Below are 144,179 nucleotides of genomic sequence, written 5' to 3' on the forward strand. Positions count from 1 at the left end.
CCCGAGTTGTGAGTTCTAAGCCAGCCTGAAACAAAAACACCGAGACCCCCACCTCAAATCAAAGGAGGGAGGGAAGGAAAGAGGGCACGGGGAGGGGGGGGTATTTAATATTTAAATGTAAATTTCCCCTTGTAAATTGTGCTTTCTGTGTCTTGCTTACAACAGTCTCTCTAACAGATTACAGAAATACAAAACCACTTTCCTAGTGTTTTCTTTAAAAACCACATTTTTACGTTTATGGATGTTTTGCCTGCAAGTATATCTGTTTACATGCCTTGTGGCCTTGGAGGTCAGAGGAGGGCCGCACGTCCTCTGGAACTGGTGCTGTGAGCTGCTGTATTGATGTTGGGAAACAAACCTGGGTCCTTTGGAAGAGCAGTTAGTGTTCTTGATTACTGAGCCATGTCTCTAACTCCCTATTGTCTCAATACTTTTCCTATTTTATTTTTTACGTCTAAGGTTTTTATCCATCTGAATTTTTTTTTGTGTGAAGGTTTGTTTTAAGTTCAACTTTTTTTTTTTTTTTTTTGGTTTTTTGAGACAGGGTTTCTCTGTAGCTTTGGAGCCTGTCCTGGAACTAGCTCTTGTAGACCAGGCTGGCCTCGAACTCACAGAGATCTGCCTGCCTCTGCCTCCCAAGTGCTGGGATTAAAGGCATGCGCCACCACCGCCCGGCCCTTAAGTTCAACTTTTATTTGTTCATTCAAGTATATCAACTTCCCCAATATTAACTCATCTCGCATAGGAACTCTGACACTAATTTCGCCGTGTATTGAGTGTTAGAGCCTAGTGTACATACTTCCGTAAGGGCTGTGAATTTTAGTTCCTGCTCTTTCTGAGAGCTGTCTTAGTGACTATCTTAATTTTCCTTCTTTTATGTAAATTTCGAAATTCACCCCAATTCCATTCAACAGCTTATAAGCATTTCAGTAGAAATTGCATTAAAGGGTTAGCAAAATGACTCAGTGGCCTCTGACCTCCATGTGGGCTTGACTGGCCAGTCAGTAGAAGGCCTTAAGAGAAGAATGCAAGAAGAAATTACCTGCAGAACTCATTGTTCACTTCTGCTCCCTTTTCTGGTAGTTAGCCAGTGTAGATGCTGTTACTTGCCCATAAGGCATTCCTGAAAATAAAGATCTCAGCTTCTGTACCACAACTGAAACACATAGCAATACTCCCACGGCAAAGCATGAGATTGCTCGGGATCACTTACATGTAAAATGAAGTTTTAGACTTTTGTTGGAAATAAATATTGCCTTTAGTTTTTGAGACAGGTCTCTATTCCAGTCTGGCCTCCACCTTGCGGCAATCTTCCTGTCTTCCTTTCCCAGATGCTGGGGTCAGTGAGTTACCATGCCCGGCTTTGCTCCCTCTCGCTCCAGATGATGGCCTCACGATATTGCCCATATAACGTTAGAACTTCTGGACTTTTGAGCAATCTTTCTGTTTCAGACTCCTAATAGCTGCTGCTACAAGCATGTGCCTCTGTTCCCTATTATGGAAAAGACTTTTGATACAGGACTAGACATAGCTCAGAGATAGAGTGCTTGATGCATGAGACTTTGGGTTCAATCTTTAGCACTGTTTAAAAATAAAAAAGCATGGTGGCACACGCCTTAAATCCCAGCACTAAGGAGGCAGAAGATTGCGGATCTCAGTGAGTTCAAGGTCAGCTTGGTCTACAAGAGCTAATTCCAGGACTCGCTCCAAAGCTACAGAGAAACCCTGGTCTCAAAAAAACCTAACTAAACAAACAAACAAACAAACAAATAAAAGTGGTCTCAGGGCAGACAAACAAAAAATGTCAACTTTTATTATTCTCCAGGCTGAAAGTTTCCCAGCACACTTAAAGCCAAATTTCTGCAGGATGTGGTGGTGCACACACATTTATAAAACCAACACTTGGCAGATTTCAGAAGAATTTCAAGTTTAAGGCCCATCTGGGCTGTTGTGCTTTCCTGTCGCTTTAAGGGACAAGCCACGCCCACTCCCATTACCTCTGACCTGCCTGCCGCCATCTTGGGCCCTTTTTTTCTGCTTCCTTGATGTGCGTGCTTTTTATTATAAGGAAGACCTGGGAATGTTATTGAGACAATGGTGCCGTGACTCGGATCAATCCCTTGGGTTAAAAGAGATGGTTAAGCTGGCCGAGATAAGGACACTCACGATTAGTTGATTTGTTGTTTGGAGGAGCTGCATCCAGGCAGATGGAACAGTGGGTTGTTGTAGAGAAGGTCCTCGAGTCCTGATTCTGCCCCAGGAGGGAGCTCAGAGTCCCGGATGGTGCCTAAAGCTGGAACTCCAGCCCCAGGTGGAAGTCTAGGGCGGGCGAATCATCTGAGTCACAGCACCAAAATGTTGTTCTTTTTTAAAAATGCTCCAAGATCCCCGTGGCAGTAGGCAGCAGAAATGCTGTAGGTCCCAAATGGTGGTGGCAGGCCATGTGGCGGCAGACAGCGGGCCCTGGGAGCAGCCAGTCCCAGGCAGAGGCGGCTGCTGGTCTCAGAGCAGTAGGCAGAAATGGCTGCCAGTCTCAGAGCAGCGGCCCAAGTGGTGGTGGTGGCGGGCCATGTAGCAGCAGACAGTGGGCCCCAGGCAGAGGCAGCTGCTGGTCTCAGAGCAGTGGTGGTGGGCCATGTGACAGCAGGCAGTGGGCCCCAGGCAGAGATGGCTGCTGATCCCTGAGCAACGGCTGGTCCCAGACAGGGAGACAAATGGCGGGTGGGCAGAAGACAGAAACATGGATAGACACAACATGCAGGGTGAGGTTGAATGTTTATTCAGGGGGTTATGGAGGAGGAAGGGTGAAGGGGGGGACAGAGAGAGAGGGAGAGAGAGAGAGAGAGAGAGAGAGAGAAAGGGAGAGAGAGGAGGAGAAAGAGACAGAGAAGGGGGGAAGCAGAGAAGTGGGGAGAGAGGCAGAAGCAAAGCTGCCTCTCTGAGAGGAAGATGGAAAAGAGAGCAAGCTCAGGCCAGAAGCTGAAAATCAGCCTGCCTCAGCGGATGGGGAGGGGAATGGGTGTGGCTTGTCTCTTAAAGGGACCAAAACCATAACATGGGCTGTCTCAAAGAAATTTATACTTCTGATCTTAGTTTTTATGTTTTTTTTTTTTTTGGTTTTTCAAGACAGGGTTTCTCTGTGGCTTTGGAGCCTGTCCTGGAACTAGCTCTGTAGACCAGGCTGGTCTCGAACTCACAGAGATCCACCTGCCTCTGCCTCCCGAGTGCTTAAAGGCGTGCGCCACCATCGCCCGGCAGTTTTTTATGTTTTTTTTATTTTATTTTTAGTTTTTATGATTCTACACCTGCCTTCCTTCTAACAGTTATTTCTCTTTCCCTTTCCCCCTACACTCCACCACGCTGGTCTTTTATTCCATCCATCTTTCCACTATTCTTTCAACTAGTCTTTGAACAGTTTTCCTCCAGAGATTCCCAGTAAGGGTCTGGAAAAAACCTGAGAAATGACATCCTCTCAAGAAACACCTACTTAGCGCCACCTTCCTCCTTTTCCTTCAGATACTCTATTCCATCGCCCTGATTTCCCCCACCCCATAATAGTAAGCACAGGTTGAAATGGTCTCACCCATTGTATTTGATTGACAGTCGCCTATTCAATAGAACCACAGTATTCACTTATGCACCTCTTCCAAGTGTCCATCAGTGTTCTAACCCCCTCACTTTCCCGTTACCCATAAAGTAGGCATTTTTTAGTATTTTACATTTTACAGATGAGATACCGGCCATTCACAGAGATGAAGTGGCTTCCCTGGCAAAAGCATCTCACTTGCTAATTCTTGAAAGGACATATGCTGTGGAGGCTCTCCCGGGATGTGAACCACGTAGAACCACGTAGGCGCTTCGGCTTCACCTGATCAATGAATCAAAATCAATAGTTTACCAAGATTTCCAGGTGATGCCTATCAAAGTTTAAGTCAAAGACAAGCTAACTAACTCCTAAGTAACACGCCTTTCACACGCATCCCAACTTCGCATCCCACACTCTAAGACAACCATAGGCATCTTTTCACGCCAAGGTTCCCCTCCCCTGAGCTTTGAAAACTTTGAAGGGAAAAACGAACTGGAGAAGTTGCAAGGCCGGATGGAAAAGCGGTCAAAGCTTCTGTTATGAGTCCCTGCCCACAACAAACCTCGCCTTCTGCCCTGAAGGAGAATGGTTCCCGGAATATACGCAGTTCCGGTCTCGGAGTAACAGCCAATAGGAGAGGCGAGAGACCGGAAGTAGCCGCCACGCCGTCACGCCTCTGGGCGCCTCCCCTCTCTCGGGAGGGTGAGACGTTCCAGGGGCTTGTGCGGAGCTTCAGTTGCTGGGTGACCGTTGGGGCCGGGACGGAGTGAATGTCCGTTGGCGGGCGGGGATGCCCGGGGTGACCTTCGAGCTCCGGACAGGGAGGACGAGGGCGTCCTGACCGGCTGCGGCGACGGGCCGGGCGGGAGCGACAGGCGGCCGGCTTGCGGAAAGGCCTGTCCAGGTAGGAGTCCACCCGGCTGGGCCAGCTCACGGCCCACGCGGCTTCCTGTCCCCACGCACCTCCTCCGCGACGTCAGTTCAGGATTCCGGAGGGACCCACTCTCCGGGTGACCACGGTTCTTCATTTCACGCAACACCGGGGTTAGTGGGTAATTGTCTTTGGTGTCTTTCATAAGAAGCTTCCAGGCACAACGTCTTTTATTTTAAATTTAACATTCCTTGAAGTTTGGGGACTTTGGCTTGGAGCCTTCATGCCTTCTTTTTTTAGATTCCTTTTTTTTTTCTCTCGTACAGATACTGGAGCCTCCTTTTTTAAAAGAAATCTCCAGTCCTTAATTGTGATGAAACCTGCTGCTTTCCCAGTGTCTTGACTGCAATTGTGGCCTGGGAATTTTCTTCTCTATACGTGAATTAGGAAAGTTAATTACTTAGTTATGGTTTGAGATCCTGGCTTCCTCTCCCTAACCCAGTTCCTTGGTGGGCTTAAAAGTCGCTCGCAGCCACGGCTTAGCTACAATAGTTTCATCTTCACTCGAGGGAAATAAAGGAGGAAATGTACCCAAGACTTTTGTCCTTAGCCTTTACCGATTTTACATTATTTACTTTTCCGGAGCCGAGGACTGAACCCGCTCAGGTGTCACATGCTTGACAAGTGCCTCACCACTGAGCCACCGTGCCTTCCCTTGCTGCAACCCATTTCTAAACTGCTCGTGTTGAGACAGGGTCTTACTAAGACACTCAAGCAAGCCTCGAACTCAGTGTTGCCTTTGTAGGCCTTGAATTTGCAGGTTTTCATTCCTTAGCCTCCTGAGTGACTGGATTACAGGCAGATTTGACCAGTTTTGCTAAGAGTGCATTCAAGACTAGTCTTCTGTTCCTGATTAAAATGGTTTCTTAAAAAATTATCTAAAAAATTACCTTAAATCTATTTGGTCTATTTGGTTAGGTTAATTTTTGCCGTTAGGGACTTGAGACACACACAAACTGGAAGATATTAGCATATGTTTGATTTTAAAACATTTTTTGTTTGTTTTTAGTTTTTTTTATTTTTTATGTATGTCTTTCCTAGTATGCTTCGAGGACAGAAGAGGGTGTCAGGTCCCCTGGAACTGGAGTTAGATGGTTGTGAGCTGCCGTGTGGGTTCTGGGAACCCGATTTGAGTTCTCCTGAAGATCAACAAGTGATCTTAACCACTGAGATATCTGCCCAGTCCCAGAAACATACACATTTTTATCATATAGTTTTTAAAGTTACATTTGATTTATGTACGGGCTTGTTGAAGTTTCACAACTTGTGTTGGAGGCAGGGAACACCTTATTGGGATTGGTTGTCTCCTTCCTTCAGTTGGTTTCTGGGCATTGAGCTTAGGTCCTTAGGCTTAGCAGTAAGTGCCTTTACCCATTGGGCCATTTTTAGGGTCCCAAAATGCTTTGCCTGATTGGTTGTTTTTTTTTTTTGTTTTTTTGTTTTTTTTTTTTTTTTAAGCAAGGTCTTATCAAAGCTGGTCTGCTTCAGCCTGCTCTCTGTTGGAATTATAGAATGTGACATCACAACTTCCTTATTATTCAGTTTAGTTTTTATTATTTGTTAAAAATAGCTTTTCTCTTTTTAATGTTTTAATAATTTTTTTTTATGTGTGTGGGTATTGTGGCTGCGTGTAAGAATGTGCACCATGTGTGTGCCTGGTCCCTGTGGGTGCCAGAGGAGGGTATCAGACCCCCTAGAACTGGAGTCATAGTTAGGAGCCACCATGTGCCACCATGTGGGCGCCGGGAACCAGGGTCCTCTGGAAGAACTGCTGGACCACCTCTTCAGACCCCTTGTTATTCAGTTAATTAGTGCTCCGGAGATGAGGAAAGCCCTGCTATGTTGTGTTATCCAAACAGAATTGGATTTCTTTGGTTCGGTGTACCTCCTCCTCAACCTGCCCCATAGCTGAGACTCCAGGCGTGTATCACCCAAAGGCTCACTATTGCTTTTTAACTTTTTTCACCCTAGGTGCATAATGGCAGAAAGTGTGTCTCCACTGAAGCACTTTGTGCTGGCAAAGAAGGCCATCACTGCGATCTTCGGCCAGTTGCTGGAGTTTGTTACTGAAGGGTCACAGTTTATTGAAGGTTGGTAACCTCTTAAAATTTTTTTTTTTTTTTTTTTGGTTTTTCGAGACAGGGTTTCTCTGTGGCTTTGGAGCCTGTCCTGGAACTAGCTCTGTAGACCAGGCTGGTCTCGAACTCACAGAGATCCGCCTACCTCTGCCTCCCGAGTGCTGGGATTAAAGGCGTGCGCCACCATCGCCCGGCTTTAAAATTTTTTTTATGATTACTGTTGAAAATATATACAAGTGTTTTATTATTTCAACTTTAGTTCTTTATTTTGTTTTGAGATCAGGCCGGCTGTGTGGCCAGAATGAATTTAAACTCCTTATCCACCTGCCTCTGCCTCCCGACTGCTGGGTTTACAGGTGTGTTTATTGGTTTATTGTTGAAGTCACATTGTTTTGTATTCTGGGGACAATACCATAGTGAGTTAAAGCGATTTCATAGTTATTAAGAAATGAGTAAGATACTAGTCAGAGTTTTTTTTTTTATTTTTTTATTTTTTATTTATTTATTTATTTATTTATTTATTTTAAATATTTATTTATTTTGTATGCAATATTCTGTCTGTGTGTATGCCTGAAGGCCAGAAGAGGGCACCAGACCCCATTACAGATGGTTGTGAGCCACCATGTGGTTGCTGGGAATTGAACTCAGGACCTTTGGAAGAGCAGGCAATGCTCTTAACCTCTGAGCCATCTCTCCAGCCCCATAGTCAGAGTTTTATGAAATTAAAAATTCCTCCTCCTAAGACCAGTAGGTAAGAGCAGACTCATTTTTTTAAAATATTTATTTATTTATTTATTATGTATACAATATTCTGTCTGTATGCCTGAAGGCCAGAAGAGGGCACCAGACCTCTTTTACAGATGGTTGTGAGCCACCATGTGGTTGCTGGGAATTGAACTCAGGACCTTTGGAAGAGCAGGCAATGCTCTTAACCACTGAGCCATCTCTCCAGCCCAAGCAGACTCATTTTAAGGCCCTGTGAAGATAAGAGCCTTGCCCCAGGCCCACAGAGCTAGGATATGCCCAGCCACCAGGCATCTCTATGCAGCCATTACATAGGCCTTTTCCCCAGTTTGTTTGTGAGCAATTTTAGAATCTCAGTCTTTTATCTCTTCTGTCACCTGAGATGTAATTGTTTTGGGAGAGGATAAATGTTTTCCTTTTGTGCTTGTAAACTGCTCAAAAGTAGGTAGCCTCAACTGTCTTATCAAGATATACTAATTTAGAGAGAACTAATTTGGAATTTCTTCAGGTTCTTAACATATCTCTATTAAGTTAACAATGAAAAAGTGAGGAATTCCTAGAATATTTGTAGATAGCCGGTGGCGGCAGCAGTGGGCGTGGTCTTTAATCCCAGCACTCAGGAGGTGGATCTCCCTAAGTTTAAGGCCAGTCTGGTCTCTACAGAGTGAGTTCCAGGCCAGGCTCCAAAACTACAGAGAAACCCTATCTCAGAAAAAATCAGAATATCTATTTCCAGTGACAACGGAAAGGCATTTAATCTCTTGGTCGAATCAAACTTTTTCCCACTTTAAATTTCCCTCACCACATTATGAGCTCCTTAGGTCTGGAACTTTTGTTATCTCCAATTCCAAATGTCACATAACTCAAGTTTCATTGAGTGAAAAAGTTTGTTTTCAATTTGGGAAGAATTTGAGCCAGCACAGCGACTTGTGAAAAAGTCTATTTCTTACACTTGATAGTGAGTAAAACTGAAGTTAAATGTAGTAAAATTTCTTTTGGTCTCCTGTCAATTATAGATTGAACACTGCTGGGAACTAGTGAAAGGGCAGCATTAGAATCCGAATTCTTTTGACTTGTTCTAAAACCTCGGAAAAAAATATTGCAAGAAAGTGTGTGTGGGGAGGGGTGGGAAGTGTAAAATGAGAAATAGCAAGGAGTATGATATGTAAGGTAAGGCTTTAAGCATTACAATCTTGGCTTGGTGGTGCAAGTCTGTAGGATCTGGAGTTCAAGGTCCTCAGCTCTGTGGTAGCAATTCAGTGCAGTCTTTCTACTACTCCCCAGTTGCACATGCTTTATTAATGGACTTGAAATGTAAAATAGGTGGGAAAAGCTTGAGTCTCCTTGTCTTATCTTCAAAAAGAGACAGTTCTAGCTCTTTCTTCTATTACCAGGATGAGGAAAAAGTGAATGTTTTACTCTTTTTCTTGATGTGGGAGTGATTTCTTTCTAATCTTTTGCTTTCATTGGTTAATTAATAAAGAAACTGCCTAGGCCCATTTGATAGGCCAACCCTTAGGTGGGTGGAGTAAACAGAACAGAATGCTGGGAGAAAGAAGCGGAGTCAGGAGTTGCCATGATTCTCCCACCCTACACAGACACAGGTTAAGATCTTCCCTGGTAAGCCACCTCGTGGACTACACAGATTATTAGAAATGGGTTAGATCAATATGTAAGAGCTAGCCAATAAGAGGCTGGAACTAATGGGCCAGGCAGTGTTTAAAAGAATACAGTTTCCGTGTAATTATTTCTGGTAAAGCTAGCCAGGTGGCGGGGACACAGCCCCGCCGCTCCTATTACAACATTTTCTTTTCTTTTTTTCTTCTGTGTAACAATCCTTACTGTTGTAGAACTAGTTCTGTAGACCAGGCTGGTCTCAAACTCACAGAGATCAACTTGCCTCTGCCATCTGAGTGTTGGGATTAAAAGTGTGCACTACCACCCCTGGCCCATTTCACTCCTTTTCAAACCCGTGATCTTGGAACTTCCTCCATCCTTGGTTAGGGCTGTGTGTACAGTTTGCCTGCTCTGATCAGCCCAGCTTCTGCTGCAGTCAGTATGTCTTTCTCTCTGCCTTTTCGTACAACTTGGACTATTGTATTCCTTCCCAGGGAGTCAAGATGTGGAGTGGTGGGGAAAAGGGGCTTTCCTAGCTCACAGACTGAATCCCACCTTCCTGTTAGAGGGGTAGGAAACTTCACGGCTTATTATGTGAACTTCTTTCCAGCTCAAGATTGGCTTGAACAAAAATAGATGGCTGTTAGGTTCTTGTTTCTTTCTTTAAAACTGAATTTTTGTGTCATATATGGTTTGAATTTTTGACTGCTAGATAAATATTAAGTAATTCCTTTTACCAAGTTCTTTTTTTTTTTAAATTTATTATGTATACAATATTCTGTCTTCATGTAGGCCTGCAGGTCAGAAGAGGGCACCAGATCTCAGTACAGATGGTTGTGAGCCACCATGTGGTTACTGGGAATTGAACTCAGGACCTTTGGAAGAGCAGGCAATGCTCTTAACCGCTGAGCCATCTCTCCAGCCCACCAAGTTCTTGAAATCTTTAATATTTTTGAAATTAATGCAGGGAAGTCATCACTGTGGACATTCACTTTTTATTAGATATTCAAGGTTATGGCTTAGTGGTAGAGTGCCTGCCTAGAATGTATGAGGTCCTAAATTAAATACCTGACACACACATCTTAAAAATAATAAAGAATATGCCAAATACTCAGATACTATGAAGATTTTTATTTTTCAAGTGATATGCTAATGTATCCAGTTGTATGCTTAGCAGAATTCATTCATATCGCTTTTTCTAATACTATTCCAACTTTGCAGCAACTTACAGGAATCCGGAACTTGATAGAATAGCAACTGAGGATGATCTAGTGGAAATACAAGGCTACAGAAACAAGCTTGCCGTCATTGGGGAGGTGCTGTCGCGGAGACATATGAAAGTGGCATTTTTTGGCAGGTAAAGCTTCATGATTTCATCTAGGGTTAGCTGCACAGGTCAGCTTTTCATTCTCATATCTCCTGGTGTTTCAGTGGGTTGTTTTCCTCTTGCTTCCCCCACTTAGGTTAAGTATTCTTAGGTTAAGTGTTGCAGCTGTTACCTTGTCCATCTCCTGACTGAACGTGAAGCTTCATGAGAGCTGGTATACGTTCGCTTTTAAGGACTCTCTTCTCATAAGGATTGCCTAAGAAAGATGGAGAGATAGGTAATGAAGAACATGTTGTTTAATTTTTTTTCTCCTTTTCTTCTTGAGACAGGGTTTCATGTAGCCTAGGCTAGGGTTGGCTCCAATTTGCTATTTAGCCGAGGCTGACCTTGAATCCTACCATCATACCTAGGTTGTGAATTATTTTTCTAGGTTTATATTGATTATTTTAATTTACTTGAGAATGGGGGTCTCACTATGTATCTTTGGCCATCCTGGAACTTGCCATGTAAACCAGGCTGGCCTTGAGCTCACAGAGATCTGTCTGCCTCTGCCTCCTGATTGGAGTTCTGGGATTAAAGACGTATGCTGGCCGCGCGGTGGTGGCTCACGCCTTTAATGCCAGCACTCGGGAGGCAGAGGCAGGCCGATCTTTGTGAGTTCGAGGCCAGCCTGGTCTACAAAGGAAGTTCCAGGACAGGCTCCAAAGCTACAGAGAAACCCTGTCTCGAAAAACCAAAAAAAAAAAAAAAAAAAGACATACACCTCCGCTCATTGATTACTAAGTATGTCTTCCAGAAGACTCAACTCATGATTCCCAGAGGAAGATCAGGGAACACTATATGTCATTATGTCTAGGTGATAGGGTGCTCTTTGTCACACCTGATATACTCATCTGGCCATCAGGTGTTGAGCTGCAGATGTGGCCTGTGATCAAAAGCCTGCCTTGTATACACAACAAGGCCCTAGGTTGATGACCGTCACTGCAAAGGAAAAGGACTGTTAACTACTACCTGCTCACTTGTGTGCTCTGCTCTGCCGAGGGACACAAAGACAAATGACTAGCCTTATATTTCTTGTCTCAATTATGTTTTTTATTTTTTTAACCAATAATGACATTTATTTACTAAACTCATGTCAAGCTGTTTCTCATCTTTTGCAGTTGTAATTGTTGGTGCGTAGATCATTTTTCCTATTTAACCTCAAAAGGCTTTCCTGGCTACTACATCTGAAGGATTCCCCCTCAGATTCTATTTGTTGATTTTGCTTTTTTGAGACAGGGTAGCCAAGGGTAGCCTTGAACTTATTCTCCCATGTTAGCTCCTTAAGTCAATTCTCTTGTTTAATTTCTGTTTCTAGTAGTGTTGAGGTGAGGCTAGCAGTTGATCCAGTCTGTGTCACATGCTAGGCAGACATTCAGTCACATGGCTCCATCCCCAGCCAGTTCTATTCTTAAAGTAGCCTGTTGAAGTTCCTCTAAGCCTTTCACAATGCTCTATTATTTTGTTTTACTATCTGCTACTTCTACTTGGCACAGTATTCTCAGGCCTTAGACAAGTTTAGAGAGAGGCAACTCCATGAATAGGCTTTACCTAAGACTATGGTGAAGTAGTTGGAAGACACCTCTAGATAGATGGTGGGGACTGATGTCTTCCTTGAGGCTAAGAGATAGAAGATAGCCCTTGACTTACAGTGACTGACTTCAATCCCTGCCCATACATGATGTTGTGGAAGTGTTGCATACTCCTGTGCAGTAGAAGACTCGCTTAGAGTATGGCTAGGAGCAACAGTTCCTAGTAACCACATGATCACTCAGCTGTAATTGTGGAGAGCCAGGAGCATCTGTATTTTTGCAGCATATTACGGACTTGCTGTGGGTTTATTGGCCTTTAAATCTGCTGTTAGGTAAGGAATAAGCCTTGGATATGAGCTGGCCCTAACGCCCATTTCTTGCAGAGAGTAGCAAGTGGAAAGGGAGAAGGAGCCCTTAATGTTCTTGGTTAGGTTTGAGATACTCAGGAGCATTAGCGCAGCGAGCAGAAAGAAATTTGCTGAAGACTTCCTAGGGCACAAATAAGTTCTGTATACTTTATGCTTTGAAAGGTAAAATGAGAGGATTTAGTTAACAGTTATGATGTTGGATATGGAGCACAGAGGATAGGTTGAATGGGAATAGGAGGTAGGAGGTGAGGCATTCGAGGGTCTTAGTCTGTGTGGTTAGACAGGAAGGTTGATAGGAGATATCAGAGAATAAGTAGGGGGCAGGAGATGTACAATGCTTAAGAGTACTTACTGTTCTTGAAGAGGTCCTGGGTTCACTTCCTAGCACCCACCCCGTGGCTCACAGTTACAGGGACTCCATTGTCCTGCTCCAGCTTCCATAGCACTATATGCACACGGTACACATACAGATAAGTATGTGTATCCTACAGATTAATTAGAAAGGTGACAGTCACAAATTACTTGGTTGGTTGAGTGTCATTTATTGTGGTAGGAAGAGTAATAACAAGAGAGGGGAGAAGAGGAACCATCCATGAATTAGAGATGCTACACAGCTCGGGAAAACTAGGAGTAATTAGGATGCTAGAAGAAAAGATGTCTATTTGGCATTCATGTCTCTTCCTATAACAGACTTGCTAAAACCTTTAGAGTTTCCTAAGTGGTAGGAATAGCTTTTATTATTTATAATGAGCTCCTTTGATCGGCCTGGATTTATGCTAATGAGCCTGGGTGAGATAGGGTAGCCCTTAGATAATTTTAGGTTAGGGCTGGTCACTAAATGATTTGAGAGTTGGAAATAAAGCTTCATGAAAACAGTTGAAGAGATTCATACATGGTGGTACATAGCTATGATCCTAGTATTGTTAGGCACAGGAGGAAGATTACCTGTGCTTGGGTGTAACTTTATAGTCTGATTCTATGGTTCATAATGTACCTGAGGACTTCATATCATTTGTATTCTCCCAGATTCTGATAGAGTTAGGGGTCTCAAACTAGTTTTGAGAGTCACTGCTGGACAGTGGTGGCATATACTTTTAGTCCCAGCACAGGAGGCAGAGGCAGGTGGATCTTGAGTTTGAGGCCAACCTGGTCTACAGAGTGAATTCCAGGACAGCCATGGCTACACAGAGAAACCCTGTCTCAAAAAACCGAAACAAGCATCCATTTCGCTGTACACACTGATTCCTAGTTCAGACACGACACAGTGGAGACAGCTTATCTTTGTTCTGAAGATTGGGGCTGCTCAACACTGGAGGGGTAGAATTATCTGGTACTGGGCTGGAGTGACGTGGAGACTCAGCTAGCACCCCTTGCCAGACCTCCCTCAGCCTGCCTTAACACTGGCAAAGCAGTCAGTGCAGTTGACCTCTTCTGTGGCAGGATTCCCAGTAAACAGGAAGGAGCTGCAGTGCCTTTTATGTTCATCCTTGGAAACTACCGCTGTCACACAGTCCAGCCTGAGAAGATGGGACATTAGACCTCATCTTGAAATAGGAAATGCACCACAGAATTTCTATGTTTGTTTTCAAATTGGCACAATTTTATAGACTTTATCTTCTCCAAATACACTGCTGATATTTAACAGCACTTGTCTGGCTTTCTTATTTGCCTACTTGTTTTTTTTTTTTAAACTTTGTTTTACTTTGTCTTGTGTAGTTGAACTGGTCCTCCTGTCTCTATCTCCCAAGTTCTAGATTACAGGTGTGCTCTGTGGTTTTTTTATAAAAGGCACTGTCTGTGAAATTGAACTGTGAAATGTTGGTTTGAGCACAGTGAAGCTTGTTTTTACTCCTTGTTTTGCATGTTTCTCAGGACGAGCAGTGGCAAGAGCTCTGTCATCAATGCGATGCTGTGGGATAAAGTTCTCCCTAGCGGAATTGGCCACACAACCAACTGCTTCCTGAGTGTTGAGGGAACCGACGGAGATAAAGCCTACCTTATGACCGAAGGGTCCGATGAAAAGAAAAGTGTGAAGGTATACTACCCAACCCATAATGCACCTGGAAATTGTAAGATGTCCATGTGGCTAGGCTAGGTTACTAGTGATACTCACTTTGACAGTTTGCAAAGCCAGTGCTTATATTTTGACTTCTGAGAGCTAAATTATTGGAAGTATAAAATTGTTAACATTTTTATTGGGGGGATGGGGTGATAGAACCCAAGGCTTCATACATGTTAGGTAAACTCTGCCGCTAGCCCTGTCCCTAACTTTAAATAAAAATAGAATTAAGGTCTTATTTTTATTTTATGTGTATGTGCCTGCATTTGTGTCCACCAGGTGCGTTGGATCCCCCAGAACAGGAGTAGAGACAGTTGTGAGCTGCCGTCTGGTGCTGAGAACTAAACATCAGAACAGTTTAGAAGAGCAGCCAGTGCGCTTAGTCCCCAAGCCATCTCTAGCACCCAAATTAAGAATTTTTTTAAAAACTGATTTAGTAACAATAGGGTATTGTTGAAAACTGCTGTTTAATCTTATTTTTTGAGATAGATTTTCACTATGTTGATATTTCTGGCTCAGAACTCTACATGTAGACCACACTGGCCTTGAACTCAAAGAAATTTGCCTGCCTCTGCCTCCTGAGTGCTGAGATGTGAAGGACATGCACTTTTTCTTTTTTAAAAGTTTTACTGACATTCTTTTACCTTAGGAAAAGTTACTAAGCATATTCATGAGTAAATGCAGATTTGCGAAACAAAGGCCAGAGGCATTTTAGGTTCTTGAAAATGGTAGCTGAGCTATTTAATACCTGATCTATGTTCCTAGGTATTTCATAAATTTCTTTTTTAAAAATTATGGGTTTTTATTACATTTGTTTGTTTTGTGCATATGTGCATGCATGTGTGTGTTTGTGTATTCAGACGTCTTGATGTGCACATGGAGCTCAGAGAAGAACTTGTGGGAGGCAGCTCACACTTTCCACAATGAGATCCTGCAAGTGACTTTTACCCACTGAGCCAGGCCACTGGCCTTATTTTATAAACTTTTTAATTCAGTGTTGCTATACTGCTTCAGTCAACAAAAGAATAAAGTACTAAGAAATTAGAATGTTTGATGCTAACTTTGGCCTAATAGGATTTGGAAAGACATTGTCTTTAGTACCTTTTGGACCCGGGTTAAGCAAGTGCTTGAATGCTGAGCCATACCTTACCCAAGTATTTATGTGTATGTCCCCATGTGCATGCATGTGAGTGTATGCGTGCGCATAATACTATGCACATGCCTGTGGAACTCAGGAGTTGATGTCAGATGTCATCAGTTACTCTCCACTTTCTTTTTTGTGATATAGTCTCTCATTGAGCGGGAACTCACTGATTGACTGGTAGGCTGGCTGGCCAGCAGTGCCAGAGATCTGCCTGCTTCCATTTACCCCACACTGGAATTGGCAACATACAGTGGCACACCCATCTTTAAGTCAGGTGTTGGGGACCAGAGCTCAGGTCTTCATACTTGTATAGAAAGCATTTTACAGGGCCATCACCCTATCTTCTCAACCTCTTTTTGTAATAGGACTTTATTTTGTAGTCTGTACTAGCCTTGCATTTTAGAACTTCCTGGTTAGTCTCCTTAGTGCTGGGATTTGAAGAGTGCTACCAAGTCATAGCCACCTTAAATAGAAAGATCTCACAAACACAAAAGTTCAGTATTGAAGATCCATACCTCTGTATGTGCAAATGTGTGCATGGATGCTGGGAATTGAACTTAAGACCCTGTACATTCTAGTCAAATGCTCTGCCATGGAACTGCATCCCCAGCTCCTTGCTATTTCTGGTTTTGGTAAACTGTAGGTGAGTTTAGGTCATTAGTTTAGTTTTGTGAGCTAAGGCTATGACCTGGATTAAGTAGTCAGTCTGTTTGTTATTTACCTTTGTTGATGGTGCACATCCTTCAAATTAATTTTGAGAGAAGAAAAATGAGATGGTTATGAAAAGTATTCCTCAATCTTAAAATTTATTATTTTTTGAGACATTATGTATCCTTGACTGAGCTGAAATTTTTTGTATAGACCAAACTTCTGACTCACAGAGGTGCTCTGCCTCTGCCTCCTGAATGCTGGGATTAGGCCACACCCTTCAAACTTCTGACATACAATTTAGGGCATTTCTTAGTTAGTTTTCTATTGCCATGCAAAACACTGTGATCAAGACAATTTTAGAAGAGTTACTGTAAGTTTCAGAGGGACTCCATGACCATCATGGCAGGAAGCATGGCAGTGGGCAGACAGGTGTAGTGCTAAAGCAGTAGCTGAGAGTTCACATCTTTCTGCACATGTGAGGCAGAGAGCTAACTGGAAACCTGCCTCTGGTGACATTCCTCCTCCAACAAGTCCATGCCTTCTAATCCTTCCCAAATAGTTCACCAGCTGCAGAGCAAGCACTCAAATATGAATGTGGGGCCATTCTCGTTCAGACCACCCCAGGCACCACTGTTACTTTGTAATTAAGACTTTTTGCCAAATTGGAATTTGAATTGTGTTGAATCATTTAAGTCTTGGAACACTTTGCTGTGATATTTTATTTTCTACAGTTTAAAATTTTTTTTAGAAAGTTTTATATGTAAGAGTGTTTTGCCTGCATGCATGTCTGTGTACAGTTTATGTGCCTGGTACCTGTGGAGGTCAGAAGAGGGTGTCAGATGCCCTGAAACTGGAGTTGCAGATGGTTGTTAGCCACCATGTGGGTGCTGGGAACCAAACGCAGAAACAAGTGCTCTAAACTGCTGTGCCATCAATTTTGTTTTAGTGTGTGTGTGTGTGTGTGTGTGCGCACGTGTGCGTGTGTGAGCCTGCCCAACCGTCTACATACATACTCAGAAATGTTAGTGATGGTAGTAATGGGGGGAGGTGTGCACATGAGTTAGTGTTGGAGGAGGCCAGAGGACAGCTAGAGTTAAAAGCAGTCGTGAGACACACTAGTGTGGGTGCTGCCAACCAAACTCAGGTCTTCTGCCGGAGCAATACCCACTCTTAGCTGCTGAGCCATCCCTCTAGCCCTGCATTTCATTTCCCTCATCTTTTGTTTGTTTGTAGTGGTAGGGCCCTACCCCAGCGGACTTACGTTTGGAAGTGCTCACTGAGCCATTGCCCAGCCTTTAGGATTTTAATTTTATAAATCCTGTACTAAGATTGCTATATAGGCTTATCCATCTATCAAAGCATTTATTAAAGCAAGCCATATTAAAAACAAGTAAGCTGAGCAGTGGCAGTGCACACCTTAATCCCAACACTTGGGCGGTAGAGGCAGGTGGATCTCTGTGAGTTTGAGGCCAGCCTGGTCTACAAGAGTTAGTTCCAGGACAGGCCCCAAAGATACAGAGAAACCCTGTCTCGAAAAACAACAAACAACAACAACAACAAAACCAAAGAAATAGGAGCTTGAAGAGATGGTTCCGTGGTTAATATCACTGGCTGTCCTTCCAAGGGACCCATGGTCCATTCTTAGCACATACATGGTGAATCAGAACACCTGTAACTCCATTTTCTGGGGACCTGGCACCCTCTCCTGACCTTGGTGAGCGCTAAACATGCAAGTGGTACATAGATAAACATGTTTACTAAACACCCATGCACATAAAAAATAAACTAAAAAAACCCAAATTAACAAAAGTATCTAACATTGTCTCTGTAGAATATTACTTCAGCTTCATTTCAGACTTTGAGTACATTTGAAAAGTAGATATTTCTCTATTTCCTTACTTTTTGTGGGGGTGTATGGGTGTTTTTGTCTGTGTGTATATCTGTGTATCACATGGATACATTGCCTGTTGAAGTCAGAAGAGGACGTCAGATATCCTGGGATTGGAGTGGATGTGTGTGTGCTAGGAACCAAACCCAAGTCCTCTGGAGGAGCAACTAATGTTCTTTTTTTTTTTTTTTTTTGCAACTAATGTTCTTAACCTCGGAGCCATCTTCCCAACCTCTGCCTTTTTATTTTAGTTTAAGGAAGGATCACGTGTAGTCTAAGCTGGCCTTAACTGGGTATGCAAGTATGGCCTTGCTACATCCCCAGTGCCACAGTTACAGAGCATGTGCCACCATGTTCTGTTGATGCAGTGCTGACAGAGCATGGGCTTGGCAGGCACTGTACAGTGGAGCCATATTCCCAGCCACAGCTATGGTGGTGTGTGTGCTGTGTCCTTCCCTTAATTGTTCTAATTTTGCTTTAAGTTCCTTGTGTTGCTTATTTTACATATATATGAGCTAATGTTAAATATGTACATTGGTTTCATAAGTTAATATACCTGAGAAGTTATCTTGAGAAATAGAAATGGTTTGGGATTTAAATGACAAGGATTTCAAGGTTTTTGTGAATTACTGCCTGATAAGGAAAAAACATCTTGAAAGACAGGCTTTGCCTCACAAATTTGAGTGTGGTGCTTCACATCTGTGAGGCCTGAGGGTAGCCATGAGTTTGGGGCCAGTCTGGGCCAGACATATTTAAAGATTTATTTATTATGTATACAGTATTCTCAGCGCTCTGCCTGCAGGCCAGAAGAGGGCAACAGATCTCGTTACAGATGGTTATGAGCCACCATGTGGTTGCTGGGAATTGAACTCAGAACCTTTGGAAGAGCAGGCGGTGCTCTTAACCCCTGGGCCATCTCTCCAGCCCATGGGCTAGACATATTTGAATTGACCTCCCTTACTTCAGTGGGGCATTTAAATTGATTTTAGTATCACTTCTTCTAAATGATTTTCCCCTTTACAACTAAGCAGTCACCTTCATTTTAGAAAAACCAGAAAGTACAAATTTGCAGAAACACCAGATCCATAACTCATCCTTTACAATAAACAGCATTACTTAGGAGTCCCATTGGGCTTTGTCGCTAGTGTCCTCTTTGTTAAGTGTTTATCTTTCCAAACCCTGATTGCTTTCTAGGTGGTATGAGTGAACTTTCAAAGGGGAAATTTTTTTCCCCGAATTTGGTTATTTTAAAACCCTGGTTTCTCAGGCTGGAGAGATGGATGACTCAGTGGTTAAGAGCACTGCCTGCTCTTGCAGAGGACCAGTGTTTCATTCCCAGTACATATATATATATATATATATATATATATATATATATATATATAACAGTTCACTACCACCTGTAATTCTGGTTCCAGGGGATCTGATGCCCCATTCTGACCTCTGAAGGCAGCGGACATGCACACAATACACAGATCCACATGCAAGCAGAATACCCATATACATTTAAATATATGTGTTTTAAAAGAACAACCCTCATTTCTCAATTGGTCAGGTGGTTTTATTTCAAACCATTTGAAGTTCAACTTTGCAAAAATGGGTGCTATTCAGCTGGACTTAGTGGTCACACCTGTAAGTCCCAGCACTGATGAGGCAGAGAGAGGGTAATGAGATCAAGGCCAACCTGGGCTGCGTTTAGCACTAGCTTGGGTTAAAATGGATGTGCCAAACCATAGTATCTTTAATTTTTATTGAACCTCTTTTTCCTTCTCACTTTAGACAGTTAATCAGCTTGCACATGCTCTCCATATGGACAAAGACTTGAAAGCTGGCTGCCTTGTGCATGTATTTTGGCCCAAAGCAAAATGTGCCCTTCTGAGAGATGACCTGGTTTTAGTAGACAGGTAAATTTACATACAAATTGTGTTTTCTCTTGGTTTACTTGGTAAAATAATGCTACTTATCACACTGCTGTGATCTGATTCCTGACAAGAAGCAGTGTGAGGGAGTAGTGGTTTGTTCTCGGTTGGAGGCTGGAGTTCATCATGGTAGGGAAGGTATGGCAAGAGCAGCAGCCCCCAGGAGCATGAACTGCTGGCCACAGTGTGTCTGCAGTTAGGAAGTGCAGAGGTGAGCCCTGGTGGTTTACTCCTACCCCCCCCCCCCTTTTTTTAACTTGGAAAGTCTAGGAGGTTTGTATGCTCTGAAGGTAACTGAATGATTTTAGAATTTCCCATTGCTTTTACTAATATGCATTTTTATGTGTTTTAAATTTTACTTTAGTTTGTGGCATTGGGGCTTGAACCAAGGACCTTGTGCTTACCATGCAGGTATTCTGCCCTGAGCTATAGCAGCAGGTCCCATGATGTATTTTAAGATCATCTTACTAGTGCTTGATGAAGTAGTGCACATTGGTTGATTATTTTTCTTAACTATAATATTCAAAGGATTTAAACATTTTTGTTATGTTTTTGTTTCTTCAATGAACAATTTGAAGATTCCCCCCGCCCTTTTTTGAGACACAGGGTCTCTTATATAGACCAGGCTAGCCTTGAACTCACAGAGATCCACCTGCTTTTCTTTCGGAGTGCTGGGGTTAAAGGTGTGCGCCACCATGCCTGATCCCAGAGGGTTTTTGTTTGGGTGAACTTCTAAGCATTTTCATCTCTAAGCTATACTGGATATAGCTGATTGGAACAATTTATTGATATTAACCTAGACTATTATTGGTATTTTCCCCCCAGATTTTCCAGCATAAAACTTTAAAAATTTAAAATGTAAAAGATTGCTTGTTTTGTCAAAAACATTGAATTAAAATTTTCTAAACAACCGCTTGATGGCTGAGAGAATGTCTCCCCTTTGGACTTGAAATGATAGAAAATGTTTTTTGCTTGTTTGTTTTAATCTGTAACCCAAGTTTTGCTTTTTAACAAACATCATATGACACAGTGTTTGCTTCCTTCTCATTAGCCCAGGAACGGATGTTACCACAGAGCTGGATAGCTGGATTGATAAGTTCTGCCTCGATGCTGATGTCTTTGTTTTGGTTGCAAACTCAGAATCCACACTGATGAACACGGTAGGATTTATTCTTACTGCTGTGCTTGGGTGGCGTTCACTTTAATTCTGTTAAGAGAGGGCAGTCCTGGTGATGAGCTAGAAAGTTCACTGAGGAGCTGGTGGTGGTTGCACACGCCTTTAATCCCAGCACTTGGGAGGCAGAGGCAGGCGGATCTCTGTGAGTTCGAGACCAGCCTGGTCTACAAGAGCTAGTTCCAGGACAGGCTCCAAAACCATAGAGAAACCCTGTCTCGAAAAACAAAACAAAAAACAAAACAAAACAAAAAGTTCACTGAGGGCCTGCTTTCCCTAGGACTAGAGGGCTGTTCCTGGTCTCCTGTAGTGTTGCCTGGTTTCAGGAACAATCTAGGACTCAGTGACTTTAGCTTCTAGTGTTTGTGGGTTTAGGGTGATTCAAGCATGAGACTGACAATCACCCTATGTGTGTGTTAGCCTGGAAGAACATGGTGCCAAGGTTGTTGAGATGTTTACTTAGGAGTCTTTTTTAAAAAAAATTAAGCCATCCCTCCTGCTTCCCTGTCAGGCATCCGGCAAAACTTTTCTCTTCAAGTTCTCCTCCTTTCCCAACTTGATGTAGGTTCACGTTCATCCAACCTGGCTTGGAAAGTTCTTTATCCTTATTGACCAGATTCAGTCCAGACAAGCTTTCAGAGTTTAGATATCTAGTATGCAAACAGTAGCATGCTATTGAAAAGGTTATTCACCGGAAGTGTAGGAATGACTGAGTACCATTGTAGCCAAGGTGTCACCAGTAAGGTCTTCCTATCACAAATACCAGGCTTCTGTTGTCATACTGGACAGCTTGTATCCTCTTTCTGTGAGAAGCTCCACAAGTGTTTGAGATGTTGTACAGGACCATCATGGTTTGGTGATGGCTAAGTGCCAAGTCCTTTTACAGCTTCTAGGGACAGACCTGACAAGAAGTGACAGAGTAGTGAAGTAAAGGCAAACAGATGGAAACACACAAAAAGAGTGGGATTGGGAGGACCGGATTATCTGATGGAGAAACCACAGCCCCTAGGTGCTCAGTGTGTCTGTTATATGTGTGCAACAGAGAGGCAGGGTTGTTGCCTACAGCTGAGCCAGGATATGGGGCTATTACAGATGGATAAGGGGGCAGGGGTATCATAAACAGCTGAACAAGAGGCAGATTTAGTGGGAGCGGTCTTTGTGGGGGAGCAGTCTTTAGGCTGTAAATATCTGCAGGGAGAAAGCTACTGTGGTCATTTCTGCACACACTGTCAGCATCCCTGTGTGAACCATTTTCCTGTGTGTCAGAGGCCCATGTCAAACAGCATACATTAACTGAGGGCTTTACTCCCACAGATGAGCAGATGGTCAGCCTCAGTCTGACTTTGGTGCTTCTGATTATGCTAGTCTCATTTGTTCTCTCTTTTGTGCTAGCAATCAAACTCAGGGTTGTGCATGTGTTAGGCAAACATTGTCTCTGAGCAAAATCCCCAGTCCTATTGATGCTATTTTTTTCTTGCAGTTTGTCCACTTCTGAGCTTTTCCTCTTTCAGAAATACCTGTTAAGCTGGCTGTAGTCACATGTCTGTAATCTTGTATATAGAAGCAGGAGAATGAGATATTTAATGTCATCTTTGATATATAATGAGTTCAGGGCCAGCCTGGATTATGAAAGACCCTGTTAGCAGCATGTCTAAACCCATCATTAGTACCTATTATTTTCTTTGTGGAGCCGTTCCTATTTTCAACTAGCTATGGCATCTTGCTGTGAACAGACACAACACTTACTTTACAGTATTTATTTAATGATCTTCACTTGAACTTATCCAAAAGACCAAGAAGCAGTTTATATGATATTTGCTTTGTTATTTGAGTTTCTACAAGTATGCCAGTGAACTCAGCCAAATTTATTTGTTGGTTTGTTTTCGAGGCAGGGTCTCACTATGTATCTCTGGCTTGTCTGGAGCTAACAGTGTAAAGCAGGCTGGCCTCAAACTCTCAGAGATCTGCTTGTCTCTACCTTGGATTGAAGGTGTGCCCCTACCACAACCATCAGCTTAGCTAACTCTGAAAAATGATTTGAAGTGACTTTTAACTTCTGGGGCTATTGTCAGTCAGTCACTTTCTGTCCTATACATACAGACTGGTGAGTGTTGGTTGAATCTCAAGAGAGACCTGGCAAGAGCAGGAACCCTTGCCATTGGGTTTGTGTTTTGATTTCCAAGGGCAAGATGAGTGTTCACAAGGGTCTTAGTGGATGCTAATCACTGTGCTTTAAATGATTCAGACTTTATGTCTGAGGGTTTTCATTATAAGTGTAAATAGAAAGTGCTTGTTAAAATGTTGTTCTTGATATTTTTCAGGAGAAACATTTTTTCCATAAGGTGAATGAGCGGCTCTCTAAACCAAACATTTTCATTCTGAACAATCGTTGGGATGCTTCTGCCTCAGAGCCGGAATATATGGAGGATGTAAGTTTCACCCCTACTTTGAACTATAGTTGTGTACATTGTTATCTGAGAAAACATTCGACCTCAGAGGACATCACGAGAAGTTATTCTGTGATTGTTGAAATAATATGATTATATAGCTGGGCGTCATGATACACACTCTTATCTAATGCCTGACTTGGGAGGTAGGGGCAAAAGGATCAGGAAGTCAAAATCAATATGAGCTGTAAGTTTGAGGCTAGCCTGAGCCATACTAGACTCTGTCTGAAAAATTAAAAGAAAAAAAAAATAAGAGTATGATTTTAGAAAACCCATAGGGGTTTGTGACAGGTATCTGGTACACTAAGCCATAGTTTTTCTCAGAACTAGAGACTTCTTTTCGTGTCTCACTTTTTTTCACATGGGTATCTTGCCTGCCTTCCATGTTTATGCACCCCTTCCATGCCAGAGGAGACTAGAACTGGAGCTACAGCGGGTTGTGAGCTGCCATGTGGAAGAGCAGTTATATTCTCAGTCATTTAGTCATCTCTCTAGCCCCATGTTTAACTTTTATTGAAGTATAGAATGTGTAACAGAAAATGCCTACCCTAATCATTGAGTGCTTGACTCGGTGGATTTTCACAATACCTGCATCAGAATGCAGATGAAGTAACTGAGCCTGCCTGACTCCCAGAGCTTCTCGTGACTCTGGCTTTTTTCTGTTTTGGTTTCTTGCTTTGCTTTTTGAGATGGTTGTTGGGACTGGAACAATGACCTTTTGAAAGAGCAACAGGGGTTCTTAAATGTTGAGCCATTTCTCTACTCCCAGTTTCCATGTTCTTAAGAAAAATAGGCGGTTATGTTTTTATTTAAAATGAAGACGATAGCTTTATTTCCTATTCGTTATTGTAGTACTCCTTTTCTGATTTCAAAGGTATTAACAGCCCCACGGATGACAGTGTAGAAAATAAGCAGAGTAAAACTAAAAATGTTACCCACTTCTGCCCACTACTGTTAATGTACATATTATTTTTATTATGCCCTGAATATAAAATTAATTACATTGTCCCATACAATTAGGTAGGTATTTAAACTCGTTTGTGATGTTTTATAATATTTGAGTAATATTTGATGTTCAGAAGGAAGATTATTAAGTAGAGATTTCCTGCTATCAAAATCAGACTTCATATGTATCACTATGAGAGTATGACCATGACAGCTTATAGAAGAAAGTTTATAAAAGTCTGTTATGGTGGGGAGGCAAGCTATAGTCATGGCAACTAGAGCAGAAGCTAAGGGTTCAGATCTTGAACTGCAGGCATTAAGTAGAGAGAACAAACTGGAAGTGGGGAGAGGCCTTAAGTTTTCAAAGCCCTATGACACTTTGTCTGTCAAACAAGGCCACCGCCAGGCGATGGTGACGCACGCCTTTAATCCCAGCACTTGGGAGGCAGAGGCAGGCGGATCTCTGTGAGTTCGAGACCAGCCTGGTCTACAAGAGCTAGTTCCAGGACAGGCTCCAAAACCACAGAGAAACCCTGTCTCGAAAAACAAAATAAAACAAAAACAAAAACAAACAAGGCCACCAACTGAGTACAGTTATTTAAATTCCCAAGCCTATGTCGGATATTTCTCATTCAAAGCATGACAGTTACTATACCTGAAATTTAATACAGGCCTGTGGTTGAAGGTTATTATTTCTGTTTTGTTAAAATTCCTGTGCTACTTGCAGGTGCGCAGACAGCACATGGATAGATGCCTTCACTTCTTGGTAGAAGAGCTCAAAGTTGTGAGTCCTTTGGAAGCTCGGAATCGGATCTTTTTTGTTTCAGCCAAGGAAGTTCTCAACTCCCGAAAACATAAAGCCCAGGGGATGCCAGAAGGCGGTATGTAGTAATTACGTTTTCCTTCTTAAATATAAATGTAGGTCATAACTAAACAGTAGCATACTGGAAATCTTGTCTCCTGCTACCTGTGACTGTGCTCAGCTGTGGTGCAGTAATAGTATATGGCAAGTGTTAAATCACACTGTCAAGGGTTGTGTGGTAGCCAGGCGGTGGTGGCGTGTGCCTTTAATCCCAGCACTCGAGAGGCACAGGCAGGCCGATCTCTGAGTTCGAGGCCAGCCTGGTCCACAGGTGCTAGTTCCAGGACAGCTAGGACTGTAACACAGAGAAAACCTGTCTTGAAACAAACAAACAAACAAAAACGACAAAATAAAAAGAGTAGTGTGGTGAGCTCTCTCATCATCCCATGCAGCAGGAGGCTTCCTTTTGTTCAGTACCCATCTGTCTTAATGAGCCAGCATGTTACTGCATGGTTGTGCTGGAGAACCTTTATTGTGCTGAAGATAGCCCAAATGGAGCATGCCCACTGATGCAGGCAGTTTAGTCAAACCCAGTGATGATCACAAAGTGCTTCCTTTAGGTGAAAAGGTGAAATGCTTTACTTAATAAAGTTTGTTATGATTCTACAGTAAGAACAAATCTGTGAAACTGTGAAGATGCAAAAAGAAATTTGTGTTAATACGCTATTGTACCTCTAACTTCAAAAGATATGACCTCAGTGCATACTAAATGCTTTCTTTCTTTCTTTCTTTTTTTTTTTTTTTTTTTTTTTTTTGGTTTTTCGAGACAGGGTTTCTCTGTGTTTTTTTTTGGAGCCTGTCCTGGAACTAGCTCTTATAGACCAGGCTGGTCTCGAACTCACAGAGATCCGCCTGCCTCTGCCTCCCAAGTGCTGGGATTAAAGGTGTGCGCCACCACCACCTGGCTTACTAAATGCTTTCTTAAGATAAAAAGGGCATTAACTGTGTATGTGTGTAGATGATAGAACATAGTGTCCCGGTTAGATTTCTGTCAATTTGACACAAGCTAAGATCATTTGGGAAAAGGAAAAGTTTAATGAAACAATGCCTCTATCAGATTGACCATTGGGCATGTCTGTGGTGCATTTTCTTGATTAGTGACTGAGAGAGGGCCAGCCCACTGTGAGCAGTGCCACCCCAGGCAGATTGTCCTGGGTAATATAAGAAAGACAGCTGAGCAAGCCTTGGAGAGCAAACCAGTCAGCGGCATTATTCTTTAGCATCTGCTTTGGTTCCTGCCCTGGTTTAACCTCACGAGGAACTGTGATGGGAAAAAGTAAGCCATGTTTACTTCCCAAATTATTTTAGATTATGGTGTTTTAGCACAACAATAGGAGGAAAGCAAATTAACTCACGTAGTATAATAGAGGGTTTCATATTTTATAGTTTACAGCAGCTATGATGTTTTGGAACATTTGTGTCATAAGTAAAGGAAGGTTATTATACTAGATTTAAAAATCTTTGCCTAAGTCAGACATGATGGCTCACGCCTGTAACGTACATTCTTTGGAAGCCGAAAAAGGAGGATTGCCACAAGTTCAAGGTAGTAGTACATCTGTGTAGTAAGACCTTGTCTCAAAAAACAAAAATCAAACTCTTTGCCTGTGTTACAGGTGGGGCACTGGCCGAAGGATTTCAGGCAAGATTACAAGAGTTTCAGAATTTTGAACAAACTTTTGAGGTAGGAATTTCATTACTACTGGCTTGTACACGGCACTGGTTGGAGAGGGACTATAATCTTAATTGTCTACCTTTGTCAGTAACCTCTACTGTTATTAAGCGTAGTCCTGACAGCAGCAAGTGAAACAAGAAAGGTTTGAAGAAATGAAGGCCCTGCAGGACGGATGACCTGTAAGAATTGAGAAAGGTGTATTCTATTTGTGTTTATAAATGAAAAGTGGTGTAGTATTGCTTATGTTGTGCAGTGAATGGTTATTTCTGTGTCCATGCCCGTGGAGCAAGAGCAGACTAATTTCTGCTGGGACAGATGATGGTTGCGGGGTACTAGTTGACAAAAAACCCTAGTCAGCACACAGGGAAATTGATCTTGGGTTGTAGGCATTTGTTGTTTTTTTTTTCCCCAAAAACTTAAAACTTATTCTGTCTCTGAATGAAACATTGTTTGGATGTTGACATTCTAAGTCCTTACACAGCCTGCTTAGTATAGTTCTGCTTGATTTCCGATCACCTTCTCAATTGCAGGTGAACAAAGACTGTAGAATTAGAAAACTACTGTCCATAATTGTTCCCTATAAGGACTGATTGCCTTAATAGAGCACATAAATGATGAGTGTACCAAGCCAAACTTTTTAAATGAAAAGTTTATTACTCCCTAATCTTTTATTTGGTGAGAGAAAGGCAGGTGAAGACATGTATTTAAAAAAGGAATTAATATCAACTGCTTTTCTTTCTAGGCAGGGTTTCCCATGCAGCTCTGGCTGGCCTGGAACTTGTTATGTAGACCTTGCTGGCTTTTTTTAAAAGACAAGTGTTGATGTGTTTTTTTTATTTTGAGTCAAAGTCTCTATGTTAAGTTGGTCTTGAATGCTTGGGTCTTACTGGTCCTCCCACTATAGCCTTCCAAGTCCTGGAGACCACAGGTGTGACTCCAAGCCTGCTTTTGGTAGTGACATGATGGATGTTTGGCCATTAAGGTACAAGAAGAAAGCTGGGTACATGGCTATTGTCTAAGCTACTTGGGAGACTGAGTCAGGATGATTTCAGGGCTATCCTGGACAGTTTAGTGAGACTGCTTTTTTAAACGTGTGTGTGTGTGTGTGTGTGTGTGTGTGTGTGTGTGTGCGCGCGCGCACGCATGTGCATGTATTAAAAAAATGTGCATATTTCCATGAATGTTACATCCAGGGAAGAGGTAAGTTCATCCTGTCTTTTTAACTCTGAGTTTAAAACATACTGAAATAGCATTCTTGGGTGTTTGTGACTGTGCATTATTAATAAATTGACTTCTTTAGATGTTAACAAGAAATCAGAAAACAGATTGATCTGTGCTTTTCATTTTGGTTCTCAGTTTTTAAATTTGAAAGTCTATATAACATGTTCTGACAAGATGGAAGTGAGAGTAGTTTGATCAGTATTTTTTAACCTGGTACAAAGGTACAATAGTTTCTGATAATGTAACTCTGCAAATTGCACTTTCATGCTCCCAGCAAAAATTCGTTAGTTCAGAGTGTGTAAGGACTTTCTCACGGTGCTCCTTCAGACCCTGTAGATGACTAGAACCCCCCCCCCCATTGTGGATACCCTCGGTGGAAAGGCTTCTTTTCTTCCTTGTGCTTGCTCATAACTGAATCTGTACCTCCCACGCTGATGACGTTGAGTCCCTTCACTCTGTCTAGTCCAGCTCTCGCACTGTGCTGTCTTCTCTGCGCTGGATCTTCATTACTGACATCTAGATCGACTTCATCGAGGAACATTGCTTTTAACTTTTTTCTCTTAAAATTGTTTTTATGCTTTTGTTATAATTTTATAGATATTTATTTGGCACATTTACAAGGTAGTTATGTAAAATAAAATCAAAGCTTAGTTGGATCATTTAAAAATTCTCAGAGGTGGGTAATGATCACAGGTTCTAGTGAAGGGTGTGTCTCAGAGCCTCTGCTTCAAACTCATAGAACAGGAGTAGGCAACTTGCTGTCAGTAGGTTAGTAAGAATGAGTGATGCTTCAGGGAGCTTCATGAGAAAGGTACGGAGGAAGAAAGAAGAAAGGTAACTGGGGAGCCTAAAAGAAGAATTGTTCTGCTTTCCATACCTCAAAGAAAACATTGAAGAAATAGCTACACAGCAAAAAGTTAGGTTTTTCCTGAGTGAGACAGCCTTACGAGGTTGTGAATAGCACATTCAGTAAGCGTGGGCCATACAGATGACTCTGGTGTAACTCACACAGCTGGAGGATTGAAGCTTGAAAGCTTCTGTCAGTATTGACAGAAGAACAATAGTCAGTTTCAGAAAGTCATGACCACAATTAGTATCATATGCACACATGCATGCACACACACATGTGCTTGCATACATATCTGTCTGTCTGTCTGTCTATCTGTCTATCTATCTATCTATCTATCTACCTATCTACCTATCTACCTATCTATCTGACATTCCCAGTGATGGACTCTTAGTAGTGCAGGAGTATTGTATGGCCCAAATAGAAATAGAAAGTCAGAACATTTCCTATAAGCAAGTTTTACTTGCATCATTGTAGAATTTTACTTTCTTGGAAGTAAAAATTAAATGAGGTTAGTTGTAACAGTTTTGTTAACTTTTTTTAATATTTATTTATTATTTATACAATATTCTGTCTGCTTGTATGCCTGCAGGCCAGAAGAGGGCACCAGACCTCATTACGGGTGGTTGTGAGCCACCATGTGGTTGCTGGGAATTGAACTCAGGACCTTTGGAAGAGCAGGCAGTGCTCTTAATCGCTGAGCCATCTCTCCAACCCCTTTGTTAACTTTTGATGATGAATCATTAAAAAAAAGTATGACATATATTATACATGTTAAAAGTTGAAACAAAATTTTACAAATCAAATGTGTCCATTGCTATATGTGATACATTCTGACATATGCGAGTTACAAGAAACAAAACACACTATTGACACAGTGTAGTGGCATGTGCTTTCCATTTCATTTTAAGGCCAGCCTGAGTTATATAGAGTCTAGGTTATGTATAAAACTGTATCTAGGGCTGGAGAGATGGCTCAGAGGTTAAGAGCACTGGCTGCTCTTCTAGAGGTCCTGAGTTCAATTCCCAGCAACCACATGGTGGCTCACAACCATCTGTATTGAGATCTTGTGCCCTCCTCTGGCAAGTGGGCATACATCGAGGCAGAATGTTATATACATAATAAATAAATAAATAAATCTTAAAAAAAAACTCTGTATCTAAAAACAAACTCAAAGAACCAGAAATAGTCATGCATACCTATAACCACAGCACTTGGGTAGCAGGGGGTTGCTGTGAGTTGGACGCTAGAGAGCGAAACCTACTTCAAAACTTCAAAACACACACATGCTCGCTCTCTCTCTCACACACTCACTCACTCCAACAAAAAAAGAGGAAGAAAGGAAAGGAAGGGGAGTGGTCTATTTGTTGGGAGACACTGGCTGATTCTAGCTATGTTTGCTGTCAAGCTCAGTGTCCTTCAGGCCTGGTGCTGTCTGTGCTGTACTCTCATGGTCTTTGAGATAGCTGCAAGTGGCTTTCTATGTGTATTTTAAAATGTTAATGATAATTTTAACTGTTCATGTATTACTCCTTAGATATTCTTTTCAGTAACCTTAGGTATATTATCACGTTATATAAGTCATTTTAAAATAAGAACTCTAAAACAACACCACAAAGAATTCTAACAACTCAGACTTTATTTGGTTATATATTACAAACATGATTAAAACAAGGTAAATGGAAAAAGTCAAATAGGTGTTTCTTGTGGGACATCTGTGACCCTGAGAATAGTGCCATTTGTTAGTTTCCTTTTTTGTTGTAATTGTTTTGTAGTCAGCCCCCTGCACATTACTGTGTGAAGATGCACAAAAATACAAACTTGCTGTTACAGCTCTTCTTACTTTTAAGTTCTTCAGTTTGCTTAATCTTTGTAATTTTAAGTTGTGTTTCATCATGCATTTTTTTTTCCATCTTTCCTTTTGGTTTTGGTTTACATTACAACCAGCAAGTTTTTGTGTTTGAATTCCTGAAAGTGTTTGGATGGAATTGCAGTAATGTGTTATGGCTTGGGCCCCTCGCAGGAGTGTATCTCGCAGTCAGCAGTGAAAACAAAGTTTGAACAGCACACTGTCAGAGCTAAACAGATACTAGACACTGTGAAAAACATATTGGACTCAGTAAACGTGGCAGCAGCAGAGAAGAGGTAGGCATCCCCATTATTATGGTCCATATGTTACTTTCATTGTGTCAGATCTTTAGGGCTGAGGTTTGAAATTGTACGAAAAATACTTTGGCACTAAGCCCAGTTTTGTGACTTTACTGGTGCCTGCTTGTGTATTTTTAAATGAATATTTGAAGATGATTTATTAATTTTGTGACCTTCCCCGGGTGACTGTGTATGAATTGTGGCTTTAAAATGTTGAGTAGCGTCATGGGAGAGGAGGACCGATCTTCAAGCAGAATCGTAAGAAGATTTCCAAACCAGGTGATGCTGTTTGCAGTCAATTCACAGCCCTTCTCCTGTAACCTTGACTAGTATGCGAAGGTACTGAAGCAGACAGCTTTCCCAGATGTGGCACACACCACACACCAGACCACACACCAGCTCTGGTGAGGCTGAGGTGGGAAGAGCTTGGGTTAAGGCTATCTTAAAATATGAAACTTGACGCATTTGGGAACAAATTGCAAAATGTTGTTAGGTGTGACAAATACGTTATCAGGCCTCATGCCTTAGCAAGCTTAACCCAGTTCAGGGAAGCATAGAAAGATCAAAGATTAAGTCAAGATGGGGTGAAACTGAAGAATGTTTTTGAGATAGTCTAGTCTAAAACCCATGGCACTCCACATGCCTCAGCCTCCCAAACACAGGGATTAGAAGCTTCACCTGTTAAACCTTGATAAAACTGAGGGTTGCTTGGTTGTTTATAAGTCCTCTGTCACTGGCACTTAAAATTGAAGTTTTGAAATTACATATTTTCACTAAGAACACCTCTCTGCCTGTCCTTGACTGTGCATCTTATTCAGCAACATGTGTAAATGATGGCAGCTGAGGCTGTGCCCTGCGTCTCTCTCAGCCCCGGCAGCGACTCTCTGCACAGCTTGCATGCTGAGCGTGTTGCTGCTGAAGCCCATTCCAGCTTGACTCCTCCCTGATGCACGTCAGATAACAAATATAGTCTAATTGGCTGACTTCCATCTTTTTAAAACATAGGACGTTGAACTAAACGTGGCAAAAGATGTGATTTGAGAACAATGTCCTGGAAACTAATGCTGCTGGTTTTCTTAAACAGCTCCCAGGTCCTACTTTTCCTGTCACCCGAGGTCCACAGACCTTCACAGGGAGTCCGATAGTGGATATTTGGAGTTTTGTGGGCCGTGCCATCTCTTGTGTGCCTGCTTAGTCATAGACAACAGGAGGAGCTTGTGGCTTCCCACTGTACTGTCTGCTTCACTTGTTTATTAACTGAATCGCTGTCGTGGAGACTTAGAATCCTTACTGTTTTTGTGGGATGCAGGTAACTCGAGAGAGTCAAGGTCATTTATATTAAGCCATTGACATTGAAGGACTTGCCAGGTGAAATGGAATTGTAGTCCTTTGAGACTTTGAACACAAGATTTCCTTTTTCTTGTGTCATGTTAAAGAATGGTTCCAGATATAAATGAATGACCTTGCTTAATTAATTGCTTTAGACTTTAACATGGCCCACATATTGATCACTTTTCCTAATAAAATAGGGTTTATTCAATGGAAGAGAGGGAAGACCAAATTGATAGACTGGACTTCATCCGAAACCAGATGAACCTCCTAACACTAGAGGTTAAGAAGAAAATCAAGGAGGTCACGGAGGAGGTGGCCAACAAGGTAACAGCGTCTCTGGTCATGGTGTCTGGAAGCAGCAGTATGTGTTAGCACTAAATGCGTCTGTCTCTTACCTTAAAGGAGTATGTCTCTTGATTTGTAGTTGCTAATCTTTTTTTATTTTATCTTGTTTGTTTATTTGAGGGGATGTTATGCAGCCCTAGCTGGCTGTGGATGACTTTAATTTTTAACACCGAGTTTTTTTTAATGTTTTCAGGTTTCTTGTGCAATGACAGATGAAATTTGTCGACTGTCTGTTTTGGTTGATGAGTTTTGTTCTGACTTTCATCCTACCCCCAGTGTACTGAAAGTGTATAAGAGTGTAAGTTCAAGTTGTTGGCCATTCGTTCTGAGGCTGCTCTATGCTCTTTGCTTTATTGGTGTGTTTAGTGGCTCTTTCACTGCATTCTTGGCAGTTCCTGTACAGAGGACGACAGCTTCCATGCTCTGGTAGTAAATACAAACTGTCTCCCATGTAAAATTTCAGAGGGCCTGGGGATGGAGCTCGGTGGTCAAGCATGTGTTTAGCAACTGTCAAATTCTAGGTTCGATTGCCAGCATCCACCCAAAAGAAGATCATTTCAACAGTCTTTATAAAATCTACCTACTTTATATGGAAAAAATAATGTGGACATTTACAATTATTATTGATAGGAATTAAATAAGCACATAGAAGATGGTATGGGAAGAAATTTGGCTGATCGGTGCACCAATGAAGTCAATGCCTCCATGCTTCAGTCACAACAAGAAATTATTGGTAATGTTCATGTCTCCAGAGTCGTGTATAACCTCCCTCCTCCATCCCTCCTTCTCTCCCTCTCTCCTTCCCCTTTCTCTCCCCACTTCTTTCATAAAGGGCTGTTTGCATTTGGGTACATTGCCTGGAAGGTAAAACACATACTCCTGTTTGTTAAAATAAATGTAATCTTTTTTCCAGAAAACTTGAAGCCATTACTTCCAGCTGGTATACAGAGTCAGCTTCATACACTAATACCTTGCAAAAAATTTGATCTCAGCTATGATCTCAATTGCCACAAGTTGTGTTCAGATTTTCAAGAGGACATTGTGTTTCGATTTTCCCTGGGCTGGTCTTCCCTTGTGCATCGATTCCTGGGCTCCACAAATGCACAGAGGGTGCTGCTTGGGCTCTCCGAGCCTGTATTTCAGGTATGTGTCTTGATTGCCCCAGTTGGCACTCTTAACGCTGCTCATGCAGGTTCGCTTATAAGCTGGCTTACTCGAATCTGCCTACTTAGGAGCTCATGTCTGTCTCATCCAGCCTCGTCTGAGTTTGAGTTTGTTTGCCCATTAATACTATGAATGCCATGTTTGCAGCTTCTCCATTCACTTTTTGTATCTGTACATGTTTGCCTGTGTGTACAATGCATGTTCATGTGCATGTGTGTGCCACATGTGAAGGTCAGAGGACAATATGTAGGAGTCGGTTCTGTGCTTCTACCATTTGGCTTCTGGGATTGAACTCAGATCCTCAGACTTTACAGGAAGTATTTTTAAAATTTGGTTCTAGACTTTAAATAAATTAGAATAAGCTTTAATTTTTGTTAATTTTAGAATTTCGAGGAAGTTTATGGAGTAAAAACCATCCCAGAGGCTAGAGAAATAGCTCAAGAGTTAAAAGCACTCTTGCTCTTGCGGAAGACCTGAGTATCTTCTCGGCACCCACCTGTAACTCCAGCCCCAGGGGATTTGATAGCCTCTTCTGGCCTCTGCACACTGTCATGCCTTCACACAAACACATACCTGTGCATATAAATAGTAAACATAAAAATAAATTAAAAACATTACTGCAGTCTACTTTTAAAGCATTTCTGTTGGGGCTGGAGAAGTGGCTCAGTGACTAAGAATGCACGCTGTTCTTGCAGGACCTGAGTTTGGTTGCCAGCACCCACCCTGGGTAGTTCAGAACTGCTGTAACTCCATCTCCAGGGATCTGACACCCTCTGGCCATTGTAGGCTTGTGTACACATAGCCCCCTCCATAAACACATAATTAAAATTAAAGAAGAACACTTTTGTTCTTCTCCAGAGATTCCGTCCTGCCCATTTATGGCAGGTCATCATTCATGTCTCTGGGGTTAGCAGTAGTCAGGTTTTTCAGTTTGGATTTGCCATCTACACATTCCCTGGTGTCTCAGGTGCCTAGGCAGAGCTCAGGTAGGATGTTTTCAAGGTACATCCTCAATGTGTCAGTGTTGTAGCACTCCAGGCGGCAGAGTAATAGGTGGAACACATTTTATTTCTCCACCGTCCATTGGCCCATAGTGTGCTGGCTGGCTTTGCAAGAAAGTCATTGCCAACGAAGCCTGCAGAAGTGTTTATGTAGCATGTCGGGGGAGTCTTTTCATTAGTGTCAGCAGAGGACAGCGAGAGACTGCTATTTTAGACTTAAGTGGGCTCTACTAAGCAAATTTTAAGATAATGTTTATCTATTCATTTAAAGGTGCTTGGGCCTCTTCCTTGACTCTCCTAATACTCCACTATTCACTCTGTTCTCATTTTCTACCTCTCCCATGAGTCGCCTTTGTTCCTAAACAATTCTGCTTCTGCTTGCATATCCCCAGTATATATGTGATACATGTACCTGTCATGTCCAGGACCCGCTAGTGAGAAAAGTCATCCAGTACTTGTCTTTCTCATATGATTTATTCATGTAATATGGTTCTCTTTAGTTTTATCGTTTTCCTGAAAATGACATAACTTAGAATTCTATTGCATATATAAACTATCTTTTCTCTTTATGTTTGTGGGGTATATGCTTTTTTGAAAACTCTAAATATTCTTCAGACAAAACATCTCATCTTCAATAAAGGCTTTCATGTAACCCACACATAAAACTACATTTTTCTTAATACATTCATTTGCTGTTGTACAACTGCCTTGGTTCTTATAGCAGCCATTGTGAATAGCACTGCATTGCTTTTGAAAATGCTGTGGATGTACATGCATGCTGTCATGTGGATGTGTGCTTCGCTTCTGGGGGTACTCCAGGAGTAAATGCTACGCCATGTAGTAATTTGAGGTGAACTTCCTTTTATTAGCATTCTCTTCCCTACCTGCCTCCCATCCTTCTTTTTGTTCTTTTATAAAGATTTTATTTATTTATTACGTATACAACATTCTGTCTTCATGTATACCTGCAGGCCAGAAGAGGGCGTCAGATCTCATTACAGATGGTTGTGAGCCACCATGTGGTTGCTGGGAATTGAACTCAGGACCTCTGGAAGAACAGTCAATGCTCTTAACCACTGAGCCATCTCTCCAGCCCCTATCCTTCTTTCCTTTCTGCCTGGTGTGTGTGTGTGTGTGTGTGTGTGTGTGTGTGTGTGTGTGTTGGGGTGACCTTGAATGTGATCCTTTATAGATGTGTGCCACCATGCCCTGCTAATTTAGGTATTTAGACAAGGTCTTACTTTGTAGCCCAGACTGGCCTCAGATGTAATGATTTTCCTGTCTCAGCCTCCTGAGCATTGGGATCACAGGTGAGCACCACTCCTGGCACTTACGTTTATGTTTCTTAGGATTTTCCAAATTTTTTTCCAAGCTGGTCACATTTTACCCTGCCCGCAAGTACAGTGAAGGCTTAATTTTCTAGGTGTACTTTGTACGCTTGTTTTATTGTCTATCTTATCCTGATGAGTGTGAACTGATATCTCATCATGGGTTTGATTTATATACCTTAATGACTGATTTGAACACCTTTTCATGTACTTATTAAATAAACCCTTTGCCCTTGTGTTCTTCTTGGGGGATGGGGCTCTTGTAGTCCTGGCTGTCCTGTAACTCGGCAAGCAGGCCGGCCTCGAACCCAGAGGCCTCTGCCTCCTAGGTGCTAGGATTAAAGATGTGTACCACCAGTGCCCAGGTATGTTCCTCTTGAGCAATATTTTTATTCACGTTCTAATTGTAATTGTTGGCCACTACTAAGTTTAGGGATTCTATCATCTGCATGTAAATTTACAATTTACTTTACAGATAGGTGATGTCCAAATATATTTTTCAGTGTGTGGCTTATTTTTTAATCTTCTTTGATGTGTTTTGCCTCCCAAGTGCTGGGATGAAAGGTGTGTATTACCATTGCCCAGCTGTTTGTTCTAATTAATGCTAGAAATGAGCTAAGCACACAAGCCTTAGTACTATGCTACATCTTCAACTCTTAAAAAAAAAGTAGTCTTAGCCGGGTTGTTGGTGATCCATGTCTTTAATCCCAGCACTTGGGAGGCAGAGGCAGGTGGATTTCTGTGAGTTCAAGGCCAGCCTGGTCTACAAGAGCTAGTTCCAGGACAGGCTCCAAAGCTACAAAGAAACCCTGTCTTGGAAAACAAAAAACAAACAAACAAAAAAATTTAATTCTTGGGAGATAGAAGTAGCTGTAGAGGTGGCCCAATGGTTAAGAGTGCTTACTGCTTTTTCAGAGTTCTCAGTACCCACATTTAGGCAGCTCACAATTGCCTGTAACATCCAGGGGATCCAACACCTCTATTCTTGGGGTACACTGCATACACACACATAATGAAAAATAAGAAAAGTTACTCTTAGAAAACCAGTTTTAATTCTTATTGATTTACTATTCAATTTATTGTTCGTTATATCATTAGTTCACATGTGAAGGTACATGTTTGTCATTTCAGCAGTCTGGTAGCTGAGGCTGGAAGATTCTGAGTTTGAGTTTCAGGCTAGCCTTGGCAACTGTGTCAGACACTGTCACAACCCTCCCCACAGCCAACAAGAAAAAGAACTTTTAGTGTATTTTTATTTTCTTTGTGTAGTTGCGTTCTACTCATTATTTGGAACCTTCCCCTCCCCCCATAAATTGCTTTACCTTTTTTTTTTTTTTTACACAAACAGCTTTTGTTTTTGTAACTCTTTTTTTGTTGTTGTTGTTTTCTTCTCCTAAATTCTCCAGCTCCCTAGATCTTTGGCTTCAACTCCCACTGCTTCTCCTAATCCAGCAACCCCAGACGGTGCAGCTCAGGAAGAGCTCATGATCACCTTGATCACAGGATTGGCATCTCTCACATCTAGAACCTCCATGGGCATCTTAGTTGTTGGGGGAGTGGTAAGAAACAGTTCTTTAATAAAGTTATGATCATATTCTCAGGAACTTTCAAGCATCTGAAAATTTGTAATTGTAAATGTGACTAAGGAGGTGGGTAGTGGTGGTGCACACCTTGAATCCCGGCACTTCGGTGGCAGAGGCGGGTGAATCTCTGTGAACTCATGGCCAGCCTGGTCTACAGAGCTAGTTCCAGGACAGTCACAGCTACACAGAGAAACTCTGTCTCAAAAACAACAACAAAAAGTAGTGACTAAGATTTTACAGATGTAACTTATCATAAAAACACATGCACACCTGCACCCTACCTGCAAGTTTAGGGTGGAAGCTGTTGAGTTGGTTTCTGTTTGCTGTTTGTTTGTTTTCCTTTGGGCAGTGCCCCCAGAGCCTTGCACATGCCAAATAGGCATTATACCACTGAATTACCTTCCTAACCGTATCTGACTTTTAATAAAATGACCTATTTTCTCACTATAGCACACAAATAAGTGATTTATTTATATATTGACATAACAAGAAAGAGCCAAGTTGGTAGAAAACTTGCCTTTCTTTTGTGAGGGCTGGTTTAATCTTTGACAACAAACATGATGTCCTGCAGGACTGTCTCTGAATACCAGTGGGAGCTGTCTTAAGTATTAAATATTATTAGTAAGTTATGTTCAGTTTTTTTATTCATTAACAGCATGTATGTGCTGTTACAATGTTTGAAACATTCAACCTAAAATATAATTTTCTTTCTCCCTTTTTTTGGGGGGATAATATCAAGTTGGTGCTGAAGAGATGGTTAAGATGTGGTGCTCTTCAGAGGACCCCTGCTTGGTTCTCCGCACCCACATGGCAGCTCAGCCATTTGTAATTCTAGTCCTGGGGGTTCTGATGCCATCTACTGGCCTCCATAGGCACTACACACACATCTGGCATACATTCATGTAGGCAGACAGAACACTTATACATAAAAAAAATTAAAGAAAACTTTACAAGGGAGGGAGCTTAATTCAGCCCATCAATTGTGGCAGGCTGTGAAACTCCATCTTAGTGTTTATATTTTTTCTATCAGATTTCTTTATGAGGAAGGTATATACATTTTTAGAAGATGATTACTCTCTCCTTCTAATGTGTTTATTTCTCACAGTGAGCTGTGACTTTGTCTTGCAGATTTGGAAAACAGTGGGCTGGAAACTCATCTCTGTTTCCTTAAGTATGTATGGAGCTTTGTACCTTTATGAAAGGTTGACTTGGACCACCCGCGCTAAAGAGCGAGCATTTAAGCAGCAATTTGTGAACTATGCAACCGAAAAGCTGCAGATGATTGTGAGCTTCACAAGTGCAAACTGCAGCCACCAAGTCCAGCAGTAAGTAGGGAGGTGCAGCCTGCAGAGGATCTCTGCAGTTGGTGAGCACATGTGTAGTCACATCCAATACAGCAAGAGCTCGCCCCTGCTTCCCCTCTCAGCACTCCACTCCTCATTCCCTGGTAGATTAGGGTTGAACATTTGGAAGTTGGTTGAAGGCGTAAGTCACAAACAATGCCACACCAATTCGGGGTTATGATTATTAGGGTGGTATTTATTTAAAGGGGAAAAAACTTACAGATCACTGTCCCAGGCAACAGCCCTCTACGCAACCAGGAAAGGAGTCTAGTCGCAGGCGGAGCAGGAAGTGAAGAGAGAGCGGAGAGGGAAGTGGCCGCTTTTTTAAAGGGAGAGAAACCACGCCCCAGTGGGCTGGTACCTCAGCGGTGATAGGCTGGAGGAGTGGGAGGACCTCCCGCAACAGTTGGTGTATAGGAACGCTTTAGAAGGAAGGAGAGCTGTCTTTAACAAATAGTTATTTAGCAAACCTATTCTAAGTTATGATCCTATTCAAATGCTTGTGGTTCCTTCATTATGAAGATTGAATTTTTAGCATTCATTAACTGGGCTCAATTAAGTGGACAGACTTCTCGTTTTTGCTTGTTTGTTTTGTTTTGTTAAGACAGGGTCTCATTGTAGCCCAGGCTGGCCTCTAACTCATGGCCATCCTCCTGCCTCAATCTCCTGAGTCCTCTTTGCCCTGGTGATTTTGTGATGAATAGAATGTGCTTTTTACTATCATAGTTCAAACTTCAAGTCTGTAACAGCATTGGTTTTTAGATCTCAAAAAGATTTTCTTATAGTTCTAGGTCTACCCACTTTCTCTTTTTTTTCTTTCTTTTTTTTTTTTTTTTTTTAAAGTTGTTACTGAGTAAAATCACACTCATAGTAAAGCTCTGACTGATCTTGGACTCACTCTGTAGACCAGGCTGGCTTTGAACTCACAGAGATCTTCCTGCCTCTGCTTCCTGAGTGCTGGGATTAAAGGAAGAGGCTACCATACTTGCCATTGTTTTTTAGATTTAGTTTATGGGTTTAAATGTTACACCTGCATATATATCTATTTACTGCTCTGGAGGCAGTGGGACCTGGGAGGATGGAGGCAATAAAGGAAGCAAGCTGAAGTCTCATCCAGTAGCCGCGTTTATCCAGGGCATCAGACAGTTTATACTCTGAAGGTTAAGAAGAGTCACATAGGTAAAGCATACAATCACAAGGATATGCTCATACAGCAGAAATATGTCTTTGCATAGGGGCATAAAAGCAAATAACAATAGCCAGTTGTAATGAATAGTCTGAAAGAAACTCTCTCCTCTGTCTGCTATACCAGGGAGAGGCACAAAACACATTCTAAGAACCATGTTCTTGAAGAAACTGTGGTCACAAGACTCTTGTCCTGTTTTCTGAGTTTTCTCACAAGCACTCAATTCTCACACAATTTTATTCTTGGGCTGTGGTCTACCATATGTCTCTGCACCACATGTGTGCCTAGTGTTCTTGGAGATGAGAAGAGAGCACCAGATCCTCGGGAACTGGAGTTACAGTTGGTATGAACCATCATGTGAGTGCCAGGAACCAAGCCCAGGTCCTCTTCAGGAGCACCAACTATTCTTAACCACAAACCCCCAGTTTCTGCTTTTATAACAGTTAAATATTAGAAGAAGTGTATTGAATCCCTTTAAACCAGGGGCAGTGTTGTATATTTAAATATTAGAAGAAGTGTATTGAATTCCTTTAAACCAGGGGCAGTGTTGTATATTTAAATGAATTTGAGACAGTTTACTCCCAGAGGAGCTCAACCTAAAGAGGTCACGTGCAGGAAAGAACAAAGCAAAGTGACGTCGTCCTTCCTGGAAGGGAAGAGCCTTTAATAAGGGTTCCTGGAAGCAAGCAGACGTGAGGTTTACACATGCAGAATAGGTAGACTGGGTGAAAGGTAATGTGTTCGAGAACATGCAGCGGGCTGGAGAGATGGCTCAGAGGTTAAGAGCACTGGCTGCTCTTCTAGAGGTCCTGAGTTCAATTCCCAGTAAACATATGGTGACTCTCAACCATCTATAGTGGGATCCGAGCCCTCTTCTGGCATGTTGGTGTACATGCAGCCGGAACACCATATACATAATAAATATATAAATCTTTAAGAAAAAAAAAACCTTGAAGAAAGAAATTCCTGTGTGGGCAGTGTGTTTTAGAAGGGCATGTGATTTCTAGGACAGGACTGTAGCATGTGGAGATTAGGTCTGGGTAATTGGGAGCTCTGGGAGGGCTGTCACCAGCCATTGAGCTCCGAAACCAGTTACTTTGCATAGTGTTTGGGATGATTTAGACAAGAGGCAGGGTTTACAGAAATTAACAGGTAATTAACTGTTTTAAGACACAGGTCAAAACAAGTAGAGTTGTGGTTCAGAGACTTGTTCATGCAGTGTGCAGTAAGTACTTTTCGAGTTCTTGTTTTGTAATTTCATTTGTGTAATGGGAACTGTTTCCTCTGATGAAGACACTTGGACCTGAGTGAAGGTCTTACAAATAAATTGTATAACTCCACACCTCCCTTTCTTATAAAAAAAATCACCCAACATAATTGTAGGAAGTATGGGAAATGAAAAGTTGAAAATTAATTTGGCCCTCCCTTTACGTTATAATGGAGGCAACCACAAATTAGTTATGACATACTAGACAAATGTCAGTATTTAATAAAACAATGAAAAATGCTTCATATGTCATAGTGGGTATCTGTAGAATGAAGAAAATGGCTATTTAAATAGACCAGAAGATAGGTGATAGTATATAAGATAGTTGTGAGAGAAATGCGTTAGATAATTATGTCTGAGGTGCACACTGAGGAGACGTATTCCTGGGTAAAATGCATATACTGTTCTCAGAGCACTGGATATGACCTTGGCTTCTGGTAACACCACCTATCTCAGTGGTTTATCTCACAAAAGAATGTCATCCCCCACCCTTAACAATTTTTGTTTTTATTGAGCAGGTGGGAAGAGTTAAGTCTATTAGGCTTCTGAGGAAATCCCCATCTCCTATGTCGGTGTTTCCTGGGGGTGTGTATTCTGTTGTTTTCATAAGAATTTCCTATGTGCATACTGTATTCAAATCATTTTCACCCTCCTTCACCTTCTCCAACTCCTCCCATGTCCCCCAAGTTCATGAAATCTTTCTTTAACTGTTTGTGCACACACCCTCCTGAATCCTTTCAGTATTGTTCACGGGCCAGGCAGTGGTGGCGCACGCCTTTAATCCCAGCACTCGGATTAAGAGGCAGGCGGATCTCTGTGAGTTTGAGACCAGCCTGGTCTACAAGAGCTAGTTCCAGGACAGGCTCCAAAACCACAGAGAAACCCTGTCTCGAAAAACCAGTATTGTTCATGCGTATGATTCTCCCTCTCCCGGCAGCCATTAGTTGCCTGTAGCTCTTCATTTAGGGGTGAGACCCTCTTTTTCCCCCATCTACATTGGCGTGCCATCTAGTTACTGTCACTAAGCATGTCTTGTTTGGGTGACCCAGTTGTTGAAATTTCATGGGTGTAGTTTCATGTCATATCTTGTACCAGATTTCCTGGTTCTCTGGCTCTTACAGCCCTTCTGCCTCATTTTCAGCAGTGCTCCCTGGGCCTTAGGTTTGGAGGTTGCATTCTAGATGTGTCATTCAGGGCGGGCACTATTGTTATCTGAAATAGTAATTATGATAGTAGCCATCTCCATCTGCTACAGAAAGACGCTCCCTGCTCCCTTGAGAGTCTGAGAGCAACAGTTACTTGCCTGTGGATGCAAGGATAAGTTTTAAGAATGGAATTAGAAATTACACTGATGTAGGGAAGTGGTGTCTCTAGTCTTCTAAGGTCCTTGACCTCACTAGCCATCAGTAGTTAGCTAGGTTTACAGTAGACATGAATTTCCTTCCACTGAGCAGGACTTCAATCCAATTAATTAGACAGCCATTGATCACCCCCAACTTATAACCGCATTGGAGATATCTTGGTTAGTGGGTCATTGTTGTGGCCCTTAGGCTCTATGGCTTGGCAGGACTATTGATTGTTTTTCTTCCTAGGCAGTGTGCATGCATAGCTCCTTTGGATGGCATTAGAGCTTGTGCTCCTTGCATGCCAATTCTAATCAGTTCAGCCCAGTCTGTGTCCAGCGTGTGGTGTCTTCAGCATTAGGGTCTTCCCTTCAAGTTCTGGGGTGAAACCAAGGCCAACGGCAGTAGCCTATGTTTGGGAAATCTTTTGGATTTTCCCTACCTAGCAACGCAAGGGGAGGTTTTTTGAGTTGCACTGGGGTTTTTGTTAGATATTCTGTGACTCTTATGAGAGAACCACCATCCCAAGTAGTGAAACTTCATTTAAACTGCGTGTGTGTGTGTGTGTGTGTGTGTGTGTGTGTGTGTGTAAGTAAGTGTAATAAGGATTCAGAACTAGGATCCATAAATAAGAGTGCATGTATTTGTCTTTCTAAGTCTGGGTTACCTCACTCAGTGTGATCTTTTTTAGTTCTGTCCATTTACCTGGAAAGTTCATGATTTCATTTTTCTTTGCTGCTGAGCAGTTTTCCATAGTGTTTCTGTACCACATTTCCATCAGCTGAAGGACATGTATGTGTCCATTTCTCACAGTTTTCCATAGAGCACCAATGAGCTGAGCAAGTATGTCTGAAAGAGGAGATTGAATCCAGCAGCTGGGTCATATGGTAGAATAATTTTTGAGATATTTCTTAAGCCATTTTTCTTCTTTTGAGGACTATGTTCAGATCTAAAGCCCCCCCCCCCTTTTTTTTTACTTGGGTGGTTTGTTTTCTTGACTTTTGTTTTTTTGAGTTCTTTCTACATTCTGGATACTAATCTCTCAGATTTACAACTGACAAGCTCTGTCCCACACTGTGGGTTTCTTCCTCCAGTTGATTGTGTCCTTTGCTGTAAAGAGGCTTGTCAGTTTATGAGTTTCCTCTTGTCAGTTGTTGGCCTAAACTCCTGAACTGATGGGTCCTCTTCAGAAAGTCCTCTTCTGCTCCTCTGTCTTCTAGGGTGCTGCCTTTGTTTTCTTCTAGCAGTCCTAGCATTTGTCTGGTTTGTATTCATGGCCCTGTGGCAGCTGAAGCCAAGTCTTGTGAGTATGTTGTCTTCAGGTAAAATAAAAGGAGCCTGCAGTTGTCCTAAGCTTCCAAGTGTCGTGCTGGCCTTCTGGCTTAGCTAGTATTGAAGTTTTCCTCTTTAACTGAGCATAGTGGTGCATACCTTTAGTCCCCGCACTCCAGAGGCAGAGAGAGGCAGGTGGATTTGAGTTCCAGGACAGCCAGGACTATATTCAAAACAAAACAAAACCCTGTCTCAAAAACAAAACTAAGGTTTTCTTATTAATATATATTTGTTTCAGAAAACATCTCTCTCTCTCTCTCTCTCTCTCTCTCTCTCTCTCTCTTTTTAGAGAAATGGCTACCACTTTTGCTAGACTGTGCCAACAAGTTGATGTTACTCAAAAACATCTGGAAGAAGAAATTGCTAAATTATCCAAAGAAATAGATCAGCTGGAGAAAATACAAAACAACTCAAAGCTCTTAAGGTAAACTTTTTCCCTCTCAATAACATGAACGTCACTAATGACTTTGTATTAGAACTTTTAAATTAACTTTTCTTGTTGGTTTAAATTAAGAGTTCATGTTTGAGGCTGGAGAGATGGCTCGCAAGAATACTTGATACTTTTCCGGGGAAACCTACTTGGTTCCCAGCACCCACATGGACTTCATAAAACTAAAGACTGTATACAGACAGGAAAGGGCACCCAGCAGCCACTTATAACTCTAGTTCTAAGAGATTCTGTGCCTTCTGACATTTTTCATCACCAGTCAAGCAAGTGCAAGTACATACATGTAGGCCAACACACATAAAATAAATCTTTTTAAAAAGACAGTAACTGTCCATGTTTATATTCCCTCGTGCTCTGAAATTTCAGTGAAAGCCAGTTGCAGCAGGAATCCATCTGAGCCAAAGGAAATTTCCAGGACTTCTACTGTCTGTTAGGCTAGGATAATTCTCTTTCAGAACAGAAGTTCAGTAATTTAAAATGACAGTTGGGCATTGTGTCAGCACGGTCAAGGTCAGCCTGGACCACTGGAGACTTTACTCAAAAAAACCCAAACAAACAAATAAAACCAAAAACATAGCTTCTGTTCTTTCTGAGGACTGAGGACACTTGCTTTGAAGCAGTGAATATACAAGTGTCCTGATAAATTGGACTTCTGCTTTGTTATGACTTATTATGGATCCTTTGGGAGACAGTAGTGCAAGTGTCACCATCAGGTCTAACTTGGCAGTTATTTTTACTCCCTTACCAGCATGTCTGGGCGTATTGTTGTGTACCACCTGAGCAACACTGCTGACTCAGGGATCATACAGCTTATAGCTCTGCATCAAAGAACAGCTTTATGGCTAGTGTTTACAGATTGGAGGATGGTCCTCATGGCCTGAGTTTGGGGTGCATATGTAATTAGTCAAATGAAAATGTGTCAACACAGCGCTCACATTCGTCATCACCTTTGCAAGGGTACAGTGCAGCACAGTGCTTAACTTCTGTTTTCATGAATTGTAGCGTTCTCACCACAAGCCAGTTTCCAGCCTAGACAGTAGGTTGCAGCACAGCCCAGGTGTGTAGTGTCTGTGAGCCCCGAGTGTGTCCAAGTGCACTCTGATGTTCACAGTGCAGTCCTCTTAGAGGTCAGTCTAGCCTAGCAGCGCATGGTGGGTTGGGATTACAGCTGTACCAACTTAGGCTCAGCCATCCTGTCTAGTGTCTCAAGAGTGTCACCTGAAGAAATATATTCACCAGCATACGTACATTTCACTTCTGTGACCTCAGCCACACGTGCAGAGAGGGCAAAACAACTCCTCTCCAAATAGAGTCCCTTCTTTGTGAGTATATGCCCTGGCATGGTATGCGAATATGCTGTGTAGATCTGCATCTGGCAGTTCAGTCAAAGCTTCCTCTCAGACAGTTTATTACATCAAATATAGTCCTAATGTGTTCCTTGCCAGCTTCTTTGCATGTAGTGTGTGAGTCATTCAGTACTTTACACTGTATAGTTATGACCGTGATGTAAGTAAGATGTGACTCCTGTTTAAGCTATCTGTTAGACTGTTTTAATACTGAAGTCCACACCTTATTACCGCTCCAGACTCTGAGGTGTTCACTGTGAGCATGGCAGGAGCCACGTGGTAACAGTCATATATGAGTTTCAATAAGGATGGCCACAGCTGCTTAGAGGACTGTTTCTCAGTTTGGATAAAACATATTTTTCTCACTGACTGTTCGGATAATTAGGTGTATTCATTGTCTTAACTAGAAATAAAGCCGTTCAACTTGAAAGTGAGCTGGAGAATTTTTCGAAGCAATTTCTGCACTCAAGCAATGAAGAATCTTAACAAAGGTTGCTGTGCTGATTGCATTGGAGGAAGTGGACTTGGAAGAAGGGGAGAACTATTTTTATGAAATGACCTCAGTATGAATTACTACTCTGAGTACTGATGCCTTACAGAGACTGTGGTAATGACCTGTCTTGGGGGGGTCACACTTTTTGAAGTGTCGCAATAACATCATTAGCAGTAGTTTAAAGACTGAACTATCAGGTTAAATGATGGGTCCTTTAGAATCAGTGGAACCAGCTGTGCAGCCTCTGAGGCGTCCTGCAACTCTTAACCAGGGCTTTCTGTCTTTGATTCTGAGTAACTGCTTCCTGGCATCCAGGAGTTAGAGATCTTTTCATCTTCCTTCACTAGTTCTTGATGCCTTCTTTAATGGGAATACGGAATTTCTTTATCAGATGATTTGTTCACACCAGGGAGTGTGGGCTGCTCCTGGGTTTCGCCCTCACAGCAAGGATGTAACCATTACTACACAGTTTTATCCTCATTAAAACTCATGTGAAATCGTAGGAGGGCCTGTCATTATAGTCACATATGAAGTATCTGGCTCTGGTCTTCTGCTCTGTCTCTAACATTTCCAGCCTTGAGTCCAACAAGGAGAGGTCTTCTGCCTAAACGTGAGGTGGACAGTCAGAAGGGATGGCTAGCATGGGGCACAGGAGGTGTACGTGGTGTATGGTGACATGACTGTGACAAATGGATCCTTGGGAGGAATCTCACTGACACACTGGGCTTGTCCCCACTAGAAGCTTTGACTTTAATTACATGAATTTCCTTGGACCCCATTAAAAATTATCACTCTTGCCAGGCAATGGTGGCATCCCAGCACTCAGGAGGTAGAAACAAGTGGATCTCAGTGAGTTCGAGGCCAGCCTGGTCTACAAAGTGAGTTCCAGGACAACCAGGACTACTATACAAAGAAACCATCTTGAAAAAAACAAAACAAAAACAACCACAAAAATCACTGTGTTAGTGAAATGTTTATGGTTCGGGTATTATGTTTTCCTCTGTGTTAGAGGCCGGTTGACAGTGTCTATGGAAGTACTTTTAAATGGCAAGGAAGGTTGCTTCTCTGACCTGACCATGAAAATAAAGTGCTAACCTGTGGGTATTTTGTAGATGCCAGCTGTGCCATCCAGGGGACAGTGCACTCCATTTGGTTGTCCTTGAATTTACAGAGATCCACCTCCTAAGTGATGGGATTAAAGGTGTGCGCCTACCATAGGTACATCTTTTATTTTTAAAATTTTAAAGAATGTTACAATATTTTTTTTTGATTTTTTTTGAGACAGGGTTTCTCTGTAGCTTTGGTTTCTGTCCCGGAACTAGCTCTTGTAGACCAGGCTGGCCTCGAACTCCCAGAGATCCGCCTGCCTCGGCCTCCCAAGTGCTGGGATTAAAGGCGTGCGCCACCATCGCCTGGCTAATATTTTATACCATTATTTAGACCATCAAAAAGTTTCAAACTTACTTACGCTTTAGGAAAATTGGGTTTAGGGCTGCAGTATTCAAATTTAAACACACGTGACTACATTTTGCTTTTATTGCTGCTATTTCACCCCCCCAAATGGTAACCAAGTGTGATTAGGTGAAAATTACATGAAAAACTTATCTGAAATCAAGGTCTGCTAACCTAAGTTACAAAGTTACACCGAGCACTTTAACTTCTGGCCACATAATTAGCATGCTTCAGTGTAGTTCTCTGGGTCTGATCACTGGGTTATCAACATTACTTTGAAACTTGTAAGTGCAGGTTCTCAAGCTCAACACAGAGTTGTAGAATCATATCAAGTTTGGAGTCTGCAGCAAGCTTCAAGAAGCCCTCCAGGTGATCTCAGTGTACTCTCAGTCTGGGAATGAGTGTTCATAGTTCAGAATGCTTTCCGTCACTGGATAGGAGTGCAGTTCCCAGCTGATGAAGTCGTGGCTGTTGAGAAAAGATTGTTTTACTGCTGGAAGCCAGCTTTTCTACCAGACTAGAGTGCACCTGTGGCTGGGCTCATGCATTACACAGAATATAATCATGACTGTTTCTGCTCAGTTACTACACACATACTTGATGATTTACTGTGTATGTTTACAGTTTTATAAACTTTATATGATCTTTAACTTTTTACAAAACATTTTTATAAGTATGCAAGCTTGAAAGGTGACAATAAACCTATTTGCCGTTAGTTGATAAATGCAGCATCTATCTGTTAGTGACTTTTCATTTCTATCCCAGTCATTCTCATGATAGTCATGGAAGTCTTTCTCACACCCGAGGCCCCCATGACAGCACCACTGTCATTTAGTTCCTTTGGCCAGTCACAGGGAGAGATCCCCGGTTTGCCACTGTCAGTGGCAGTTTGAGAGGTTTTCCGTGGTAGGCATGCAACTTGTAAGTACTGAGCCAGCAGGACTCCCTAAACAGGTAGAATACAAACCTTTTCTGTAGGTGGTGTTTTCGACACAGGGTTTCTCTGTGTAGCCCTGGCCATCCTGGAACTTGATCTGTAGATCAGACTGGTCTCAAAACTCAGAAATCTACCTGCCTCTGCCTCCCAAATGTTGGAATTAAAGGCGTGTATCATGCCTGACTCTAATGTTTTATGTTTGTCTTGGTAACTATTTCAAACTCTTTCATTAATCTTAAAATTGAGATATAAACATTGAATAGATTTTTTTTTTCAATTTAAAAAATGGAACTAAATTACCCCAAGAGAGCTACAGGGGAAGCATGTTGTTTCTTTTGAGACAGGGTCTTACATGTAGTCCAAGCTGGCCTCAAACTTGGGATCTTCCTGTGTGTGTCTCCCAACTACTAGAACTACAGACCTGCTCTTGTGCTCCACACGGGAAGGAATGACCTATCTGTGAATGAGAAATTGGTGGCTTTAATAATAAACTAAAAGCTAGCTTTGGGTCAGTGACACGCCAGTCTCTCCCTTACTTCCTTTCTTTTTAAACAACAACAACAAAAACAGCATTTAAACAAAGGAAGTATAGTTAACTATGGAAATACTAAATTTGAATTAGTTCTGGGACTTAATTTTAAAAATCTCACTAAAATTTGACTTAAAACATGGTACAATGAAGACAGTGAAAAGCACTTTATTGATTACAGAGTATAGTACAGCTCACTACAACAGCATTGCATAAGCTACTGTACAAATAAGGGATCACTGTTCTAGCTCAGCACTGTTGGATCCTGGCACAGGTCCTCTGCTTGTATGGGAAAGCTTTAGACATATGGCTGACATTCATATTCAGCTGGCTGTGTTGAAAATACTTGAGGACATTTCCAAGGTGCCTTATAGAAAAAATTCTCAAATCTGCTTCAAGACACATTTATGCTATCTGATGGCTTCGGTGAGACAATGCAGATGTTCAAAGAGAAGCCTCTTCGAGGAGAAAATGATAGGTTAGAGCACCATTGTATAAAGACAGAAGGGGTTGGACAGCCTACAGCTGTATCACAGAAGTCCGAGTTAACAGAGTATGCTATGGAAGATTTTGTTGGATACAGTTCTTATAATTGAAAAGTTTTTTTTCCTCATAATGCTACATTATTACACCTGTTTTACAAAATCAGCCATTGGGTTTAAGAAAAAAAAAACTCTTAGAAAACTATAAACATGGAAAATATTTCCTAAATACAAGATGTTCCATCTGCCTGTGGCTAACAGTGCTGACTCAGACATCCCATGAGCACCTGTTGTAAGCAGTGACCAGCAGAAGTGAGCCTGCTGTGCGCCTCACGTCCCACAGGATCAGTTTAAGATTATCTTGGTAAAACCAGTGCTTTCCACAGTGGCCAGAAAACAAATACAGTACAAGCCAGGTCTGATCTGCAGAGTCTAAAGGGATGTTCCGTATTTAAATGATGGCAGGGTCCATCTGGGGTCTGCTTATTCAGTTTTTCTAGGCTAGTTAATACAAGAATGTGCATTATGATTCAAAATCCAAGATGTTCGTACCCACTTAATTTCCCTGGATACTTTCACTTCTAAAACAAAGGCTTAGTTTTACTCCTAACCCTAAGTCTTGAATGGAATTGGAGAGTACTTTCAACAATAGAATGGTCATTTTTATGGTCTTTTTTTTTTTTTTTTTAAGATAGGGTTTCTTTTTCTTCAAAGGGGGATTTGTTTAAATTAGGTTTGTGTGTGCGGGGCCTGAGAAAGCCAGAAGAGGGCTTTGGGCCCCTTGAAGTTACAGGCAGTTGAACTGGGAACTGTACTCATGCTCTGTGACAAGAGCCATCTCTCCAGTCCCTGGGATAAATAAGGTTTCCACCTCATAGCCCTGCTGACTGGCCTCAACTCTCAGTGGTCCCTCTGTGGTCCTTCACATGCAACCCCCCAGGCGAAGGGTTACGGGACTGCACTAGGTCATGTTCAGATTCAAGTTCCTTACATCTCAGAAACACATCATCAATCAGCTGGCCAAGTCTAAATTAAAATGACAGCCACTGACTAGACTTGAACTTGAGGGACCAGAGCCCAACACTCACTGCTTTTATGAATTTGGAATTCAATACAGTATATGTGTATCACAACTGAGTCCAAGCTCATAAGGGACCTGGAATATTACATGGAGCATAGCTGCCAAAAATGAACTTGCTCATCTCAGGGTAGAGCTGTCCTTGTTGAACAGCACGTTGAGGAATGTCTTAGAAAAGATTGTGTGCCTTTGCAATACTCTCGGGGAAAATGCTGTGGACTCAGCTAGAGGCCAAGGCAGAAGCCATAGCAAAATGTTAAAAATCTTGCCGGTCTCAAACTTTGTTTGATGTTTTGCATGCTAAGCATCAACCTGCTAAGGCACATTATATAGGCTAATTTTGGGATGTCTCAGGCAAGCCAGTGTATTTAGCCACAACAAACTGCAGAGAAACCCTAAAGGTACCCACCAGTAGAAAGCAGCTTGACTTACGGTCACTACTGTGCCAAACATTGGCACTGTGTGCAGTGGGCCATATGTTCGTTCGCATGGTTACTCTCCAGCTGCATTGTAAGGGACAAGCTTTGAATAACATGAAAGCACACCCCCTTTTTAAATATAGATCTATGTGTACAAATGTTTGCCTTGTGTCCAAGGGAGTCATATTCCCTGAGACTGGAGTTACAGGTGGTTGTGAGCTGCCACATGGTTGCTGGGAATTGAACCCAGGTTCTCTGCAAGAGTAACAAGTGCTCTTATCTGCTTAGCCAACTCTCATGCCCTGAATTCCATTTTAAAATATTTAGGGCCATAGAATTCTTCAGTATGACTTTTGACCGACAAAACTGAGGACTGAACCGAGGGCCCTGCGCTTGAAGCACTTTACCACAGATTAAATCCTTTAGCCCCGTTTTAAAATACATATTAGAAGTGCTGTTTTGCACAGAGTTTTGGATGAGTTCTGAGTTACACAGCAGTCTTGGAAACACACCCTTTTGGGGAAATGATTGTGATCCTCTAGTGTGCCTCAACTCTGGCTTGGGTGGGGCAGGCTGCAGGTGCAGCCCAGAGGTACAGCGCAGCACATACAAGGAGGGCCAGATTCCAGCCCAGCACTGTCTTTTTTATTCTTCCCTTTTAAGTAAATTGTGCCCTATTTCAGAGAGCTATGCTTCATAAAGTAACCTCCCTATTTCACAAATAGGCAAGAGCAAAGGGGTCCCAGAATGAGGACTGAGGTACAGTCACACCTGTCATTGATAGTCTGTTTCTCTTCAATACTCTATCTCGGTTCACCTCTCTGCTGTTGGGAGCGAATGTGTGCTGTGACACGGGCGCTGCTGTGACAAGGACGTGCGGGAGAATGGCTTGAGTATGAGTGTTGGTGGGCCGTGTCCACCATGGCGCCCTCACCCAGACTAGCTAACCCTGTCTCCGTGGTCCAGCTGCGTACCGTAAAGGCTGCCTCCTTGTTCACCTGTATGCAGCAGCACCACCTCTGGGCCATTCCATGTAACAAACTCACTTCCTGGGGGCTGCAGTTTCTTCCATGGCCCCAGCTCTCCTGTGTCTGTCAGCTTTTCATTCCCGTTCTGCCCCACTCAGGTCCAGTCGGGGAGGAGGCTCTGTTCATTGTAGTACGTGAAGCGCAACTGACCTTAATAAAGCTGCTGCTGATTTCATCCCAGCAGACACATACACGGGCACAGTCACAGTATAAGGATGAAAATGCCAGAGTTTGGAAGTGTTAAAGTTACAGTTACAGGTGATCAACTTTAACAAACTATTAAACAGCAACATATGTGTTACTGAGTTTCAAACAATGTTTTGTATACATCCGGGTAACCCATGAAGGCAGCACCCCGCAAGAGGTAACAGTCTGCTATTGTCAGTCATTTAAATTTTAGGAGAAAACTAGAGGAGAGGCTGGACAGAGCAATTGGACAGCCTGCTGTGAGCGGACCCTCTGAAACGATGCTGTAGGCTCCAGGGGCCAGCTCTGCACACTCAGCTGCAAGCTGCGTAGGAACAGGTATGTCGTGCTCTGGAGGAATTACTGCACGGCAGCAGAACGCTTGCTTGCATCTGAGGAGCCGGGGTGCAGAGCAAGCCTGGTGGGCACAAGGCCCTAGGTTCCTTCTGCAGCACCACCAAAATAGAAGAGCAAAGGTTTAAGGGTGCAGATAATTTATACCAATTCAGATCTCACATTACACAGAATTCATAAAGCCATCTTATATATGTTAGTGCCAGCTGAGTGGATGAGTTTACATTTCTCAAAAATGTTAAAGGTGAGCCACTGTTTCCTACCCATTACAGAGAATACTGGACAGGAGTCTTCAGAAACGGGCAAGTCAGGTTTTGTCAAACTTTTGAAATACTAGTACATTCTACAAAACTTGGTTTCAGAATGTGAAATTAACAGCAAGATCTAAAGGTTCAAAGGGCTCAACCTTTTAGAATACCAAAAATTAACATACATGCCAATGTCTACTGGTTATAATAAATTGTAATGACATTTCAGTGTGCCCCCCTATGTCGGTGAAATTTTTACCCCCTGGCCTTCACATCACCTGTCCCCTCAAATGACTCAAAAGGAGCACTTACTTAGATCCCCAGCATGGCAAAGAATGCATGAACAGCCACTGGCTTCTGCAGAGCCACCTCACCTATCAGCCCTCCTAATCATGAGGCCATCCTGACTCAAATGCAATGTCAGAGCCCAAGGGGACACCTTCAGACAGCACATATATCTACAATATCACTTCTGCCTATTACGGGTCCTGGCTCTACCATGACAATACTTTAAAAATGTGATGTTTCTCATATATACAGAGTTCAAGGGGAGTCCCTAACAAAATGCAAACACACAGTCACCCGCTACAGAATGTGCATTCTAATCTACAGAGAAAGGACCAGCATAAGCAGGAATCTGTCGGGCTCAATGTCAGCACAACTGCTCAATACCCAGGCCCTTCGCCCTCAGCAAGGGACCTTAGTCTTGATTGTCTCTGACCACCATTTGGCTGTACTTTATTCAAAGACGCTTTCTTTCGTATGTAGTCATCTCAATAGAAAAATCCTCATCCGCAAACAGAAGGTAGAGTTTCTTCTCACAGCTGTAGGCTGTAGCATGGATCTCCAGATAGCCATTGGAGAACAGAACACAGGACACTGTTAATTCCAGATTCTAAGAAAACTGTCCCAGGAGCCGGTGGCCACAGCCATGCCGTCATCAGTCACGCCTAAGCAGCTAACACGGTTGTCATGACCAGCAAGGACACCTACAAAGAAAGGTCAATACAGAGTTAAAACTGGAGTTTCAGAACTGCAAAAGTGCATTAAAATGCAGATGGTGATTAGAAAACGAACAGGCAGCCTGGGGACACAGCCGGCAGGGTAAGTCAAGTACGACACACCGTGGGTTACGTGAATGTTTTTTTAAAAAACGAAAACATCAATTTGTGCTTTCAATTTCTGAAAAGTCATTATCTTAAAAAAAAGGGAAGAAAAATTGAGAAGAGTCTCTTGTTTTTACAGTTCAAAAGGTGACTCACCTCCTACTTTTTAAAATGAACCCTGTTATCTACAACACTTAGGAGCCTTAAACCATAGTTAGGAGCAACAACAGGCTGAATAGTTTTCCAGGGCAATAAACTGTCCACCATTTCAGAAAAATTGAGACTGATCCTGAATTTGTGACCCAGCCAAAGATAATCTTAAGATCCCAATCCTCCTCCTCTACCCCCCAGGTGCTGGGATAGCAAGTGTGTGCCACTATACCTGGGAGTTTTGTAATTTTTCTGCCTAGGAAAACATGTAAAAGCAAATTCCACATCTTAGTAAGTTCATGATATTCCTATTCTGCTCCTGAACTGTGCTACTTTCAATAAAAACACATTTTTTAAATGGAAGTTCTATACAGTGTACTTTTCCAACAAGAACAAGACAGTTGCCTTCCATCCTATCTCCAAAATAGACCCAGACCACTCATTTTGTTCTTTCTGTTCATCACCAAACACAAACTGGTTTTAACTTGATGAAGACATCGAGCTCATCCCCTTTTTTACTGCACAGGACAAAATAAACAGTTCTCAAGATTTGAGTGAAAATGCAAATATTCAAATGAAGATGAGAATATCCTTTCATTTTCTCGTGTCAAGGAATGCGTGAACAGTCGCTGGCTCCCTCAGAGCCGCCTCACCTGTCAGCCCTAATCACGAAGGTCAGGGTCTCTGAGGTTCAAGTGCAATGGCAGAGCCACTCTCTCTCTTTAAGCATATTTTCATTCTCAGAAGTGTATCCTGTTTGAGTATTCCCTGCAGTGTTTCCAGTCTGGCGGTGTATGGATGGCAACTTTACTTGGAATACCAAGTAAGAAGAAAGCACACAGGTGGCCTCTCCAGTCACCCGGAAAGGACAGGAAAGAGAAGGGCTCCCAAGTCTGGTTTTGGCTTTAAAGTGAGACACTGTACTAAGCCCGCCAATGAAGACAGCTATCAGCAAAGCAAACCGGGAACTCAAACATGTTAGAAATGAGTTGATGGATGCTAGCAGATTGAGGTAACAGCCACATACAGAATTCCTCATTTCTGGAGTCGCTGGCATTGGGCAACATGTTATTTACAAAAATCCACTTGCAAGGTACAAACTCTGAACTCTGATTTGTTAACCGACTTGAGAAGATAATTCCTGTGAGAGCTGAGAGCCTGTATGTCCAACAGCTCTGGGAGGGCTTCTAAAGGTGGGGACTGAGCAAAAGAGGCACAAGACAGCAACAGAGCTGGAAGCCACAAGGTCTACAGTAGTGGAGATGGGGATCCCTGGGACTAAGTGGGGGCAGGTGTGTCAAAAGAGAACTGCATTAACAATTGGACAATAAGCGGTGACACCCTCCCATTTGCCCTTCTGTGACGCCAGTCACACGACCAATGCCCGCTTAAGACTAGGGAATCAGCCACTAACCTGTCTCCTGACTGGGAGAGAGAAACGGTTGATTGGTGAGAATGGAGATTAGAACTGACTTGTTAAACTGTGATCCCAGCTTTCCTCTTGAGTCAGTCAGACAGTGGTGAGGAGCACAGGGAGGAGTTTCAGGGGACAGGGATGTGTGGAAAAGGAGAAAACTGGCAGTAACACAGGCGTGCTATTTCAAGCTTTTTTCTGAGATGAGGGTCTTGATGTGTAGCCCAGGCTGACCTCAAAGTTGTGATCCTCCTGTGTGTCTCCTGAGTGTTAGGATTACAGGTATACACCACTGCACCCTACCAGTTTATCTTGGGGTGCAGAAAATATGTTTGCTGTATTATAGTAATGAAGTACACACAGCCATATGTGTATACGGAGTATACATACATACATACATACACACACACACACACACACACACACACCCCATATGTTTGGTTGGTTGGTTGGTTTTCCGAGACAGGGTTTCTCTGTGTAACAGTCCTAGCTGTCCTGGAACTTGCTTTCGTAGACCAGACCAACCTTGAACTCACAGAGATCCACCTGCATCTGCCTCCCGAGTGCTGGGATTAAAGGCATGCACCACCACTGCCCAGCTTTAAAATAATAATTTTAAATTATTTCAGTTAACATTACAAATTACTCCATTTAATCCCATTTCCAGTATGGTTGCTATGTTGGCTTTTAATGGCAGGGCTCCTGTTGAGGCAGGAAGACAGTTTGCCTATATCCTCAGGGTCAGCCTCAAGAGCATGAGCCACTGCAGAACCCATGCTTCCTGTTAGGTTAGAGAGCAATGGTATAGCCCCAAGTGACAGCTTAGCAGGGTATGATGGCGGCATTCACCAGCAATCCCAGCATTTGGAAGGCTGAGGCAGGGTAACACTGAGCTCAAGGCCAGTCTGGCCTTTATAGTGACTTCCAAGCATAAGGATTTGTCTCAGAATAATAAATAAACAAACCAACCAGGATGTAAGAAAAAGAAAACTGATTTGTACAAGAAGGCACCAATTTATATTTACTGCTCCTGACCCCTAATTTCCCATTCTAGGACCTAATGTCATTCTTCAGTAGGGTAAGTGTTCCTCCAGCTACCATCAAAGGTAATAAAGATACAAAGGAGAGCCGCCCAGCTGCTGCTCTGACAGCTCCCGGATGCCCAGCCGGCCTCAGTGTCTGTGGGAGCCTCTTCAGGCTTCCTGAAACAGAACCTGCCTTGGCCACATCACTGACCTGCCCGGCTTCCTTTCAGCGCATCCCACACGCTGCAGTTGAAGTCGTCATAGCCGGCTAGCAGAAGGCGGCCGCTCTTGGAGAAAGCCACGGACGTGATCCCGCAGATGATGTTGTCATGAGAATACAGCAGTAGCTCTTGGTCTGCACGGAGGTCAAAGAGCCGGCAGGTGGCATCATCGGAGCCCGTGGCAAAGGCATAGCCACTTGGGAAGAACTAAAAAGAAAAAAACCAACAAGGTAAAAACAATGGAGGCAGAGAGGCTGGCGTTGGAGGTGAGGTTGGTCTACACCATAATAGATGCCTGCGGAGACCTGGAGACAGAGAACCAGGGACGGGAGGTGGGGCAGGCTCTGAGGCTAATTTTGCTTCTTTCCATTTCAGTGACTGCTGAGAAGTTTGTTTCTTTTTATGTGAGCCAGTGTCTTGCCATGTAGCCCAGGCTGGCCCAGAACGCACAACACTTCTGCTCCAGCCTCCTAAGTGCTAGGGTTACAAAGGTGTGAGCCACCACACCTGGCCTAATACATATATATTTTTAATATTCTGGGCTTTCGTTTTAGTTGAAGATTTAGGCTGAATAGCACATGCAAAGTGTTAGTAACACACAGTGTTAGCAGCACACAGTGTTAGTAACGCCGCCTGTGGCCCTTCGCCTGTCTGATCCATACATTTCAGCGCAGATGTACTGGGTGCCTGTCATTTAGGAGTCAGGAACAGTGTGCTGCACTAGGACAGCGGACACAGATTGCATGTTCACACTAAGTCAGCATCAGCGCAGTGTCCTCCCAGGACCAGGGGCCACCAGGATGCCTAAGAGGAGGTTCCTATACGTGACTCAGAATCAGAGCAAACCAAAACTCCCCATGCTGATCGTAAGTCAAGTATTACTATTTACAGGATGTCTGTTTAAATAGTCCAGAATTCTATTATGAAAAATAAATTGGAAAGATTTTAGAACATACAGAACACTGCGGCTGGGAGATGGCTCGGGAGGTAAAGCACTCGTGTGCCTGTGAAGACTACACTGGGGTTGCTACTGAATGCCACCCTCGTGCCATGCTGTGGAGCCCAGGAACCCTCAGTAAATGCTGGCCGAGTGTGGAGGCCTGCCTGTACCTCAGCATTTGGGTGGCGGAGAGGGGATCCCCTAAGCAAGCTAACTAGCTGGACTAGTATAGGTCAACTGGTTCAACTGAGATACCCTGCCTCTGAACAAGGTGAAGAGGGCACCCAACGTCAGCCTCTGGCCTACACAACACCTGCACACACATCACAGACATTACACATGCAGAAAGACAGAAAACAGACAACTTCCCCCTCCACTGGCGATGGAGGGGTACAGACCCAGGCACGCCTGGCACCTGAGTAGCGTTTCCTGCTGCAGCCCTGGTCAGAGCGCCTTTCCACGGGTGCCTAGTCAAAGCACTTCCAGCTCCCAGGAACCATTTTCTCAGGACGGTTTTGTTTTCTGCAGTTGAGCTACCGACACCGATTTCTTACTGTTTAGAAACAATGTCTGTACGTTGGTTTTATGTGCTCAAATGTGACTCCCAGCGTGTTAAGGCTTCACAGAGTCGGGTTGTTTAGGCTTCACTTACTTCTTTGATTGTGTTTTTGAGACAGGATTTCCTTTATCCCGTGCTGACCTTGTCACTGAGTAGCTGAGGATGACCTTGAACTTCTGATCCCCCCCCCCCCCCACGCTTCTGCCTCCTGAGATTCCAGGCATGTGCCACCACACCCCGCTTTCATTCCTTACACACGTTTGTACGGGAGCGCACAGGGTGATGCCAGAAGTCATCAGGTGTTTTCCTGGGTCATTCTCTAGTTCCTCTTTTGGTCGCTGTTTAGATGGGTTCTCTCCCATCTCTGCTCCCCAGTGCTGGGACTGACAACAGGCAGTCCTCCCAGGCCAGCCTTTTCACCTGAGTCCTCATGTGCGCACAGTGAGTACCAGCTGAACATCTCCCCAGCTTCCTTCATTGCTCCTAATGAACAGTGCATACTTGGTTTAGTTCTTTTAATTTCACATATTAATCTTATCAATCTGGAGTCTATTTAATAACGAGCCTTTAATAAAGTAGTGCTCTAACTTAATTTTCTTCATTCTTAAGCAGTTGTCCAGCTGTTAATTAGTTTTTCTATTGAACCTCTGCTATATCATCCACTAAATTCCCGGCAACAACCTGTGTTCTTTTCCTGTGTAGGGATCAGCCCTGGACCTCATATATGCTGATCAAGTGCTCAACTCTGAACTACACTACTAGGTTTTAAAATAATATTAACATTTAATAACTAATAACTTAGTATTAATATAACCTACCCTTAGGTTTTAAAATAAATAAGTTGTTTGAGGGATACAGTTGCTTCAATTGAATGTATTTCTGATTATACAAATATGTTGTAATTATATCCTCTCAGCTTCTTGGCGTATCTTTCTTCGTTCTCAGATCTGACTATAGAGTTGGAAGTTTGAGAAGGATTTATATAATGGGGCAGTGTTATTTCCAGCTGTTATTAAGCACAGGGAGACAGTCCCGGACTGTTTCACTAAGAGTCCCACAGTCACAGTTCTGCTGGGTAGCAGCTTGACGAGGCTCACAGGTTCCTGGAAATGGCGGAGGCTGCTCTCAGTGAACACGGCTTCTCCATTCCAAACAGGAAATGCTTTCCTCATAGATTCCTGGAGGACTGCAGGACCCGAGACCATAAAGTCTTCCTTCCTCCCACCATGAGCCTCGTGGTTTGGTTCCTTGAAGTTCAAAGCCTTCCCTAACCTCCTCCCTCTGCTGGTGTTCCTGGCCGCTTCCTTCTGTATCCTCACCTCTCCAGGCCACTCTTGGCTTTTGTTTTGTTTTCCTTGCTGCTGCTGCTTGTTTGGCTTTTGGTTTCTGAGACAGGGTTTCTCTGTGTAGCACTGGCTGTCCCAGACCTCACTCTGTAGCCCAGGCTGGCCTCAAATCAGTGGCAATTCTCCTGTGCTGGGACCATGGCATGGTCTTTGTCCTAAGGCCTAGCCTATTTATACAATATTTTTCTCCCAACTATTTCATTTCAAAAGGGGCCTCAGTGTTTACTAACAACTCAACAAAGATGGCACTTAGTGCCTCATCCCACAAACAAGGAAAACAGCATCAGTCTCTGTAAACTCACTGTTGTAGGGCTGGAGAGAGCACTTGCTCAGCATGCCTGAGCACATGAGGACATGGAGCTTGAATCCCCAGCTCCTGGGTGACAAGTTGGGCTTGGCTGAGTGTGTCCTTAACCCCAGCATTGTGGGTGTGGCTGAGTGTAACCCCAGCACTGTGGACGGGCAGATGATTCTGAGACTTTGCTGATGAGGCAGCTCAGCCAGGAAGGCAAGCTTCCAGTTGAGTGAGACCTGTTTTAAGTAGTAAGGTAGCCGGTTACAGAAGAGGACAGCTGATTTTGTTTGGGCCTCTGATTGTGTACACACAGGTCTCTACACCCATACTCATGCACACGTACTACACATCACTCGCACACAAAATTTAAAATAATAAACGCCTGGTGGTGGTGGCGCACGCCTTTAATCCCAGCACTTGGGAGGCAGAGGCAGGCGGATCTCTGTGAGTTTGAGACCAGCCTGGTCTACAAGAGCTAGTTCCAGGACAGGCTCCAAAACCACAGAGAAACCCTGTCTCGAAAAAGCAAAAAAATAAAAAAATAAAATAATAATAAACAAATTAACTTTTACCAAGCCCTAAAGAAGAAACAAACAACAAAAATGAGCACCTGCCTAGCATTCCTGTTGGCCTGCATTCAACACTCAGTAGCCAGGGTGGGGGCTGGGACAGAGAAGGGGGGAACCCACACATTTCAACAGATAAAGTGTTGGATAAAATTCAACATTTGTTCCTGATTTTTCAAACTGACAGCACTTGCTGCTCTTACAGGTGAGCAGGGGTTAGTGCCCAGCGCCCACATCAAGCAGTTTACAGTCCACTCTAACCCCACCTATGGGGGCTCCATATTTGATGCCTTCTTCTGGCCTTCAAAGCACCTGCTCACACAGGTGCACACAAACGTGCGCGCGCGCACACACACACACACTGTACGTATTTTTAAAAAACCCTTGGTAATTTTGACTATAAGAGGACACACTCAGCCTTGTAAAAGTGACTCATAACCGGGCGGTGGTGGCACAGGCCTTTAATCCCAGCACTCGGGAAGCAGAGGCAGGCCTGGTCTAGAAGAGCTAGTTCCAGGACAGGAACCAAAAAGCTACAGAGAAACCCCTGTCTCAAAAAAAAAAAAAAGTGACCCATGATGGCTGGGGCAGGTGTGCCTTCCCTGGGATGCTATAGTATAAGCAGGCTGACCTGAGAGAGGGGAACCAAGCACTTGCTCTCTTTGATTCTGTATTGCTCAGGTTCTGTCCACTCAACACACACCATAGTCATTTGGGAAGAGGGAGCCTTAGCTAAGATGCCTCCATCTCCATCAGACGGGCCTGTAGGCAAGCCTATGGGGCATTTTTGATGAACGATTGATGTGGGAGAGCCCAGTCCACAGTGCTGTGTACCGTCCCTAGACAGGTAATCCTGGGCTATAAAAACCAAGCTGAGCAATCCATAGGGAGCAAGTGGAACCGGCATTTCTCAGTCTGTGCCTCAGCTCCTGCCTCTGGTTCCTATCTAGAGTTCCTGTCCTGTCTGCCCTCAGTGATGGACTGTCACCTAACATGTAAGCCGGAATAAACTCCTCTCAAGTTTCTGTTAGCTAGGGATGGACAGAGTGGATGCCATAACAGGTGCTCACGCTTCTCTCAGAGACCAGGCCTCATTTCCAGTTTCCTGAGATTGAACAAGCGGTTTCTTAGGAAAAGCCAAGAACAAAGGACAATCAATATTCAACACCCGCAACAGCCAGGAGGAGGCCGGGCCAGGCCTGTGCCAGCCCCCATAGCAGTTCAAGGACAGGGCCTGCCCCCAATGGAAAACTGTAGTCCTGACTAACCCCTGGCTAGCCCTGGCCAATGAAGACATACTAATATGATTTCCACTTGCCTAAGTTAATCATATCTAAAATGACCTAACTTCCGTAGACACTCCTCAGTACGGCTTAAAAGACGCTCCCGCCTCCTTCTCGGGTGGTTGCCATCTAGCCCTTGTATAGGATGGTCAGACCCAGCAGGCTGGAATAATAATAAAAGCTCTTGGTGATCTTTGGGGGTCCTGACTCTGGGTACAGTGGTTAGTTTTATCATAGCAATAGAAAGCGAACTAGACAGTCGTAATCTGCAGAACCCCATGAATATGACTTTTAGAGTGGGAATAATAAACACAAACCCTGAAAAGCCATTCGGTGTCGAGGAGAGCTATACAGGGTGCAGTGTTCAGGAAGGGGGTGCTGCTCTCTGCAGAGATAGCCAAATCAGGGAGGTACCAGTTCTGCCATGTGCCAGCTTTGAAACCGGGCAAGCTGCGGTGTCGGCGAGCCTCACACCCCAGCCTTCCTACCAGGTTCTATCAGAAAACAGTGTGGAGACTAAGTGGATCCCAGAAATGTGTGTGTGTGTGTGTGTGTGTGTGTGTGTGTTTGTGTTTGTGTGTGTGTGTGTGTTTGTGTGTGCATCTTGTATCTTGTCTAAAAATAATAAAAATTAAAAATAATAAGCACTCAGATTTGTGGATTAAAATGTTACAAATCAAGACCTGCTGAGGATCTGGTGTTGTAAGAGCACACTGGTCGTAAGAATCACAAAAGCACTCTGTTTGTTATCATGGTGTCATGTTCAGCACTTAGACAGTGCAGTTTTGAGAGGTGGAGACAGCAGGGTCAGGGGGATCGGAAGTAGGGGGTTTCATCAGCCTCATAGTCTGGGCTACACGACTCTGTCCCCAAAACAAACCAACAGAACAAAAAGCCAAGCGTGCCCCACTTACGCTGACAGCATTGATGTCCGAGATGTGTCCTGTGAAAGACTGTCTACACATGCCGTCTCGGACATCCCACAGCTTTGAAGACGCGTCACAAGCACCAGAAACAAAGGTCTTCAGGTCAGGACTCAGTGAGAGACTCATCACGTCACCCGAGTGTCCTGCGAAGGTCGTAGTCTGCTGCCCCGTCTCGATGTCCCACAGAGCACTGTGAGGAAATGCAAGGGCAGACACAAAATGACCGCATCCCGCCCCAGGGTCTGTGCCCACGAAGACAGGCTTCTTTGGGAAGGAACTCACCAAGTTGTGTCTCCCGAGCTGGTGATGATCTGTCCGTCATCTAGGAATCGACAGCAGGACAAGTAGCCTGCAGCGGAGAGCAGAAATGTCAGGCCACCGATCCGGTGACACAGGATTGGGATAAAAACTCGGGCAACAGGGCCTTGTCAGTGGGCCATGTGGCTCTGCTTTAATGGTTCCAGTTCCTTGCTGTCTTCTGAGGCTCTCATGTATCACACGGGAGCACTCAAAGTGACTGCATCAAGCACGGTAGCCTGTTAGCAGCAGCAGCACAGTGTTTAACCTTGACCCTGTGACCACAACACTGTCATCTACAAAATTCATGCTTAAGAACCAATCAGTTGGATTTTTAAAAATTGTGAGGAGTGTTTTTATTTTCAGTATATCTGTGACAGTGTATTGGGCTGCATTCATAGCTTCCCTGGGCTCCTTGTAGTCTGTAGGCTGCAGGCTGGACACACCCAAGAGAGTGTGCTCCTATAGCCTAGAACCTATGGCAGAATGGGCCCAGCACTGGGGAAGACCCTAAAAATACTGTGAAAGTGTTATGGGAAATGCAACATTTGCATGATTCCTGTCCATCAGCATTCCAGAGTCCCCAGACGGCAGGGAAACACTATTGTGAGACCCTGTAGAAAAGTGGTCAGCCGGCAGCACCCAAACCACAGACGGGAAGGATAGGAGTGGCAGGGGCCTCCTGAATAACAGGGCCTGGGGACTAAGCACCGCTGCCCGCCCGGTGACAGTGCTGCTGGAGACATAATGATCCCAGCGGCCAGACAATACAGTCCCGAACCTTGTTCCAGGGCAGCAGAAAGTGCAGAAGGCTGGATTTTGTATTTTTTAGGATTGTCTGGATATTTTGGGGGGTAGCAAAATTTCATGCTTACAAAGTAATACAGTTATATTTGAAAGAAGAAAACAGAAGGGTAAGAGTCCACCTCCATGCAGGGTGCATGCTCAGTGAGCTCAAGGCCCCAGAGGCAGCCCCCGCAACAAAATGAAGTAACAATGACTGGGAGCTAGTACTTTCCAAACCACAGTAATTGCTGCTTCCCTCTGGTCACAGTCCGCCAAGAATCCTTGCTCAGCTGTCAGGAAGGGGGAGACGGGGGACCGAGTGGGGGTAAATGGCTCACCTGTGTGCCCGCTGTCAGGAAGGGGGAGACGGGGACCTAGCGGCGGGTAAATGGCTCACCTGTGTGCCCTGGCAGTTCTCTGCTCACCCGCACGTTCCCCTCACGCGTCTTCAGGTTGTATATGGAGCAGATGTTGTCCAAACCTCCACAGGCAACATAGTTCCCAGATGGGGCATAGGCGCAGGTCATCACCCAGGAAGACCTCAGCGGAATGGCATGCATCTACCACACAAACAACGCACAGAGGCATGGGGTTCGTTATGGGGAAAGACTACAAGGGTGTTCAGTGCACTCCTAAACCTGCTTAGGATGAGGCAAGCTTTGCTGGAAATCAGGCATAGCGAAGAACAACAGGCAGGAGCTCGGGAAAGGAGGCCACGTGACCTGGAAACACCGCAGGCACGTCGGATGGATGCCCCTTTCTGTGTTAGCAGGCCACCTGCACTTGAAGTGTTCGTTTTAGGGATGGTTTTATTTTTAACTGTGTGCCTGTGTGATCATGGGCAGTGCCCTCAGAACCACAGGCACTGAATGCCCTGGAGCCAGCACTACAGGGAGTTGTAAGCCCCGGATGCAAGTTCTAGGAACCAAGCTTGGGGCCTCTGGAAGAGAGCAGCAAGAGCCAAGTGAGCCAATCTCTAGCCCCAGAACCCTCCAATGTTTTAAATAAAAGCAACGATATATGTATGTATGTATGTATGTATGTATGTATGTATTTTGTTCTTACTTTTTGAGAAACTTTCTTAATAGACAGCCCGGTTGGCCTGGAGTTACTTATGTAGACCAGACTGGACTCCAAGAGATCTGCTTGCCCCTGCCTATTGAATAAGATCTAAAATATGAGTAAAGATTTTAGCAAAATCATTGGCACACTAATGCTCAAAAGAGGAATCTCCTGTGCTGACCACTGAACCATAAAAGGGAGGGAACCGAAAAGTGACAGAGCCAGTTCGAATGGCTTTGCCAAGGGGCCTGCATGAATGCCCTTGTCATAACAGCATCCATTCCAGGATCTCAAGGAGACTTAGAAGCAGGTCAGGTGGAACAGCTGAAGGTGTCTGATCTACCAAGACTAACCCCACACAGGGTGTCCACACATCCTCGTACAGATACTACCACGCTTCCTCTTGACCTAAAATAATATCATAAAAGTGTATCTGGTTTTCTGGTTTAGGAAAATAGGTTTGAACGAGACTAGCTTAATACCAATTAGGATACAAAAGCTGTTAGCTTACAAATTAGTCACCTTTGAAGTCTCAGTCAGGCTGAGTGTGCAGCTCATGGACACAGCACCTGCTGTGTACGGGCAAGGACCTGAGTCCGGCCTCAGCACTCCAGGGGGAGAGGCTTAAGGACTGCTCATCTCACCAAATACTGCTTCTGACTGCACAGTCAGTTACTGCTAATGCATACAATGTACAAAAGTACCTGACTTAGAAAATATGCTCCCTCCATGTTTTCACTGCTACTCAGCAACCTGGAATCAAGGATTCCTTATGCTGGGTACAGTAAGAAAATCCAGATTTTCACTATTAGATTTCAACCAATTCAATGTGTCTATCTTCTAAGTCACCCAGAAAAGCCAAGTGGTCTCTGGAGGAAGCCAGGGAAAAGCTGTCCTGGAACCATCACCCATAATCTACCCCAAACAAAAAGGTCAGTGTTATTTCATCCTAGGAACTGGAAATTGTAAAAGTTCGTGTCTATATAACAATGACGGTCTTCACAGGCAGGTGTGGTGCCGCATGGCCGTAAACTCAGCACTGAGGAGGCAGAGGCAAGACAACTAAGAGCTGAAGGCCAGCCTCAGCTACATAGATTTCAAGACTAGCCTGGGCTAAACAGGAGCCTGTCAAAGAGAGAAAGAGGGGTGGGGGGAACAGACAGGGAGGGAGGGAGGAAGAGGGAGGGAGGAAAACTCAAATTGACACAGACATTATTCTTACAGTGTGTTCCTAGAAATAAAAAGAGCTCAGCACTAAAAGCAAGTGTGTCTGTCCTAATAGCGGGTCTGGATCTAGAATAAATTCATCTTAGAAGGAGGGGCTATGAATAAGAAGAAACTGGCAGGCGGTAAACAAATACAAGATCATTTAAGAGAAAGATGAAGAAATTCTACCTTATTTGTGGTATAGCTATCCCAAATAATTAATTTTCCATCTTGGGATGCACTGACTAGTAGCCTAGAGGAGAAACACAAGAACAATTGGACACTGAGAGGAAAAATGGTTAATTAGTTATGCATTTCATCTTTGAAGGACACTTCAGAAGAGAACACAGTTTTTCCAATAAAACCTGTATACCGAAATAACTTTTCTGCCATCCTTTAAAAATGTTATATTCCATGCCAAACACTTAGAACAGAAAGCAGAATATTTAGCCACTGACTAAAAGAGTCTCTGTCTAGGATTCAGGTTTCCCCCTGTGACGTCTTAGTTACCCATAGAGGTTTCCGTGGATACTAGTGGAGTGGCTTAGTCCTGACTGACAGGTTTAGTGACTTAACAGGAGACCCAGGCCCAAATCCACATCCCATCCAGCCTAGGCTGTCACCCAAGAGCCTGCGAGTGAAGGGCCGTGCTGTGGGTACCGTGGAGACCAAAGAACCAAAGGCATAAAATGACTACATTAAGGGTTGTTGCTGGGCGTTGATAACACGTGTCTTTAATCCCAGACAGAGGCACATGCAGGCAGGTACAGGAGGATCTCTGTGAGCTGGAGGCCACCCTGGTCTACAGAGCTAGTTCTGAGACAGTGAGGGCTACACAAAGAAACCCTGTCTCAAAAAAAAAAAAAAAAAACAGAAACAAACAACAAAAAAGGGCAATGTGTAGGAAATGGAGTTTTAAGTTTTTTGTACTTTTAACTATGCATACGTGTGCTTGTATACACATTGGAGTGCAAGTGCCATTGGAGGTCGGGGTGTCAGATCCCCTGGAGCTGGAGTCATAGGTGGTTGATGTGGGTGCTGGGACTCGAACTTGGGTCCTCTGGAAGAGCAGAACCACTAAACTGTCTCTCCAGCCTCAGAAACTGGGATTTCCGAGAACAAAAGGATAAACTGTATCCTAGGAGGGGTAATGATGAGTGAACAGAGACAGGAAAATTCTGGGGAGTCCCAGGACCCGGGGCCTTCCCGTCATGCAGCTGGAAACACAGATGGGGCTTATGCTGCAGAGAGCTCATGAGAAAGCTCCACCAATTTATGAATTCTGGACTATGTGGTCACTGGGTTTTTTGTTGTTGTTGTTCTGTTCTGGAATTTTGCTTTATGAAGAGAGGGACAATTACAAAAATCACTCAGTTTTCCTCTTTGCAGGCAAAGGTTTCCAATCTAACTATGTTATAGAAGGAGAGGTCCAAAGGTGGGCTGAGCGGGACCAAGGAAAACCTGACAATCAACCCATCCATTGTGCAGACAGGAGTAGTAACCCAGGAATTAATTAGCAGAGAACCTGGAAGGGGGAGGCAGCTTCCTGGGTGATATTTGATTTTTGAAGAAAAAAAAATTTAAAAAAAATCACTAACATTGGTTCAGTAATTAGACTTTGGGTTAAAAGTCTAGATTATCAAGGCAAATTCATGTTAGATTGTTAAATCATATTTATTGATTTTTATGAGTGTGGGGAGCAGAGGCCAACTTGCAGAAGCCACTCTCCTTCCACTATGGAGGTTCTGGGGAGCAAATTCAGATCATCAGGTGGTAAGAGCTTTTTACCCACTGGCCCAGGGCAAAATTTTTATCTTAAATTACAGAAAAAAAATCTGCCTTAGCTTTATGTAAATTGTCAATAATATAATTTTATTTCTTCCCTTCAAAGAGGCACATACACTATGTTAGTGTGTTCAATACCCTCCCCACTTATAGATCAAGATTATATTAAACTCAAAAACAGCAACAAAATGATTTAATAGAACTCAAATGATCATAGACTAACAATAGCATATGTGTGTTACGCCCAGGGAGTAAAAGATTATTCCATTGCTGGACCTGGTGGTGCTAATCTTTAATTCCAGCATTCGGGAGCAGAACTCTGTGAGTTCAAGGCCAGCCTGGTCTATAAAGAGAGTTCCAGGACAGCCAGGGCTACACAGAGAAACCCAGTATGTGTGTAGAGTGGTATTCAATCAAAAGACTCATTTTGTATAATTCAATCTTTGGTGAGTTAGTTAAGTATAGTAACACCCATAATTTAGACATTAATTTACCCAAGCATTTGCTTATTAACTGCTATTTTAATATAAGTCTTGGCTAGGAATGATGCCCAAATTTTGTCAGGTATAAAGGAAATTCCATAGCCCCAAATTCCAAAAGGCTCTCTCTGTGGTCCAAAGTACACACTGGCCTCCAAGTTCCCTCTTTCACAAGTCCCTGTTAGCTCTTCTCATCTCCTGCCCTCCCCTAACCTCCCTCCACCTCACAGGCTTCCCTCCCCCAGTTACCCCTTCTCTGTCTCCCTTCCCCATCTCTCTGCTCAGTTCCTCCTCTCATAGCCCGGCCCAGTCTCTGCTCTGGACTTTTCTGGATGTCTCTGGATGTTCCCCCTAACCATACTATGGAGCAATCCTGTGGTTGGTTTATACATACTTGTGATTCTAGCTCTCAGGGGCCTGAGTCACCAGAATAATGGCTTTAAGGCTAGCTGGAGCTACTTAGCAATAACCTGTCTTAAAAGGAACAACCCCTCCCAAAACAAATAGTTTTGACATATTAAAAAAAAAACACGTATAACACTCCTCTGTAAAGATAATGTCGTTATAAAAGTTTTACTAATCTGCTTGGAAGACAATAAATCACAGAAAGTAGACTTTTGTCATAGACTGCTCCTCCAAAAACACCCTAGAGGTGTTTGCTGACCAGGCCTGTTAGAGATGAGTAAAATTTAAGATGCCAGGAAAGCAGTGTTCTCCAGGATTGAGCAGGCTTTAGGCTCCGTTCCAATAACAAAGGGGACAACTCTGATTTACAAGCAGTCATTAGACCATCCCCATATCAAAGAACAGACCTCTAATAGGCTGCCAGGAGCAGCCCAGGGTCACAACCAAAGTCCAGGCCTGCCGTCAAGCCCCAAGTGCTGAGAACAGCAGAAGAGTATCATTCTGCCCTGGGCAAAAGGACCCCGGATAACAATGGAAAAGTATACTCTGGTATACTTAAAATAGTCTGGCAATAGGTAGTGTCTTCTGTGCAAATCTCTCATCTGCCTAAAGGGCCAGACTTGCGGTCTCCTGTCTGTTTAAACTCTTCAAGGTCTAACCTGGGCCAGGACGTGAAGGAGATTTAAGGATGACAGTGCCTGTGGAATGCAGAAGCCTCAAGTGTCCCTAAGCTAGGTCCCTAGCTCACTAGGCCAGCTCCACTTGGAGCATTCACCAGAGCTGGACGGGCGCTATCTTAGAGAGCTTTTTCCTCTACTAACCTCTAAGGGTGCAGGGTGATTTCTCACTGGGAAGGCTTATTAATTCTAGAACACAGCGAGAAATCCTCCGCTAAGTGGTTTCCACAGTGGGCTGGGGCGGAGGCAAGGGGAGGTGGAGGGAGGGGGAGGGAGAACTGTGGTTGGAACCTAAAATGAAATTTTTTAAAAAACGCAGTTGTGCCCAAAAATAAATAAATAAAGTTTCCATAGGTCACTAGATAAAGATCTTTTTGAGAAGCATTTTCTCACATTAGAAACTTTAAAAACTATGTATTAACACTGTTATTACTCTGTATGTTTATGTCTACTTGTGGGCGCACATGTGCAGATTACGGGACCACTAGTCAAACACTTTTACCCAAGAAGCCGTCTTGCATGCCCTAAAAACTCTGTAAGCTTTAACAAATCAGAGCTTCTGGGTTTGAGCCCCGCGCTGGAACAAACAAACGGTTCTAAACCTGGCAATGAATATTCATTCCTAGTACAAGGAGCATGTTCGTAATTTACACCTTTTCTACAACACTGCACAAATGAGGCTTGCTTTGAAGAGAGAAAACACAAACAATGATTCCTGATGAAACAACTTCAGAAGCGACAGCCACTGACCTGGAATCATATCCCCAGTGCATGGCGTAGATCTTAGCGAGGTGGCCCCGCAGCGTGCGCCTTGTTCGCATTTGTATCCGGCCCACAGAGTCCATATTAGACGTGATCTTTAGAAAGTGATAATAACATTACTCTTTACCTTAGACATGGCGTAGATAAAAAGCAGAAACAAATTCGCAGCAGCTGAAGGTGATTTGGTACAAAGAGAACAAGAGCATCGCTGTGAGTTCAGTTCAAGGAAACCATGATTAACAGGGGTCATCCTGTGTGCTGCTGGGGCTGAGGAGGCTTTTTCAGCCGAGGAAACAGACATCCAAACTTTAAAAAAAACTCCAACCACAGTGAGAAGGAAGAGGGGTGACTGGGCAAACTGCCCTCTGCAGGACTGTTTGAGCTGCTCATCAAGAAAGCTGTCTGCAAAACATGCCAGCCTACAAATACTTTAAAGGTTTTATGTATTATTGTATGGGTGCAGTATGTGTGTGTGTGGCGGGGGGGGGGGGGGGGGGGGTGGAGGAGAGAGAGAACAGGAGGTACAAGCTGAGGTCATAGGGCAACTTCTTTGTGGCCGGTGCCTTTCCCTCCTTCCACTGTGCTCCAATTCTGGGGATCACACTGAGGTCTTCAAGCTTGCATGGCAATTGCCTGGCCTCAAGCCCTCTACCAAACATCTATCGGCTAGCCCCTATCAGTTTATAAAGAACTAGGGAGAGGTAGCCTGGGTCTCTCAACACAAAGCAATGACAAACACTGGAAACTCTTACCACCCTGATTTGATACACTGCATAAGTACCCAGTTGTCACAGTGTGCCCACAAATATGGACACACCATGTTTCGATAGGAAAAAAATGCAGTCACAAAGGGAAACTAGAAATAAATGATTAAGAAAACATCTCTAACTGTCTGTAAGAAAGCCATGGAGCCGGAAAGATGGCTCAGCAGTATTGGCCGCTCTCCCAGAGGACCCAGGTTCAATTCCCTGCACCCACATGGCAGGCAGCTCACAGGCATCTGTAATTCAGTTCCAGGGGATCTGACTCTTCCCTCTGGCCTCTGAGGGCAACGCACACGAGTGCACAAGAAAACAGCGTAGCCAGCATATACAAAAAAACTCAGGAAGTGCTGAAGAACAAGCACGAACTAGATGCCCCTGCGTGTCACGGCGCCTACTGTCCCGCAGACTCCTATTTCAGCAGTGACACCCGGAGTAACAACATCTGGATGTCACCCTACTGTGATACTTCACGTGAACCGCTGACATGAACTGGGGACACTTTACCTGAACCAGTGTGGCATCGTTGCAGGCCTTCCTAGCATCCTAGAGCAAAGAAAAATGATGACATGTTAAGATGGGGGAACCGCTAGAGTAACAGGCTGTGTTTACTGAAAATAAACCTTTACTGTATCATGTCACCTAATTTTTAAATTTTTCTGAAATACACTTTACCTAACATAAAAGGGGCCATTTAAGGTACACAATTTAGCAGTTTTCCAGTAATTCAGAATTGAACCACGTCATAATCCAATCTAGGATGTGTTTACCATGTCTATCTGTCTGTCCCCAATCTACCCAATCCCCTTCTCTGTATGCCTCGACTTCTCCTCCCTCCACTCTGTCCTTTCCGTGTGGACCTGCCAATCAGACCTCTCTTGTAAATCAAGTCACACAGTACACGGCTTCTTCCGCTTTGCATGTTTCCAGGGTTCAGCCATGTTACTGTATGTTACAGCCTCAAGCAGTGTACCTCCACTTTAAGGCAGACAGTTCTAATGGATGATTTTTCAGCATTCTATCTGGTAGTTGAGAATTTTGGGGCATAGATGGTTTCCACCTTCCAGTAATTTCAAAGCATGATGCTGTGTTCCCACGGTTTCCATCTCTTTGGGACGTCTACCTGCTAGCGCCCAGAGCGGCTGCAGCAGCCATGTCCAGGGTTCCACCTCCTTAGCATCTTCATGTCGCCGCCAACTCTTATGATTAGTCTGTGCTTTTAGTCACGGCCATCTTAGTTGTGAAGTAGCTCACTGTGGTTTGGATTTTATCGTGAATCTTCCCATGCACTTCCTGTGTGTGTGAGTGTGTGTGTGTGTGTGTGTCTGTCTGTGAGTATAAATCTGTACATGTGCCAGGCGGTGGTGGCGCACGCCTTTAGTCTCAGCACTCGAGAAAGAGGCAGAAAAAAAAAATCTGTGTATGTATATTGTTGGTGTACATCTGTGTTTGGGCCCGAGTGTGATGTGTGTATGCTTGTGTATCTGTGTTTCCATGTCTTTCAGGGGACCTCTTTTAAAGCTTTTGCCAATTTTTAGATCGTTGTCTTTTTATTATCCAAATAGTAGTTCTTTATTTTTTTATTTATTTGTTTTGTTTTTTTTGAGACAGGATTTCTCTGTAGCTTTGGAGCGTGTCCTGGAACTAGCTCTTGTAGCCCAGGCTGGTCTCGAACTCACAGAGATCCGCCTGCCTCTGCCTCCCGAGTGCTGGGATTAAAGGCGTGCGCCACCACCGCCCAGCTCAAACAGTAGTTTGTTACTTATTCTAGATACTTGACCCTTACAAGAAGTACAATTTTCAAACTTGATAGTTTTAAAATATATATTTTTTTAATTTATGCATATGTGTATGTGTGTGAATTGCCTGCAGAGGCCAGGAAGTGTTAAATTCTTGGAACTGGATATAGGTAAGTTGAGTCTGCTGGTGTGAGCTTTGAGAACAGAACTTGGGTCCTCTGCAAGAGCAGTAAGTGCTCTTAACCACTAAGCCCCTTGATAGTTTTTTGATATATAAATGTTTATATAATGAGATATAATTTTCTGAGTTTTTTCCTTTTTTTTTGAATTTTTGACATCATATTTAATTGGAGCACACAGAGAGAGTGTGTATTATTGACATGACTATGACCATGTCAAGGACCCCAACTGTCAGACCCATGGGAATGGCAAAGTCTTCCCTAGGTCAGGTTCACAGGACTGGTACAGTCTTTCTCTTGGCCTGGGTGTGGCTGTTGACAAATGACTGACCTTTATCTAAAACCAGTGTGTGCAAACACTACCAACCCCAGTTTCCCCCTCCTGGATGACTGTAGCCCGAGAGGGCTCCCTGAAGGAGCTTTCTTAACTACCCACCGTTTGCTGGCTGAGTCACTGACTGAACGAACAGGCCGCTGTGCTGTGCCTCCAGAAGAGCGCGTGGCCCACCCGATCCAGGGTTTCTGTGAGTATTCCTGTCATGTTTTTCATTTCTGTCACCCAGTTAGGGCAATCCCCAGGCCGTGTGGGTCATGACAGCTATTTCCTAATCAAAGGGTATGAGAAGATCTACCAGGTTTACTTCCAAGAATTTTACATCATAAATTTGTATAAAATTTTTTTGTGTGTGTATTTTGTTTTCTTTTGTGTTTTTCTAAACAAAGTTCCTCTGGTAGCCCTGGCTGTCCTGTAACTCACTCTATAGACCAGCCTGGCCTCGAACTCACAGAGATCTGCCTGCCTCTGCCTCCCAAGCACTGGCATTATAGACGTGCGCCACCACACCCAGCTTAAATTTCAAACACTGTCACGGTCACCATTAGTAAGCACTTTCGGCGTATGAGTCCAGTGTGCAGGGATGCAGCTTGGGATTTTTCTACCTTTATTTTTTATATTTGGTGCTGGGATGAAACTCAGAGCTTTCCACGTCCTAAATACCGGCTCCACTGCTGAACTACACCCCAGGTGCAGGAAAACCACCTTTTCTGTTAAAGGCAGAGAGTCTCTCCCTGGATAGCACTTTCTGTTGGCTGTTCTTCATCCTTTTGTCTTCTCGCCCCCTTCTTCCTCACAACATCTCTGCAGACTTTTACACTGTCCTGAGCAGTGTATAATGCTAAACCTTCCTAATGCTGTGACCCTTTAACCTAGTTCCTCATGTTGCGCTGACCCCAAACATAAAATTATTTTCATTGCTATTTCATTGCTGTAATTTTTCTACAGTTATGAATCATAATGTAATATCTGTGTTTTCTGATGGTCTTAGGAGACCCCTGTGAAAGAGTTGTTTGACTCCCCAGGGGGTCGCGACCACAGGTTGAGAACCACTGGTCTTGAACTAGCCAATCATCCATGCTGGCCAGGCCCCCACTACATCCCAGGTCAGCATGGTTTCTCCTGCTTTGCCCTTCTTCCCAAAAGTTAAGTGTCTGTTTCACTGATGCCCCTTGGGGCACTTACTTCCTGAGACTCACTTACAGACTCCACCCCTGGTGCTTGCCCACCCACAGCCCGTGGCAGCTCTTCCTCACAGAAGGCTCTAAACATCTCAGTATCTTTTGTTTGTTTTTAAGGTGGGTGGACCTGGCTAGCCTTGAACTCAAGTCTCCTGCCCTAGCCTAAGTAGCGCGGTGACCAGTGTTCTAGGTGTCCTTCAGTTTATCATCTGTTCCTTCTTTGCTGTGCTTTGCAGTTGCTTTCTAAGACAGAGAGGTGTCACATCTGTCCTTTAGGCTTGTTTTGTAACAGAATACTGTCGAGATAAAATCGCTTCAAGTTATATGGTAAGATCTGTCCCACATATCCCACTCAAAATCTCCGTGTGTGAAGAAGAGGCTTGTTAAGTGCTTCCCATTGGCATATAATAACTATGGGTTTCACTATATTTTCATCTGTGTGGAGACTGGTTTCGGTCACACTGTTCCCCGTAAGCCTTCTTCTCTCACACAGATGCCTTCCTGGATGAGAACTCATCATTACACTTGTCTCTCAGCTAGATTCGACAGTCTACTTTTCATTAATTTTAAAATTTTACTTTGTGTGTGGGCCATGTTCGCCACAGCATTTATGTGCAGGTCAGAGGACAGATGTCAGGAGCCTGTTCTTTCCTTCCATTGTGTGGGTCCCAGTGACAGAATTCAGGTCACCAGGCTTGGCACCGAGCACCTTTACCCACTGAGCCATCTTACCTGCCAGAGGTCTGTTTCCCATTTTTCTATTCATTTTTCAGTGGCAGGTGTCATTTGCTAGCATGGGTAGTTGCTTGGGATGATTTGGGGAAGAATTCTCTAGAAACAGGATGAAAACACCTTAACCATTTCCATAATGTTTCCACAAGACAGGGTCGCCAAGTAACAAAGGCTGACCTTGAACTCCAGACCCCCCCACCTCTACCTCCTGAGTGCTGAGGTTGGAGGTGTAGGATATCACAGCTAGCTCAGGCCAGCCACTTCTAGCCTTGGGAATGATTTAGTATGTGCTGATGGTAAACTAAACAGCAGAAACGAAGCTAAGCGGTGAGGCTTCAATGTGGGGCACTTCCTACCTGGATCTGATTCCGCAGCTGCTCAGCTTCCTGCCTCAACTGTTCCAGTTCGCTCATCCTTCCTGACCGTTTTCCTCAGGCGTCCTACGTGAAGAGCTAAGGAGGGGGTGTCAATTAATGTCTATTTTAATCTACATGGAAAGCACGAAAACACAACTTTTTATTCCTTCCAAAAGTAAACGAGACAAGCACTATTACTGGAACTTAAAACTGCTTAATAAATAAGCAACCAGATCATTTACAAAGCGATTTTATGCAGGAGTACGACATGAAAGATGTCACAACCAACATGGAGTCCTTTCTGCCAAACCTTCCCTGAAGGAGGCGCTTGTCCACACACATGCATACCGATAAAGGAATGTTCAGAAATAAACTCTTTATGAAGGGGAACCTGCATACATATGTGCCCACAACAGAATAGTCAGGAATTCCTGCAAAGGAATATCCCACATAAGCGATTCTAACGTAGCCAGCTCCCCCAAGAGCCCACACCAGCTCCAGACACAGCAGAGTGAGCAATGCTCTGTTTCCAGCTTGGATAGACATTCCTCTTTCCTGTCTCCTCTTTTCTTTTCCCCTTTCCCTTTTCGTTCCCAGCATGCTCAGATGCAGACATGCTGGCCTCGGGCCTTTTTCAGTATCACAACTATCCATGGCTCCTCTCAGCTCCTCACTCTGCCCCTACCCTAAACTTCACCAGTGCACCGGCTTCCCTTCCCCCAGCTCCTCCATCCTATATAACTTTGGTCCTTCGGCCCTTCTCTCTTGGCCTTCTCCTCTTCCTTTCTCTTTTCTTCCTCTCTCGCTCCCTCCACACCTCTCTCCTCTCTCAGTTCAGTCTACTGGTCACGTTCAGTGCTCTACTTTCTCTCCCTGCTCTGGACTCTTTCGGGCGCCTCTGGCTGTGCTCTTCTTCATGTCTACAATAGAAACCTTCTCCTCGACCACACCTCAGAGCAGCCAGTCCCCATCTTATACACCCGGTGCCCCCAAACCCCACCATATACAGAGAGTTGGTCTTTATATCAGTTATTTTAGGTCAATGATGATCAGAAGATGAGGAAGAGATCTTAAGATAGTGTACTTAAGACCAAACCACAGGAACTGATAACAGACAGGTCCATGGAGAGGCTGCCTTGTGATGTTGTCCTGTCCTTGTTTGTTTTTGAGACAGGGTCTCACTATGTTGATCAGGTTGGCCTCCAGCTCAGAGAATCACCTGACTCTGCCACCCCCTAAGATAAAGGCATACACCAGGGCCAGCCTGAAGCTGGTTTGAATGGATCCTTCTGCTTCCACCTCCCAAGAGCTAGAATAACAGACGTGGTGGCTGGGATGAGAATGGCCCCATGGCTCATATATCTGAATGCTTGGTCCTCAGTTGGTGGAACCCTTAGGAAGGACTAGGAGGTGTGGCCTTATTGGAGTAGGTGTGGCTTTGTTGGAGGAGCTGTGTCACTGGTGGTGGACTTTGAGGTTTCAAAAAGCCCACGTCTCTGTTCTCTACCTCCAGTTAATGGGTCAGGATCTGAGCTCCCAGCTACCACTCCAGCTCCAGGCCAGCCTGCCTGCTGCCACAGTTCCCACCATGATGGTCATGGGTTCACCCTCTCAAACAGTAAGCAAGCCCCCAATTAAATGCTTTCTTTTATAAGTTGCCTTGGTCATGGTGTCTCTTCACAGCAATAGAAAAGGTGTGGGCCACCATAGCCAACTTGGATGGCTTTACATGCAACTCAAACTTAATATTTCAAAGCTGATCTCCAACATACCCTGATTCCCCTGTATTTCAGTCAATGGTATTCTATTGCTATAATTATTTGAGCTTAAAAAAAATCCTGGGACTCATTCATTTCCACTTGCCTCTGAACTTCCTGTCTATTCCATTAGCGATCCTGTCCACTCTCCCAGGAGCTGATGCAGTCTGCGGGCCTCTACTGCTATTAATCTGGTCAAGTCATCATCTTCTCTCACCTGACCTGTTTTCCTGCTTCTTGACTTTTCCCTACCCATGTCTACAGCACACACTCTCCTTCTGTGTTAAATCTTGCAGTGTGTCTTCCACTCTCAAAGCTGAATTCTCTCTCCCCATGCATACATGCATGTGTGCATGCGAACACACACACACACACACACACACACACACACACACACAGCTCTTGTGAAAGCCAGAGGACAGCCTGTGATACCAAAGCAACCTACAGGGAGGGGAGGCTAACTTGGCTTACACCCCCACATCACTTTTCATCATGGAAGGAACTCAAACAGGGCAGAAACCTGGAGGCAGGAACTGATGCAGAGGCCATGGAAGGGTGCTGTGTACTGTATTGCTCCTCATGGCTTGTTCAATGTGCTTTCTTATAGAACCGAGGGAAGGCTCCACCCACAATGGGCTGTGTCCTCCTTAATCAATCACCAATCAAGAAAATGCCCTACAAGCTCACTTACAGTCAGATCTTATGGAGGCATCTTCTCAATTTAGGATCCCTCCTCTCAGGTGACTTTAGCTGGTGTCAAATTGACATAAACCTATCCAGCACACTGGGGTATCATTTCCTATGCCCTGTCCACCATCTTTTGAGACAGGGTTTCTCATCCGAGCCTGGAGCTCACCAAGCTGGCCAGACTGGCAGCCTCTCAGCACCAGAGGTCTGCATGCCTCTGCCTTCCCAGTGTTGTGGGATAAGCTTTTTGTACACTGTGAAGATGTGTCTCTGCCAAGGCACCTTCTTATTGGCTTAATAAAGAGCTGAATGGCCAGTAGCTAGGCAGGAGAGGCTAGACGGGACTTCCGGGGAGATCTAGAAACTCTGGGAAGAAGAGAGGCGGGATTTGCCATTCAGACATGGAGGAAGTGGGACATACTGTACTGAGTGAGGAGAGATAATGAGCCACACGGCAGAATGCAGATCAATACAGCAACAAAAATGGGTTCATCTAAGTTATTGTTTGTTTTTTAAGATAGGGTTTCTCTGTGTAGCCTTGGCTGTCCTGGAACTCGCTCTGTAGATCAGGCTGGCCTCGAACTCACAGAGATCTGCCTGCCTCTGGCTCCCAAGTGCTGGGATTAAAGGCGTGCGCCACCACCGCCTGGCTAATTGAAGTTTTAAGAGCTAGTTGGGAACAAGCCTAAGCTAAGGCCCAGCTTTCATAATTAGTAAGAAGTCTCTGCAGAGCTGGTGGTCCAAAGAAAGTCTGACACTCCATTCCAGCACTGGGATTTCAAGTCCACTACCAGGCCAGGCAAAAAAAATAGGTTCTGGAAATTAACTCAGATCTCATGTTTACAAGGCAAGCACTTCTCCCAATGCAGCTTTCTCCCAGCCCCTAACACTGAACTCTTGACCTTGACCTTCAGAGGCTAGGCAGCAGTGCTCAATCTCTCTCTCACCTCCACACAGACACCCTACATATACCCCTGACCTCCTTCCCCAGCTTCTGAAAATCTCTTGCTGCTCCTGAAGACCCCCAGTGAGCCCTGGTGCTTTCCGACCCGACCGCTTCTCTCTCTGGGATGCTCCTGCTCCGGATGTTTTCTTTGCAGGCTCCCCTCGCCCATGGCACACACCACTTTCACTTGCAAGACCTCTTGCCTCGCCTTATTTCCAACACTTCTCAGCATGTATTTACTTATTTGTGGTCTGTTTCTGCTCAATACAATGCGCTGACTCGAAGTGGGGCTTTTCTCTCTCTGCATCAGCACCTAAGACACTTTGGTCTCCAGTAAACAAACCAATTTGAAACAGAGTAAGAAATAAAGAAAATTCACTCTTAAGAGTTAGAGAAGTCACCGTGGCTAAAGGCGAGATTACTATGTCAGGAAGAGAAACTGTAACTTTACAATACCCCATGCCCACGAACCCAGAGACGCTAGGTAACAAGAAGACATACATCAATACCGCCGAGAAAGGGAAGCAGACAAGACCTCCTGAGAAAATTAGGAGGGAGGGTGGAAGAGGAGGGGGAGGGGAGGAAGGGGGAGGAGAAGAACTTGAGGGAACAGGATGCTTAAGAAGGAGGAAGGACAGTGAGGGAAAGGAAAGAGATATCTTGATTGAGGGAGTTATTAAGGGACTAGCGAGAAACATGCCACTAAGGAAATTACCGGGAATCCACAAGGATGACCCCAACTAAGATTCTCAGCAGCAGTGGAGAGGACGCCTAAACTGCCCTTCCCCTGTAATCAAATTGATAACTACCTTAATTGTCATCATAGAACCTTCATCCAGCAACTGATGGAAGCAGATACAGAGATCTCAGAGACCAATCCAAGAGGCTACTGAAGACTAGTCCAAGAGAGGAAGGAGCAATAATATGAGCAAAGGGGTTAAGACCATGATGGTGAAACCCACAGAAACAGTTGACCTGAGCTAGTGGGAGCTCACTGACTCTGGACTGATAGTGGGGGACCCTGCAGAGGACCAAACTAGACCCACTGAATGTGGGAGACAGTTGTGAGGCTTGGGCAGTCTGTGGGGCCACTGGCAGTGGGACCAGGATTTATCCCTAGGGCTTGAACTGGTGTCTAGGAGCACATTCTCTTTGGAGGGATACTTTGCTCAGCCTAGATACAGGGGAGAGGATCTTGGTCTTGCCTCAAAGTGAAGTGTCAGACTTTGTTGACTCCCCATGGGAAGCCTTGTCCTTTCTGAGGAGTGGATGGGGGGGATGGGGTGGAGGGAAGGTTGGAATAGGAGGAAGGGAGGGAGTGGGAACGGGGATATCTATGTAAAATGAGAAAAGTGCATTTAAAAATCTTAATTAAAAAAAAAGAAAAAAAATACCCGATGCCCTTATCCTATCCACCTCTTATGGTGCTTATCATATTTTCTTATTTTCTACACTTCCCATATATTAAAAATGAGATCTGTAGACTACAGTATATTCAGGTTCAATATCCATACTGGCCAAGAAGCCTTGTTGGTGATGCTGAGTAAGTCAGAATGATTTACTGGAGTTCACGAAGAGGAGCCAGATGTTAGCAATGTAATCTACCAAGTAAGTCCCCACTTTCAACCAACAGCTTAGCTTTCGAATTTACTCACTGGATCCATACCATCAATGGCTAACCAAGTTTTTTCCCTGGTGGGAGGGAGAGGGGAGAGGGGAGAGAGAAAGAGGGGAGAGGAGAGAGAGGGAGAGATGTACTATAGCCTTCCCTCACATGACCACAGGTACATCTTGGACTCTCTTGACCTTGGCATTGTTCGCACGAAGCTGATTTTGCAGGCATGCAGAATCCCAAGTATTATGGGTCACGATGACTGCCACGAGACTACAGAGGAGAGCCTGGTGGGCATGCAGCACGCTGTGGGGTCAGTCCCATCATGTAGCCCCTTGTAGGGTGACGTGTGATGGAGATGAGAGAGTGAGGCCGATGCTGCAAGGGAGACAGGAGATCCAGACAAGGTGTAATACGCAAGGAAAGCTACCGACATCAGGCATAGCCAGCATGGTATGGAAGCCATGCAGGCTGCCACCAGCAAAGCTGCAGAAAGCCCTCCACAGCCATGGTGTGCCCAGGATGACATACAGGGAGCATGAGGATTTATGTCAGCCCCACTGGGATTTGGCCTTGCTCCGGGCTGATTGTTCCTTACTATCCTCCTCCTCTCTTTCGAAATAAGAAGGTCAACCCTGAACCTCATCCACAGACTGTGTTTGCTTGAGTCTTGGAGGACACTTTGTAGTTGGCCTTTTGAATGATGCTGGAGCAATTAAAACTTTGGGGGGCTCTTGACATTTGCATTGTGAGACAGATGGGAGTCTTTGAGGATGGTAGAGGACTATGGGATGGGTCTGTATATGAAGAGCTTCATTCCCGGATGTTGCTATGGAGAGGGAAGACTGTTGAAAAGTCTGCAGTCCATGGGGCAGGCACCTTCTTTCTTGCCTTTGTCTGATGCCTGAGGAGCTGAGTGTTTTGCTCTGCTACAGTCTTGTTACAGGTCAAAGAAACTGGGAAGGTTCCTCATGGACCACAAGCTCCCTAACCAGGAACCAAAGTAAAGCCTTTTGCAAGACGACTCTTCTTCACCTGAACACAGTTCTGAGCTCCCTTTAGAACTTCTAACAAGGGGAAGCGAGCAGGATCCCAGTTCATCATGAGAAATCAGAGGACCTGGCCTCACTCATTTAGCCAGCTCCAGCTGGAAAGGGGACAGGAGTTACGAGAAGCCATCTGAAGTTTCCTATGCTGTGAACCCAGACAGACAGGACAACCACAAACTCACTGTAGACGACACCAAAGTTGACCCCTTCCACACCTTACCGCTCTGCTGTTAAAAAAGAGAAACTGGCTTTTTACATCCCTCCCCCTCCCTGTTCCGGTCCCAGGGATTGACTCCAGGGCCTTGAACATGACGGGCAAACACGTGGGAGCCACGTCACAATCCAATGACAGGCAAACACGTGACCCTTGAGCCACGTCACAATCCAAGCCCTCTAACTTTACTTCTAAAAAAAATCAATTCAGAAGAACATATTACATATTACACACACACACATTCATGTTAATCTTTTCTTCTTATTCAACAAACATTGCATTCTGGACAGCTTCTATAACAAAAGAACTTAGCATGAACACCTAGACAGACTGTAAGGCATACCTGGGCAATCCCAGAGGCTCACCAGGGAAAACGAGAAAATCGCTGATTTGAGCCCATCAAGATGGTATGAGCCTAGAAGTCTCAAGGAGGATTTGAGAGATAGAGGGAGGAGGATTATAAATTCAAAGTCATCCTCAGCTACCCAGTAAGCCCAAGTCAGCCTGGGCTACATGAGAGGGGGAAAGAGGGAGAGAGGGAGAGCAGGAGGAAGGAGGGGGCGAGAGGAGGGGAGGGAAAACAAGCAAAGAAAGGAAAAGACAGCATCAAGGATTTTTATTTTTTGTACCATGCATATGATTGCCTGCGTTTAGGTTTATGCACCACATGCGTGCCTGGGTGCGTCTCTGGAACTGGAGCTACAGATGGCTGAGAGCCGTCATGTCAATGCTGGGAACTGAACCTGAGCCTTCTGTAAGGCAAGCAAGTGCTTAACCACTAAGCCATCTCTCCAGTCTCACGTCTACACTTTTAAAAAGCAACTCCTTAAATCCCATGCTACAACCAATCACCGATGAACAGGGCACGTGCACAGAGAGGGGCACTGCAGCGACCAATACCCAAATGAAACTCTTCCAAAAAGAGGGGAATGCAAACTAAAGTGAGGTAAAGTTTCACCCCTGTAATCTGTCAGGAGCTGGTAAAGCTGATTACAAACCTCCACTCGGACCCTGGCGGCCAGCTCCTGGCCTCTACTATGTCGTGGGTGGCATGGGTATCTTTCAATCCGACAATCTGTTTCCATTTCTGGATGCAGAAGCCCCAAATGCAGATACTCTAGTGCCTACACCCCAGAACAGGGTGCCACTGTTCAGAAGATGTCAAAATGTAAATCAATCACAACAGACCTGCCTCTGGCAGAGTGGGTGAGGGCAGTGCCACACAGTGTTAGGACACAGCAACAAAAGCCAGTGTTCCGATTAGACACGACATAGACAAGTCAAAGAGAAAAGCCCGGCACAACGTCGCTTACAGAATTTTAAGAAAAGCAATGAAAACCAAACAGTGAATTAAGATGTATGAACATTGCCAGGTGCACAACTGTGATCTCTGTCTGGGGAGGTGGAGGCAGGAGGATCAGAAATTCAAGGTCAGCCTTGCTTGCATCTTGAGTCTCAATGTCAGTCTGAGCCAAAGGAGTCCCCCTAGCTCAAAAAACCCAAAGGAAGAACAAGTATAAATATGCACTTTAACTTCTTTAAGGGAAGGAACACAACTTGTCGCAGGCAGTAGCTCACAGTCTGATTCCTCCGCTGTGCAGTGATTACAGACTGAACGCTACTCATAACCAAGCAAACTCCGTCCAGCTCCCGAGACTCCCTGGGAACGAGTTAAATGCAATGAAACAAAACACAAGGAGAACAGAACGTGAGGCTGAGACAAGTTGTTTGACAGCGGGGGAAGGCTGGGATTGCAGTCCACACACACCTGGCACCAGGCAACACCTATCCTCCACGATGTCCCTTTCCAAAGGGCGTCTCCTTCAGTCTGCTGGAGTACGAATCCCACCTCCTTCCCTTAAACTCTATATCTGTGACCGTCACAATATCCAGCCTCTCGCACTGTCTTGGACTTGACTGTTCATTCGCTGTTTCTTGGTAGCCCCTTGCTTCATTCATTTCTCAGATACTTGTTTTTCTCAAGATTCTAGGTTCACACAGCTAATTAAGAAACTCCCCTCCCGGGAAGAAGGAAAGATGAAAAGGAATCTGAGATACATATGAGACACCTGGGAGCTTGGAGATGACTCCGTTGGTAGAGTGCTCGCCATGCAAGCTTAAGGAGCTGGGTTCCAGCCCTCAAAACCCACGAACAAAAGTCAGTGGGCTAAGGTGTATTTCGCTATTCAAACACTAGAGAGCTGGAGCCAGGCGGTTTCTGAGGCTTATGAGCCAACCTGCCTAGACTGATCATTAAGCCCCAGACCAGTGAGAGACCAGGTCTCAAAAAATAAAGGTGCTTGAGGGATGACACCGGAGGCTGTATTCTGTGCGCGTGCGCGCGCACACACACACACGTGCACACACCCCACACTTATGTACATATACACTTGTATCTACACACATATAAACACAAACCCATGTGCTCACAATGTACATAAAAGACATTCATGCTTCCTCTCTGCCCCCCACTTTCCACGTGTAGGGTGTATTTCTGCATGTTTTTAAGTGTGCAGGAATCATCCCGATGCGCTTTTTGATCTGATTCACTGACACAGGGTCTCTCAATCAAACCCAGAGTTTGTTGATAGGGCTGATCCTGGTAGCCAGGTCGTTCTGATGGTCCCCTGGCAATGCCTTGCCCACCCTGGATATGTAGGGTCTGGGGATTTGACATCATGCCTATTTGGCAAGCATTTTAAAAACTCTGAGCTCTCTCTGCAGCCCTCACACATCCCTTCTGAGAAGCAGAAATGCCAAGTGTAATCTGCAAAGATTTTCCCCAGTGGTGAATTTGCTCAGCTCGAACTGGAGCTGTGCCTGACAATTAACTGTAGAGGTGGAACTGACGTCAATGCGGCGAGCTGAAATTACTAATTTTTTACAAAAGCATTTGATAGCCGTGGTGCTCTTCAGATTGCTGCAGCTTGACTAAGTGTCTCGGCACTGAGTATCTGGTTCCTCCAGAAATTTTAGACACCTGTCACAGACTGAGAGCGCTGCAGAGCCTCCTATCAGGTACCTCTGAAAAGCCCGGCTGTGCCAGTAACACGGACCAGAAGACGCCAATAAGCCATTGCAGCCACACAGATTTATTAGTAAGAGAAAGCAAGGCAGCTGTGCAATACAATGGCCTCCTCACAGCATGTCTTACAACATCCACACAACTTTTACCACAGTGAGGCATTCTGCCGTCTGCACAACGCTGCTGCTGCGGCAGTCAAGGGCCTTTCTGTCTCTCGGACATGAGGACCTGCAAGCTCTTAGCTACTGAGGATCTCCACACAGACTGCAAAAGCTCACATGAGGCATGAAAGACACTAGTTATCATGTGTGCGGTACGGGTGTGTCGATGTTCTCACACACGTATGTGTGCAGTGCATGTATTTGTGGGGGTACAGGCAGTTGACAACAAGTGTTGGTGTACTCATGTATGCATGTGTGCTGTGCATGTATATGTGGGTGTGCAGGCCCCAGGTTAACATCAGGTGTCTTCCTCAATCACTCTCCACCTTTTTTTTTTGAGACAGGGTCCCTCCCTGAATCTGGAGCTTGCCTATTCAGTTAAGCTATCTAGCTGGTGAGCCCAAGGGATCCTCCTGTCTCCTCCCCACCACTGGGACTACACTGCCTCAACATACTGTTACGGACCATAGATGGACCTGGGACAGCAACCCACATAGGTAGGAACGAACACTTCTGTAGTAGAATGCAAGGGAATACACAGTAGGCAATCCTCAGAGCAACACCACGCTGGGCAGTGCACACTACAGCCCTCTGTGTGACTCCATGCTGGGCAGTGCACACTAGATCCCTCTGTGCAACGCCACGCTGGGCAGTGCACACTAGATCCCTCTGTGCGACGCCACAGTGGGCAGTGCACACTACAGCCCTCTGTGTGACTCCATGCTGGGCAGTGCACACTACAGCCCTCTGTGTGACTCCATGCTGGGCAGTGCACACTACAGCCCTCTGTGTGACTCCATGCTGGGCAGTGCACACTACAGCCCTCTGTGCGATGCCACACTGGGCAGTGCACACCAGATCCCTCTGTGCGACGCCACACTGGGCAGTGCACACTAGATCCCTCTGTGCAACGCCACGCTGGGCAGTGCACACTAGATCCCTCTGTGCAATGCCACGCTGGGCAGTGCACACTAGAGCCCTCTGTTGACAAATTTCAGTTTCCTGAGATAACTGTCAAGCACATTCCATTCATTTATTTAAGGAGAGGGCTTACTATGTAGCCCAGGCTAGCTTAAGCCTTGTGAGTACTGAGTTCATAGGCATGGCTTTAGTTCACAGAATTCTAGAATAAAAATGCCCACTCTACACCTTAATTGCCCTCATTAATACTACCGCACATGCCAGCTAGGGAACAGAGCCTCACCCAACTCTAGGTCAGAACTGGGAAAGTCCAGTATCTACACCAAGTCCCAGGCAAAGTGTTCTGGTGAGGGACTCACAGAAATTAGGGAAGGGCTGGGGGATGGCTCAGGAACTACGAGGGCACACACGACACCACACGAATAAACCATCTTTGTAAAAGTTAGGAAAGAACAAGTCCTAAATCAAGCCATTCACTATTAAATTCCCACTTAAAATACTAGAAATTGCCAGGCATGGTGATATTTAATTCCAGCACTCAAGAGACAGAAACAGGAAGATTTCTATGAGTTCAAGACCACACGGGTGTGTGTCTGTGTGTGTGTTCCATCTGTCCGTCTGGAAAGATGGCACAGGGAGCAAACGCACTGAATTTATTTGATCCCTGGGACCCACATGGTAGAAGAAGCCTAAGTAGTTGTCTGAATAGTGGTACGTACACACCTCCATCCAAACATGTAGATACACAAAATAAATGCAATTAAAAATTTAAATATTTATAAAAATCCCAAGACCCAGTCATGATTTGCTCTCTGACCATAGGGATCAGTCTCCTTGTGTACAGAATAGATAGAATTCTGTTGATTTCTCTATACCTGAAAGCACGACCCTGTTCTAGCTCCTGGGTTCAATGCCCAGTAACGGGGGAAATTTCATTTTATGTCAGTACTACTCCAAAGTAAATGAGGGGCACGTTCTGTGAACATCTGGGAGGAAAGGTCTCCAGAATGCACACTGGAAATTGGTGCACACCGGGGGAATGGTGCACACCGGGGGAATGGTGAATACAGGGGAATGGTGCACACTGACACCGGGGGATGGTGAATAAAGGGGGAATGGAGCACACTAGGGAATGGTGAATACAGGGGAATGGAGCACACTGACACCGGGGGATGGTGAATACAGGGGAATGGAGCACACTGACACTGGGGGATGGTGAATAAAGGGGAATGGTGCACACTGAGGAAATAGAGCACACCGGGGGAATGGTGCACACCGGGGAATCGTGAATACAGGGGAATGGTGCACACTGAGGAAATAGAGAACACTAGGAAATGGCACTGGGGACACTTGCTGGAAGCCTACCAACTATTGCTTACTCATAAGCAGGGTACCAAAGGAAACCGTCTGGCACCCATGACCCCTGCCCCAGAACATCGGCATGAAAACGCAGGTGCATCTCGGTGAAGCGCATGGCCTCCAGTAGTGTCTGGGCACGCCACCCTCACTGCGTCTCCCCACCCCAAGTTATCAGCCTCTACCGGCTGATCATCTCTTTTCATCCTTTGTGTCAGATTAGGACTAATTTGACCACTTGCCTAAAATTAAATATAAATATATATATTTCCTTCTTGATAGGGTCTCACTATGAAACCCAGGATGGCCTGACACTCAGAGATCCAGCCACCTCTGCTTCCTGAGTGCTGGGGTTAAAGGTGTGTGACGCCACATCTGACCCATAAAATTAGAAATTCCAAACTGACTCCTTTTGAACAAAGGTCTTATATGGCCCTGGCTGGTCTCATGCTTACTGTGTAGTCAAGGATGATTTGAATTTCTGGTTCTCCTGCCTCACCCTTCTGAGTACCAGCACTACAGCACGACCCACCGCACCTCGTTTTCTGCAGCAGCGAGGACCAAACCCAAGGCTCTCTGCACACTAGGCAAGCACTCTACCAGATGAGTTCCCAGTTCAATGATTTCTTTAAGGGAACCAACCATCCAGTTTGTGACCTGAGCTTTCCAATTTTTGTTTCTCTCTGGTGAACTATGCACTCACACATGCTTGTTAGAACTACCTCCACCTGCCAGGCAGTGGTGGCACACGCCTGTATTCTCAGCACTGGGAGGCAGAGGTAGGCAGATCTCTGTGAGTTCTAGGACAGCCTGGTCTACAGAATGAGTTCCAGGACAGTCAACACTACACAGAGAAACAAAAACAACAAAAGAATTACCCAAGCAGAGGGCAGCCAAGAGAAAGGTAGCTGTGTAGAGCACTGGAAAGTCACCGGCTTCCAGAGAAGCTGTACAGCATCAATCCACAGTGCTGAGGGAGTCTCTGTACAGCGTCTGGTACATGTCAAATAGCATTTGTCAAACACAAGAGCTGGAAATATGAGTGCTTACACTCATCCGGCCAACCACATCCTTATCCATCCATCCATCCATCCATCCATCCATCCAGTACCTGTGTCAACCATGAACCAGGAATATTCCCGGCTCTGGAGTTACAATAATCAAGAACCAAGATTCTTATTGCTGTGGTACTATAATGGATAGTGTGAGCCACCTGAAGATGAGCGTCTAGGCATGCCTGTGGGGATTATTCTGATTGTGTCAACTGAAGTGGGCAGGTCCACTCACTGTGGGTGGCACCATCGCTGGGTCCTGGACTATAAAGATGGGAAGCAAGCTGAGCAGTAGCACGGACGCTCTCCATCCATTGCTCTATGCTTCTCTGCAGCCTGTACAGTGACTAACCACCTCAAGCATCCGCTGCTGCGGTTTCTCAGACAGCAACGGGCTGCAGCTCGAACTGTGAGCTGAAATAAAACCCTGACCTCCAACTTGCTTTTGTTAGGATATTTCATCATAACAAACAGGGCAGCCACTAAGCCAGGTCCTCTATTCTCGTCTGTTTAGGAAATGAACCCAAAGTAACACGACCCAACTTTAATTACAGTCAAAAACCATGTAGGAAAACACCCAAAGCTAGATCACGGGTGATTAGGGAGGCTGTTTTAAAGTAAATCAATTTAAGTAAAGTTGAATGCTATCAGGAAATGAGCCAAGTCTTTCAAATGAAAAGCAAGCCAGGCATGGAAGCACACACCTATAACGCTAGCACTGAGTCAGAACACTTGCTACAAGTAAGAAGCCAGCCTGCATACACAAGGAGACAGTTTCAAAAGAAACTATAATAGAGCTGGGGGTGTAGCTGGGGATGGCAGGATGCTGGTCCCAGGCATGAGGCCCTAGGCAGAACAGGAAAAACAGAGCCTCAAAGGCAACCAACCTGGATCAACAGGCAATGTGATGCTGAAGGAGAGGGAGAGGGGAGGGAGGGTAGGAAGTGGAGGGGGGGGTGTCAGTGGCCGGTAGGCCTGCTTTGGGATCATGTACGCTTCTCGTGTACCTGGGGATTTTTTCTTTTAATGGGCTGACATTATTCATTTTGGTGCTTGAGTTCCTCCAGACTGGGCTATGGGGAGACTTCCATGCTACATCCTTCTGAAATTCCCCAGCACTGCTTGCAACACTCTGTACTTCGTAGCACAAAGTTCAAGGCTTACCCTATAGCTTCCCCGTCCCAGCTCCAGAGTCATTTAGAAAAGGGACTGGCCATGCTCACGGCCACTTCAGTGTCATGCTTCCCGGCTTTCACCAGCCAGAGCTAAGGAGTGTGTGTGTGTGTGTGTGTGTGTGTGTGTGTGTGAGAGAGAGAGAGAGAGAGAGAGAGAGACAGAGAGAGAGACAGAGAGAGAGACAGAGACAGAGAGACAGAGTGTGTGTGTGTGTGAGAGTCTGTGTGTGTGAGAGAGAGGAGACAGAGTGTGTATGTGTGAGACAGAGAAGACAGTGTGTGTGTGAGAGAGACAGACAGAGACAGAGAGACAGTGTGTATGAGAGAGAGTCTGTGTGTGTGAGAGAAAGAGAGGAGACAGAGTGTGTGTGTGTGTGTGAAAGAGAGAGGGAGAGACAGAGGACACAGTGTGTGTGTGTGTGAGAGAGAGAGAGAGGATATGTGTGTGTGAGGGGGGGAGAGAGAGAGTGTGTGTGTGTATGTGTGTGTGTGTGAGAGAGAGAGAGAGAGAGAGAGAGAGAGAGAGAGAGAATATGTGTGTGTGTAAGGGGGGGAGACAGTGTGTGTATGTGAGAGAGAGAATATGTTTGTGTGAGTGAGTGTGTGTGTTGTATGAATGCAGTACGTACACTGCAAGTGTGTACATATTCATGTATACAAGTGTGTTTACATCTTTTAATCATAGGTTCATACTGATGCCATTAGTCTCAATCGAATGCCAGATACTTTTTCACTGCCTCTTCCTTATCTCCTTCCGCCCTTCCTTTCTAACCTAAAACATGCTATGCAGCCAAGGGTGATCTAGAGCTTCCGACCCTCTGTTCTACCTCTCAAGTGCTAGGATCACAGACATGTGCCACCACACCTGATTATAGGGTGCTAGGGGTGGAAGCCAGGGCTCTGGCATGCTAGGCAAGCACTCTACCAACTGAACTCCATACCCAGCCCTTATTTCTTATTTTCTGTCTCTCAGAGTAAAAAGTCTAGCTCCTAAAATATCAAGCTCATTCATTGTCTTTGTTACTGTTCTACTGCCATGAAGAGACACCATGACCAAGGCAACTCTGAGAAAAGAAAACATTCATTTAGGAGCTTGCTTACAGTTTAAGGATCAGTCCATGGTTATCATGGTTGGAAACAGAGAGGCATGGTGCTGGAGCAGTAGCTGCGAGCTTTACATCCTGACCAGCAGGAAGGAAGGAGGGAGGGAGGGAGGGAGGAAGAGAGGGAGGGAGGGAGGTAGGTGACAGACAGTGGGCCTGGCATAGGCTTTTGAAACCTCAAAGCCTACTCCCACCACCTCCTCCAACAAGGCCACACCTCCTCCGACAAGGCCACACCTCCTCCAACAAGGCCACACCTCCTAATCCTTCCCCAACAGTTCCACCAACTGGGGCCCAAGCACTCAAACACACAAGCCTCTGAGCCTATGGTGGCCTTTCTCATTCACACCACCACTGTCATCTTCTTGCTGTGACTGTATACACACGATGGCTTCAGGACAGCTGTACTGCTGCCATGCTAGTAAGAGCTACCTGCAGAGTTCAAGCTTTCCTTCCCCAGTGGTTGGTCCTGTGTTCAAACCCTACCTGGGTTAAATGTTTTCCTTCTGATGTTAGGTTATTCGCTGTGTGTACTCAGTTATGGAGTCTAAAAAAAAAAAAAAGAAACATATCCTACAGGCCCCCCCCACTTGTTTATGTGTATATGTTCATGTCTGTGTATAGGTATGCAAACGTGTGTCTGGAGCCCGAGGAGGCTGAAGGTGTTGTATCTCCTGGAACTGGAGTTATGGATGGTTACGAACCACCATGTGGGTGCTGGGAGTCAAATCCAGGTCCTCTGCAAGAGCCCCTCCCCACCGTCATTAACTCATTATGGGGTGAACATAAACAAGACTAACACATTTGTTTCTGTAAACAGAAACACTTAGGAAAGGTCTGTTCAGAACAGTGCCAATCTCCTACCCATCCAGGCTACTCAGTTCTTACCCCGCTCCAAGGGGGCTGTCTGCCTTGTATTTATTTTTGTTTTCTCCAAAAAGGCCAGTCTCAGGGCCAATGAGATAACTCAGCAGGGAAAACACTTGTCAACAAGCCTGAAGATCAGAGTTCAAACTCCAGGACCAAAGGGAATGACTCCTGCAAGTTGTCCTGTGACAGGCACAGGCGTGCGTTCACTTGCTTACATGCATGCACATCTTTGTGAGCAAACACACACACACACACACACATGCGTGCTCACGCACACGCACACAGAGTAATAAAAGGTTTTTTTTTTTGTTTGTTTGGATTTGTTTGTTTTTTTTGACAAAACTATCCCACTTTGCTTATCTGTTGCTAAAACACTTCCCCTGAGTAACCACGAGAAGAGAGGGTTTATTTGACTACACTTCCAGGTCACAGTCCATCGCTGAGGGAAGTCAGGGCAGGAGCTCAGGCTGGAACTGAAGCAGAAACCCCAGAGACTGGCAGCTTGCTCCCATGACTTCAGCAACCTTTCTTACACAGCGCAGGCTCATTTGCCTATGGATGGTGCCCACAGTGGGCGGGCAGATTCCAGAGCCACCTGAAGCAATTAGCGTCACCAATTAGCAATCAAGAAAATGTCCCACAGACATGCCCAAAGGCCAAACTGATGAGGAAAATTCTTTCGGTTCCTCTACCCAGGTTCCACCAGTTGACAAGGAAGATTACTCTTTCTCAATGAAGAGCAAAGTAAGACCGCAGTGCCTGGAGAGACGGTTCTTTCTGAAGAGAGCACACTGCTCTCCAAGACACAGACACAGTGCCCAACACCCAAGTGGCTCACAAAGGCTTGTAATAATTCCACCTCCAGGGGTATCTGAAGCTTCAGACCCCCTAGGTCCTGGCACTCAAGTGCCCAGAAACACATGTAATTTAAAATGATTAAAAAAATACTTTTAAAAAGAAATAGGTCAGTAACTTTGGTAGGACACAACATCGAGGGGGAAAAATGTGTTTTAAGTAGATGCAACAGAACATAACAGACTAAGGGACCAACAGAAACTGGACACGTAGAAGCTTCAGGGAAACGGGATGGTGGCAAAAAAAAAAAAAAAAAAAAACAGCTATGAGAACGGCTCCTGGCTTACCGCATAAGGGACAGCAACCAACTCCCACCTTAGGAAGCAGGCTGCCATCCAGTTTTGATGTTGGGAGACAAGGCTTGCTATGCAGCCCAGAAAGATCCCCTCTTACCACCCTCCTGCCTCAGCTGCTATAAAGGGGGATTACAGGGGAGCCCCACAAAGCCTGGAGTTGCTTGCTATCCTGTTTCCACCTTCCCAAAGTTGTTACAGTTGCTTCTCCCAGCCCAAGTTAAAAAAGGCATTAGTTTGGAAGGACAGTTAAGTCAACACTATGTTTTAAATGCCAACAGAGTAACTTTGCCCTAGGAAGGCGGACACGGATCCAGGGATGCCAGGGAGGAAATGGCTGATGGTTGGCTGTACAAAGTCACACTGCTAAGTGGTACCAATCACACCAGAGAAAAACAGCACAGGTTTCTGACATGTCTAGGAAATTTACGTATACATTAATGAGTAGCTGAGGTTCGCTCGTTGAGCCTAGAACTAAATGAATGCATTCTAGAGAGAAAAGCAGGCGCTCTGCGGTCAGAGGGCTCTTGCCCTGAATCCAACCAGAGTTAACAGTTTCAAGATTTCAGCGAGTTATTGAACATCTCCTTGCCTGTGGAAGGTGCAATGTGTCCTTTCAGAAGTGACCGAGAGATGACAGAATAGCACAGTTCACTGCCCCTGGGCCAGGACAGAGCTTTGGGGAATAATTCCATCAATAAACTAGATTAAACTAGTCAGCGAGGTAAAGAAACTAATAACCAAGTCACCCAACTTAAATAACATGCCTGAAAGGAAACAGGGAATTCATCCAATCTCCAGCATTTTGTCGTAATGGCATAAAGATCTCCAATACTCGGCTTCCATTCTTAGTTTTGAAAGTGTCCCAGGATCTATTTTTAAAGTGTAAAAATATACACTGATATGCTTATTCATAAAAGACCAACAACTCAAAATTGCTTCCTGTCTAATGATCACAGGCTTAAGGCACGCGGATCACAGGCTTAAGGCACGCCGTCAAGCGAAGCACAGCACACAGGATCAACGTCTAAGAACCTGCAGACACAAGGGGACCTGGCAATATTCACTATATGACATTTTTTAAGTTTCTATTTCGGTTTCAGCAAACCCAAATGCAAAATGAAAACCCCTTAAATGCTCTTAATCAAAATATTAAAATACAACAGTAAACTTTCAGAGACAGCAACGAACACTGGCAGAGACCAAATGTTATACAGTTTGCTCCACCCCTGCAAGAGACCTTCTTCCAGGAGCATGTGTCAGACATCATATCCAGATAAACTGGAAAATACAGGTCACCGTCTCACTTCGCGATATTGAAAGGGCCTAATAAATTTCGAAGTCTTAAGACAACTCCCTGGTAGGGTGCGGGTCCACACCAGGCTACATTTCTGCCCTTTATGGAAAGAGGGAAAGAGAGAGGAGCAGAGAAAACAAAATCGCCCAGCACTGCTACGAAGCCGTCTCTCAACTTTGAAAATGCAGTCTTTCCTTAGTGGAGAGCAATACACGCATGCCACACACAGTACACGGCAATCATCTGCGTTCTGAAGCAGAAGGAGACGCTGGGAGAAGACAAGGAAATGCTTTTTCCTGTTCTGAACTTGCAAATAACCAAAATCCGTTATCGTTCCTCCCCCCTTTAAAAATAACTAAGCCGAGAGCATCGTATCGGTCCCAAAAAACCAAAAAGCCCCCCAAGACAAAACAAAATCCAACAAGGATCCAGCAGCCCGTGGAGTACTTGGGGGGCTCCGCGCCCTGCTGCCATCACCATCTGAGCTCTCCGGGCGGCCGCACCCACGAGCTGTCCCGGGCCTCGTCGAGCGCCTAGGAGCCCGCGTCTACACGGAGACCCGCAAAGCGCCGCCCGCGTCCACACGGTAGTCTACCTACCTGGAGCCGGGCTGCCACCACCGAGCTGCTGCTGGGTGTTCGGCTGCGGGGAGCGAACCGTGAGCAGGCTCCGCCACACGAGACGGCGGCCACACCCAGAGCCCTGCACGCCGGACGGGGCGGGGACCGGGGCGCGGCGCGCGGGGCGGGGGCGGGGGCGCGCGAGGCCGGGGAAAGGGTCTGGGAACGCGCCGAGGCTGCAGCGCGCGGGGCTTGGGTGGGAGCTGGCGGGAGCGAGCGCGGTCGGGGCGGGCGAGCGGGGGGCGCTCGAGGGGATCGTAGAACCCAGAGCGCGATTGGCCTGGGTGGAGGCTGCTTGGTGCGCGCAGGACCAAGGGTGCCTGTGGCTTAGTGGGGAGGGGCTGGTGGGGGCGCGTGGCCTGGGCTGGGGTGCACCGGGTGGGCGCGGGCACGGCGTGCTGCTTCTGCTGGGTTTGCCAAGCGGAAAGCTCATCCCAGGCAGTTTCGATTTATCTGTGTGCCTCTGGACGCGCCGTCTAAAGAATGTGCTGGATTTCTTCGCTGCGGGGCCTGGCCAGGAGTGCTCTGCTCGGGCGGGCTGCAGGCTTGAGCCAGGAGAGCCACAGATGCCTTCTGCGCTTATAGAGCAGTGAAATCCGAAATCAGTCCAGCCTAGCCGCCCGACTTACCCGTCGGTGGAGGCCCGAGGTTCACTGGGAACATAAAGCTAGTGGTACCGGCCCCCTCACCCCCCAAAGGTGCTGAAAACATTTATGAACAAACCAGTGCTCACAGCTCTTGGAAGTTAGTCTGTGTTGTCACTGATGCCTGGAAGGCCTTCCGCAGCACCCTTAAACACCACGTGCACCTCAAGCGACTTTGTTCACATTTCTCTGGGTGTTTAATACCGAAAATGTCATAAAATAAATGTCTCCTAGCAATTTGCTGCTTCTGCAGGGGTATTGCTCCTGCCCCCACCCCCATCTTTCTTCGGAGTTAATTCCACTTTGACAGACGGTTGCTATAGCGTTCCCTCTCTGACGTCAAACAATTTAAAGAAACAGCACAGGGTAACAGGACTGCAGCACCGGAGAAGGGTTTGAGGATTATCTGGAGAGCTTTGACAGCCCACAGCCTTCCATTCCCTCCTTGTCAGCTGCTCCCTAAAATCACCTGGAATACTATCTACTCACACCAGCAGACAAGGAGGCCAAACTCGGCGCCCTGCGTGGGACTGGGAAGAAAATGTGGCCTGTGTGTAAAAGCCACACCACCACAGATGTGGAAAAGGGAGGTACCAGGATGATGAAATGTTTGCTCCCTCCCCCCCTCCCCGCAAAGTTTTGCTTTCCCTAACCCTTGGTGCTTTTTCTCCTTTAAGAAGAAAATGAAGAAGTGCCAGACCTACATATCAAAACGTCAGGAAGGGGTGGTTGCAGCCTGAGTTGTCTAGTCTCTGATGGTGTGTTTTAGTAACAAATCCTAAACTATATCGTTGGAAGCAAAGGGAAGCTGGTACTTAGGGAGTGCCTATATGTCTACAGCTCCCACCTCAGCCTGCCTCTTTGTATTTTATTCCCGTTTCACAGATAAGCAAACCGAGGCCCCTAAAGATTCAGTATGTTACGTGGAGTCCTGCTGGATGTGGCACCTGACTAGAACAACGCCAAAAAGCCCGTTTTCCTTTCTTGTCATTGGTTCTTTCCTAAGCCTGCGCACTAGCACTTACCAGAGTGTAGGACTCTGTAAAGGGTTTTACTGTATGTTGAAAAACAAGCATCTGGGGAAACTTAGTGGAAAGCACTGGGGTGTTGATTGTGTTCTAGAGAATAGAGGAGAAACGGACATCAACAGCTCCAGAATACAAGCTACGAAGCCTGAAAAAAAAATTTAATGATCTTTGGTGATTTGTGAAAGTTTGATGTGGACAGAAACCTTGTCAAATAGTTCGAGTACTAAAAAGAAATATTTGTTGTCCGAATAAACCCACCCCTTAACTATATTTCTGTTTTGTGACACTTGGTGCTTAGTTTTCTGAAAAGAAGGCTTACCTTTAAGACAAAGCCTATACTGTACTTGAGAAGGTAGAGTCCGTGAGATTTTCATCACCAAGAGCAGTGTGTGGATGCGCTCACACCCACAGCTCCTGATGCTTCCGTAGATGAGGAAACCCATGTGTGTGGTGGGGGTGGGGGGTGACGGAGTAAAGAAAGAGGGAAGGAAGAGAAAGACTCCGAGATACAGAGACGTGGGGGAGGGGCAGAGAAGAGAGAGAGGGAAGGGAAACAGATAGAGACACAGAGACATCCCCGTGGGGAAGGAGGAGAGACAGAGAGACACAGATACAGAAGGCAAGAGACAGAAACAGAGAGACAGGCACTGAGACACAGAAACACACACACACAGCTCATTGCTGGTGCTACTGGCTGTGTAGAAAATTGGCTGTCAGAATTGAGCCTGGTGATCCTTTGAGGTGCCACAGTGACATTTAGATCTCTGACTCACTACCTCACTAGGTCCATCCATAGTCTCAAACCCTGCACTATTAGCAGAACATACGGAGACCCTCAGAGACAGAATTCTGGTGCCTTTTACCCTCATCTCTAGGGCCTCATTCAGCAGGAGAGCTTCTGCTAGGTACTGGAAGGACAAAGAAACAAATGAACTCATGGTTGCTTGTTTTGGTTTTCATTCCTATTCAGAAACCCTTGAATTCAGCTCAGAGGAAAGGAATTGGTTCCTAGGGATTAAGTGACAGTTATTTACAGAGATATGTGTTCCCTTGGTCAAGTTCAGAGACTTTCCATTCTTGATCTGTGATTGTGTGAATTTGAATTCTCTTCATAGTGAGTGGCCCTCACATTTACAGTGCCACAGGTTTGTAATCATACTCTAAAAACACTCAACTTTTTTGTTACATAGCTAAGTGTGCTATGAATAGTAGAACCAACAGAGTGGATGATTTTAATACTGAATCCCTCCCCCCCCCTCCCCAGAGTTGAATGGTTTAGAATTATGAGGTCAAATTTGTACAGCACCCACATCACATGGTTCACAAACACCAGTATCTCCAGCTCTGGGCTATCCAGTGCCCTCTCCTGGCCTCTGAAGGTGCTGCATCCACACGTGTGTACACACATAAACACAATTTAAAAGACAGAACAGATAAGGCTCTGAAAGAAATTGTATCCCAGGACCTTAAGACTCCTCAAGCAAATGAGAAGTGTGACTCCTTAGATTCGGTCAGAAGGGAGTTTGTGTGTTATTTCTGCCAGGCATTCTCAACAGAGCAATCGTTCTGGAACCATCCCTGTTGCTCAGTCAGCATTTTCCTATCAGCCCTACTACCGTGTATGTGCTGAGCTCCCATCAGCAGGGTGCTGTGCCATACCGGCCCCTCACACACTCCCGCTGTTGGGCCCCTCACACACTCCCGCTGTGCGGTACTGGGCCCCTCACACACTCCCACTGTGCGGTACCCAGCCCCTCACACACTCCTGCTGTTGGGCCCCTCACACACTTCTGCCATAGAATCATTTCACTCAGACACTCAGCAAGAACAGTTTGAAACCCATCTTCCTTAGGCATCTCAGAGAATTTAGGAGAGTATGCTGCACTGAGCTAATGATGTCCGTCCCAGGCACGGGAACGGAGTAGAAGCATGCAGCCATGTGTTACCTGGTCTGTTTCTTGTAGTTACTGTTCCTAGAATCCTGTTGGAAAGGGACTTGGCACAGTGGAAAGGACGCAAACTCCAAATTATGTCAAAGACCCACTATAGGACTCACGTGGTGGTGGTGGTGGTGGTGGTATGGTGGGGGTGGTGGGAGCGGTGGAGGGGCGGTGGGGGGCGGTGGTGGGGGTGGGGGCAGGGGCAGCGTGTGTGTGTGTGTGTGTGTGTGTGTGTGTGTGTGAGAGAGAGAGAGAGAGAGAGAGAGAGAGAGAGAGAGAGAGCTCCCTTGGGTCATATAGTCTGGGTCTACCTTATCATGGAAAATAAGAGTACTGAATTCTAACATAGTTGACAAATACTTCTAACATTGTTGGTCAGTTAAATACTCACTAATTCCCTCACCCTGTCCTGAGAAGACTTTTGAACAGCTTGTTTTAGGAAGTCACTCTACTGGTGGGTAAAAACATCTGATTCATTCTCTCTTGCTCCATGTAAGCAACCCTGAACCAATGGAGTTAGACAAGCAGTGTGTGCGTGCGTGCGTGCATGCGTGCGTGCGTGCATGCGAGCGTGTGTGTGTGTGTTGTAGTGGCAGTGTCACACAGCATGCTAGGCACAACAGGAGCTATCTCTTTTGCTCCTAAACACCTTTGCATACGGGGCTTGGTGGCTTGCCAGAAGCATCTTTTATTTACTCTTTGCATTGTCGGCCACACTGTTAGCCGCGACTCTCTCACGCGGCTTCCAGATCAGAGCTACCTGTTGGCTGGGCGATCAGCCAGGTCTGTGGGCAATGAACTCAGTTTCTCTTCTCGTGGGCCTTTCCATGAATTGCAAATTCCCCACAGTGGTTGAGTTCCAGGAGCAGGTGTTCCAGAGAACAAGAAGGAAGTTGCCTTGTTGACAGCACGCAGCACAGCTGTGACTCCCCATGTGCTCTGGGTCGGTCGAGTGATAGGAGCCCAGACCACTTCGTGAAATAGTGACTCATGCCAGGAGAGCTGGAAGGCTAAGTACCCTTACAGACATCTTCAGAAGTACATTCTTCTGGCCCAGGCATGGCCATGCACTCTTCGATCCCAGCACACTAGAGGCTGAGGCAGAAGGATTGTAAACTTAAGGATGTGTGTGTGTGTGTGTGTGTGTTTCACAAAAACTCAGTGTAGGCTGAACAGTGCTTTAAAATCAACAAAAACCCCTACCAGACTGCTACCATCAGCAGTAAAAGTACAAACTACACAGACCTACCCACCAACTCTCAATTTCATAACCTAAGGTTTTATTTTTCCTTTCCTTTCTTCCTCATAGGGAAAGCTTTATTTATGATAATATGTTCAGTCATACATTTCAAACAGTAGAAAATGTCTCATCTTTCCTACTCATTTAACAAAGACTAGAGACACCTGAGGAGAGAAAGCCTCCATGAGGAATCTAACAGGTTGGCCGTGGAGATGGCCAGAAGGCAACTGCTTGATTAATGACTGCTGTGGGCGTACCCAGCCCACTGTGGGCAGTGCCATGCCTGGGCAAGGTGGTCCTGTGGCAGAGAAGAAAACAAAGGAAGCAAGCCATGGGGAGTGAAACTGTAAGTAGCTTCCTCCATGGCCTCTGCTTTGGTTCCTGCCCCGAATTCCCTCAGCGATAAATTATCACCGAGAAGTTGTAAGATGAAGTAAACTCTTTCCTCCCGAAGTTGGTTTTGGGTCCATGTCGTTATAGGGTTTGTCTGGAAGGATTAGGTTTGGATTGGTGTCCTGGTAGGGTTTGTCTGGAAGAATTAGGGTCACTCCAGGGTGAAGTTTGACTTAGCAGAGCAGCAGGGAGCCAGTTTCTGGTGAACTGACTGCCATTGCTTCACAAAGGGTTTTTTTTTTTAATTGTTGTACAATTTATACCTTAGCAAGTCAATTTCTGGATACCAGCACCTCTAATCTGGAGTCACTTGAAGGAACCAAATGCCCAAGCAATTCTCAGTCACTAGAACTGTTGATTTTCCAAGTCCTCTCATAGCTAAGTTTTGCAGAGGTCTTAGACTCTTCAGGAAGAACCCATATAAAAATCGAACACTTCAAACAAAAGGTATCAGTAACAAAGAGAACATCACAAAAGGCAGCTCACATCCTAGGTACTAACACTCCGGAATCCAAGCAGATGCAATGCTCTGTGGGATCTCCTGCTATGGGGGTTTTGTCAACCCGGCCCAGCTAGAGTTATCTGGGAAGAGCTTCCTCAGTTGACATGATGTTTCCATCAGCTTGCCTGTAGACAAGTCTGAGGACATTTTCTTGATTAACGATTGATGTGAGAGGGCCCAGCTCACTGCCATCAGTGCCACTCATAGGCGGGTGGTACATACTTGGATAAGGGAGCAGTCAATCAAGCCATGGGGAGCAAGCCAGTAAGCAGCATTCCTCCATGGCCTCTGCTTCACTTCCTGCCCTGACTTGCCTTCATGATGAACTACAACTGTAAGCTAAAATAAACTCTCTCGCAAAGAAGTCGGGACCACGAGGGATGCACCCACCCACTGAGACAGTGGAGCTGATCTATTGAGAGCTCACCAAGACCAGCTGGACTGTGACTGAAAAAGCATGGGATAAAACTGGACTCTCTGAACATGGCGAACAATGAGGGCTGATGAGACGCAAAGGACTATGGCACGGGGGTTTGATCCTACTTAATGTGCTGGCTTTGTGGGAGCCTAGCCAGTTTGGGTGTTCACCTTCCTAGATATGGACGGAGGGGGGAGGACCTAGGTCTTACCACAGGGCAGAAAACCCTGACTGCTCTTTGGACTGGAGAGGGAGGGGGAAAGGAGTGGGGGGAGGGGGAGAAAGGTGGGAGGAGGGGGCGTAGGGTGGGAGGAGGGGGAGGGAAATGGGAGGCTGGGAGGAGGTGGAAACTTGTTTTTTTGTTTTTTTTTGTTTTTTTCTCCTTTTCTCAATAAAAATAAATAAAAATAAAATAAAAATAAAAAAATAAAAAAATAAAATAAACTCTCTCTTCCCCAAGTTGCTTTTGGTCATTGTGGTGGTTTGAACGAGATGTCCCCCATCTTCATTTGAGTATTACTTGGTCCCCAGTTTGTGGTGCTCTTTGGGGAGGCTTAGGAGAAATGGCCTTGTTGAAGAAAGTATGTCATTGGGGTGGACTTTGAAATTTCAAAGGTCACGTGACATTTGCAGTTCACGCCCTCTGCTTCCTGTTTGTGGGTTTGAGATGTATGCTTTCAGCTGGGCAGTGGTGGCGCATGCCTTTAGTCCCAGCACTCGAGAAGCAGAGGCAGGAAGTGGATTTCTGTGAGTTCGAGGCCAGCCTGGTCTATAGAGCAAGTTCCAGAACTGGCTCCATAGCTACAGAGAAACTCTGTCTTGAAAAACAAAACAAAACAACAACAAAACCAAGAGATGTGAGCCCTTGGCTGCTGCTCTAGCTGCCACACTTCCCAGCCATACAGTGATGGACTCTTATCCCTCTGGCGCCATGAGTCCCAGGTACACCCTTCTGTAAGCGGCCTTGGTCACTGTATCTCATCACAGCAATAGGACAGTGACCAAGGCAGTCAGGTCTTTTGTCACAGCAGCAGAAAGCAGGACAGATAGGATCTCATCCTGTAGCTCAGGCAAGCATCAAGCCCACGGTAGTCTTCCTCCTTCAGCCTCACAAATGCCGAGGTTACAGGCATGAGCCATGAGGCATGTCCAGTTACTAATGTTATTTTTTAAGGTAGTGGCTCACTACGTAGACTAGGCTGGCCTTGAACTCACAGATAACTACCCCTGCCTCTAGAGTTCTAAGTTTACAGGCCTGTATAGTCACACTTGGCTGACTGCTTCTTTAATTTGCATTTTAAAATTATATTATAAAAGTGACCTTTTGGTATATAGTACTATGAGTTTAAATTCTTGCACAGATTCAAGGGACTGCTGTTATAACTATGATAAATACAGTGCTATCCCCTGAGTAAATTCTCTTATATTCCCTTTCCTTGTCCTCTCATCCCCAGTAACCATTGATTATCTTCATTCCCTACAGTTCTGTCTTGTTTTATTTTTTTTCCACAACATATGCATCTCTGTATGTAACCAAGGCTGGCCTAGAAATAACGGCCCCGCTACCTCAGCCTATTGAGTGCTGGGATTACAGGCATGTACCACCACCCTGCCCAATGAGGTTGTGACTTCCTGAGAACATTATATAAGTAGACACTCATGGAACATAAACTGTGAGACTAGCTTCATTCATTCAACATAGAATGTTCATCCATGTAAAAATAATATTTTTATTCCTAGAAAATTCCATATATTTATATATTTTGATCCTGTCCATCCACCATTACGTCCTTCCAATTTCCCTTAGTGTCATGTCCTGTGTCCCTCTCAACTTCAAGTCCTCCTTTTCTTTTTTATAGTTTTTATTTTATTTTTAAGCATGTGTAGGTGTGTATATGCATATGTGCACTTGAGTGCAAATTTCTATGGAAGCCACAGGCATTAGATCCTCCGGAATTGGAGTTACAGGTAGGTGTGAGCCACCTGATGTGGATGCTGGAAACTGAACTTGGGTCCTCTGGGAGAGTAGTGTTTGCTCTTAACCACTGAGCCATCTCTCCAGCCCCAACCATGACTTCTTTTTCTATTGTTATTAAAAACCCTGAGTCCAGTTAGTACTGCCCGTGTGCACATAGGGATGGAGCCATCAATTGGACCAGCGGCAACCTATCATGTCCCTAGAGGTGAGTGATGTTCCCTCCCTCAACAGTCTTCAGCTGTCAACGTTCCTCCGATAGGGATAAGAGCCTGGTCTCCCTACTTCACATCTATGCTGTGATATGATAAAATATCTACCAGGTAGCTACTTAAGGGGGAGATGAGTGCTGTGGCTGACAGTTGGAGGAGACACAGATCAGTCTGTTTACAGTCAGGAAGCAGAGAGTGGACAGGAAATGGACCCCAACTATAAAACCTCAAGGCGGACTCCAGCGAGTCTCTACCTCTTAAGTAAATATTCCACAGTTTTCTAAAACAGCACAGTTAGCCAAGGGCAAGTGTTCAGACACATGAGCCTAGGGGGATAATTCATATTCAAATACAACAAATGTTTCCCAAACGTCTGCTAAACTCAGTGTGTTGGGGGCTGCAGACCCTTGGCCCCTTGACTTTCTTTGCCTGCCTCAGACCCTTTGCCGACTAGAGTGAACTGAACAAAACAACTTGTTTCCTGTGTTTGAAGCTGCTCTGAGTACCAGACCCTCATGAATTCCTGATGGCAGGGGAGTGAATTCCGCTGGGTTTTATAGCTAGAAATCCCAAGAGCTGGGGCATGGCTATCAGTTAAGGATCTCTATATAAGCTTCCCTGGAGCACAATAAAGTTGCCATTCTTGTTTCAAGGATGACCTGTGTCCTCATGTCTCTGTCTGTGTGTTTTTGTGTGTATGTTTTGAAACCTCCAGCCTAGCTCCTGGCTCACGCATACCATAGACTGTAGAGCAGATGAGGCGCTTTACCTCAGTGTGTGTGCTTTGCAAAGGCTGTAGCAGCACTCTCCAACGCTCTTTCTAGATCCTTGCCACACTCTGTTTCCTGCTCCACCTAGTGCCTTTGCCGCTTCCTCCCCAACCTGGCTCCTATGTCATTCTGCCAGGCACTCAGAAGAATGAAAAACTTAGCACTCTTCCTGCCCCAGGGTACCAAGAAGGCCACTGTGAAACACCCCTTTTGTTGTAGATGTTTGTCCCCAGGCTGTGAGTATGCTCCCCTAAGCAGGTAGCAAGCGCTATACCAGGTAGTAGCCGGCTGGGAAACATGTCAGCTTTGCTAGCAGAAATTGACATGGGTTCCCAGGGATTCTCCTGGACACCTTTCTTGGAATGAGGACACTACAAGGGAGGGTTCCACTTGCCCTTCAGCTCCTCATCCACTGGGGCGGGGGGAGGGGGGGGACGACTGATGGACACACGACACGGACACACTTCCTAGCCAACCTGTTTTATCCAGTTACCGAACAGAGTGAAACTCTGGGGAAAGTTCTTTTGTGCCTGTCTTAGCAGTTCTGTGAGAGGGTTTTGAAACTTTTTAAGAACTTAATGATATGGTAATTTTTCAAGTAATTTTCCAATAAAGCAGAAAGAGCTCTGATAGCTGTCATCAACATGTCACTTCCCTCCAGCAATGAAAGCCGAGAAGGCACAATCAAATAACAGGAACAGTTTCCGAATGGAAACTCTGCAAGACAGGATACAAAGGGGCCCTGTGGAATAGCCGCTTTTATTTGTTGGTAGAAACACCATTCTCCCTATCAGACAACAAAAATTACTAACATGTTCTTTAGAACACAACTCTAAAATTAAAATATTGAATTGAGGACTGGAAAAAAGGCTTAAACGGTTAATAGTACTGGCTGCTCTCGCAGAGGGCCCTGGGGTTGATTCCCAGCGCCTATATGGTGTTTCACAACAACCTGCAATTCTAGTTCCTTGGAGGCTCTCTTGGGGCCTCCAAAGGCTACATATATATTGTATACATGAACTTAAAAAGGAGTTCACTTGTACATGTGAACACACACACACACACACACACACACAAGTAAATAAGACAGCCAGACTTAAAGAAGGATTTTGAGTGTTCTATTTTGCCTCTAAAAGGTATTTAACAGAAGAGGCAATGAATTCAGGCTTTCTTGTCCACCTCTCTAGATGGACCAGGAGATAGATCTATTATGTTTTGAATATAAAATGTTTCCCCAAGCTGCAGTGTTTGAGTGTTTGGTCCCAGCTGGTTGTGCTGTTTGGGAGACTGTAGAACCTTTATGAGGTTAAGTCTGTCTTGATAGAGGAAGTCCACCAAGTTTACAGCCTGAGCCCACTTCTCCCTGCTTTCTGCATGTAGAGGCAACCTGCTGCTTCTGCCATATCTTCCCTCCATGACGAATGTATCCCTTTGGATACAAAATTAGCCAAAATTAGCCCCTTCACTGCTAAGTTCCTTTTTCCTGGTCTATTCCATCAGAGTAACAGAAAAGTAACTAACACAACATTTAAATTATGCTTCCAAAAGTCCATTTAAACTGTAAAAAAAAATCCAAGTGACATGATTAGAGACAATTAATTCCACGTGGGACAAGTGTATGTTGTCTGAAAAGCACACCCTGAAAGACTTTCCACCACTTCATGCCCCTTTTAGCACCTGGGCATAATATTCTTGTATGACCTACATTGTGATTGTGTGATTCTTTGCTGTCAAAATTGCAGTATTGGGGGCTTACTCCTCTCTTAGCTTCAGATTTTCTTGATAAGTAAGTCAGTGAATGAGTGAAGTCTAAGGGTATGTCTCCAGGAGTACACTCAAACATTCATTCATTTATAAGTATTTAACGTGTTCACAGACAGAAATGTAACCTCACAGCTATTTAGGGACAATGAAGATGAAAAATAAAAGAACTCTTGGTTTTGTCTGAATGCTCTAGGAACAGGATCTTATCCCAGCTGGTGATGTAAAAGCAGGGGTAAAAGTAGGGCATAAGTGGAAAGACTTAGCATCATTTTTATGTATTACATCACTCTGAGCTAACACAGACAACTGGTCTACCTTCGATGCTTTCAGTCTATTATATGATGGGGCGAGTGGCAGCTAGCCCATCTAAATGACAGTAGCTAAAGAAGTCTTTGACAGAATTCATTCTCCCCAGGAGCAGTGGTCCTTGTTCTCATGTATCCAGAGTGCTTTAATGGGTGGTGGTGTCTCCTGCTCCTAAGTGCTCCTTGGGAAGTCAAGCCCTGGAGACTCTGATTCAAACTATTAACAAGGTAATGATGGATTAAATGATAATTGCTTTCTCTTTTCTTTAAAAGTGTGTGTGGGGGAATCAATTATTAAAGCCAAATACCAGAAAGAAAGTATCTAAAATACTCTAGAACAGGAAAGAATTAAGAAGCAATCTTCTTTTAAGAAGAGTTCTTTTTGGAAATTTATTATTTTTAAATAGACTACTTTGTTAATTCTTTGAGAATTTAGCAGATGCATACAATGTATTTTCATTATATCACCCCCACTCCTCCCTCATCTCTACCCAGATCCATCTTCCCATCCCACCACTTCACAGCTTTCTTTTTAAATAGCCAATTGTGTCCAATTAGTACTGTCTATATACACATGGGAATGGGGTCCATATCCTGGAGCATGGTTGACCTCCTAGGGGCCATACTCTTAAAGAAAATGGACTCTCCTCCCTCCAGAAACCATTAACTGCCAACAGCCCCTCAGTTAGGGATGGTGACGAACTGAACAGGGTTGAGTCTGTTCCCTCTCTATGCTAGAGCTTGGCATCACTTGCTCTCCTGCAAGTCTCATGCAGATAGCCATAGCATCTGTGAGTTCCTGAGGACAAGGGTCCTGTCATGTCCAGAAGACAGTTTCAGTTCAGTCTTTCCCAATCTTATTCTCTGCTCGCCCTTCCTTCCTTCCTTCCTTCCTTCCTTCCTTCCTTCCTTCCTCTCTTTCTCTTTCTTTCTTTCTCTTTCTTTTTTAAATTTTATTGATTTTTATTGAGCCCTACATTTTTCTCTGTTCCCCTCCCTGCCTCTCCCCTCCCCTTCAACCCTCCCCCAAGGGCCCCATGCTCCCAATTTACTCAGGAAATTTTGCCTTTTTCTACTTCCCATGTAGATTAGATCTATGCCTGTCTCTCTTAGGGTCCTCGTTGTTGTCTAGGTTCTCTGGGATTGTGATTTGTAGGATGGTTTTCTTTGCTTTATGTTTAAAAACCACCTATGAGTGAGTACATGTGATAATTGTCTTTCTGTGTCTGGGTTACCTCACTCAAAATAATGTTTTCTAGCTCCATCCATTTTCCCGCAAAATTCAAGATGTTGTTATTTTTTTTTCTGCTGTTTAATACTCCATTGTGTAAATGCACCACATTTTCCTTATCCATTCTTCAGTCAAGGGGCATTTAGGTTGTTTCCAGGTTCTGTCTATGACAAACAAAGCTGCTATGAACATAGTTGAGCCCATGTCCTTGTGGCATGATTGAGCATCCTTTGGATATATACCGCAAAGTGGTATTACTGGGTCTTGAGGGAGGTTGTTTCCTAATTTTCTAAGAAATCACCACACTGACATCTGAAGGGGCTGTACCAGCTTGCATTCCCACAGCAATGCAGAAGTGTGCCCTTTCCCCCACAACCTCTCCAGCATAAGTTGTCATCAGTGTTTTTGATCTTGGCCTTTCTTACAGGTGTAAGATGGAATCTCAGAGTTGTTTTGATTTGCATTTCTCTGATGACTAAGGATGTGGAACATTTCCTTAAGTGTCTTTCAGTCATTTTAGATTCATCTGTTGAGAGTTCTCTGTTGAGGTCTGTACTCCATTTTGTTTTTATTTGATTATGTGTTCTTTTGGTGTCCAATTTCTTGAGTTCTTTGTATATTTTGGAGATCAGACCTCTGTCTGATGTGGGGTTAGTGAAGATATTTTCCCATTCTGTAGGCTGTCATTTTTTCTTGTTGACCATGTCTTTTGCTTTACAGAAGCTTTTCAGTTTCAGGAGGTTCCATTTATTGTTTTTCTCAGTGTCTGTGCGGCTAGGGTTATATTTAGGAAGTGGTTCCCTGTGCCAGTGCGTTCAAGTGTACTTCCTGCTTTCTCTTCTATAAGGTTTAGTGTGGTTGGCTTTATGTTGAGGTCTTTGATCCATGTGGACTTGAGTTTTGTGCATGGTGATAGATATGGGTCTATTTTCATTCTCTACATGTTGATATCCAGTTATGCCAGCACCACTTGTTAAATATGCTTTCTTTTTTCCACTTGATATTTTTTTTGCTTCTTTATCAAAGATCAGGTGTTCGAAGATGTGTGGATTGATATCCGGGTTGTCTATTCAGTTCCATTGGTCCTCTAGTCTGTTCTTATGCCAATACCAGGCTGTTTTCAGTACTGTAGCTCTGTAGTAGAGTTTGAAGTCAGGGATTGTGATGCCTCCAGAAGTTCTTTTATTGCCCAGGATTGCTTTGGCTATCCTGGGTTTTTTGCTTTTCCATATGAAGTTGAGTACTGTTCTTTTGAGGTCTTTGAAGAATTTTGCTGGGATTTTGATGGGCATTGTGTTGAATCTGTAGATTGCTTTTGGTAAGATTGCCATTTTTATTATGTTAATTCTGCCTACCCGAGAGCATGGGAGATCTTTCCACTTTCTGGTGTCTTCTTCAATGTCTTTCTTCAAAGATTTAACATTCTTGTCATAAAAGTCTTCCACTTGTTTGGTTAGAGTTACTCCAAGATAGTTTATGCTATTTGGCTATTGTGAAGGGTGTTGATTCTCTGATTTCTTCCCTGGCCCTTTTATCATCTGTGTAAAGGGGGGCTGCTGATTTTTTTGAGTTAATCTTGTATCCTGCTACATTGCTGAAAGTGTTTATGAGTTGTAGAAATTCCTTGGTAGAATTTTTGGGATCACTTATGTCCTAGGTAGCTGGTTCTGTCCCACTCAGTTCTGGTGGAGATTGCTGACTCTTTGGACCCTCTTTCATGACAGTCTGTAGGCAGAAGTTTCTGTCCCACCAGCAACCCCAAATAAACACACTGAGACAATATTACTTTTAAATGTTCATCCAATAGCTCAGGTCTATTACTAACTAGGTCTTATATTTTAAGTTAACCCATATGCCTTCTTTACACTCTGCCACATGGCAGTAACTTTATTAGTATGGCACATTCACCTCCTGCTCCCTCTGTGTCTGGATAGTGACTTTTCTGACTCCACCCCTATTCATCCCATCATTCTCAGTTTGGCTTCCCAGCCTAGCTTTATCTTTTCAGCTATTGGCTAGTCAGCTTGTTTATTGAACCAATCATAGTGACCTATGCTCACGCAGTGTACAGAAGGATTATTCCACAGTAACAGTCCTTAAATCTTGGTGGAGAGAATATGGTATAGGTTTTCCATTTGAGGCTGAACACTAGGGTAGTGGTTTCCTTAAGAACTGAAACATTCCATCTCCCAGCAAAAGATCCTTAAGACAGAAAGTAAATGACCCAAAAATAGCAAAAATGTACTAGGCCTCGCCCTCCCAGAGAAATCAATAAAGGCTGCTGTTATTGTCAGACAAGTTAAGCTAAAAAAAAAAAAAAGAAAATAAACAAACAACAAAAAAACCTCTAGGACATGTCTAGCTGCTTGGAAGAGGGTTAGACCAACTGAGGCACCTGGAAATGACACCTTCCAACCCGTTGAGCTGCCTTCAGGCTGTGCCCTGTGCTCCAGGTTACCAGATTTTGTGAGCTGTCACCCATGCTGGGGTGGGCTTTGCAATCCAGCTGATCTTGAGTTATTTCTGCTCCTGTGAGTAACTCCACACCCATACTCCTGTAAGTAGCCCAAATAAAACTCAGTTAGGTCACCAATGATTTTTGGTGGTATCCATATCTGGTCTGTCTTGGGCTCCCTCTGGGGTGAGTAGACTGTCCTGGGAAAAGCTTTGTCACGTAACAGCACACTGTGGTTGCTTATTCTCTGCACTTGATCAGTTATGAGTTTTTGTGTTATCCACTGTCCGCTGCAAAGGGAGGCTCTGATCAGGTCTAATGTACAAGCCACCAACCAGTTCCCCAATTAAGACACAAAGACTTACTAATTTGAATACTCAGCCTAGCTTAGGCACATGTCTGGTTAGCTCTTTTAACTTAAATTAGCTTGTTTATCTTTATCTACCTATTGTCCCAGGGCTTATTACCTTTCTTACTTCTGTATATCTTGTTTCTCTGCTTCTATACATCAGTCCGCCTGTTTGACATCTGCCTGTCTTTTTTTTTTTTTTTTTTTTTTGGTTTTTCGAGACAAGGTTTCTCTGTGGTTTTGGAGCCTGTCCTGGAACTAGCTCTTGTAGACCAGGCTGGTCTCGAACTCACAGAGATCCGCCTGCCTCTGCCTCCCAAGTGCTGGGATTAAAGGCTGCCTGTCTTCTTGCTTCTGGGCATCTCCCTGGTTCTGTCCTTCTCTTATTCTATCCTTCTTTCTCAAGCCTAGTTTTCTCCACCTATTTATTCTTCCTGCCCTCCAGCCTCACTTATCCTTTCTCCTGCCTAGCTATTGGCCATTCAGCTTCTTATCAGACTAATCAGGTGCCTTAGGCAGGCAAGGTAAAACAGATGCGATAAATCTTTACATAATTAAACAAATTAAACAAATCCTTACATCATTAAACAAATGCAGCATAAACAAAAGTAACGCATCTTTACACAGTTAAAGCAATATTTTGCAGCAAAAACAAATATAAAACACCTTTGCCTAGTTAAAATAATATTCTACAACAGACGAATATTAAACAAAGTTCTTGCTTTGGAATTCCTCCTTTAATTTGACATTTAAAATACTTTTATAAAAGCACACAAAAGCAAGCACCTGCGCTATCACCTCAGTTATGGTCTTCATCAGGGGATTTTATTATCCCTAGTACACACACACACACACAGAGAGAGAGAGAGAGAGAGAGAGAGAGAGACTGGCACACAGAACTGAGCACCCTGGTCAAGGTCCTGCAATATACCTGGGGCTTCTTCACCCCCTTATCCCTTCCTAACCACACATATTTATTCAACCTTCCCAAGTTAACTGTGTAACCTAGGAGGAGTGTGTTTGATATGCTACACTCCTTAGCAACCACACAGCACACCAGACCATCCTACCCATACCAGCCATCTGACCAATGACGGAGCTGCTGAACTTTCTGGAGTCTACACCCCAGTAGTAACACCACGATTTTCCCTATGGTCTCCCGGTCTCCCCCTATCTCAACCTCTCACTCACCCCACTCTCTAGCTATCTCTTATTCAGTTCTCTTGTTTAGCTTTCTCTGGAACAATCCTGAGCCCTTGCCCCTTCTGTGGATGGATTTCCTAGCCTAGAAGCTTTGAATTAGGAATGGTTCGTCCTGTGTTCCACACTGTGCTGCTCCTTCACGGGCCTGCTGTGCTTCATCTTCTCTGAGGATTGCATGTACTACATTGCAAATGAATCCGTTTTTCTGAAATTTGTAATTTTTCAAACAACAAGCAGATCACCTCGCTTCTTTAAATTGTATTTTTCCCCAAGACATGTCTGGCCCTTAGCAATCTTAATAAAATCTGACTTATTTGTAATTAAACCCAGAATTCAATTAACTAGCCTTTACATTTTTACCCTTGCAGCGCGCAGGGATAAGGATCCCACGGAGACTGAACCTGGGGCAGCTGCACGAGTCCCTGCTTGCAGGTTCTGGTTTAAGCGACACTGAGTCAGAGATGGATTAACTCAGAAGAGACTTGCAGGAGGAAACAAAAAGCCCTTGTCATGTAATGAGTAACTGCCTCATCTCTGTTTGGCTGAACATGCAGTAACTCTAAAAATAAAACTTACTGTAGATTGTTCTTCTTTCTTTCATTTAAAAACCCAAACTCTTGAACTTGCCTTTTGCATTCCTGCATGTATTACTCTCACCATTATTTCAGACAGGTTCTCACTGCATAGCCCTGGCTAGCCTGGAACTCACAGACATCCACCTGCCTCTGCTGCCCTGCGCTGGCATTACGTGCATGCACCATCACACTTGGTAACATGATGGATTGTTTTGTAAATGGCTTTAGATGCTCTTATTTGTAAGGAACAGCTTTCGTGAAGAACGGAGAGCTCATTCTTGGAGCTCGCATGTGTTGAAATACAAATTTCAAGGGAATTTTAATGTTTCAGATTTAGTTATTTTCTATTAAATTGGCCTTAGCTTTCATTTTTCACATTGACATTGGTTGCCTAATACATCTATCTTATACCAAATAAAACAGATTTTTTTAAATCTAAATCTTCAGTTGCTTTGCCCATTTTGTACATTTTGATGACATCAAATTCTTCCTCCTGTTGAAGTTATTTGCACAAGTATATATTAAAAATAATTCCTTGTGTGATAAGGGGGAAGATACAGGCTTTGCTGGACCATCTTTGTGTCTTTCTGGCTTCCAGCAAATTCTCAGACTTTCCCCGCCCCAGTCCATATGACACACTGTGGTTAAAATTATTTTTCTACTATTCAGTTTTGATGAAGTCACTCCTGGGCTAAGAAACTATGACTTTTTGGGAAGGGGGCTCTAATGCTTAGAGCTTATCATTTAACAGGTCATCATTTATGAGATGAATAAGCATCTTTCATGACTTGTAACAATCATTTGGTGTAATCATGGCTCTCTTTCTTTTATTCTTTTCTCATACAATACATCATGACCACAGTTGCCCCTCCCTCCATTCCTCCCAGTCCCTCTCCACCACCCCTCTCCCCAAGATCTACTTCTCTTCCATTTTCCTTCAGAAAAGAACAGGCCTCCCAAGGATATTAACTGAACTTGACATAACAAGATACAATAAGACTAGGCACAAACCCTTATGTCAAGGCTTGGGGGAGGTGACCCAGTAAGAGGAAAAGGGTTCTAAAAGCAGGTGAGAGTCAGAGAGATAGTCCTACTCCTATTGTTAGGAGTCCCACAAAAACACCACGGTAACAACCATAATGTATTTTCAGAGGACCTAGCACAGACCCGTGCAGGCTCTGTGATTGCTGCTCTGTGAGTCCCTGTAACCCAGCTTAGTTGATTCTGTGGGCCATGTTTTTCTAATGCCCTTGACTCCTCTGGCTCCTACTATCTTTCTTCTGCCTCTTCTGCATGGTTCCCCAATTTTAAAAGGAGGAACCGAATGGAGATCTCCAATTTGGGATCTCTCTCTCTCTCTCTCTTCGCCTGTTGTCTGACTGTGGGTCTCTGCACCTGCTCCCATCAGTTGCCAGAGGAAGCCTCTCTGGTGATGACTGGGTTAATCACCGATCTTTGAGTATAGCAGACTATCATTAGGAATCATTGATTATTTTTTTTTCCTATCCTGTGTCCCTGGGCTATTCAGCCTCTGGTTCCTGGTCATCCAGGGAGTATTGGGCATGGACTCCCACTCAGAGAGGCATGGCATGGGTCTCAAATTAGACCAATCATTGGCTGGCATACCCACACGTTCTGCACCTCTATTACCCCAGATCATCTATCTTGCAGGCAGGATAGATTGCAGGTCAAAGATTTTGTGTTCCAGTCCCACCACTAGAAGCCTTACCTGGTTCAGGCTCCATACCCTCTATTACTACGGGTCCTTGTTAAGGTCAACCTCAGAGAACCTTGGAGCTTCAGCTGCACTAGGAAGAACCCATAGTCTTCTGAAGCGGTTCCTGATTCCCACCTTTCTGCACCACCTGGAACTCACTTCAGTACAACAGTGTATTTCATTGAAGTCTTCTCTGCTACCTTTGGGAAGCTGTCCTGGGTTTCCCATTCGTTTTTGTTTGGTCCACAAAGACATCACATCTTGTTTCTGATCATGGTAGCATTTTGCTCTGTCTTGTCTACACTGATGTCACTGTTCCTTGAGTTTTAGCCCTACTAGCTCTCACAAGCAACGTCTGCCCACCCATTCCCAACATATCAACTAAAGAGAAAAGAAATAGTGAAAAGCAAGGAGAAGGGATTTATTCAGTGTGTCCACATAGGGAAGAGGAGCAAATGTAGGGGCCCAGTGACACCCCCACCACCCCAGAGCCATCTTTGGTCACCGACATGAGGTTTAGGTGTGAAATGATGCCTAAGAGGTTATGCACTTTGAGTCCCAATCAAGACATGGTCTCACCTGTCAGCCACCCATCCTCAGCCCCTGTGAAGTGTTTCTCAGAACCGTGTGAAGTCTCTTCTTGGGAGGCAAGCTCCTCCATGACTGGCACCAGGCTTCAGCCTTTTCCTTGTAGAGATGAGGCGAGCAGGCCTGCTTTTCGTCCCGCCCGGCTTCTGCACGGCTAGCTTTACACCCGAAATAACAACACACAAACTGTATTCTTTTAAACACTGCCTGGCCTGTTATCTGTAGCCCCTTATTAGCTAATTCTCACATCTTGCTTTAACCCATATTTAGTAATCTGTGTAGCACCACAATGTGGTGGCTTACTGGGAAAGATTCAGCATGTCTGACCTGGTGGCTGGTTCCATGGTGTCTGGCCAATGATGCTTTCTTTCTCCCAGCATTCTGTTCTGTCTATTCCACCTATCTAAATACTGCCCTATCAAAAAGCCAAGGCAGTTTCTTTATTAACCAATGAGAGTCGCACATAGACAGATCACCCTCCTCCATCATTTCCTTCCTCTAGCATGGTGTTTCTGGGAAAATTTTAATTCTTTCTATTGTTTCAAAACTTTGAGGGCTTAAGGGAGACACACGTCTCTGCAGAGTGTCTCTTCTCCCAGCCGAGAGCAGATGGCACTACTGTCTGCTTTAGTCGGAATTACAATGATCCTTATATCCTAGGCCTGAGGAATAACAAGAACTCCAGACAGCTGTGGCAGCTGCCTGCAATCCCAGTGTTCAAGGAGCAAGAGACCCAAGGAGTAAGCTGGGTAGCTAAACTAGCAGGAATTGGCAAACTTGGGTTTCAGCAAGAAATCTTGCCTTAGTAAATGAAAATGGAGCAACCAAGAAGATATTAAGAAGACACTCAGCATCCGATTCAGGCCACCATAGGCATACGCATGCACACACACACACGCACACACACATGCACACACACACACACACACATGAATGCACTCATATGTGCCCACACATGCAAATATTCATGCTTGCTCACACATATAAGCACACATACATGTACACATGAGCTCCATACATGTAAACATGTATGCATGCACACTACCCTATTCCACCCTACTCCCAAAAGACTTGGTGGCACCATGCTAAGAACATCTTAAATCTTTATTTTATATGTATGTGTATATGTCTGTGTAAGTAAATGCCACATGTGTATGGGTGTCCTTGGTGGTCAGCTGGAGTGACAGGTAGTTGTCTGCGGCCTCTCATGCATACTGGGAAGTCAAGTTTGGGTTCTCTGGAGCCATCCCTCCATCTCCTAAGAACCTATTCTTTTTTTAAATTTTTCTATTTTTCGAGCAGGGTTTCTCTGTAGCTTTTGGTTCCTGTCCTGGAACTAGCTCTTGTAGACCAGGCTGGCCTCGAACTCACAGAGATCCACCTGCCTTTGCCTCCCGAGTGCTGGGATTAAAGGCGTGCGCCACCACCGCCTGGCTCTAAGAACCTATTCTTAATCAATGACTGGATATTCACTCAAAGACTGATGAATACACATTTGACATGCGCCAGTATTTAATTAGATAAGTGAAAATTATAATTACAATAATGAAATGGTTAACTAGATTGTGGCATGGCCACATAGCTAAATCATATGGAGACATGTAAACCTTGTTTTTGTTTGATTTTGGCAGAGCACACAATGTGATAAATATAAAGGTGACGTCACCAGATAAAAGTGAAGTATGACCCCGATTATACACAGAAACTACAGAAAAGATTCAGTAAAATGTTAAAAGTAGATATTACTCAGTTGTATGTTGTGGGGAAAATTATTCATGGCTTTGAATATTCCCTGAATTTTTATAGTGAACTTTCCACTATTTCTATCATTGAGAATTTAAAAAAAAATCAAGTAAATAGTTGTTAATCCTGATTACTGCATCTGATTTCAAGTATTGAGCTCGGAGAGAAGTGCACCCCTTTATAAAAAATAAAACGACAAAGAGTCCCCTTATGTAGAGCAGGCTAGCCTAAGTCACCCTGTAGCCCAGGCTTGTCTTAAATTTAAAAGATCTTTCCAACTCAGCCTTCCAAGTAGCTGGGATTATAGGCTTGTACTATTGTGCTTTGTATTTGTCTGGAACCTCCTTCCCTCCCTCCCTCCCTCCTTCCCTCCCTCCTTCCTTCCTTTCTCTCTCTACCAGTAAGCCACATCCCATTGCTATGAACATACTTAAACTTTTTAACATTTAGTTATTTTATTTTACGTGTATAAGTATTTCAACTGCATGTATTTGCACCAAATGGGTACCTGGTGTTTGTGGAGGTCAGAAGAGGACGTTGGATCCCCCAAAAAGTTATGAATAAGTGTGAGCCACCACATGGGTGCTGGGAACCAAACCTCAGCCCTCTGCAAATCAGCAGTGCTTTTAGGACTGAGCTAACTCCTCAGACCCTGGAAGCATACTTTTTACTTCTTTTCTTTGTGTGTGTGTGTGGGGGGGCTCTGTGAGCTAGGGTCTCTCTACATAGCCCTGGCTGTTCTAGCACTCACTATGGAGACCAGGCTGGCCCAGACCTCTCAGAAATCCACTGTCTGCACCCCCGAGTTACATTAAAGGCATGTGCTACAGTGACCAGCAGGGAACACGCTTTTGATGGAACATTCTATCACTTTTTCTGCCTGCTGCTGCTGATTTGGAAGAACGGTACCTCTGTCCACACAGTCTATTCTGGAAATAACTGAAGTCTGACCACAGGCATCACTTCCTGCCCTCTGGAGATTCTAGACTACAGAAGCCATTCTCTCCAAAGTCAGAAGTTCATCCCCCACCCCCCCCACTGAAGGAACTAAAACCAAACCAGATCAAACCAAACAGCGCACTTTTTATTTTGTAATAATTACAGAGACACAGGAAGTTTCAAAGATAATATAGAAATGTCCTTTGCGCTGGACACCATTTCCTCTTGGGAGGACCTTTATGTGTAAATCTATCACGGCCTTCGCGCCCCTAGATACTAATGGCGGGAAGCAGTTTATTCTAAGTGCAATTCCACTGCCCCTTCTGTTTCTTTATTTTGAAAACACGGAAATTCTTTTTTTTTTCTAACTTCTTGTGGTCACCCTGAATCACAGATGTTTGACAAGAAATCCAAGCCTGTTCTGCACTATAATTCTTCTGTTTGGGAGAATATCAAGTGTCATTAATATACCGGAAGACCTCTCTTATCAGGACAAGAATGACATAGAGACATTCAGCTCTGTCTCTTCGATGGAAGCAACTTGATTAGAAAAACACAGACAAATGAGAACCCAAACCCACATCATTTTTCCAAGGTAGGGAGAAGAATTTTTCTAATTTATATAAATGTGATTTCTCAAAGACATAGTAAGTGAAAAACATATGAATCTGTACAGAAGCTGCCCTGACAGCTAGGAAACATTTTCCAGAGTGAACATCAGGACTGTTAGAGTTCTCAAACACTCCTAAGCACTCCACAGATTTCAGATGGATCATCTCAAGTCACAGACTCACAGAATTTGCAACACAAGACATCCTAAGAATTATGCAGGCCAATCCCTTACCTTATGAAGGATTGCATCTCTAGGGAAGGGCTTGAGAAAAGGTGTTGGGTACATTGGGAAGCTGAGGCCAGATGCTCTGTGCACACAGCACACAGCAACGGGGGTGTATAGGTGCATAGCTCCAAACACACTTCATGTGTCCCCTCTTTCATACTTTCTGTGCACACTTCTTTAATCCTTCCTAAACCAGTTTATGTCATTTCCAGAATTCTGCCTTCCACTAGGGAGTCTATGGGTTTTTCTTCGGCATGGCAGTTTCCAAATAATGATATGGAGACTTCTTATTAATTACAAATGCTCGGCCTTAGCTTAGGCTTTCCCCACTCGCTCTTATAACTTAAGTTAACCCATTTCTAGTCATCTGTGAATGAATAGAATGTGTCATTCTTCCAAGTGACTTTTTACATCTTCTCCATCCTCTATGTCTCAATGGTGAAGCCACCTCTCTTCTTCCCAGAGTTCCTATCTCTGCTCGGAAGTCCTGCCTAACCTCTTCTGCCTTGCCATTGGCCATTCAGCTCTTTATTAAACCCATCAGGTACCTTGGGCAGGCAAGATAAAACAGTGACATATCTTCACACAGGGATAAAATATCCCGTAACTGTGGCGGACCTCTCGACCGGCGAGAAAGAACAACCACCATACCAGGATTCCACTCAGAACACGCTTTACTGGAGTGCCCTTGATTGATGGGGAGCAGGGAACGAGAGGGCGGGAAAACGAGGAACAGGGAGCAGAGGGGCAGGGAGCGAGGGGAGAGGCAGCAGGAAGCGAAGGGAGGGGGGGGGCGCTTAGGCAGTTGCTTAAATAGGGAATTGGCACACGGGTCACCCTGTGATTGGCTGCCACCAACAGCTGACACCAGACCGCATCGGGATAGGCTCAAGGATCCTCATCCACTGCGCATGCGGGAAGCGGGGACGCACAGCTCTCAAAGCCATAGCCAAATATGGAGTTGTTAATTTCCAACAAGACAAGATGTCGGCGCCATCTTGTAATGGCAATCCTGTCTGGCTCACTACACGTAACAAATTTCTCTCTTGTGTGACCTTACATCATAGCACATGGGTTTCCACAACTATTGGATGCTATTATCAGCTAAAGAGAGCCATCTGCTTCACCTGCAAGGTCCCCAGAGACAAGAGATTTTGTAAAGAAGCAGAACTGCTGGGCAATGTGGCACATACCTGAAATCCTAGCACTGAGGAGATTAAAAAAAAAAAAAAAACACGAGATCTAGATCATCCTCAACCATACATCAAGTTCAAGGCCAACCTGAGTTACAGAGAGCCTACCAAAGGACCAAACAATACAAATGTTTAAGGAAATAAAGTTTATTGTTATAAGAAAATATTCATCAATGAAACAACTTCTCAAATACCGTACATCTACCATTCATCCTTTCCTTGCTGATTCTCTACCCAATTTTCAAGTAGAGGAGAACTTAGTAATGTTTTGCTAAGTTTTGTATACATTCCTTTTCTTAGATGGTTACTCACACCAGACAAGGCAAAATGCCTAATAATGCTCTTAGCAGCCAGAAACCGTGTAGGGGGTTTGAAAGAAAATGACCCCTATAGGCTCATAGGTTTGACTGCCTGGTACCCACTTGGCGGGACTGTTGGGGAAGGATGAGGAGGTGTGGCCTTGTTGGAGAAGGTATCTCACTAGAAGTGTGTGAATTTGAGGTTTCAAAACCCCCACAATATCCAGTTAGTTCTCTCTCTCTCTCTCTCTCTCTGCCTTGTGGTTGTTCTCTCAACTTGCAAACTCTCCACCATTGCTTCAGTGCTGTGCCTGCCCACCTTTGCCCCACTTCCACCGTGATAGTCATGGCCTCACCCTCTAAAGCTAAGCAAGTCCGCATTTAATGCTTTCTTTTATAAGTTGCTTTGGTCATGGTCTCTTCACAGCGATAGAAAAATAACCAAGACAAAACTATACCTGCTTGCCTTACGATACACCTAGCATCCTGTAAGCCACCCAGGGCACCCATCTGCATCAGGCTGTAGGCACAACCCTCTCTGAACAAGGAATCAATTTCTCCTCTCTTTAATGAGCATCAAAACATTGTGCTGGTTTTCCACATTAAAACTGTAACATTCAGAGTTCTCAATCTGGCCTTTCCAATTCCCAGCTGTTATTATTAACCTTAGAAGACTTTTTTTTTCCTTTTTAATTTCTATTTACATTTTTTTTTGGACACAGGGCCTCCTGCAGCCCAAGCTCACCTCAACCTCACCACATAGTTGAGGATAACCTTGAACTTCTGACACACACGTGATGTGGAATATTATTTTAACTATGTAAAGGTGTGTCCCGTTTGTTTCTGCTGCTTTTGTTAGTGAAGCCAAGACTGAGAATCACACTGAAGCCCCAGACTGGAGTATCTGAGTAGGTTGACTCCAGCTTCCCTCTGAAAGCATCAGGGGTTCCCTCTGAGTCAGGAGCACAGGCTGGGACAAATGCTGCTGTGTCCCAGGCTGGTCCAGTAGGGAAACACTAAGGCTCAATGTGTGTTTCAATCCATTAGTAGGGAGTGGTCTTACACTATGACAGGTAAGCTCGTGTCTTCAGAAGAAGAAGGTTGAGGAAGAGGAGGAGGAGGAGGAGGAGGAGGAGGAGGAGGAGGAGGAGGAGGAGGCACTGTAAATAATGTCTGGCTTCACAAATAACCATGAAGCTCATTTAAAAACATCTTGGCACAAATCAAGCTGGAGAAATTGGACCTGTGGTTAGAAAACACATCTATTTAAAAACAGCTCTTTCTAAGGAAAATTTGAAAGACAGAAAAAGCTTTCATCCAAGCATGAGATACCTCATTATCTCAAAATCTAACCAAAGCTATTTTAAATAAGAGTCATTTAATGCCAACATGTGCCCACTATGAATGCCTTTAGACTTGGAAAGCAAAATGCAGAATATTTAGTAGGCCAGTTTCTACAGCATTTAACAAAGAAAGGCAACTGTTGACTATGAAGATGATGCTAACAGCTGAAGGAGGATCACCCAAACCACAATCTTAGTATTTAAACCGGCTTTGCTAGGGAAATCTCTGGTAACATAAGCACAAACATCCAATATTGCTCTTCGGTGGGCTGTAGAAGAGCAACACAGATATAATTCTATGAATCTGAAAGATTTGCTTTCACTTTAATTTGAAAAGATTGATCCAAAAATAGCAGAAAATTTTTAGTGAAAATAAATGTACTATTTTGTTTTGGTGGTTTTTCTTTTCTTAAAATGAATCCTTTAGATTGGCTGTAGGCAACTCTGTGGGGGAATTTCCTTGTTAGTGATGAATGTAGGAGGGCCAAGTACACCATGGGTGGTGTCACCCCCTTGGTAGGTGATGTTGGGTTGTATAAAAGGAAAGTATGGGTAAACCGTGGAGAGCGAGCCAGTAAGCAGCACTCCTCCATGGCTTCTGCCTCAGTGCCTGTTCTGACCTCCCTCAGTTAATACTACTTCAACTGAAAGGCACAGTATAAGCTGGGAAATGATGATGCTTGCAGTTAACCCTAGCACTCGAGAGGCAGAGGTAGGATCAGCCTGCTCCATACAGTAAGTTCCAGGACAATCAGGGCTATGCAGAGAGACCCTGCCTCAAAAACAAACAAACAAAAAAATGGCATAATATGAAATGATCTTTTAGTGGCTCTGTTATATCTATGTCCAAAAAGTTGAAAACATTTTACTGTAAAAGTCACGCAAAGCTAAAATGGAGGGTCAACAGGATGGTTCAGCAGGTAGGGTGCTTACAGCTAAGCCTGATGACTCACATTTGATCCCCAAGACCCATATGCTACAAAAGAAACTGCTTCTACCCAAGTGCTGAGATTAAAGGCATGCACCATGATGTCTGGCATTTTCTGTGCTTTTTAACTGTGATAACATTAATAACTACTTTATTTATTATTCTAATTTGCTTTTCTGGTACAGTGATAAAGACTATGACCAAAAGCAAATCGGAAAAAGAAGGGTGTTGTGGGATTTGTGTGCTGTGTGAAGAAGTATTGCTATGATTGGTGTAATAAAAAGCTGAATGGCCAATAGCTATGCAGAGAGATATAGGCAGGACTTCCTGAGAGAGACAGAATTCTGAGAAGGAGAAGGTGGAGTCGCCCACCAGATGTGGAGGAAGCAGCATGGGCAGTAGGGAGTAATGAGCCATGTGACAGAACACAGATTAAAATAAATGGGTTAATTTAAATTATAAGGGCTAGTGTGAGAAGCTAAGGCCAAACTTTCATAATTAATAATAAGTCTTTGTATTGCCATTTGTGGGCTGGTGGCCCAAAGGAAAAGTCAGCTCCAGAGGGCTTATTTCATCTCACAATTTACAGTCCATCACTAGGGGAACTTAGGCAGGAACTCAGGCAGAAACCTGGAAGCAGGAACTGAAGAGAACATCCAAAGTTGTCCTCTGACCTCCATGGGTGCTGTGACATACACATCCTCACCCAGAACAAAATAAATAAGCAAGTACAATAAAATTTTTAATAAAAAATAAAGCCAGAGATGGTGGTATATGCCTAAACTTCTAGTACTTGGGAGGCAAAGGCAGGAGAATTGAAAATTTAAGGCCAATCTGGGCTACAAAGTAAGTACAATGTCAACTTATGTTACAAAAACATTACATAGAAAAATGTATAAATTATGAATTCAACAGATAAATATACTGGTTTTTCTTTCCACCTAGGTAAGAAGTTCCTGGTAACCAAAGTGTAAAGAGAAAAGAAGTGAAAGAATTCTCATCCTAAGACTAATACTAGCAGTCTATTTCTGCACATGACCTTTCCCGATAGTGACTTCTGAAAGGAGGTAGAAGGAACACTTATTTCCTAATGTATATATGCTGGGGGAATTTACATATGAGCTTGCACGTGAATTTGCACACATTGTTCCTTCAGTGAGCATAATGTCAAACCATTTTCTATTTAATGAAATGTGGGTTCTGATCTAGGACTGCCTGACCCACAGTACTAAACCATTTCCATATTTACAACTGCTTTGTATGGGCATGTTAACCTACAGATTACTAGACAGCCCACTACTTCTGGGATTGTGTCTTATGAAAGGTAGACATTGAAAACTTGAGTTAGTACATTTCCATCTTGAGTACAGTGAAGAAAGCACAATTCAGTATGTTTCACCCACCCGATGTAACTCTGAAACCGAGACAGGATTCATCAAACAGCTCATTTAGGACTCTGGATGTCGTTGATGAAGACCTGAATTTGAGTCATCATTTGTTGCATGGCTTTTTCCAAGGAAAGAAAGCAGGGCAAAAACAGAACAGAGAAACAATTGCACCCCACAGCAGCTCTGTGAGTTAAGTCAGGAGTCTTTCAAGGAAGGCGGATGAAGGCTTGCTTATAGGAACAGGGAAGGCTGAGAAGAGAGCCCACCCCTGAGTGGACAACATCTCACAGAAGTTGCATCCCTTGGGGTCTCTGAACAACTCACAAGTGGCTCCACTGGAGCCTCTCCTTTCCCCAGAAGATGTTTAGTGCCTGTGTGACTCAAGGAATTAATAGGGGGCTTGTAAGTTTCTTGAACCACCTGAGCCTTCTGAGTTTCTTGTGACTTCCGTGAATCTTGAGAGATGATGTTAGCAGGAGTGTTTCAATATGGAGGAAACAGCCACATTCCTGGCAGTCACTACTGGATTTTTCCTTCCCCAATACCTGCTAACCTCATGATCAAAGCTTGCATCCTGATGTCAGCCAGGTCAGTTGTCTGTTTGTAATAGTCTTGGTTGTCAGTTTGATTATGTGTAGAATCAAATAAGATGCAGCAGCTGGGATGCCTGTGAGGGATTTTCTTACCTGGATCCTTTAAGGTAGAAAGACCCGCCTTAAATCTGGATTGCTCCTTCTGTGGGCAGCTGTCATAAAAGGATATAGAAGAAAACTTTTGTTTTTTGCCTGCTTGCCATCACTCTCACTGGCAAGTTCATCTATCCTGCTGATAAGGAAACCCTTTGCTAGCATTAGAACATCTGTCCTCAGGATTCCAAATGTAGACTAAAGAAAGCAGTAGCTCTCTAGGAATTCACAGTACTCTAGTACCAGATCGAGACTGCTAAAACATCTAGTCTTGTGTGGTGCGGGAGAATTGTCTGTATTCTGTCAATCATATTTTAAATAAATGCTGATTTGCCAGGCCGGAAGTATAGGTGGGAAAACCAGACAGGAAGTAGAGGTGGGGTGATGAGAACAGGAGAATTCTAGGAAGGAGGAAACCCATTCCTTCCACTCCTGCCCAGACCACTTAAGAAGCAGGATGTGACCTAACCCGCTGAGAAAGGTACCGAGCCATGTGGCTAACATAGATAAGAATAATGGGTTAATATAAGCTACAAGAGCTAATAAGTAGCCTGAGCTAATGGGCCAATCAGTTTTATAACTTATGGAGATCTCTGTGTGATTTTCTTTGGGACTTGCCGGCTGTGGGGTACCAGGCGGGACAGAAACCCCAACAAGCCAGCCTTCATGTTGCATTTGTGGACTAAACAGCTACTGGATCCTTGGCCTTTCTATCAGGAGATAGCCATTGTAGGTCTATCCCGACCACAGCCTATAATCCACTCTAACAGAATCCCCCCAATGTGTGTATGTGTGTGTACATGTGTATGGTTTAAATGAGAATGCCTTCTATATGTTCCTATGTTTGAATACTTGGCCTCTAGTTGGTAGAACTGTTTGGGAAAGATTAGGAGATATGGTTTTATTGAAGGAGGTGTTTTACTATTCCTCTCTCTCTCTCTTTCTCTCTCTCTGCTTTCTGTTGTGGATTGGGATGTAAGCCCTCAGCTACTGCTCCAGCACCATCCCTGCCTATTTTGTCATGCTCACCAATGTGATTCTAACCCCTGGAACTGAATTGTAAGAAAGATAAACTCTTTCTTCAATAAGTTGCCTTGGTCATGGTGTCTCTTTACCACAATAGAAAAGTAACTAATGCATGTGTGTGTGTTCATTTTGCTATCTATCTATCTATCTATCTATCTATCTATCTATCTATCTATCTATCATCTATTTGGCTACCTATCTATCTATATTCATTTTATCAATTCTGTTTCTTTAGAGAACCCTGACTAACACACTACTCAAAGAAGAATATTCAACACTCTTCATGGGATCTCAGAATAGCCCAGAGCCTTCTAACAAAATGTCAAAGCATAATCCAAAATAACAGCATTGGAATAACAGGCAAAATCTCAACTCTTGTAGAAAAAGACATTCAGCAAATGCCAACATGAAAATGACACATACATTAGCTTTAACTGGTAAAGTCTTTACCACAGCTGCTACAAAGATGCCCTAAGAAGGAAGGGTAAACATTCTTGAAACAAAATTAAAAAAAAAACCAGAGAGAAATGTTCAGTAAGGAACTAGATAAGGTCTAGGAATAAGTTAGTCAGTTAGTACAGGGCTTGTCTGGCCTTACAAAGACCTGGGTTTGTGATCAGCAGGATGGGATAAACCATAAGCGATGGTGCACACCTAAAATCCAAGCCTTTGGGAGGATGAGAAGTTCAAGGTTGTCTTCGTCTATGTATTGAGTTGGAAACTAACCTAGGCCACATGAGGAACCCAAAACACAAATGAAATCAAAATAAGAAATTATGATGAGATTTTAAACAATGAAGCAAATGAGATTTTAAAAGTGGGGGAGGGGTGCTGAAGAGATGACAAGAGCACTGGCTGTTCTTCCAGAGGACTCAGGTTTCGGTTCCCAACAACCGCATGGCAGCTCACAACTGTCTGTATCTCCACTCAGGAGACCAAAAAACCCTCACATAGACATACATGTAGGCAAAACAACACCGATTTTAGAAAGAAAAAAAGTGGAAAAGGAAGAATTGAACAAAATCCTATAAAGACAAATAAAAAAAGGTCACTATGTTCAAAGAGCTTCCGACCCAATCAAAAGAAGAAACTGAAAACTGGCACAATTCGTAAGAGAACAAAGACCCACGTTAGCATTAGCAGACTGGAATCCGGGCATGGATGTCGTCAAACTTGGAGCACCCACTAAAAACAAAAGTCACAGCAATGGGTTAGGGAAGCCTGTGGCAGAGGGGCAAGAAGCAGAAGGTGGGAGTGGCCAACTCGGAGAGCCAAGGATCACCATAGCTCCACCACAGCACCGCGCCAGCCGCTAATGGCAGACACACAAAACCATGACAGGTCCATGGTTCTTGCAAGCACTGAAGAGCTGGGCTCCAGGATGATGGAAGCTCTCTGGTCAGGCCCTAAGCAGCCAGGAGGGAACAGGAGAGGGCAAGTTATACTTGACTGATTTTTAAAGAGGCTTCTTTTACTTATATGTGTTTGTGTGAGTAGGTGTGTGCGTGTGTTTGCAGCTGCCTGAGGATCCTCTGGAACTGGAATGGCAGGTGCTTGGGAGTTACTGGACTTGATCTGCTAGGAACTGAACTCTGATCCTCAGCAAAAGCAGCAAACTCCTTAGCTGGTAGGGACATCACTCCAGTCCCTTGGCTGTTTGTTTTAAGTGGAGATTTTCCCTGAAGAGGCTTCTGGTGTTGTCTTGGCCAGTACATAGTTACCGCCCCATATTTGATCTTAAGACAATCTGCTTCTTCATCGTGGACAACCAGGTATACATCAAAAGCCTGGGAGTTTCAGAGAAACAATAGAAAGACTGAAGACAGGGCGTCTCCATACTTATTCCCCTACAGAAATAACAAAACAATGGCTGAATGAACAACGAAGGGGCACAAACCTGCAAACTGGGGGCTCGGCAAAGGAAAAGCAGAGGGCCAGTGGTCCCACTCCTGCAGAAAGAGGCCACACCTGCACCAGGCTTTTATCTTTGGGGCCAACAACCAGCTCCCAAATCATAACACAGAGACTTATTATTAGTTATGAATACTTGGCTTGGATTGCTCTTTTCTTGCTAGCTCTTACTACTTAACCTGTTTTTCTTCATCTGCTTTTTGCCTCGGGGCTTTTTTTCCTTTTTGCTTTCTTGCTGTCTCTACAGCTGACTGGACTGGCATCTGCCTGGCTTCTAGCCTCAGGCATCTCCCTCATTCCTCCTCCTCCTTCTCTCTTCCCTCTTCTCTCTTGAGCCTAGATTTCTCCCCCTAGTTATTCTCCCCACCCACCAGCCCCACCTATCCTTTCTCTGCCTACCTATTAGTTGTTCAGGTCTTTATTAGATCAATTAGGCAGGCAAGGTGAAACAAATGCAATGTCTTTACGTAATTAAACAAACACGGCGCAAACAAATGTAACACATCTTTGCCTAGTTAAATAATATTCCAAGACACGCACCAGGCCTGAGCTTAGCACTGAGATTCCTACAATGTCAGCTACTGTTCTGCCCTATGCCATCCCCCGGGTCCCGAGCTGCTTCTGTACCACACACTTCAGAACCCGAGGAGCAATGGTATTCCTCAAACCTGGAAGCCAGCCACACGGGACATCAACATGCAATGAGTCTTTCTGTGCCTCGACCCGAGTACCAAATCAGCCTCACCTGCTTCTTGGTTCCCAGCCCCACCTTAGTCTGTGTCCAAACTCAGCACTGCTGTGGCTTTCTATGGGGTTGTATGGGAGATGCACACCCAGAAAAGATCACATCAGCTAGGACGTCCCTCCGTGAGGGAAACCGCACAGTAGCAGAACACTAATTCCTATCTTGAGCCACATTGCCCTTGCCGTCGTCTTTCTGATATTCTATTACTGGTGAATTGTCCACCTGCAGGGTCCCTCTCCGTCTTTTCTCCCTTCCTTCTTCCGACTACACTTAGCTTACTAGTATAGTTATTGAATGAACGTAGTGATAACCGACTCAGTGATGGCAGCCTTCGGTGTGGCCTTTGAAATTCTGCTTTTGAAAAGGCTCTGAACTTCAGTGAAGTTGTCTGATGAGGTGGCATATACCACATTGCCACCTGAATACACATACTTAAACATAGGTCATAAAAAATGTCAGTCAGTGGTGATGCAAGCCTTTAATCCCAGCAGTTGGGAGGCAGAGGCAGGTGGATCTCTGAGTTCAAGGTCAGCCTGGTCTAGAGAGTGAGTTCCAGGACAGCCAGGGCTACACAGAGAAACCAGGTCTCCTTAAACCAAAAAAAAAAAAAAAAAAAAAAAGTCGTCTTAGAAAAAGAGGACATGAAGTTGGAGGACAAGCGGAGGTGAGGGTAGATCTAGGAGAACTGGGGGTGAACACAATTAAAACACATATCTGAAATTCTCAAGAATTAAACAAATTTTATTTTTAAAAAGTAAATACAAAGTAAACAGAATAACAAGATTAGTAGAGTTTTTTTTTTTTTTTTTGGTTTTTTCGAGACAGGGTTTCTCTGTGGTTTTGGAGCCTGTCCTGGAACTAGCTCTTGTAGACTAGGCTGGTCTCGAACTCACAGAGATCCGCCTGCCTCTGCCTCCCGAGTGCTGGGATTAAAGGCGTGAGCCACCACCGCCCGGCCTAGTAGAGTTTTTTAAAAGGTTCAATTAGCCCCTTATCTCAAAATAATATAATCTACAATGTTGATATTTTTGTCAGATTTGAAATAACAAAGCAAGGATTCTTACATCCAAAGGATGTTTATTGCATGTATTAGTTTGTTTATGTGTGTGCACTTGTGCGCCTCAGCATGTTTACAGCAGTCGTAGGACAACTTGCAATGACAACTTCCAAGAGTCCTTTCCTTCTACCGTGTGAGTGCCAGGACTGGATTCAGGTCGTCAGGTTGGAAACAGTGTATTTGCCTGCTGAGCTACCTCACGGGTTGAGCTATCTTGCTGGCCTGGCCACTTACTTTATTAAGTGTATAAAAAAATTTAATGGGGGGCTGGAGAGAGGGCTCAGCAGTTAAGAACACTGATTGCTCTTCTAGAATACCTTGATCCAATTCCCAGAACCCACAGGGTGGCTCACAACCATCAGTAACTCCAATCAGGGAATTCAGTGCCCTCTTCCGGAGTCCATAGGTACTGCACACCTGTGGTTCATAGGTACACATGCAGATAAAACACACAGAAAAAGCATAAAGGATGAAGCTCACTTAGGTGGGTACCTGCCTAGCTCACATTAAATCCCAGGTTACCAGGTGTGATGTACACACCTGCCACTGAAAAACCCAGATAACTTCAGACCCATCTAGCAGAAAGAGTAGAGAAAAAAAGAAAAAGAAAAAAAAAAGAAAGAAAAGAAAAATCTAGCAGGGAGAGAAGAACCAAAAATCTAGGTTAGCCAGTTCAGTGACTCTGTTCCGGGAATTAGCTGACCATAAAGTTAGATTATAATCTTGAGAAACAGGGAGTTACCCCCTTGTGATTATCACTGGTATTTTTGGAATTTTCCAATGATCACTGGTATTTTTGGAATTTTCCAATGACGCCCTCCCTACCCACTTTGGGTTATTGAGTTATGGTTTCTTCTCTTAAATACTCCTTCTCCCAGCTACTTGGGGTCGAACTCTCTACCCCTGCGTGGGAAATGAGTTTCAGCCCCTGTGCACTGGTTCCTGTCCTGTCAATAAACCTCTTGTGATTGCAGCAAGGACGGTCTCTCGTGAGTTACTGGGCGGTCGTGTTATCCCGTCTCCCTACTCCGGGGGTCTTCCATCACCCCAGCATTCAGAAGGTGGAAACAGGAGGGATGAGAGTATGGGTCATCCTCTGCTACATAGGAAGTTTAAGGGTAGCCTGGGACACAGGACACCCTACCTAAAATAAACAAAAATGGATTGCTATGTGGTAGAAAGCTAAGGGTATGAAGACATGTAATAAAGCAGGCAATATAAAATGTTCAACAGACTAAGTGTGATGAACATGTAAGCGAGCATGACATTTTTCAAAATCAAGTTTTATATATTTGTAATATTTATAAGAAAATGCTGGGAATCATTTTATGTTATTAGGTCCCTAGCCCATTTAATTACCCTGTTCTTCATGAGGGTTGACATCTCAGTGGCTTTATTCCTAATAAAATGCCTTGCTATGCTCAGGCCCTGTGGATCTGGTGGTTTGAAAGAAAATGGCCCCCAACTGGAGTTAGGAGGTGTGGCCTTGCTGGAGTAGGTGTGGTCTTGTTGGAGGAAGTGTGTCCCTGTGGAGCTGGGCTTTGAGGTCTCATATATGCTCAAGCCACACCCAATGTGACAGTTCACATCCTGGTGCCTGCAGGATCAAGATGTTCCTTCTCCACACTCAATTCCTTCTCTAGCGCCATGTCTGCCTGCACGCCACCATGTCATGCCATGATGATAATGGAGTAAACCTCTGAAACTGAAAGCTGCCCCCCCCCCAATGAAATGTTTTCCTTTAGAAGAGTTGCCATGGTCATGGTGTCTCTTCACAGCAATACAAACCCTAGCTAAGACACTGGGTCTTCACTCACTACTGGTAAATGAGGAGGATTTTTTGTTTTATGTTTGGTCTGCTTATTTCTACTCTTCCACCCTTATAATGAATCCTATTGGGAGTGTGTTGTCATGCAGCTCCGGGTTAACCAGGGACAGGTCTCAGACAATACGGTTGCATCGAAGGGCAGTAACAGTGAGTTTGGGGGAAAGCAGAAACCAAACTTGGACTTGCTAGTGTTGTCCTTTTCAGAGGTTGGTGTGTTGTAATAGGAGCGGCAGGGCTACGTCCCCAGCACCCCGGCCGCCTGCTAGCTTATGCCCTGAAATAACAACACACAAATTGTATTCTTTTAAACACTCTTTGGCCCGTTTACTCTAGCCCTTACAGGCTAATTCTCATATCCCGATCAACCCATCTCTAATAATCTGAGTAGCATCAGTCTTACCGGGAAAGATTCTAGCCTACGTCCATCCTGGGCCGGAGCTTGATATTGTTTGCCTCAGAGAGCAGAGCTATCACGTCTGCCTGGGAGAGGGGAGCATGGTGTCTCTGAGCTCACTTCCTCTTCCTCCCAGCATTCTGTTCTGTTTACTCCACCCACCTATGTTCTAACCAATAAAATGGGCCAAGGCAGTTTCTTTGTTTTTTAACCAATGACCTTCCTCCATCATTGGTGCCTTCATAATAGGGATTTTTTTTGAAGCACGTAGCTCAGGTTGGCCTAGCTGAGGATGACTTTGAACTTGGGATCCTCTTTCCCCCAGGTTCTAAGCATCACATTTACAAAGGTCGGAACCCAAGCCTTCCTGAGAGCTGTAGTAGATAACTTTTTCAAAATTTTATTTACTTTAGGATTTTTTTAAGGGATGAGTGCTCTGTCTGCATGTATGCCTGAATGCCAGAAGAGGATCACAGATGTCACTATAGATGGTTGTGAGCCACCATATGGTTGTTGGAATTGAACTCAGGTTAAGAGCAGCCTGTGCTCTTAACCAGTGAGCCATCTCTCCATCCCTGTAGTAGATATTTTTAATCTCTGACTCAGAGATTAAAGTTATTGCTTGGATCAGATAGAACATTTTATGTCATGAAGGTGAGACTGAGTGAGAATTCCTCAAAATGCTAAGAAAAGCTTTCAGATCTGCTTGGGATCATATCCAGAGTCAAAAGTTAAGGAAGATTTAAAAGGGATGGGGGGTCTTCATGATTTTGCTCTACAAAACCCAACTCCTTCATAAAGAAAAGGGGAATACATACAACTACAGGAATGGCAAGGAGGACTCCATGGAGCTTAAAGTGGTTTGATCTCCATGTGAACATGTCGTGCTTAGCTCAAAGGCATCAGACAGAAGCATATTCCTTGCTTTGACAAAAAAGAAAGAAAAAGAAAAGAAAAGAAAAAAAAAGAAAGACAAAGACAAACCAGTCAAGTAAGGATCAAGGGACAACCCTTCCAAGAAATAGCTTCGCAAGAACCATCCCAAGACATCTCCACTGACCCCTCTACTGAAGAAGAATGTGTCTAAGATCAAGGTTGATTGTTTAACCCAGAAAGGAAAGAAAGAACTCATGAAGGCGAGTCACTGCTAGCCCACAACCAAGAGGAAACATAACTGAGAAACAAATCTTTCATTGTTGCTGTTCTAAGAAATAAAAAGTATGGTCCATTTCCAGAAGTGCCTCGAGTCTATGCAGGCTCAGCTACAGGTGAACAGAAATCACAGGAGCCCTGCTAGAATCCGCGGATCAACTTCCAGCTCCAGTTTCCCAATATCCTGACAAGGGCATGATAAACTCTAAAATAAACAAGGTGTAAATCTTAGAGACGAACCCCTGCACTCATCTTCGTTAGGAGACAGACAAATGTCCCTGTGCTTGGTCGTCATGCTTGCTGTTCTGGGCTAGCATCCAACTTTGCAAAGCCATAAAATAAACTGCCTCGTGTTTACTGCTCCAAGTCTCCAGTGCTTGCATATGGGGTGAGAATCTTTGCTCCCCACACTCTATGGTTTTGAGATGAGGGGTTTGCTTGCTATTGCTGCATAACTGACCTCCACTGACTGATACAAACAGTATTTAGCAAAACTAATGTGCATGGGTGTAGGAAGTCAAATAACAGTTTTATATGTTTATTGTTTATATTTTTGTGTGTTATATTTTTGTGATGAGAGGTAAAGTACCCAGCACTGAAAACAGTGTTATAAATTTGGAGAAGGCAAATGTGACATGATTTTCTGTTTTTTGGTTTTTTGTTTTGTTTTTGATCTTCAAGACATGATTTCTTTTTGTGGCCCTGGCTGTCCTGGAACATGCTCTATAGACCAGGCTGGCCTTGAACTCACAGAGATCTGCCTGCCTCTGCCTCCAAGAGCTGGGATTAAAGGTGTGTGCCACCATTGTCAGGTGATTTACATTGTGTTTAACACCAAAAACTGTAAGCTAATTAATAAAATATGGCAGACTACTGTTAGGTCAATAAAAATGATAGTATAGAGAGTTTCAAGGCACAGAAAGGGATCATCGCATACTGTTTAAAAATTAAAATTAGGGACCAGAGAGATGGCTCAGAGGTTAAGAGTACTTGCTACTTTTGTAGAGGACCTTGGTTCTGTTCCCAGCACCCACGTGGTGACTAGAGGACCTCTTCTGGCCTCCAGTGTGCAGTAGGCAAAAGAGGGGACTCCATCATTAAGAACGCTTGCTCTAAAAGTATGAGTACAGGCATTTTGATCCCAGGACCCTCATAACAAGGTAGGGGCCCATTCAAAGTCCATAGCCCTAGCTCTGAGGGGTTGAAGCAGAAGTGTTATTGGAGCTTTCTGGTTTCTAGTTCAGCTGAGATGAAGCCCAGGTTCAGGAAGAAACCCTGGTTCAGAGGAATAGGCAAAGAATGGTGGAACAGCACACCAGGTACCCTCTTCTGGGCTTTCTTGCACACACAGGTGTGCACGCCTGCACACAAATGCTCCTGCACTCACACAGACACATACATATACATGCTAAATAAGTTTTTAAAAGGAAGAGAATGATATTCAAGTAAAGGGCCCTAGGGAAAGGCCTGGTGATCTTGCTGAGAACGGAAAGAAGAGTAGGTAAAGGAATCTTTGTGAGGGAGATCAACAGGCTCTCTGGGCTGCAGCCTTCGCTTATACCGCAGCAATTTAAGGTCTGAGTATTGGTTCTTGAAGTGAATGACTTTACCCATGCCTCCTTGTTGGGAGCTGTGAACCCCAGATGGTGAATTTCTTGTAAACAATGTATTATGCTTGCAGCTGCTCTGAGCGAGACCCTCAGGAGTTCCTGATGGCAGGGGACTGGTTTCTGGTGGGTTTGGCTGGGGCGTGGCTATCAGTTAAGGATCCCTATATAAACTGTTCCTAGACACAATAAAGGGGGCATTACTGTTTCAAGGATGACACACTCTGTCTGTGTGTCTTTGTGTGTTTAAATCTCCAGGCCCTTGCCCGAGACTCGCTAATGGTCATGTAGTGCAGATGCCGCAATACAAGAGTAGTACCGTACTGTCACGTAGTACAGGTGGGCAGTACACCTCCCAAACACATGCTTCCATTACTATTAATGCTCATGTTTTTGCTATGCTTTCTGGCCCTCTCTACACAGCCCCCCCCCCATCCTGTCTGCACACCCTTGCCCTATGATCTGCTGTGTGTGCCCCACCCTAGAGAATACAGAGCTTCCTACATCACAGGCATAGGGCTTCGCTGTGTCATGAGCTGCACACTATCCTCCTAGCGTCTCATCCTTCAACCGACTGCTATCTCTTCACTCCCATTATGAGTGGTGTTACAACCCATTAAATAGTCCAAACTAGCATTCTGAGTGCATCCTGCAGTCCCTGTCTGCCTGCCAAGTCTCAGCTCTCTTTCCTTCAAGCCTCTCGGGGAACTGCCCCACTCCCACCCCATCTCTCTCTGTTCCAGTTTAGGCATCTTCATTTCTTCTCTGAACTATGGCACTGCTCCTCTTCTAGTTATGCCCCTTTCCATTTTCAATCCTCTATCTTTATTTTTTTTCTTTCTTGAGACAGGGTCTTACTCTGTAGCCCTGACTGGCCTGGAAATCACTATGTAGACCAGGCTTAGCCTCAAACTCAGAGATCTGACTACCTCTGCCTCCCAAGTGTTGGGACTAAAGATGTGTGACAGACATCATGCCCAGCTAATCTTTGCCCTTTGATCAGCTTCCAAGGCTTTATTCTTGGCAAGTGCTCTATCCCCAAGCTGCACGCCCAGTCCCAGCATCCGCTTCTGAAAACACACCCTCACGGTATCCCTTCACTGTCTTAGATCCTTTTATGGCTTCCCTGGGAGCTCAAGAAGGAAAGGAAGGAGAGAATGAAGGAACGAAGGAACCAATCAAGGGAGGGAAAGAAAGAGGGAGAAAAAGGAAAAGAAGAAAAAGAAAGGGGTCAGTGAGATTTCTCAGTAGATAATAGTACCTGCTACCAAGCCTGATGACCTGAGTTTGATCCCTGGGTCCCACGCGGTGGAAGGGAGATCTGCTCCAAGTTGTTCTCTGACCTCTACATGTGTGCTGTGGTATGTATACATGCACACACAATAAACACACAATTACAAGTGTGCCATGGCATGCATACATGAACACACAATAAATACACAATTACAAGTGTGCTGTGGTATGCATGCATGAACACACAATAAATACACAACTACAAGTGTGCCATGGCATGCATACATGCACACACAATAAATACACAATTACAAGTGTGCTGTGGTATGTATGCATTCACACACAATAAATACACAATTACAAGTGTGATGTGGCATGTATGCATTCACACACAATAAATACACAATTACAAGTGTGCTGTGGTATGTATGCATGCACACACACAATAAATACACAATTACAAGTGTGCTGTGGCATGTATGCATGCACACACAATAAATACACAATTACAAGTGTGCTGTGGTATGTATGCATGCACACACAATAAATACACAATTACAAGTGTGTCATGGCATGTATGCATGCACACACACAATAAATACACAATTATAAGTGTGCTGTGGCATGCATGTGTGCACACACAATAAACACACAATTACAAGTGTGATGTGGCATGTATGCATTCACACACAATAAATACACAATTACAAGTGTGCTGTGGTATGTATGCATGCACACACACAATAAATACACAATTACAAGTGTGCTGTGGCATGTATGCATTCACACACAATAAATACACAATTACAAGTGTGCTGTGGTATGTATGCATGCACACACAATAAATACACAATTACAAGTGTGTCATGGCATGTATGCATGCACACACACAATAAATACACAATTATAAGTGTGCTGTGGCATGCATGTGTGCACACACAATAAACACACAACTACAAGTGTGCTGTGGCATGTATGCATGCATGCCTACACAATTAATTAATTAATTAATTAAAGCAAAATAAATCATCTATCCATGGTGCGTAGACCCAGTTCTCCATCTCCAGGTCTCTAATCAACTTTCTTCTTCCGCCAGGCCGAGGCAGTCCACACACACTGAAATGGCTATGCTCCCTGGAGTACTTCATTAACGTCTGCTTTCCCCTGCCTGGCGTGCTCTTTCCCATCTTCCTTCTGTTCTTGTCCTGTTTTCCTCGGATTCTGAATTCCCCGCCACCCCAGCACAGCCAAGACGCCATCTTTGAGTCTGGACTCTACGGGGCTCTAATACTTTTGTTCTCCCGCCTATCTCAGCCACAGCCCTAACCCTGCGCTGGTGTCATTGATATGTCCTTGTGTCTTTCCCACAGCCGTGTATGTGGCGGGGACCTCAGATCATGTCTCACTTACCCTGGGCTTGGCACACAGTTGATGCCCAGAGATTGTTGTGTTGTCTGAATGGCCGCCCACATGCTCTGGCTATTGGCAGGATATGGAGACTAAAAAAGATGAAGGGGTTTTGTTACTGGGTAGTTAGGAGGACTGAAGTACTGCAAACAGGACATTTGAGGAGGCTGGTACTTCCATTATCCTGAGTGAACCTTAACTGACAGGATCCCAATGGAAGACATGACATGTTCACGCTGTTTTTTTGTTTTTCGAGACTGAGTTTCTCTGTTTAATAGTCCTGGCTGTCCCAGAACTCACTTGGTAGGCAACAGAAACCCTAAGACAGACCTTGCCTCAAAATATAGGAGGTTGCTAAGGAACACTGGAGATGGTCCTCTGGCCCCACATACATACACACACACTCACACATATGTATATACACACACACACTCACACATACACACGCTCTCACATACACACACTCACACACACCCTTTAATGTTGACTCTGAATTGGAAGTATCAGTATGAGCTTGTGATTTTAAAAGGTTCCAGTAATCTGTATTTCCTCCATTCGTCCACTGAAAAGGCCGAACATAGCAACAGCACAGTTGTGGCCTGTAAGTGCCACTTCCCACTAAAGCTCCTTGGAGACGGGAGTGGTTTTAGGTCTATAAACATAAACAAACAGCGCTGCGCATCCCCAGTGAGGTCAGAAAGACCGCTACATCAAACCCAAGTCGTCATCATGGCTGCTGGCGAGGACGGAGAGCGACGCAAAAGCAACGAATGGGGGAGTTTGTAGCAAATGTGGGTGTTTAATGCTTTATTTATTCGCAGATTTCTTTAAATAATAAAGTTTATTTTGAAAAGCAACCACTCTTTAAAATCTGAACACCCGTTTGTTAGTTTAGAAGAAGTAAACCTACCAAACAAACTGGATATTTATATCTGCTTCAATGTCTGTGGACAGACCTAGGGGAGCTGAAGGCCGAAGTAGCTTGGCGCGCACCAAGCCCAGGCACAGCTTCTAGGTGAGCTGTCGCTCCACACCAGGCCTCAGGGGACAGTTGCTACGGCAGAGGATGCTTGCGCGGTCTCCCGTGGTACCCACTCTGTTCTCTGCAGGTTCTCCTTCCGCTGTGCGTTTCTGTTGGTCACCCGCCTTCACGTCACAGCCTCTCTCTTTAGCTTTAAGACTAGACATCTCAGACAGCAAAAGATCAAATCCGTCTTCTCAGAAGTGCTAACTCACAACACTGCTACCCACATTTCACGTGAAAATACACTTTAAATGGAAGCCACCGAAATGGAAGAGCAGGTAAGAGAAGCATCAGGGAGGGAAAAGATAGCAGGACACCCCGGAGCACTATGAGCCTTCTGCCCCCTGCGGCACTCATTTCTGTCACCGGCCTGGCTGCTTTGTAAGAGCTGAGTTTACAGGCCTGGCTTAGAAGTGAAGTGCCAACTGGATTCCGGTGAGGCACCCAGCCATCAGCTTCAAGAGGTACATCTGTCCAGTACCAGCCAGATCCAGCAGATCCAGGCCAGAGTAGAGTATCTCCCTCTTGGCCTCTTGACTTACTGATGGACTGGCGAAGGAGGCCCTGTCAGAGTGGGTTTCCTCTTCAGTTCATTAAAAAAAAAATTTCTAATTCTTTCAGGCAAGAACTCTGTCTTGGTCAGGGTTTCTATTGGTGTGAAGAGACACCATGACAGTGGCAATTCTTTTTTTTTTTTTTTTTTTTTTTTGGTTTTTCGAGACAGGGTTTCTCTGTGGTTTTGGAGCCTGTCCTGGAACTAGCTCTTGTAGACCAGGCTGGTCTCGAACTCACAGAGATCCGCCTGCCTCTGCCTCCCGAGTGCTGGGATTAAAGGCATGCGCAATTCTTACAAAGGAAAACATTTAATTGGGCTGGCTTGCGGTTCAGAGGTTTAGTCCATTTTCATCATGGCAGGATGTATGGAGGTATGCAGGTAGACATGGTGCTGGAGAGGTAGCTGAGAGATCTACATCTTGATCCACAGGTGGCAGAAAAAGAGAGACTGGGCTTGGCTTGAGAATCTGAGACTTCAAAGCTCATCCCCAGTGACACACTTCCTCCAAAAAAAACCACACCTCTTCTAACAAGGCATATACCTGACCTCAGTGGCTTTCCTTAGTCTCGGAGGGAGATTCCATAAACCCTTTCTTAGATCTTTGACTCTACAATCAGAATCACGTGGGCAAAGTTGCCAGGTTCTACTGCTTCCTGGGTCTGGATATGGCCCCCTAGCTCAACTACATTTTCACAGTTTTCTGTTTTCAATGATTTCATTCCCAACCTTAGCTCAGCTGTCCTGGAACTTGCTCTGTAGACTAGGTTGGCCTTGGACTCTGAAATCCGCCTGCCTCTGCTGCCCCAGGGCTGGGACTAAAGGCATGTGCCACCATGCCTGCTCCTAAACTTTTCTTTAATTCCTTTTCACAAGTTGGAAGTTTAGCCATTTGCATGGAGGTCACACTGTCTTTATTCCATGTATCATAGTCCTTTATTAAATCTATTTATCTCCTTGAACACAGGATATAGTTCTTGTCTATGTTTACTCACGTGGCTTGGTACCTTTTCTCAGTGATGCATTCTCATCTTGCTTTCTCTGTATCTGACTTGAAACTGCATCTCTGCCTTTCCTCTTCCCAGAATCCTCCTAGTCTGGTCACCCCACCTATATTTTCTCCCTGGCTACTGGCCAATCAGCATTTTATTAAACCAATATGAGTGACAAATCTTTACAGGGTACAAAAGTATTATCCCACAGTATCTACCTTAGCCTGCTGAGTGATGGGATTAAAGGTATGTGCTTCCATTTCTGGCCTGTTTACTCCATTTCCCCCTTCCTTCCTTCCTTCCTTCCTTCCCTCCTCCCTCCTTCCCTCCCTCCCTTCCTCCTTCCCTTCCTCTCTTCCTCCTTCCCTTCCTCCCTCCCTCTTTTTTTGAAAGAGTCTGAAGTGGCCTAAGATGGCCTTGAATTTGCTGTCGAGCCAAGGATGACCTTGAACTTCTGCCTCAGCAGGTGTGCTAAGCCCTGATCACAGGCTGCTGGAGGTCAAGCCTAGGACTTCGTGCAAGTTAGGCAAGCTCTCCAGCCACTGAGCCACATCCCCAACCCAGCTTTTGAAAATAAATTCTTTTAAGATGTATTTATTTATTTTATGCAGATGTGTGTTCTGCTTCATGCACACCAGAAGAGGGAATCAGATTCTATTACATACAAATGACTATGAGCCACCGTGAGGTTGCTGGGAATTGAACTCAGGACCTCTGGAAGAACAGCCAGTGCTCTTAACTGCTGAGCCATCTCTCCAGATCCCCCACCCCAGTTTTGTAAAAATGCCTTTCTCCTTTATACGATTGAGAACTGGCCTCTCTGGAGAAAGGTCCTTAAAAACCAAATGCCATGAGGCCATCTCTAAGGTAACCATTTCCACCTGGTGTCCTATATGACTCTGCACACATTTTCCTTGCTGTTCACTGAAGTTACTGACAGGGCATGCCCATGTGCCCCTCGTAAGAGCTTTGCACAGGCTGAAACCGAGTTATTTTTTATCACTGCTACAGATGTTAGCCTGCGTTCCATTTTTAACTCTGACGTCACTGGTTGCCCAGGAGATAAGAATCTGGGCACCTAGAGAAGGGTGGCCTAGGGGCGGTGAATTTTGTTTCTTTGTTGTCCTGCTCACTCACAGCTTTCAACTTTATTGTCACAGAGGCAAGAGGGTACAACTGGTCCCTTCCTGGGCGGCAGCATCTGGGCCAGCAGGGGTCCCGTTAGTGACCTGGTCTCTTCTTAGGCTCCACATACTCAAAGGAGCCAACTCAGGCCTCCCTGACAGGGTCGAGTCTCACTGAGTATTCTAGGTGCCCCAGCTTATCCCAGGTCGCACTGTTCCCTGCTGCAATTTTCGATGTAGTCCAGTGCTCGGTTAAGATCTCTCTGTGTGGATAAAAGGGTAGGGACTGTCTGCCTTTGACCAAGACCTGTGCCTCCATGGATGCTAGTGTTTGAATACTTGGTCTCCAGCTGGAGGCGCTGCTTTGGAAGGTTAGAGCCTTTCAGAGGTGGGGGAGGGTAGCTGGAGGAAGTGCGTCTCAGGGGGTGTGACCTTGCCTGCTATCAGGCTCTCGCCACCATGCCTTCACCCTAGGAAAAACTGTGCCCTCACACTGTCCCCAAAATAACCACTTATTTGCGTGCTTCCTTCTTCCCTCCCTCCCTTTTTTCTTTCTTTCCTCCCTCTCTCCTTTCCCGCTCCTTCCTTCCAGTTGACTCTTATCAGGTATTTGCTCACACAAATGAGAACATAGCAAATAGAGTTTCCTTCCTTGAGTAGGCGCTTGCTATGGTTTGTCCCCCACAGGCTTCTGTTTAGATACTTAGTTCCTGGTCGCTGGTGTTGAGAGGTGGGGTCGGCTGGAGGAAGTGGGAACTGGGAACGTGCCTTTAAAGGTTACCATAGGGTCATTTCAGGTTCCCTATCCTCAGCTGCCCAAGGAACTAACTGGGGGCATTGCCTTGGGCTCCTGGGAGCCACTCTAGGTTCAAGTCTCTTGCCAACCCCAGGGTGGCTCCCTTAACTAAGAATTGTGCTTCCGTGCTCCCCTATCCAACCTTCCTTTATCCCAATCCTCCTTTTTCCCCAAGTTCCCCCCATCCTCCCCTTCTCCCTTTTCTCTCCCCATCTCCCCTTACCCCCATCCCATCCCACCCCCAAGATCCCAATTTTCTCCCCGGCCATTTTGTCTACTTCCCATAGCCAAGAGGATAACTATATGTTTTTCCTTGGGTTCACCTTCTTACTTAGCTTTTTTAGGTTCACCAATTGTAGACTCCGTGACCCTTATTTATGGCTAGAAACCAATTATGAGTGAGTACATCCCATGTTCATCTTTTTGGGTCTGGGTTACCGCACTCAGTATAGTGTTTTCTATTTCCATCGATTTGCATGCAAAATTCAAGAAGTCATTGTTTTTTACCGCAGCGTAGTACTCTAATGTGTATATATTCCACACATTCTTCATCCATTCTTCCATTGAAGGGCATCTAGGTTGTTTCCAGGTTCTGGCTATTACAAATAATACTGCTATGAACATAGTTGAACAAATGCTCTTGTCATATGATAGGGCATCTCTTGGGTATAATACCAAGAGTGGTATTGCTGGGTCCAGGGGTAGGTTGATCCCGAATTTCCTGAGAAACCGAAACACTGATTTCCAAAGTGGTTGCACAAGATTGCATTCCCACCAGCAATGGATGAGGGTACCCCTTCCTCCACAGCCTCCCCAGCAAAGGCTATCATTGGAGTTTTTGATTTTAGCCATTCTCACAGGTGTAAGATGATATCTCAAAGTTGTTTTGATTTGCATTTCCCTGATCGCTAAGGAGGTTGAGCATGACCTTAAGTGTCTTTTGGCCATTTGAACTTCTTCTGTTGAGAATTCTCTGTTCAGTTCAGTGCCCCATTTTTTATTTGGGTTAATTAGCATTTTAAAGTCTAGTTTCCTGAGTTCTCTATATATTTTGGAGATCAGACCTTTGTCTGTTGCGGGGTTGGTGAAGATCTTCTCCCAGTCAGTAGGTTGCCTTTTTGTCTTAGTGACAGTGTCCTTTGCTTTACAGAAGCTTCTCAATTTTAGTAGGTCCCATTTATTCAATATTGCCCTTAATGTCTGTGCTGCTGGGGTTACACATAGGAAGCGATCTCCTGTGCCCATCTGTTGTAGGGTACTTCCCACTTTCTCTTCTATCAGGTTCAATGTGTTCTGACTGATATTGAGGTCTTTAATCCATTTGGACTTGAGTTTTGTGCATAGTGATAGGCATGGGTCTATTTTCATTCTTCTACAGGTTGACATCCAGTTATGCCAGCACTTTCTTTCTTCCATTGTATACTTTTAGCTCCTTTATCAAACATGAGGTGTTCATAGGTTTGTGGGTTAAAATTCGGGTCTTCTATACGATTCCATTGGTCGACTTCTCTGTTTTTATGCCAGTACCACACTGTTTTCATCACTGTAGCTCTGTAATAGAGTTTGAAGGCAGGGATGGTAATGCCTCCAGAAGATCCTTTATTGTATAGGATTGTGTTGGATATCCTGGGGTTTTTGTTTTTCTATATAAAGTTGATTATTGTCCTCTCAAGATCTGTGAAGAATTTTGATGGGACCTTGATGGGGATTGCATTGAATCTATAAATTGCCTTTGGTAGAATTGCCATTTTTACTATGTTGATCCTCCCAATCCAAGAGCAAGGGAGGTCCTTCCATTTTCTGGTATCCTCCTCAATTTCTTTCTTCAATGCCTTAAAGTTTTTGTCAAATAGATCTTTCACTTCCTTGGTTAGAGTTACCCCAAGATATTTTATGCTGTTTGTGGCTATCGTGAAAGGTGAAGCTTCTCTGATTTCCCTCTCTGCTTCCATATCCTTTGTGTATAAGAGGGCGACTGATTTTTTGGAGTTGATCTTGTATCCTGCCACATTACTAAAGGTGTTTATCAGCTGTAAAAGTTCTTTGGTGGAGTTTTGGGGGTCGCTTAAGTACACTATCATATCATCTGCAAATAACGAAAGTTTCACTTCTTCCTTTCCAATTCGAATCCCCTTGATCCCCTTATGTTGTCTTACTGCTATTGCTAGAACTTCAAGCACTATATTGAAGAGGTATGGTGAGAGTGGACAGCCTTGTCGTGTTCCTGAGTTTAGTGGGATGGCTTTGAGTTTCTCTCCGTTTAATTTGATGTTATCTGTCGGCTTGCTGTATATAGCTTTTATTATATTTAGGTATGATCCTTGTATCCCTAATCTCTCCAATACTTTTATCATAAAGGGATGTTGAATTTTGTCAAATGCTTTTTCAGCATCTAATGAAATGATCATATGGTTTTTTTCTTTCAGTTTATTTATATGATGGATTACATTGATAGATTTTCGTATGTTGAACCAGCACTGCATCTCTGGGATGAAGCCTACTTGATCATAATGGATAATTTTTCTAATGTGTTCTTGGATTCAGTTTACCAGTATTTTGTTGAGGATTTTTGCGTCGATGTTCGTGAGTGAGATTGGCCTGTAATTCTCTTTCTTGGTTGAGTCTTTGTGTGGTTTTGGTATCAGAGTAACTGTAGCTTCATAAAAGGAATTTGGCAATGCCTCTTCTGTTTCTATATTGTGAAATACATTAAGGAGTATAGGTATTAGGTCTTCTTGGAAGTTCTGGTAGAATTCCGCATTGAAACCATCTGGTCCTGGGCTTTTTTTGGTAGGGAGGTTTTTGATAACTGCTTCTAGTTCTTTGCGACTAACAGGTCTATTTAGATTGTTCACCTGGTCCTGGTTTAACTTTGGTATATGGTATTTATCTAAAAAAAAGTGTCCATTTCCTTTACATTTTCCAGTTTTGTGGCATATAGGCTTTTGTAGTAACATCTAATGATTTTCTGAATTTCCTCTGTGTCTGTGGTTATGTCCCCCTTTTCATTTCTGATCTTATTAATTTGCAAATTCTCTCTCTGCTGTTTGACTAGTTTGGATAGGGGTTTGTCAATCTTGTTGATTTTCTCCAGGAACCAGCTTTTTGTTTCATTGATTCTTTGGATTGTTTTCTGTGTTTCTATTTTGTTGATTTCAGCCCTCAGTTTGATTATTTCCAGTCTTCTACTCCTCCTAGGTGAGTCTGCTTCTTTTTTTTTCTAGAGCTTTCAGGTGGGCTATTAAGTCTCCAATGTGAGCTTTCTCTGTTTTCTTTAAGTGGGCACTTAGTGCTATGAACTTTCCTCTTAGGACTGCTTTCATAGTGTCCCATAAGTTTGAGTATGTTGTTTCTTTATTTTCATTGAATTCCAGGAAGACTTTAATTTCTTTCTTTATTTCTTCCTTAATCCAGGTATGGTTCAGTAGTTGACTGTTCAGTTTCCATGAATTTGTAGGCTTTCTGGGGGTAGCATTGTTGTTGAATTCTAACTTTAAGCCATGGTGATCTGATAAGACACAGGTGGTTACTAATATTTTTTTGTAACTGTGGATGTTTTCTTTGTTACCGACTATGTGGTCGATTTTTGAGAAGGTTCCATGAGCTGCAGAGAAGAAGGTATATTCTTTCCTATTTGGGTGGAATGTTCTATAGATGTCTGTTAAGTCCATTTGCT

General features: G+C 44.3%; 2 protein-coding genes across 4 annotated transcripts; one reads left to right on the forward strand and one right to left on the reverse strand.

The window, feature by feature from the left end:
* Window positions 1-4,278: 4,278 nt before the first annotated feature.
* On the forward strand, window positions 4,279-47,212 carry Mfn1 (mitofusin 1). 2 transcript variants are annotated; one of them, XM_041659348.1, is made up of 18 exons: window positions 4,279-4,490; window positions 6,489-6,607; window positions 10,178-10,313; window positions 14,095-14,257; window positions 19,744-19,868; window positions 20,935-21,043; window positions 23,379-23,486; window positions 25,177-25,330; window positions 26,925-26,992; window positions 31,075-31,196; window positions 32,729-32,855; window positions 33,070-33,174; window positions 33,507-33,609; window positions 33,790-34,019; window positions 37,776-37,928; window positions 39,081-39,277; window positions 44,713-44,847; window positions 46,625-47,212. In XM_041659348.1, the coding sequence occupies exons 2-18, from the start codon at window positions 6,496-6,498 to the stop codon at window positions 46,701-46,703; spliced, it is 2,226 nt and encodes a 741-aa protein (XP_041515282.1). In that variant the 5' UTR covers window positions 4,279-4,490; window positions 6,489-6,495; the 3' UTR covers window positions 46,704-47,212. The 2 variants fall into 2 exon arrangements, with proteins under 2 accessions (XP_041515282.1, XP_041515283.1); XM_041659349.1 differs by lacking the exon at window positions 4,279-4,490 and adding an exon at window positions 4,508-4,630.
* A 1,025-nt stretch (window positions 47,213-48,237) lies between these two features.
* On the reverse strand, window positions 48,238-95,144 carry Gnb4 (G protein subunit beta 4). 2 transcript variants are annotated; one of them, XM_041659350.1, is made up of 10 exons: window positions 94,968-95,144; window positions 75,996-76,091; window positions 71,982-72,020; window positions 70,702-70,808; window positions 66,795-66,858; window positions 64,735-64,897; window positions 63,537-63,603; window positions 63,243-63,444; window positions 57,330-57,546; window positions 48,238-54,412 (listed from the first exon to the last, which is right to left on the reverse strand). In XM_041659350.1, exons 2-10 carry the CDS (start codon window positions 76,050-76,052, stop codon window positions 54,306-54,308), a joined length of 1,023 nt encoding a protein of 340 aa, XP_041515284.1. In that variant the 5' UTR covers window positions 76,053-76,091; window positions 94,968-95,144; the 3' UTR covers window positions 48,238-54,305. The 2 variants fall into 2 exon arrangements, with proteins under 2 accessions (XP_041515284.1, XP_041515285.1); XM_041659351.1 differs by lacking the exon at window positions 94,968-95,144 and adding an exon at window positions 75,640-75,738 and having other exon boundaries at window positions 75,996-76,038.
* Window positions 95,145-144,179: the final 49,035 nt, after the last annotated feature.

This window comes from Microtus oregoni, unplaced genomic scaffold, assembly GCF_018167655.1.
Source record: "Microtus oregoni isolate MIOR12 unplaced genomic scaffold, Mior012 000010F_ref0000083, whole genome shotgun sequence".
Lineage (NCBI taxonomy): Eukaryota > Metazoa > Chordata > Mammalia > Rodentia > Cricetidae > Microtus > Microtus oregoni.

Excerpts from the sequence above, each read along its gene's own strand:
- Gnb4 (XM_041659350.1), bottom strand. The coding sequence starts at position 76,052 with ATGAGCGAACTGGAACAGTTGAGGCAGGAAGCTGAGCAGCTGCGGAAT. Across the intron at positions 64,898-66,794 it reads ATAGCTATACCACAAATAAG|ATGCATGCCATTCCGCTGAG; the intron begins GTAGAATTTCTT and ends TTTGTGTGGTAG. Across the intron at positions 57,547-63,242 it reads CGGACATCAATGCTGTCAGC|TTCTTCCCAAGTGGCTATGC; the intron begins GTAAGTGGGGCA and ends TTTTCTTTTTAG.
- Mfn1 (XM_041659348.1), top strand. The coding sequence starts at position 6,496 with ATGGCAGAAAGTGTGTCTCCACTGAAGCACTTTGTGCTGGCAAAGAAG. Across the intron at positions 32,856-33,069 it reads CGGAGGAGGTGGCCAACAAG|GTTTCTTGTGCAATGACAGA; the intron begins GTAACAGCGTCT and ends TAATGTTTTCAG. Across the intron at positions 44,848-46,624 it reads AACAACTCAAAGCTCTTAAG|AAATAAAGCCGTTCAACTTG; the intron begins GTAAACTTTTTC and ends TGTCTTAACTAG.